At 38.3% G+C, this 136388-nt stretch overlaps 2 protein-coding genes and 1 pseudogene across 3 annotated transcripts; 2 read left to right on the forward strand and 1 right to left on the reverse strand.

Annotated features, from left to right (window-relative positions):
• Positions 1-3075: 3075 nt before the first annotated feature.
• Dnajc3 (DnaJ heat shock protein family (Hsp40) member C3) lies at positions 3076-61998 on the reverse strand. 2 transcript variants are annotated; one of them, XM_047553040.1, is made up of 12 exons: positions 61777-61998; positions 34675-34785; positions 28189-28313; positions 25738-25812; positions 14781-14933; positions 12823-13004; positions 12336-12455; positions 8969-9074; positions 8764-8884; positions 5738-5870; positions 4948-5096; positions 3076-3434 (listed from the first exon to the last, which is right to left on the reverse strand). In XM_047553040.1, exons 1-12 carry the CDS (start codon positions 61856-61858, stop codon positions 3277-3279), a joined length of 1515 nt encoding a protein of 504 aa, XP_047408996.1. In that variant the 5' UTR covers positions 61859-61998; the 3' UTR covers positions 3076-3276. The 2 variants fall into 2 exon arrangements, with proteins under 2 accessions (XP_047408996.1, XP_047408998.1); XM_047553042.1 differs by lacking the exon at positions 61777-61998 and having other exon boundaries at positions 34679-34710.
• LOC124984773 (adenosine deaminase-like) lies at positions 23839-24953 on the forward strand (annotated as a pseudogene).
• A 15705-nt stretch (positions 61999-77703) lies between the features above and the next one.
• Positions 77704-134932, forward strand: Dzip1 (DAZ interacting zinc finger protein 1). Its single transcript, XM_047552403.1, is given in 24 exon segments — positions 77704-77929; positions 78594-78690; positions 79044-79254; positions 79973-80240; positions 80369-80674; positions 80676-80927; positions 89066-89150; positions 91880-92004; positions 96748-96909; positions 98490-98627; positions 100363-100425; positions 105536-105676; positions 106118-106166; positions 107330-107386; positions 111232-111288; positions 117710-117769; positions 122777-122916; positions 126235-126397; positions 126703-126835; positions 127195-127248; positions 129184-129374; positions 130676-130809; positions 132321-132486; positions 133895-134932. Coding segments are annotated over 21 exon segments (2592 nt in total). The 5' UTR covers positions 77704-77929; positions 78594-78690; positions 79044-79254; positions 79973-80237; the 3' UTR covers positions 134008-134932.
• The last annotated feature ends 1456 nt before the right edge of the window (positions 134933-136388 follow it).

The following is a 136388-nucleotide window of genomic DNA, read 5'->3' on the forward strand; positions in this document are numbered from 1 at the left end:
CACAGATGATACAACAAAACCTGTAACTATACACGAAGCCACGTAGTGGCTAATTTTACTCTTAAGTCATTCAGCAAATGAGATCATCTGTTAAAAAAAATCATCCCAGCTCAACATTATTTGAAATTATAGAAAAAACTCAGCCACTAACAAAAGGAATGATCTGATCTAGAATAAGGATACTGGTTGTTACTAACAAATTAGCATTTGCCTTCTTCCCCCCTTTATAAATATGGAAAAGTCAACTACATTCAACGAAGTTGCATAAATCTCTCTAGGTCATCCTGTTGATGTGTACTTAGTGAGAACATTTTGCAAGGACTGTCACCAGTGGCCTGTACATGCAAGATAGGCGGCTCCAACACAGACCTGAAGAACCATTTTGAACTTGCACTTTCTTCTTGGTAAGTGTGAAATACAACTTCTGGTCAATTTCATGCCTTTAAATTAAGGTGAAATTTGTCATTATCTCCTATGAGTAGAAAATTATGTCAGTTTCAAATTGTGATTCTACAGTTCTTTTTTCTACTTGGTTATCATTAACATTTTTCTCTTTAAAAAATCATGGGTAGTTTTTAGATTTCATTATCAGAGCTCCCACAACTTATTTTCATACTGATATTTAAAAATAGATTTTTAACACTGACTAACGAAAACACATGTTAAAATTAGTCATCACATCCAATTCATATTAGTAAACTACTGGAATTGTTTTCAACTTATCTGTATTCATGGTAAGGAAACACAAACTTTCAGAACTAAGAAATGAATTAAATGCTGTCTCCCTTTTAGAACCTTTTTAAAACATAACTAGACTGACATGTTTTAATTCCTGCTGTGGAAGGTGTTTCCAGTGTCAATAGAACAGACCAGTGACCCCCCCAGTAGCCCACCAAAAGAAAGGGAGGGGTTGAGAACAGAAGCTAGCAAAAGCTAAGGTGCCCCTTTTTGATACGGTCTTCCCAAAACAGTCACAAAGGTTACCTGCAACATCTGCAGTCCCTAAAAAGAGACGGGAATGTAGAAGTCATCCCACAGAAAAAGAAAAATGCTTTTGCAGTGATGTGTTTTTACACTGTGTAGGAGCAGTGGAAGGAGCAGCTTCTCTGTCCCTTTACACATCCAGGGTTTTTCTCAGCCACTGTTTGAGAACACACAGTGACCGTATTTCTATTTGAGTGGACACCACAAGACGACTGACAACCATCCAGGCTGACACCTCAAGATCCTTGCTTCCTTCATCAGCACAAGCAATCCCAGAGAACTCATTTCCTTATGTGGCACTGGTACTTGGCACCAAAGCTGTGCTGTTCTCTTCATTGAAAACCAGCAAGTAACTATAGATTTTGGTTAAGATGACTAAACTAAATCCACAATAATTTCAGTTGTTAAATGTGGACAAAAAATGAAATGCAAAAACCCTCTGGGCAGCAAGTTAGGAGGCAGCTAGGCCCAGCTCTGACCCCTCCTGAGTCCCTACTGGCTCCTTGCTGGCAACTTTTTATGCTCCCAAATGCAAGGTGAGTCACTATTTCTCTTGTTCTGTGTGAAAATTCTTTCTTTTGAAAGTAGAGGCCGTCATTATTTCAAAGAGGTCACAGTGATATTATTCATAAAAAGCAACCAGGTTAAAAAAATGTATTGCTGACATAACTAGTAATGAGATTACTAGGATTAAGGAACAAAAAAGAATTTACTTTGAAATTATTTTCATATTGGCTTGAATTTTGAGACATTAAAATGAAAGCTGCAAGCTGTTCACTAGTTTTCAAAAAGCACTATTAAGTTTATTAGTAAGAAATAGATTTCTAAATAGATGCACAAAGCACTTAAGTGTTGTATGATTTATGTCCTTCAGTTTAAAAAAAAAAAAAAAACTTTTTCCATGTGTTTCAGGACATGACTAAAAGAAAACGACCTGTGCTTGGCTGTTGCAGTCTTCTGTGTTTGGGATGCCCCTACAGGAACCAAAATGCTTGATGTCACAAAAGCCATGTATTAGAACCTTTAATGCTTAAAATGTTTCAAAATGCTTAAAATGTTTCAAAATGCTTCAAGGCGGAACCAAAAACCTTTCTAGAATGAAGGTAATTCTTATCTAAAGTAATCTTAGATTTTAAATGCAGCATTAACAATTCCACAAATATTCACAGTTCTTCATTTAGTAACATTTTTAGGGCAAAAATTATCCAGTATACAATGACTGATTAGTATATATCTTAAATAGTTACCTTCTTCAAAAGGAAGAGGAAGGCATCTGTGAAGGAGATGCTGCCTTGTGAAGTGAAATAATGGGTGCAGAGCCAGCAAAAAACAACCAATTTGCAAGCCTGTACATTCTTTTAGGCAGAACAAAGAGTGGCATCCAGGCCTGGTTGGTAAGGGCAGAGCTGCTGCCCAACACACGCCAGCAAACTCCTAGGGGGAGTCACTCAGAGGGTCAGTCCAGATGTGTAAGAGACACTGTCTTACTGTGTTGCTTGAAGGTAGGAGTCAAATAATACCACTGCTTTATTATGTACTCAAACATAAAATGTAAAACAGATTCCAATTGTTCTGTTTAATGTTAAGCAAAAGGGCCCATAGGTTCTTAGAATTAAATTCAAGTTGTTTTTCAGTATCCTGTAGGTACTAAAGAAAAAAACGTTTAACATCAATCCACAGTCTATGCCAGGATTTATCAACTACAATTTGGTGGCAAATTTCCTAAAAGACTCTGCCCCTTCTTCAGTGACAGCCATGTTGACGCTTGCACAGAAATAAACAGTCAGTATACATTAACGGAGGCACAGTGATCTAACATTAGCAAGTGACTGAAGTGACCAAAATCTCTAAGCATAGTTGTCCCTAAGAACAATAAAGCTCACCTGTTCATATTCTCTTTAAGAACACTGAAACACAACCCCTTCTCGTGAAGATCATAGCTCCTTCATATAAGTACTATGCAAGGCTGTGAAGAAAAGAATCTGCACGCTCCAGTGCTGAACACAGACATGTGAGCACTTCCACGGCGAGCTGCTGCAGACCACGTCTTCCAGACATTCATAAGATGAATACAGGCTCTTCTGTCAGAGATAGAACCATTCCTTGCCCGCCCCCTGCAGATCCATCAACCTTAAGTCTAGAATGGATAAGAATAGATTTTTTTTTTTTCTATTAAAACAACTCTTTGGTCATGGACAAAGACTTGAAATTTGTTTTTCATTAGGATCCCAGAACAAGATTTTTGTTTTTTATCTTTAAAAAAAATTAAGGAAGAGCAGAAAAACAGTTGGTTTAATTGAAGTGGAATTTAAATCTAAATGGTCCGCCTGAGCTGAAGGGATTGAACCCTTGCCATGAGTTCCAGCTTCTATGAAAAGGGTTTCCGCCACCTCCTTGTTGACTCTCTGCATCTAGGGGATCTTCTCCATCATCAAACTTCTTCCTCATTTCTAGAAAATAAATCAGCAACTTTAAGACCCAGGCATGTACCTTGTGGGGACAGGGGGTGGGGGGAGTCAGGGAACTACTTTTCAGTTATCAAAATGGTTGTGCCTAATACTCAAATCCACCTTCTCCCATTCCCACCCAAAATAAATGGTACTAGAGACTAAATGCCAGTAAACAAGCTACTAAAAAAGAAAAAGAAAAAAGAAGCTACTCAAGGAATTCTTTGGAGAACTTAACTACAGAGAAAGAGACTTCCAAAAGTCACACTCTTCTGATGAAATAGTCATATTAAACCCCCAAAATTAAGTGTGCCAGCAATAACCTCATCAACACACCCTTCCCCAAGGATAAAATGAACTTTCTAGAACCTCACTATCTAACCTGAATAGCACTAAGGTTCCTCGGATGCAAGGGGGAGCAAGGGCCCCTTAATGCACACTCCAGCAGGCTCACTTTCCCTCCTTTAACTAATACCCCACTACTGTGCCTCTCAGCCCTGAGCAGAGACACCAGTGTAGGCACAGTGAGGAATTACAGAGATGGGAAGAAAGTGATTAGAAAAATTGTTCATCTTGAGAATAAGAACAGGAACTAGGGAAAACACCCTGTAGTTCTTTTCTCTGTGCATGGCTCTTGACGGCAGACTGCACTCCAGAGTCCCCTCCCTAAAAAAAAGACTCCTCATTCCTGGTCTGATGGAGTTGCCCCACACTGCATGGGCTGACCATTGGAGGCATATTGTAGGCATCTGTCTGATAGCTGCCAAATAACAAAACAAACAGTATGTGTTCCTACTAAGTGAAGGGCAGTTCTTTCTCCCTTACTAGATTATAAATTACTTAGAACAAAGGATCATTTAACTTCAATTCCACAGCATACAGGTGGTGTTCAAAAAGATTTGCCAGAGTGGCAAAGCTTGAATTCCTCTTTGTTGAATCCATTTAGCTCAAATTAAGGCTTCTGCTGACAAGGAAGGCCACAAAACATTATAGCTTATCAAACTTCTGAAATGGCGATGCAGTATTCAGTATCATCTCAGTTCTTAGCCTATCTCCAGCCCATGTTAATGTATGATGAAAGAACATAGGAACCAGTAAATCCATATTTGATTTAGGATAAGACTGCTGGTGATCACACCCAAAGAGGCAAAGGATGCCTTGATCAGTTTTCTCACATTCTCCTAGGAGTTTAGTAGAATTCACACTGACCTGTGAAGATGGAGGAACCTAGGAGATAGTGTATTATGTTCAGTTTTATCACAGGTCAAAAAAAAAAAAAAAAAACAAAAACTGGGACCAAAAGTTGTAGAAAAGATTCAAGCTTAGGCCTTCTCACTCCACATTTGATCTGAGGGTCCCCAGATATAAAACAATTTCTAAAGATGTAGGACCAGTCACAGACCTCAGACCATGCTCCCCACCCTCCACTTTTGACACCGCTTTCTAAGGAATAAGAACTAATAAATCATCAAGTCTACTTTCAAGAGACTAGGATGATATTGAAGGCAAACAATACCTGGATCCGAGAGAACTTCTTTAGCAGCTGCTATATCAATGAACTTTTTCTCAGCCTTTTTCTTTTCCTCTTCATTTTGGAAGTTATCTGGGTGCCACTGCAGTGCTAATTTTCTATATGCCTTAATGATTTCTTGCTTTTTGGCATTTCTGAGGGGTGATAAAACAATCATTAGTTAAGTATCCAATCTACTGCCATAAAAATGAGATTAACTGCCAGTGTGTTTATATAGTTCCCAGCTTTGTGTGACCATTAGAACCAGCCAGGCTGCTTAGATACCTGTTCACTAAGAATCTCACTGGGAATAAAGTACTGATTTTTACAACTGTCACTTTCTAAATTTTTAAGATACCTTGATTTGATTCCTGTTTGGCATTAAAAAGGCTTTGAACCATTTGCTTTGGAATTAGTTTACTTATTAAAAACAAAGTTTTAGGCTTTGGTCTGAAGTTTGACAGTTCACTGGGTCAGAGAAGGTAGATCTTGACTCAACTTTATTTGAATTGAACAACTTTATTTTTAGGCCTAAAGGAGATATTTTTCTTTTCTTCCTCCCCTCTCTCTCTCCCACCAAAAGAAAGCTCACTCCTTTAAACCTTCCTAATAATAATAATCTAGATCTAGCACCTGGTGTGCACAGCCTTGTCACCAACTTTTAATTCTTTATTACTGGTCTCGATATCAGAGAAACCTGCCTGTAGCATATTCAAAATAGCTTTATGTTGTTCAGGGAGAGAAAAAAGAGTAATGATTAGCTTTAAAACAGCAATATAAATTTTAATAATTTCACCTTTTTACTCCCAAGATTTTATAATAATCTCGTTTCTGTGACTGTTTCAGTAGTCTCTGTGCTTTTTCTAGACCTTCCCGAATCTGCTGATCATTTTCATTGTGTTCCTGAGCAGCTTCATAATCTTGAATAGCTGTCAAAATATGTTCAAGACAGTACAGTTAGGGGGGATTGCAATTCATTGCTTTTACTTATCCTGCAGTATCCATACCCAGCCCCTTCACCATTATTGCTAAAAGCTTAAATAATAATTTTGTTCATAAGCCTTAATTCTCTTTTGTAAGTGTAAGTTAGGTAAGCCTGTTACCCCTGTTCAACAAAATCCACTGCTGTTGGTTTACTTGTCCACACTCCCACGTCATCTCCCAATGCCTCCTTCAATGTATTTTCAAATCAGTAGTCCACATTTCACATGGCAATCTTCACTAAGACTGAAAGACTGTTACATAGGAAAGTAAGACACTGGCAAAGAAAATCTGAATGGTCAGCTTCAAGGGGACAGTTCAGAAGAGAGGCACAAAAGGGAGCAGGAAGAACATCAGCAGTCAGGATGACCATGTCAGCTACAGATTTCAACACAGACTGTAACAACAGTGATTTATGGCCAAGGATTTTCAGTTTAACAAGCAAGAAAAGTTTAAAGGCAGCCATCAGGATAGTCTAAGATGAACACAAACCTGTGCAGGCTCTTGACCTGGCATATGCAGCAGCTGCCTGCAGCACTATGCCCAGCTGGGGCCCAAAATTAGACTCTAAGCAGAGTGAAAGGTGTGCATGTGGAGGAACCCTTGACATGGCAGGTATCACAGGGACATGTTTCTGTGAACAGTTCCCACCCGGGCTCCATAATACAGAAAAGAATTTGAAGAAAACACAGCTGGCAAGTGATTTTCTCTCACTCCAAAAATCCATTATTCAGTACCAAATTGGTTTTTCTTCAAACTAGAGTCAGAGCTTTCACTTCTTATCATTCCCAGCTGCCCCTGGGAAGCCTTCTCTTAAGTACAGAAAGAGATGTGCTACCAGCCCATTACCTGTTTTTGAATGAAAAGTTTTCCTGGAATACAGCCATGCCTGTTCTTTTGCATATTGCTTTTGCACAGCAACAACAGAGTTGAATAGTTGCAACAGAGATCATATGGCATGCAGATCCTGTAATATTTACTATCTAGCCCTTTATACAAAACATTTGCCAGCTTCTATTAAGCAATAAAAAGGAATGAACTGCCAAAGCATGTAACATGAATCTGAAAAACAGGCAGTGAAAGAAGTTTTATATAAAAGTGGACAGACTATATTTTTCTGTTTACATAAAGATCTAGAATTGGCATAATCTATGGAGAAAATCTGAACAACAGCTGCCTGTGGGTTGGGGAATGACTGGTAAGAGAACCAGAGGGTAATTCTGTGTTCTGCATACCGACAGAGACTATCTCCTCTAAACAAAACTTTACACAGACTCTTCTAACTAGATCCCAACCTTGGGATTCTCCATCCTGGTAGAATCCACTTTGAGCTAGAGTGCTAAATCTATTTAGAAAAATCCCCCACCTTTGGTATCTGACTACCCTCTTATCATATTCCTTGTCCCTTGGTTCTGTATCTTATCACCCTGGCTTGCTTTCAGTAACAAGTTGAGCTTGTCTAGCAAGAATCTCCCTTACCCTGATGTTCCCCATAATAATTTTCTACCCACTGACAAACCCCTACACTCTAAATCCCCATTTATCTTCATTGAAGTCAGAGACTAGCCAAGCCCCACCACCAGAATCCATTATAGTGGCCCCTATATGTACCACTATGGCCCCCCCCCTTTTTATTATAACAGATATAAAATCTTGTGCTAGAATTCAAGAGTTAAACATCAAGTATACTCAAAGCAGTAGAATAAGCTGACCTTGTTCCATGTATTTGAGATAAATTCTTGAAGCCTTTTCATCATTTGAGGTCATACTTGTTCAACAAAAGTCAAAAACATATCTATGACCTACTTCCTATATCCAAACGTATCCTCCTTATGTTCCGATTGCATACGTTTCAAACCTCACTCAAGCTTCAAGGTCTGAACGCCCCATAGACTGTCCCACAAACAGTCACCAGAGTTGTTATCACTTCCTCAAAACTGCAAGATTCTTTGCAAATTGGGGAAAGCAGGAAAAGAATGACCAGTTTGTTTTTAAAAGTGCACAAATAAACCAAATTTAACCATTCAAATCCTTCATTTAACTATAACAGAAAACATTTAAAATGCTTTACCCGATTTGAAACAAAAAATACGCAATAAGATTTATAAGGATCATCTTTAAAAAAAAAAAAAGAAATGTTCATGACATGCTGTCACACAAAGCTACAAAACCATACATATAATTGTTTCTCAAAAAAATGCATATTGCTATATGTACCTTACTTTCAGAAAATAGGATACTGCCTTTACTCAACATCCTTGTAACATCTAGCAGGAATCTCATTACTTCAAATTGAACCAAGTAGAGAAAAAGCAGTTATCCTAATTGTTACTACACTGTATGAAGGTCACAGAGGATCATTTCCTATTAGATATATGACTTATATGTATGCCTTATGTTTTATTTGTATTATACATACTGTGCATATGCACAGGATATGTATGTGTGTACATATATGAATAAAATATAGACTAACGTGCATAGACAAAAGTCTGGGAAGATGTAAATCCAAAATGAATCATCTCCAAGTTCATCTGCAAGTGTCAACTTAGGAAAAAACAAAACAAATAATTTAAATTATAGGCTATGAGATCTATAATTAGAACATAAAAGCTAAAGTTTTTATATTCTACTGAACTAGTTTTCAACAACAGAACTCTTTCCCCGATGTGCCTTTTAAATCCCTCTAAGAGAATAATTTCATATTCATTACCATTGTTCTAAAATTGTCAACATTTCCAGGTATGCTGGTAAACTTGTTCTAAAAAAAGCAACTGAACATGTATGAATTTCACATAATTAACCTTTAGATACTTCAAATTAAATTCCTCAAAGATTTACCTTCATCATACATTTCTTCTATTAAATAGGCCTCTGCACGATCTTTTAGTGCATTCACATTGTCAGGTTCCATCTGTAAAACTTCAGAACATACTCTAATAGCTTCAACGGGCTTCTCATCCTGAAAGCAAGTATGGGAAAAGAACTTATGGTTGTTATTCATCATGTTAAGTATTTACATTTCAGGGAACAAGTCAATTGTTACCTTAGAAAAGCAGTGACAAATCCTTTCTTTTGAACGAACTGTGTATTCAGCAATGCTGGGCTCTGTTTTCATGACAGATTCATATTTGCTGGTTGCATCTGTGTATCTATTAAATGAGCAAATCGTGATGATTAAAAATAAATTCTCTTTCCAAAGCTGTGAAAAGGACCTCTCCCTTCACTGTGGGTTGCTTTATCAATTAAAGTAAATGAACACCTGCTTTCAAACACTGCTTGGACCTTATTAACCTAGAGTTGCATGGAAGGTAGAGATGAGAGAAACACCTGGCCACAGGAGACATATACCCAGACAAATCAAGGCATGCCTATGAACACCAAATCCAGTGATGAAGTTCTTTATGGAACAATGCTCAGATTTTGAAACTGAGTAAAACACCTGAAGTTTGAAATGGAGCACTTTCAACAAAACAGAGATCCAGTTTTATAACATGAAAATAATAGCCCATTATGTGCCATTTTGTCAGCAAATGTCAATATTCACAAATAAATATAATGCAGTTCCTTATAGAAGGAACCTGCTTAAATTCCCAACTTTACAAGTTTTCTAAGAGCTATACGTTTAAAAGAAAAGCTAGTTTCTAGGAGAGCTGAGTAGATGTACTTAGCTGAAGGAAGTGGGGAAAGTACAACTAAAAATCCTAGATATTAAAAGCAGGGGAGAGAGGCAAACTATCTAGTGGCTTTAGGAACTGAGGAAAAACATGATGGTAAGTTCCCTGGATTTTATTTGGCTTCATATATCCCAGGTTTGGAGCTGAAGATGCCAGCAACCCCAAAATGCAAAGCAAAAATAAAAACCCAGCCAGAATCTATTCTCCCTGACCAGAAGACCTGAAGAGGGCAGCCTAGCAAAGCAGAAAGCTATTTAACAGTAACAACCTTAGTCTAGCCAAATACTTCAGATAAACCAGGCCCCGCCAGCAAAGGCCAGTGGGGAAACTAGACATCTCATTGCTGAGGCTGAATGAGGTTCCCTTCCAGCGCTACCAAGGCAGTGACAGAGAAAGCCAAAAGGGAGCCAGGACTTTCCTCCATCCTACTCCTCCAGTAGTGGTGTCAATGGAGAAGATCATGTGAGGAGCCAGAACTTTATCCTGCACCAACCTATTTTCAGTAGCAAGAATCCCTCACTACCCTCAGTTATCAACAAAGGCCAAGGGGGAAACTTCTATTTCCATCCAGCAGTACCAAGGTGTGATACCCACCCTCCACTTGGCCAAAAAAAAAAAAAAAAAAAAAAAAAAAAAAAGCCAAAAGCAAGGTTTAAATTAAAACCAGAGCCTTATAACAAAATGAAAATTAAAAGTTTCAATTATAAAAACCATTCATATCCAGAAATGGAAAGATCTCAGACCAAAAGAGAAAAGACAATACTAAATCCCAACTAGAGATGTTAGAATCATCTGATACATTTTAAAGCAGCCATGAAGAAAAAGCAACAATTACAAATAAAGCTTAAAACAAGTGAAAATCACAGGATGGCTCAGCAAAGAAAAGACCAAATGGAATTTTTAGAACTAAAAAATAAGGAAATGGAAATAAAACCCTCATTGAATGTACTCCATAGCAAACAAAGAGGACAAAGAAAAGCATTCCTTAACTGGATGGATATTATCAAATCTGAACGACAAAGAGGACACAGTCTTAAATGAATACTCTCAAGGACCTGTGCGATTATAACAAAAGATCTAACATTTATGTCATTATAGTCTAAGAAGAAGAGGACAAAGAGTTAAAGAAGTACTTAAATAATGGCTAAACCTACATATACTCACACGTTGCTTAAAAATGGAGCTGCATTCTGAAAAATGTGTACTTGGGTGATTTCATCATTGCAGAAGTTTCAAAGACTACATTTTTACAAAACTAGATGGTATAGCTCAATCGCCTGATGTGGCCTCTGACACGATGTTTTAGGCTACTGCTGCATAACATTGCATACTGTTTTATAGTCAACTTTTTTAAACAAAGGAATATGTATATAAAAATAGTAATATAGTTGTGCGTTACCATTACCAACTATTATGCATTGTATATAGTTGTATGTGTTACACCTGGATACAACTGTCAAGTCTGCTGTAGTCAGCATCACCAGCAACACCTGACTGATGTGTTACAATGGCTATGATATCACTAGGCCATCATCATCGTAGGGTACCATCATTATATATGTGGTCTGTCTTGAGTAAACATTGTGATATGGCCCATTATATATTGGAGAAGCTAAGTGACTTACAAATAGAGTAACCCAAGAAATCCAGGCCAAGCAAGATACATTATAAATAAACTAATGAATATTAAAGGTGAAAGTCTCAAAAACAGAAACCTGAGACTCTAGAGGGGAAAACTATCAGAATGACATAGAATCTTTTATCAAGCATTGTGGAGGCCAAATGATAGTAGGAGAGAAATGATTATGGCTATTAAAGGGCAACATGAGAGATTCTTATGGTGAAGAATTAATATCCTAACTGTGATACTGTACTATTATAGTTTGCCAGAAGTTGGGGGAAATTGGGTACAGCATTCTCGTGTGACAGCTTCCAATGGTATTAGGAATAGGGAGATGAGAGCCAACCTTCTACTAAGCATTGTTGTGTGGCATGTCCTCCATTCTCTTCAACATCCCTGCCCCAACATACAAACCACCTATAAATAATACTTACACAGATACAACCCATATTTTTGGCAACTTCTATGTATTCTTTTTTTTTTTTTTTCAGTTGTTCATGGACCTTTATTTTATTCATTTATTTATATGCAGTGCTGAGAATCTAACGCAGTGCCTCACATATGCTAGGCAAGTGCTCCACCATTGAGCCACAACCCCAGCCTGCACTTTTATTTATTCTTTTGGCTCAGGATTACCTTTCCAGCAAGCTTCTTGCTTTAACTTCTGGCCTTCAATATCTTGGATTTCATTAAATGCCCTTCTTTGGTATTCCCATCACACTCTCTACATTCTAGCAGTTTGGTATCATATTATCTTTTAATAAGCAAACAAAGCCATAAACTTTTCCACACAAAGCTATAAATTATTTAAGACCAAAAACTATAATTGAATCATTTCTGTACTCTTAGTACATAACTCAATGCCTGAAATAAGAGACACTCAAAATTTGGCCTAACATAAATCTGCTGGTAAGAATACTATACAATTAATATTTATATTCTGCCTTATTCCCAAAATATACAGTCCTGGTGGTTTTGCTAAAGCACTGTGCCATCTAGAATGACCCTCAATGACCAGGAAATAAATGAGCTTGGTAGAGTTCAGTAGTTCATTTATGCCCACACCCTAATCTAAGAAGGAAAGTACGGGTGGTGGTTGGGATAAACAATCTTACCTGCCATCTTTGATGAGCTCTTCAGCTGATTCAATCAGCTTATTAAGTTTTTTTACTTGTTTATAGTGTGCAAAACACCTTTTATGATCCTGATCAAGTTTCAGACATTCACGAACTTCACTGCTCATGTAATTGAAAAAAGGAAACACCAAGTCAAAATAATCGGTTTCCATATTACATACAAAAAAATCACACAAAAAATTATTTGTAACAAAACATACTTAATAATTTACTATGTACTTGTATGTGTGACACAATATCATGAACATTTACTAATAATTCAAATTAAAATTACCTATATAGAATTATACATTAAACACTATTTTATTTATAGCATAAAATTAGCCCTGCTTATTTACTTTAACGAAATAAAAATGTTTCATGAAAATAAACTGTGAAACTAGAGTAACATAAGGATAATATATAAACAGTATAAAAAGTCAACCACATAATTCTAATAATTTAATATTAAAATCTTAAGACTGACCTGAGGGACAGCTCATGGTCTCCTAGTTGGTAGTACAGTGTGCTGATTTTATAAAATGCTTCAGTATTATCATTCTTCAATTTTGATGTGGCTTTTAAGTCACTTATAGCTTTCCTAGGTTCTCCTTCTTTTATAAAACATTCAGCTCGAAGTTCTCGTAGTTCTGCATCCCAAACACAAACCTTGAGAAACAAAAGAACTAGACTTTAAGAATCAATTGTGAACATTCATTCTTGTATCCCACATATTTTTATCTGTATATTTATAAACATAAAACATCCTCAATGTGATGACTTCCATATTGTAAAGAGTGTTAAAAAGTCTGATACAATTTAAATGTGATTTAAAAAAAAAAGATGTAGCGCCAAGCACTATGATGCCCACTTGTACTCCCAGCAACTTAGGAAGCTGAGATAGGAGAATTGCAAGTTATAGGGCCACCTCAGCAGCTTACCAAGACCTTGTCTCAAAACAAAACAAAACAAAACAGGGCTGGGGAGATAGCTCAGTTGGTAGAGTGCTTGCCTTGCAAGCACAAGGCCCTGGGTTCAATCCCCAGCACTGCGAAAACAAAACAAAACAAAAATGCTGGGGATATAGCTCAGAGGTAGAATGCTTCTTCTGGACCCAATCCCCAGTACTGGGAGGAAAAAAAGGTGGCAATTGCTCCAAAAATATCTTAAAGTTCTAATGGTCCTTTTCTTTCTTCCTTCAATTATATAATTCTAAAACTGAATAATAAAAAAAGGGAACACTGCATTTAATATTAACCATTGTTCCCAGTGAAGCATATTTGAAAAGAATATTCAATAATCATTTCTTTTTACTTAATCAACAATTCTAACATCTAGTCCTGAAAATAAATCTAGCAAAATACACTGCAAAATATGTATATATTCTACTAACTAAATTCTCTTTTGTAAAGTGTCATTTCCTTGAAATTAAATCCTCTTATCAAAAAAATAAAGGAAAGGAAAAAAATGTAAGAAGGTTGGAGACGGAGGCTTCACCATTTGTTTTATCAAAAGTCCATAATGTTTAAAAAATATACTGGCATTCTCAAAACATAAACCCAAAAGCCCACCAGTGTAGCATATGGAAGTATCTTTACATAATTTCTTAGAACTGTTCTAAAGTCAGCCAACTTTTCACATTTATGAAGATCAAAATCAATATCATATAAATTAAAGATCAATGAGCAATAAGGTAGGTCAAAATGGACAGTCTACTATTACAAAGTAAAAATCATAACATTTCATAATATTACAAAATACTTCAGTAAAACATGAATTCCACCAGCCCATATCACAAGATTTCCCCTATATAATTATCAAAGAAATGCCCATTCTACATACAAGTTTGCTACCAAGATTTAATGAAACTGTACATCAAAGTACTGTGAAAATGGTAATTAAATATGAATTATGACTACTTCCATTTCAATACTTTAGACTTCCTTCTGAAATAATTTGTCATTAAATCCTTCTGAGGCAAGGAAACCACAGATTTAAGTTTCCTATCTAGAACCCTCTGGGTCCTGTCAACTCTTTATCTGCCTTCTTTCCTACAACATTCCTCTTTTTTTCCAAATATCATTTTTCCTTTTTATTCAACCACTGTCATCTCCTACCCCATTATATAATCTTCAGAGTTCTCTTCTCCAAAAAATTCAAACAAAATAGCAAAGCACGCAATGTATAAAAATATGTAACTCTCACTCCACAGCACATTCACAACACTCTGAAAACATCAGTTTTCAGCACATTCTGAAAACTTCAGTTGCAAATTATGTTCCATACAAACACAATTTTCCACTTAACAGCTGAAAGTTCAAGGATCAATCTCATTTTATTCTATCTAGGTATTTTGTAGTATATTGTATGTCTAATTGTATAAACATGTCTTAACAGTTAAAATCAGTAAGTGCCACTTGTCAGCGTAGTATCTAAGAAACTTACCTCTAAAATCTTATCAAGGAAGGTTATAGCAGCAGTATAATCTGCACTTTCAAAAGCGCTGAGTGCTTGTGAACGCAAACGTTGCATTTCATCAGACTTTAGAAGTTGAGCCTGGGCTTCCTTTTCTTCATTTTCACTTGGGTTAGATTTGAGCTATAAGAATAACAAATCAAACCTTAAATACAGTACCTATAATATAAACAAAGTCTGATCATTCCAAGTAAGCTTAAGCAGATCCTGATGCAGAGGACCCCAGTTAATGCCCAGATTCTAACCACATAAATTTTGAAATAATACAAATGTGTGTTTAAGCTGTTAATTTGGATAATTTGTTATACAACCACAGAAACTGTGAGGTAGCAGTAACACAGGGTAAAAGTTTTACTATTTCTCTGTGGTCAAATTATGAATATTTCCAAAAAGATTTTGTACTATTAATGTTTTAAAATGGGCTAAGTAATTAATAAACCCAAATCATGAATTAATTATGTATCTCCATATTATTTGCATTTTCTTTGACAATAAAAGGGAGATAATAGTACTTACACCCTGTGGAGCAGTTGTTGAGAGATTAAAAAGGTACTCTACACATAGCACATAGGAAAGTACTCCAAAAACACTAGTGAAATTTCAAACTCCTTTGTGATCTTAATTTTTCTTTCTGCTTTATTTTATTTTTTTGTTGGGTGGGGGGTACAGAATTGAAACCAGGTCCTTGAGCACGCTAAGCATATGCCCTACCACTGAACTACACCCTCAACCCCTTTTGTGATCTTTGTATAAGGATAGATAGCAAAAGATACATACTTTAAAAGGATGCTCAATTTATTCCCCATCATATACACTGGCCAACTTAAACTGGGTATTCTCTGTTTTAAAATAATTAAGGTCCTAGATTAAGAGAACCTAAATTTGACTCCTTTGAGGACAAAATAAAATTAGACTATGATGTATATAGTCCCACTTATTTTTGTGCATTTGTAACATGAGCTTTTAGGAAACAGTCACAAAGTCAAAAGGCAATCTACAGATAGGGAAAAATTTTGAAAAGCATCAACCAGAGAAGGGGTTACTATTCAAGATTTATCAATAATCCATACGACTCAATAGCAGGAAAATATATAACAGACTAAAAATTGGTAAGAGACTTGAAAAGAAATTCTAGAATGTCCCCCAAAGGTCCATGTTTTAAAGGTTTTATTCTGAGAATGGAGTCTAGTGGAATATTTTAGGTCATTGGGATTGTGCCCTTGATGGGGACTGTAAAACTCTAGTCTCTTTCTCTTCTTGCATCCTGAACATAAAATGAACACGCTTTCTCCACCAACTACTCCCGATGATATACTGCCTTGATGCATACCCCAAACAAGCAAACAGATCAGGAACAGATACCTCTAAAACTGTAAACCAAAGTAAACCCTTTCTCTTTTTAAATTGATTATCTCAAATATTTTATTATGGTAACAGAAAGCTAACTAACACATCTGTTACCAAAAAGAGATGATAAGTTTTAGCAAGGGTGTGGAGAAAGGGGAATTCTTGTTTATTGGTGTGACTGTAAATTAGTACAGCCATTGTGGAAAAAAGCATGGGGGAGTCCAAAAAAATTAAAAATGGAACTACCATATGACCCAGTAATCTCTCTCCTTCGTATATACTCAAAGAAAATGAAATCACTGCCTTGTAAGTATATTTATAATTTCACGTTCATTGCAGCACTGTTTACAAAGGTCAAGATATGGAAACACCTTAGGTATCTGCCATAGCTTGGATTGGAATGTACCCCCAAAGGTCTGTGTGGTAAAGGTTTGATCTCCAGCATGATGCTGTTGGAAAGTGGGACCTTTATGAAGTGGAGTGCAGCAGAAGGTCTGCAGATCACTGGGGGCATCCTTAAAGGGGATAGTGGGATCCCAGCTCTAGTTGTGTGTTATGTTGATGCAGGCCACAAAGCAACGGATTCTGGACTAAAACTTCTAAACCTGTGAGTGAAAATAAACCTTTCCTAAGTTGTTTTCTCAGGTATTTGTTATAGTTAACAGTAAGTTATCAAACAGCATCCATCAGTGGACAAATGGATAAAGAAACTGTCACACACACACACACACACACACACACGAATATTCACCCATAAAAAGGTGGATATCCTCAGAGGATATTATGCCAGATACATATGAAATAAGTCAGATACAGAAAGCTAAATATTGTATGATTTCACTTAATGTGTAATATTTGTAAACAAAAATGTCAAATCTACATAGAGAATAAAACAGTGGTTACCAGGGTCTGGGTAAAACAGAAGAAATGGGGAGTTGTGAATCAAAGGATACATAGTAGCAAATATGCAGGATTAACAAATCTAATGATTTAATGCACAATATTAGGAATATAGTTAATAATAGTATGTGTGTGTCATATTCAGGATTTATTGCTAAATGAGTAGATTACAGCTACTCTTGCCACAGGGGAGAAAATATGGATGACTATATGATATAATGGATATGTTAATTTCTTCCAGTTTAGTAATAGTCACTTCACTATATATGTATCTTTATGCTGTCATGTTGTATCCTTAAATATGTACAATAAAATTTATTTTAAAAATTAAGATGTTAGACTTTACTAACATACATTCATTGAACTACTTATTTTTCAAAAACAAATATTTCCAAGGCTAAAAATTTCAATTATAGTTTGGGGAGTAAGTAGCACAAATTTTAAAAATTTCATACACTTGATATATATAGAAAAATACAGAATATTTGATGGATATGCAATATTCTCTAGGGACTTCTGGAATTTGCCTTTATAGTCTTTCTGCATTCTTTCTGAATGGCAAAAAAAGAAACCAAGAATCAATTTTTTAAGTGAATATTATGCAAACCAGAGGGTGGGAATTACATTCAAGCATTCTAAGGTTCTTATGTTCTCCACAATATTAAAGCTTACTATTGTTAAATTAAATAAGCATAAGGCCATATCTCCATATAGTGAGTTCTCACTTAAAGAACAGTTCTATTTAGTATGTACACTGCAGTAAGCCTCAGCCAGTTGCAGGCTGTCAACTTACAGACCATGTCCAAATAAGGCAAAGGCAACACTTTAACCAATCAAGCTGTTTCTATACCTCATTTCCATTTCCTTTCTATAAAATAATTACCTCATTGCTGGAACCCAGCTCTCTAAATCTTTTCTGGCTCTAAGTACTGTCCAATTCATAAATCCTTCTTTGCTAAAATAAACTCTGCTAAATTTAACATGCTAAAAGTTTTAATACTATTTAGCTACACTAATCAAGAGCCCAAGAATAGCAAAGGATAGACACATAGATCAATGGAACAGAACAGAGAACCCCAAAATGGACCCACACAAGTATAGCCAACTGAAAGATGTACAAAAGCAATTAAATAAAGGAAATTGCTAGAGTAATGGAATGTCCAAAGGCAAAACAGATCAAATTTGACTTTAACCTAATACATTATATAAAACAATTCAAAATAGGTTATAGACATAAATGACAAAACAGGAGAAAAGTTTTATAATTTAGAGCTTGACGACTATTTAGAAATGATACCAAAAGCACAGTCCAAGTGAAAAAAATCAATTTTATCAAAATTAAAGATTTTGTTCTGTAAAAGACAATTTGAAGACACATTTTTGCAAATATATGCACATATCTGACAAAGTAAATAAAACACAAAGAACATTCATAACACCATAGTTTAAGAAAAAGTACTCCAATAAGAATATGGCAAAAGACATTAACAGACATTTCACTGAAAAGGATTTACAGATGAAAATATGTTCAGCATCATTAACCATTAGGGAAATGCAAATTGAAACCTGATAACACTATATCAGGATGACCAAAATTAAAACTAACAATGATACCAAACCCTAGATCAAGGGGAATGTAAAATGGTATAGTCACTCTAGAAAGCAATTTGGAGATTTCTTACAAAATTAAACACAATAACTTTACAACCCAGCAATTGAACTCTTAGGCATTTACCTCAGAGAAATTAAAATTTATGTTTACACAAAGACCTTTTCAAGAATGTTCATAGTAGCTTTATTTGCAGTAGCCCAAACAACAAAAACAATCCAAATGTCCTTGAACTGATGAATGGAAAATTATGTCATATACCATGACATACCGTACCATGGAATATTGAGCAATGAAAAGGAATAAACTAAGTGATGTATGCCAAAATCTGGATGATTCTCCCAAAAATTATGCTGAATAAAAAAGTCAATTGCAAAAGCTTATAACATTTGAGTCACTGTATATAACATTTTTGAAATGTTAAAATTTGAAAAATGAATAATTAGTGGTTGCCAAGAGTTATAGATAGGGGCCCAGAAGGGGTAGAAGGGAAAATGATACGGTTATAAAAGGGCAACAGAAAGGATTCTGGTGGTAACAGGACTATTTGGTACTGTTGACTGTGGTGGTGACTACACAAACCAACATACATGATAAAGTGTACAGAAGTGAACACACACAGATATGACTAGTAAAGTGGAGAGAATCTAAATAAATTGGTAGACTGTATCAATGTCAATATCCTGGTTTTCATATTGAACTACAGTGTTACAACATACTGCCATTAGGGGAAAATGGATAAAGAATACATGGGATCTCTGTATTATATCTTTGAATTGCAATATGAATCTACAAATACCTTAGTAAATTTTTCAATTAAAAATAAAAGATTGGGGCTGGAGTTGTGGCTCCATGATAGAGTGCTTGCCTGGGTGAGGCACTGGGTTTGAGTCTCAGCACCACATATAAAGAAATGAATAAAAAATAAAATAAAAGACTATTCAGTTCAGATGCACACTCTCATAGAAGAATTCTCATGGAAGTAATAGCAAGGGCAGTTTTAAGAACACATTAGCAGAATGACAGCACAGAACGATCCAAAAGTAGAAGGTAGAAAGTCTCATGAAAGTACTGCTTCTTATTTCTGAGAGGTTTTAATATCAATCCCAGAAAAGACATTAATACAGCTGAGGTTCTAAAGATCTCACTTTTCTAAATGGTTACAACAAATGCCTACAAGAATCATTTTGTGCTAAAACTTAATCCAAAATTATTGTGTTGCATCTAAAAGCTACTATAAAAGTTGTGAATGGAAAAAATTTTAAGTTATAGATTTAATCATTTGCAAGAAACACATACACTTTCTCATCATCTATCACTTATCCATGCATTTGGCACGTTTACACAACACTGGTTAGGGAAGAGTTAGTCCAGCACTATTGCCTCCCCCTGCAACCAATCTTCGACCTGCTCTCCTGAATATTAATTCAATAAAATCATCTTCCCAAGTAGGCAGAGAGAACAGATAAATACAAAATGACAGCCAATTTAACTGAGACTACAAGTCAGCTTCTCATTCAATACAAAGAAGTCTAACGTTTTGGGGGGGGTTTATCTGCAGATGACTGAGTATTCTGACAAGGCCATGAAAATGTTATAAACTTTAGATTTGTTATCAGAGTAAGCATTTCAATAAATTGCAAAAAAAAAAATGAAAATAACAATGTCAAATACCTTTCTAAAACCAGTCCAAAAACAAATCCATATTAAACAAAAATGTAGGTCTTATGTAAAATATGGGCAAGAAATTGGCTGTCTCTCTCCTTCTAAATCATTTTCACTGACATGCAATCTATAATATCCAACCCTCCCCAACAAATCCAAAGAACTTTATGCCTGTGAAGTAGACATAATGGATGACTGCAAATCTCTGTTAAGAATCTGTTTTCACCAGGTGAGGTGGTGCACGACTGTAATCCCAGTGGTTCAGAAGGCTGGGACAGGAGGATCACAAGTTCAAAGACAACCTCAGCAACTTAGTAGGTCCTGAGCAACATAATGAAACCCTGTATCAAAATGAAAAATAAAAAGGGCTGGGGATGTGGCTCAGTGGCTAAGTGCCCCTGAGTTCAATCCCTAGTACAAAAAAAAAAAAAAAAAAAAAGTTCTATTTCATGAAAATTCCTCTCAAACAAATGAAGTATCTCTTTAAATCACTCAAACTTTAAGAATACTTCAACATCTCATTTATTAATTCTTAATTTTACTTCTTATGCTTTATGAGTCTTGTTGAGGAAGTCTATTCCTAAGTCAATATGATGGAATGTTGGGCCTAAATTTTCTTCTGGTAGGTGCAGGGTCTCTGGTCTAATGCCTAGGACCTTTATCCACTTTGAGATGATTTTTGTGCAGAGTGAGAGATAGGGGTTAAATTTCATCCCACTCCATATGAATTTCCAGTTTTCCCAGCACCATTTGTTGAAGAGGCTATCTTTTCTCCAATATACATTTATGGCACCTTTGTCTAGTATGAGATAACTGTATTCATGTGGGTTTGTCTGTATCTTCTGTTCTTTACCAGTGGCTGTCTTGTCTGTTTTGGTGCCAATACCATGCCATTTTTGATACTACAGCCCTGTAGTATAATTTAGGGTCTGGTATTATGATGCCTCCTGCTTCAGTTTTCTCCCTAAGGATTGCTTTGGCTATTCTGGGTCTCTTATTTTTCCAAATGAATTTCACGACTGCTTTTTATATTTCTATGAAGAACATCATTAGAATTGTAATAGAATCTTCATTAAATCTGTATAGCACTTTTGGTAGTATGGCCATTTCAACAATATTAATTCCGCCTGTCTAAGAACATGGGCGATCATTCCATCTTGTAAAGTGTTCTTCAATTCCTTTCTTTAGTGTTCTGCAGTTTTCACTGAGGGGTCTGGTCTCTCACCTCTTTTGTTAGACTTATTCCTAAGTTCCCAAGTGTTTTATTTTTTTGAGGCTATGGGACAGTTTTCCTAATTTCTCTTTCAGCTGATTCATCATTGGTGTACAGGAATACAACAGATTTATGAGTATTAATTTTATATCCTGGTACTTTCCTGAATTCATTTATGAGTTCTAGGAGCTTTCTGGTGGAGTTTTTTGGGGCCTTCTAAATATAGATTTTTTTTTTTTTTTTTTTTTTTTTTTTTTTGCAGTGCTGGGGATTGAACCCAGGGCCTTATGCTTGCAAGGAAAGCACTCTACCCACTGTGCTATATCTCCAGCCCCCTAAATATAGAATTATGTCATTGGCAAACAGGTAGTTTTAGCTCTTCTTTTTCTATTTGTATCCCTTTAATTTCTGTCTTTTACCTAATGGCTCTGGCTAGAGTTTTAAGGACTATGTTGAACAGAAGTGGTGAAAAGGCACCCCTATCTTATTCCTGTTTTTAAAGGGAATGCTTTTAATTTTTCTCCATTTAGGCTTTGGGTTTAGCATATTTGACTTTTACAATATTGAGGTACATTCTTACTATCCCTAGTTTTTCTAGTGTTTTGAATATGAAGGAATGCTATATTTTGTCAAATGTTTTTTCTACATTTATTGAGATAATCATGTGATTCTTGTCTTTAAAGTCTATTGATGTGGGCTGGGGAGATAGCCCAGTCGGTACAGTAGTTGCCTTGCCAGCACAAGGCCATGGGTTCGATCCCCAGCACCAAAAAAAAAAAAGTCTATTGATGTGATTTTATTTATTGACTTCCATATGTTGAACCAACCTTGCATCCCTGGGATGAACCCCACCTGATCACAGTGCAGTATCTTTTTAATTTTCTTTTAATGTGATTGGCCAGTATTTAGGCTTCCCCACAACAAAGGAAAAAATCAAGAGTGGGAAGACAGAACCTACAAAATGGGAGAAAATCATTGCCACCTGCACCTCAGATAGAGCATTAATCTCCATGATTTACAAAGAACTCAAAAAACTTAACACACAAAAAAAGTCAAATTTCCCAATCAATAAATGGGCAAAGGAACTGAACAGATGCTTCACAGAAGAGGAAATATAATCAACAAATATATGAAAAAATGTTCAACATCTCTAGCAATTAGAGAAATGCAAATTAAAACTACACTGAGATTCAATCTCACTGATCAAAACAGCAATTATCAAGAATACAAGTAGCAATAAATGTTGGCAAGGATGTGGGGGAAAAGGTTGACTCACAAATTGCTGGTGGCAATGCAAATTGGTGCAACCACTATGGAAAGCAGTATGGAGATTCCTCAGAAAACGTGGAATGGAACCACCATTTGACCCAGTTATCCCACTCCTCAGCTACACTCAAAGTACTTAAAATCAGCATACTATAGTGACTCTGCCAAACTAATGTTTACAGTAGTTCAATTCACAATAGTTAAACTATGATATCAATCTAGGTGCCCTTCACCAGATGAATGGACTAAGAAAATGTGGTATATATACACAATGGAATGTCACCAAACCATAAAGAATGAAATTATGCTTTTGCTGGTAAATGGATGGAACTGAAGATTACCATGCTGTTACGGTTTGGATGTGAGGTGTTCCCCAAAAGCTCACGTGGGAGATAATGCAGGAAGGTTCAGAGAAGTGATTGGGCTATAAAAATCTTAGCCCGATCAGCAAATTAATCCCTGATGGGATTAACTGAAGTGACAGGGTATAACTGGAGGAGGTGGGAATTGGGGCGTGGCTATGGGGTATATATTTTATATCTGGAGAGTGGCATCTCTCTCTACTTCCTGAGTGCAACGTGAGCTGTTTCCCTTTACCATTCTCTTCCACCATGATGTTCAGCTTCACCTCAAACCACAGGGAATGAAGCCAGCCTTCTATGAACTAAGACTTCAGAAACAGCCCTCAAACTTTTCCTCCTCTATAATTATTCTGGTTGGATCATTTAGTCACAGCAGTAGAAAAGCTGATAATACACATGCTAAGTGAAATAAGCCAATTCAAAAGAAGCAAAGCCAAATGTTCTCTCTGATATGTGGATGCACACACAAAAAGCGGGGGGAGAGGGAAGAATATACTCATTCTTTCTTAATTTACTGTATTAGACAAAGGGGAATGAAAGGAGGGGAAGAGAAGCATGGCAGGCTGCTGGCAGAAAGGGCCACAGGGAAGCAGACCTGCCACCAAGCCAGCAGAGACTTACCAACCTTCGGTTAAAAGAGTAGGGCCAGGGCACACTCTTGGCACCATGTCCCAGACACTTCTTGCCTCTGACAAGCCCAAAGTGGAATTGCATGTCTACCTTGATGGAGACATCAAGCCTGAAACCATCTCATACTACAGCAAGAAGCAAGGGATCCCCTCCCAGCTGACACGGCAGAGGAGCTGCAGAACATCATTGGCACAGATAAGTCACAGTCTCTGTCTGACTTCTTGGCCAAGTTTGAGTACTACATGCCTGCTATCACAGGCTCCAGAAAGGCCATCAAAAGAATTGCCAATGAGTTTGTCGAGATGAATGCCAAAGAGGGCATGGTATAAGTGGAGATGCACTATAGACCACACCTGCTGGCCAACTCCAAAGTGGAACCGATCCCCTGGAACCAGGCTGAAAGGGACCTCACCCCAATGAGATGGTGGACATAGAGAACCAGGGGCTGAAGGAAGGGGAGCAGGCCCTCAGAGTCAAAGTGCAGTTAATCCTGTGCTACATGCGCCATCAGTGGTGCAGCTATATAAGAAGTACCAGCAGCATACTGTGATGGCCATCGACCTGGATGGTGATAAGACTATCAAAGGAAGCAGCCTCTTCCCACAGTGCATGGAGGTCTACAGGGAGGTGGTGAGGAGTGGCATCCACCACACTGCCCATGCTGGTGAGGTGGGCTCTGCAGAGATGGTACAAGAGGCCCTGGACACACTCAAGACCAAGAGGCTGGGACATGACTACCACACTCTGGCAGACAAGGCCCTTTATAATGTGGCACTCTGAGGTCTGCCCTTGGTCTATGTACCTCACAGGCACCTGGGAAGCCAGAAACAGAGTACACAGTCATTCGGTACAAGAAGGACTAGGTTGACTACTCTCTCAACATGGTCATCTTCAAGTCCACCCTGGACACTGACTACCAGATGACCAAACAGAACATGGGCTTTGCCAAGGAGGAGTTTAAGCGACTGAACATCAATGCAAAAAAGTCCAGCTTCCTCCCAGAAGATGAGAAGAAGGAGCTCCTTGACCAGCTCTACAGAGCCTACAATATGCTGCCAGATGCTTCTGGGCGGGACCCCTGGAGATGGCATGGCCCCATCTCTGAGCCCTCGCCCTGTGGATGGAGTCTTCACAACTCTGGGATCAAGTGACACTCTTACCTGTATTCCTCCCAAGAAGACTAAAATTTTAAGAGCTACTGATGCTCTCGAGTCTGTGTAAATACAGACGTTGGCATGGCCACATCTCTCTAATCATGTGCCCTGGCCAGGGACCAGGGCCCTTGCCAATGGCACAGATAATTCTGAAACCCTCCCACTAAGGCAGTACTTGCTGAAAAATGTGGTGCTCAATAAAGCAGCTGGTGGCTGGTTAAAAAAGAAAAAAGAAAAAAAAGAAAGGAAGGAAGGGAGGAGGAATAAGAATTAGGAAAGACAGTAATAAATCAGACATAACTGTCCTATGTACATACAGGAATATATAACCAGTGAAACACCAAATCATGTACAAGTGCAAAAATGAGATACTAATTAGAATAAGTTATACTCCATATGTGTATAGTATGTCAAAATATACTCTACCATTATCTATATCTAAAAAGAACAAATAAAAGTAAGTTTTTAAAAAAAAGAATAGCTCAGCAGATATCTTTAGAGTCTCAGGTAGGATAAAGCAGAGTTCGGTGAGCTGTACAAACTGAATTAGGATCATATATTGATTGTATGTAGTTTGCCCTCTAGCTGTTAATGTTTTTCTTTGATGTCAGTCACCAAATATTAATTCAGAAATCTGTGATTCTTATATATATAAATCAGACAATTTTCCTTTTTAGTTATAGAATTACTATTAAATGTCTTAATACAAAGAAAAAAAAAAAGCCCAATATGTTCTCTCAAAATAACATATTTCTTTGAGTCAGGTACAAATTGAACTTACCACTTTTTTAAAATCATCTTCTGCTTCATCAAGTTTTCCTTGTTTAAGTAATAAGTGACCTCTCTGTAATCTTGCCTGAGGGGGAAAAAAAAGGATGGCTGTCCTGAGTACTACTCATTTCTAAATTTTATTTAAACACAAAGAACAAAACTCAGTAGACAATGATGTAATAATACTTTTCCAATGCTTATTTGACTTGGCACTGAAAATAATTCCTGGAATCAATGAATATATAAAACTTTTTTGAAAGTATACTTCCTTAAAAATACATTTTTCTAGCTAGGTGCAGTGGTGCACGCCTGTAATCCCAGCAGCTCAAGAGGCTGAGGCAGGAGGATCAAAGGTTCAAAGCCAGCCTCAGCAAAAGCAAGGCACTAAGCAACTCAGTGAGATCCTGTCTCTAAATAAAATACAAAATAGTGCTGGGGATGTGGCTCAGTCTTCGAGTGCCCCCAAGTTCAATCCCCAGTACCCAAAAAAAAAAAAAAAAAAAAGTACATTTTTTTTCACATTGGGTGCAATAACACAAACCTGTAATCCCAGCTACTTGGGAGGTTGAGATAGAAAAGACCACAAGTTCAAGGCTAGTCTGCACAACTTAGTGAGACCCTGTCTCAAAATAAAGAGGGCAGGAGATATAACTCTGGTAGAGTGCCGCTGGGTTCAATTCCCAATACCACAAAAAATTATACATTTTGCTCTATGCAAGAAAATTGAAAACATGTCCACACAAAAACTTGTACAAGAATGTTCATAGATATAAACTCGTTTCCATCAGCTAATAAATCAATAAATAAACTTGATATATCCAAGCAATGAATTATTTATTACTCATAAAAAGGAATGCAGTGTTGATACATACAACAACATGAAAGAACTTTGAAAACATGCTCAGTGAAAGAAGTCAGACACAAAAGATCATTTTTATGAAATAGCCAAAATTAGCCAAATCCATAATTGGCTAGGGACTAAGGTTGAAATGGGGAGTGATTGCAAATCAGTAGAGTTTCTTTTGAGGGTGATAACAACATCCTGGAATTAGATAATGGTGATGATTACACAACTTTGTGAATATACTAAGAACCACTGAATACTTTAAACCATTGACTTTTGATGATATGTGAATTATATTTGTTTTTTTTTAAATACTTTTTGCCACTAATATAAAGTTTTATTATTTGAGACTTTATCAAAGATCCAGAAACAAGTTTGCTGTATTAACCCTCAATGCAAATAGTTACTCTGCTATAACAAGAATAATCTTTCTCTCCTCTTTCATCTGATATTCCTCTTCTAATGTGCATAATCTCATCTCTTCCAATATCAACTCTCTGATGACCAATGTCTACCAGAAAACAGAAATCACCTTGATAGTCCACTTATTATTTTTATAGTACATAAAATTTCCCTAATCCTCTGTTAAATACATTGATATACATAAAAAGCAAGATTATGGCAATATTTCAAACATTCACTTCATATCTAATAGTTATCTCAAATCCTTTTTGGAATATGGCAGGATATGAATACTAAATAGTCACCATATTAATTCTGAAACCATCTAATTGGTCATTGGTTCTATCTGTTCTGCCTCTGAAAGCCCAATTCTGTTCCACCCAATGAGTGTCCTGTGCACACGTCACAGTCCTTACAGTGACTTGACAATCTTCACAATATCACATTAGACTGTAAGTTCTACAACCTCTAAAGCTTGTGCCTTGGTTCCAGGGACAGTCCTGCTAATTCATCATGGTATCCTTACCAAAAACCACCACTTAACTGAGCTTCCTCTTTATTCTTCCTGCTACAGTCTTAACTGAAACTTGTCAGACAGCTGACAGCCTCTTAATTCAGCCCCTTATTTCATGTCTCACTCACATCTTCCCCTACATTCCATCTCTACACAAATTTTCTTTCTAAACCACAAAGCTAATATCATTGTCAGGCCTCTGTTCCAGGCCTTTACTGGGGATTGAACACAGAGGTGCTCTACCACTGAACTATATCCCCAGTCCTTTTTATTTTATATTTTATTTTAAGACAGAGTCTCACTAAGTAACCCAGGCTGATCTCAAACTTGCAATCCTTTTGCCTCAATCTCCTTAGTAGCTGGGATTACAGGTGTACACCACCATGCCCAGTGGGACTTTTTATTTTTGTTGTTATTACTATTTGTTTTGAGACAGGGTCTCCCTATGTTGCCCAGGCTGCCTTTCAACTCAGGGATCAAGAGATCCTCCTGCCTCAGCCTCCCAAATAGTCAGGACTAAAGGTACATCACACTGTACCCAGAAATTCTAGAGACTGAATTTCTCTTTGTCCCCAGTCCACTATGTCATGGTAGCTTTGCTATCCTCTAGTTGGGCCTAATTTGCCAATTCTCACAATAAGAAACAATGACCCCTTCAAGTTCCTTAAGCTCCCCTTTAAACAAAGTGTAGATACACTTACTGCAGTGAAATCCATCTTCAGTTCAATCACTTTAGTTAAATCAGGAAGTGCTGCTTTTGATTTTCCCATAGCTAAAAACACAGTAGCTCTCCGATAGTATGCAATATAGTTATCAGGGTCACCATCTGAAAATTAATATAATAAACATTAGCTCTCAGCAATCTATCTAAAAAAATCAAATCACCTGAACAGTATTAGAGTTTATAATCCTATTAAGAAAGGCATTACGAAAAGAATTTTTTCATCAAAAATGAGTCATGAAGGGGCTGGGGGTGTAGCTTAGTGGTACAGCACATGCAAGGCCCTAGATTCCATCCACAGCACCACCCCTCCACTCGAGAGAAAAAATTCCTACAGGTTCCACCCCTGAAAGACTTACCATCTAGGAAATAGTGCATTAGGGGAACATATGTGGCATTTAAAATTATGGTTCTGGGCTGGGGGTTGTGGCTTAATGGTAGAATGCTTGCCTGGCATGCATGAGGCACTGGGCTCAATCCTCAGCACCACATAAAAATGTGGTGAATAAAATAAAAATGTGGTGATGAGAGAATAAGCTATAAACACAACCAAACATGAAAGAAGATATATAAATAGCTAGTATGCACAGGAAAAGATACTCACTATCACTAATCATTAAACAGTACTACTTTACAACCATTAGGATGGTTGTTATTTAAAAAAAATATATATACAGAACAAGTTTTGCCAAGGATATGACACTGTGGGTGGAAATAAAAATGGTACACCTGTACACATGTGGGAAACAGGTGATTTCTCAAAAAATTAAACACTGGATTACCATATGATCCAGCAATTCTACTCCTGCATATATCCCAGAACAACTGAAAGCAGGATTCAAACATATATTTGTATACCCATGTTCACAGCAGTATTATTACAATAGCCCAAAGTTGGAAACAACCCAAATGTCCATCAATGAATGAATAAACAAAATGTGGTATATACATACAATGGAATATTATTTAGTTTTACAGAGAAATGAAATTCTGATGCATGCTACAACATGAATGAACTTTGAAAACATGCTAAATGAAGTAAGTCAAGGCAAAAAAGGTCAAATATTTTATGATTCCACCTATATGTGAGACCTACATTACTCAGATTCATAGAAAGTTGAATGACAGTTGACAAGGAATGGTGAAAGGGTCAGAAACGGGAAATTACTATTTAATGGGTACAGAGTTTCAGTGTGGGATGACAAAAAAATCCTGGCAATGGATGGTGATAGTTGTGCAACAATGTGAACACATAATGCCACTGACCTATACAATTAAAAATCACTAAATGTTAAATCTTGTTACATACATTTCACAGATTAAAAAAGTAAAAGGAATAAGATGTCTTTTTTGAAAAAAAGAGTTTAGGCATTTTTTTCTTAAATCTAAAAACAAATTCCATATATAACACTAGCTAAGTGTCCCTGAAATTTCTTTCCTGATCAGTTTCCCCTGAAAACAGAAGAGCAGAACCAGCAGCCTGTATATAGGGTATTTCTTACAACATAAGAAATTGGCTTGAGGAAAGCATAAGAAACAAAGTTACCATACTTAGAGCATGTTTGATAAAGAATATTTTCAGGGGCTTGGGATGTGGCTCAGTGGTAGAGTGCTTGCCTAGCATGCGTGAGGCACTGGGTTCGCTTTTTAGCACCACATAAAAATGAATAAATAAAATAAAGATACATAAAAAAATTGTTCAATTCAGTTTATATTTTATTTGTAATGTACAATAAGTCACAATGTTATGGCCCAGATCAGCATAACTGTCCGTAATTGCACCTGAGAACTACATGTCAATATCTAGGCAGCTATCTAGGCCATTGGGTTTTCTTCTACTGTCCATATATTCCAAAATGAACACAATGAACACAGGTTACTTTTATATTCATTAACTATAAAAAACTTAAGTTCTCCATGGCTTATATATACTCAAAGAAAAACAAATACTGGAAATAACATGATTCAAGACCAATAGTCTATACACACACACACACACACACACACACACACACTCTTCATATTTCTAAATTCTACTCAATCTTGGAAGCACAGCTTAAATGATTTACTTGATTACACATGTGAAAATAACCACTCCATTCTCTTGATTTCCTTAATAATCTGTTTCACATTTATTTATAGACATATATATGCACACATATATACGGGTATCTTACTGCATCTGGCACTTATAACTGTTATCAATTATATACATACACACTCCAGGCAGACAGTATCAAAAGTGAATTGAATGAGAGGACGCCTAATTGGTGTCTGTGGAGAATACTAGGATTATTTAGTGGGAAGAAATCACCATACATTTTGGAGATTCCACAGAAGTACTCTGTGTGTTGACAGTACAATGCAGAAACTGAATTTCTTTTTACCTATATCTTTGCAGAACCAAATGACAATCAACATATGAATTGAATATCAGTTTGTGTCAGCCCATAGTCATGGCACAGGCCTGTAATTCCAGTACTCAGGAGACAGAGGCAGGAGGATCACATGTTCAAGGCCAGCCTGGGCAATTTACTGAGACCCTATCTAAAAAATAAGAAGGGTTGGGGATGTAGCTCAGTGGTAGAATATCATTGGCTTCAATCCCTAGTACTGAATGAATGGATGAATATCAATTTGTTTTGAGGTATGGGGTCACTTGACTAATAAATCAAGATACCTTCCTTCCCTGTTTCTTCATCTTAAAATACCAACAATTCCTAGACCTGAGGTCCACTTCACCATCATTGTACACAAAGGACCAACTAAAACAAAAACTGGTTTAAGTATCTCACACTGAGTTTCTCAGAATATGAGATCTGACAACCTTGAAAATAATCACTTTATTTAGTACTCATCTAATACACAGTACATGTAGTTCATTATGTAAATTATTTGTAAGCCTACATATGGAAATACTATTTCATTTAAAAGTACATTTTTCAAATTGTTATAAAAGTTTACTGGAAATTTGAACATGACAAATGAACTTAAACTATCAAACAATTACTCCTTAAACTATCAAACAATTCACATGCCTGTGATCCCAACAATTTGGGAGGTTAAGGCAGGAGGATCACAAATTCAAGGCCAGACTGGGCAACTTAGCAAGATCTTGTCTCAAAATTTTAAAAAATTCTTTAAAGGATTGGAGATGTAGCTCAGTGGTAAAATGCCCTGACAAAGATACACTAGAAAGCCAATTATGAATGATGCTATAAATATTGGTGGTAGGAAATAGATGAAATAATTCCACTGCCTAGATACAGAAAACTTTTATTCTTGCTCCTAGCTTCCCAACTCTACTCCTTCATTCATTCAAACATTTATACCTATACTCAAGAAATTCATAATCTGGAACTAGAACATGATTTTTAGAAAGCAACTGCAGCACTCTTCTTTTTCCTTCTACCAAATGTGAATAGTAATGTCTGTCTCCCTAGCTCACAAGGGAGACTCCAATATTATAAGAAAGTACATGACATGTTTAATGACATATAAAACTATTAAGAGCAATACTGGTTTTCTTAACAAGAAAATGAAAAAATCTTTTTTGCTTCTCATTTCACACATCCTTACCTTTTAGTTTACCACTTTAGACATTTGTTCATGCCATATATATCTAAGGACACTCTTTAAGATCTATCGAAGAAATAATTTCAGACCCTAGGATTCATTATCCTCTTAAGACCATGCAACAGAAATAAGATGTAGGGCATCCTTCATAACTGCATTGTACTTTTTTCTAATGATAAATCTAAACAAAATTTGTGTCTACATCCTGACAATGAAATAGAACTGTATCAGGAGACTATCTGAAGTGTGATAACCCTCACTGCTGCAAGTCTGTTTCCAACAGAAAAAGAATATTTCTCAGTTCCAAACCTTAAATCTCCTGCCAAAAAGTCATTTATATGCCAGATACAAAAAATACAAAACAAATTTAAACTCAAATCAATAGATTTGTACAATATGGAAATAAATATTTATGTTGCATTTAGTTTTAATACATAAAACTGTGTAATAATGTAATCATAAAAAGTACCATGCCCACAATTTTTAAACCATACCAAGCAATTTTATGAAAATGGAGAAAAGTGTTACAATCTTAAATGAATGCCAAGGGTGGCATTATAATAAAAAATAACCCATACACTACTATTAGCCAAATTCTATTACAAACTAACAGCAATTTCCAAATCACAAAAGTTAAAAGAAATAAAGAATATCCCCATATTCAGAAGTTGAAAAGTATAAACATTTAGTGAATGAATAAACATCTAATGAACCTTTTTGTAGTGAAGCAATGCACTAAAACATGGATGATATCACAAATAATCGACTTATATTTTCAAAGTTCTGAAAAAGTGCTTTCCTGATAAACACACACACCTCAAAAGAGATCCAAAAGATTCAGTATATACTTAATATGCTGAATATTCCCATCATATAAAGTTTGAATTTTATTTCCTATATTTTACTATGAACAATCCACATTTTACATAAACAAAAATGATAAATGTTCTTGAACTACACCAGTCTTCCTCAGAAATACTGTGTACCCCATTTGAGAATCACTGCTATTTGACAAATCGTGATGACATAATACTCAAATTTGTAATGTACTAACAGTATTTCAATTCCTCCTTTTACTCAATTTCACCAATCAATTACCATGATTCACCTTTACTGTTTACATCTTTCAGTAAGTGATATTTTATTGGGTATTTTGGGGAAAAGTCATCTCAAGAAGTCTTACATTGCATTATTTGTAAATCAAAAATAGTCATTTTGAATTACTTTAACAATATGCCATAGCTCCTGATGTTTCTGCTAAATGTGAGACTTAAAAAGCATACTTTAAACAAAGGTGAATGAAGGGAAGGGAGAGTGAATGGGAATAAGAAAGACAGTAGAATGAATCAAACATTACTTTCTTATGTGCACATATGAATACACTACCAGTGTAATTCCTATCAAATACAACAGAAGAATGGTACGTTATACTCCTTATATGTATACTATGTCAACATACATCCTACTGTCATATATAACTAATAAGAATAAAAATTAAATTAAAAAAATCAAAGTACATAATAGGTAAAAAGCAAAAATTTCTGCAAATAAACTAACAGTAATACTTCAGGATTTTAAAAAATGCTTTTCTGAAGACAATAACTGAAAAAATTTTAAATTACCATACTGCAGCACTGATGACAGTGAATCACAATAAATAGTGCAGACTTAGTAATGATGTGGTCATATAGTAAATGGCCATTAGAGAAAAGTAACTTGTGCAAATTGTTGTGCCAAGTAACTACTACCGCTCCAAGTAAATTAATCACTGAAATTCAAAATTCCTAGTGGAAACTCAACATAGTTAAGAAAACTCTTCTGTACATATCAAGTCCATTTTTAGAAAAGTCAATCTCTAGAGACAAAAAAATTAGATTTATTGCTATATACTTTATTTGTATGATTATACCCTACTTCCAAAAAAAACTTTATATTCATTATTCTCACCTAATCTTCACAAAAATTCCTTTGGGTGGTGCAGTGAACACCATTAGTAATCTGCAGGTAATTTATTTAAGTCTACATTTTCTTACATACTGGACCAATGTCACAGTATTATCAAATGATAAAGAAAAAGATTAAATTGTATGTTTTCTATTATTCCAGAGAGCTAATATCTTCAATAAAAATATAAGTTGAAGAAAATTATTGCCAGACCAAAACCTACCTGCTTTTTGTTTTTATAGTAAAACAACAATGGATGATAATTCCTCTGGAAGCACAACTGTAACTTATTAAAAATAAACCACCATCTTATCTATCAAGTTGTTGACTGGTCTCTCTTAAACTATCACAAATCAAGATGAAATGTATGAGAAAATAAAAAAGGCTTTGAGGAAAGCCAATATCAAAAAATCCTAACATAAAAGTTTATGTAGTGACTTATAAGAAAACCCTTCAAACCCTCACTTTGAACCAATTATAATCATCTCATTCTCAGTCCTAACAGATTAAAAGCTGATGCTACAGACACACACAAGAAAGCAAAAAGAAGTAACAGCATCAAGAGTGGTTGGAATTTGACCAATACTGAAGAGTCAATGAACCTCAGAATCTTCCAAAGGCATCAAAGTAATTACCACACTGATAGCCCAAGTCATCAAGAAAATTAAACTGCATTAGGTAAAGTCTGCATAAGAAAGCAGAAAACTATTTAATACATTAAGTTTTCTGTCAAAATGTTGAGTTATTCTTGGTACTTATAGTAAGTCTCATTACCTCTTATGCATCCAAGAATTACACATTTAATCTATTTCATCCAGAATCCTGCAAATAGTTTTAATGTTTTCTTTAAAATGAAATAATCCTTACTTAAAATGTTATCCATAAAAAGACCTATTAATTAGGTTCACTATAACAACCACTCAGTGATTTGGTTTATAATACAAACCTACTGCAGCATGAAATTGAGATAAAGCATCAGCTAGCTGTCCAGCTGCAAGTAATTTCTTGCCCAATTCAAGATGTTTCTCAACATCTGCATTTACTCCACATTCAGCACCTAAAAATAAATAAATGATTGGTTAATTTTCCATGAATCAAATTTAATTCTCAAAAACAAAAACAGTTTTCTGGCTCAGTCATCTACTGATATGAGAAAAGTCACAGAAGCTAAAAATCCTAGAGAAAGTAAGCCTTAAACCCAACCATTCCTTCATTTTATAGAGTAAAAGAAGTCCCAAAATATATCAACCTAATCAGTCAAAAGAATATAACCAGTGCACAAACTGAAAGAATAATTGCCTATCACCCATAGTGAAAATATTTTGAACAATAAAAAAAGAACTACTTTGTTAAGCTAGAATCTCATCTTAATATTCAAGTTACTGAGCATCTACAATGCTCCCAGCATTGTTCTAGGTATTTGGGATAAGTATACCTGACATTATGGTGGGAGAAGAAGGACACAATTAATAAGTCAATTATGTCAGGTGAAAAGTACTATGGAAAAAGTCAAGTGACCTGAGAGGATTAGGAGTGTAGGGTGGTGAGACCAGAGTAAATAAGGGGGTCAAGAGAAGGCATCCTTGAGAAGCTGACATCAAAGCAACTTAAAGGAAGTGAGGAACTCATCATACAAAGACCTAGGAGAAAAGCTTTCAAGAGGACCAGCCAGTGTAAGGGCCCTAAGCCAGGAGTGTACAGTTATATACCAGAAACAGCAGAGGCCTGGACGACTGCAGAAAAGCCAACAGAGAGGGCTGCGAGGTCACAGAAATAGGAGGGATAGTGATGTAGAGTTTTGGATTTTTCTGTTGGTAGATGCTGAGGCATCTTAAGTAGAATAACATGATCTGACTGACCAGGCCAATTATCAACAACTTGCCTCTCAACTCTGAATTCCTCCTTCAGTGGCTGCACTACAATAATGGACTGGAGTTTTTAAGCATTTCTTCTTTTACACTGAGCACAATGTTATGTTCTGTCAGTAAAGGGCACTGAAGAGACTGGCAGGAAGGACACTTCCTGGTTCTGCTTGTTGTTGTTGTTGTTGTTGTTTTTTCCCTGGTTCCTGCTGCATGGTCTGTTACACCACTTATGCTACATGGTATGTATGGGGAGGACATCCACTGGAGCTCTGCCCTAGCAATATGTCCAGAGGCCCAGCCCCTCAGGAACCTGCCAGACTTGGACACCACACATTCCAGCTACATATACCCACAGCAGTGCCCAACCACCTCTACATATAAGCCAATCAGCTTTGACTTACCTATACCAGAGAGGGTTGTTTCCTATCTGCCCAGCTACTGTGGCAGCGACTCAGCAAATTTTACCATTAGGAAACTCGGGCTGCAACTATATCTTATCCAATGAGACCTCAACCCCAGTCTTGAGAAAGGGGCCCCTCTTCCAAGTTGGTTCTTCCTGAGGTCTCTTAATTCTGGAATATCTTTTAGCATTCTCTTTGCAGCCTGAGTCACTCTCCTATCATATCTTAATTTTTTACACTAAGCCTTCCATTTTATATTATTGTGTGCTTTGGCTTCTGAATGGACCCAAACTAATACATAATTGGTATTGGTGTTCCCAGGAGACAGACCCAAAAAAGGGGACTCGAGGACTGGGTTGGCAGTATCCTTGGAGTTTGAGTGTAGTTCTGAGCTCCTTGACAATGGAAAATGAGATGCTGGTAATCCATTGCAATATCAGAATCATAATTAAGCTACCACTTGTGGGTTGATCATAACAAAAGTGCTGAGACAGATGTCTTAGAAGGGCTAGTACATGCCATACCTAACCATAATGACAGAAATAGTGAAAAGAAGGACTGTGATATGAGGTTGATTCTTCTGAACACACTAAAACAGAGGAAAATAACAAATACCAAGTCCTTATCAGTCTCTCTTCCTTTTCTGAGGACACTAGCTTCTCACTATTACTAAAAAATTCTAAGACAATCTTACATAAGGAAAAAGGCTTGAAAAAGGAACACATATTCTCAAAACTCACCATAACCACTCCTATTATCCATTAGAGTCAAATCTCAGCACTCTCAGGAGACAGATACACACTATGCACCAAAGGACATAGCAAAAGAACTGTAAGCTTTGCTGATAAACAAGCAGAACCCTACAGAACATGTATGAGAATGGATCCTAAAGGTGCTAGATCAAGGAAAGTGAAATGAAACACTGTATCAGGTCTAACTCACTGATAAGTGCACACTTACTAGAACTGAGGTCAGAAACTATTTTTTGTAAATAAAATTTTACTGGAACACAATCATACCCATTAATGAATGGGCCATATTGTCTATGGCTGCTTTCATGCCACAACAGCAGAGTTAGTTGTGACAAAACCCACATGGCCTGTAAAACCTAAAATATTTATGTTCTCATCTTAAACTAAAGATCCTAAATGGAACATGTTAATTCATGCAGCTGGAGATGGCTCTAACAATTTACTTGGTCAGCTGACAGAAATTTGGATGAACAATGGTCTACATTTAATAAGGCTGAGATTACAGATTTGCCTAGCAGGGAGGGATCCAAATGCTGAGAAAGATAGGAATGTTGGACTAGATATATCATTTGTCACCTACACACCAACCTCCCACCTTTGTTCCATGAAACAGTTCCGAAGACACTCCCTTTATTAAAGCATTGAAAAATGTCTTGCTCAGGAACCATCTGCAACCTTTTCAAAGCTCTGTGGTCACTCCCCTTTGTAGGATAGCTATGACTATGGGGGGATGCCATCACTGAGATGGGCTCCTTGATTTCAATGGGATGATGGGATCCTGGAGTAGGAGAAGCTTAAGTACCAGTATTTAACTATCAGAGACTAAGTGGAATACATCAACCATATTTAGGTAGATAAAATGACATGGTCGGTGCATAGCACTCAATTTCCTTCCTCACTGTGCAAGTACTTGTGCAAAAGACCCATGCACAAAATGGCCATGATGGCAAAGATGGAGGCTTTGAATAGGTTCAAAATCATAAACTAGTTCTTACCAAAGCTGACCTGATTAAACTTACCACTAGTATCTAATCTGCCAACACCAGAGCACAACACTGGGTTCCCAATACAGCATCTCTGGTAGAAGGGGGACATCCAGACACCTGGTGACAGACTGATTTTATCTAGTTCCCTTCCATAATAGAGTCCCATCTCAGATTCTGGATATGAATTTGCCTATAATGCTTCTGCTAGCACACCATTCAAAGACACAATGCATTATCCACTATCACAGCATTTCACACAGCATTGTCTCATCAAGGAGCTCATTTCACACCAAAGGAGGTATGCAGTATGCACAGACCCGTGGGATTAACTGGTTTTACCACATACACACATTTCCAATGAACTGGAAGGTGAGACTGCTGCCTGGCCATTTTGTATTCCCCATGCCACTGAAACCAAAAGAAAAAAAAAAAAAAACTGGCCAATTCTACTGGTTTGAAAAATTGGTCCAAATACTAAGGAGAAATGATGTTGCTGGTAAAAAAAATGGAGGGAAAGGCGGCTAAGTGGAACTCAAGGGATTCTCTAGGGCACATCTTAGTACATCCATGCCCAACACTAAAGATCAATTTAAAAAATTACAGCAACCAAAAATCAGTCAGAACAATTAAGACTTCAGGAAGGGAAGTTTGTGAAAAAGCCAGAGAAGCAGAGATTCTAGCTAAAGGCAAAAGGACAAAACAGATAGTTCATGAAGGAAACCACATGTATTAACTATGACTTTGTGACAATTTAGTAAGTATAGTAGCTTTCCATATTTTCTCATTTGTTATATATGTGTGTTTATTTGCACAGTCATGCCTCAACATTCAAAAGGAATTGGTTTCTGGACAACTCTACCACTACTAGTACACCACCTCTGTGGATACCAAAATCCATACATAACTTAGTCCCTTATATAAAATGCCATGGTAGTTGCATATAACTTACAAATATTCTCTGGTATATTTTAAATCATCTTTACATCTGTAATTATAGATCTCTAGATCTATAATCCCTAATACAATGTAAATGCTGTTAATTGCTATACTTTTTCATTCAGGGAGTAATGACAAGGAAAAAGGTCTATAAATTTTCAGTACAAATGGTATCTTTTTCCTGAAGTTTTTTATTTATGGTTGGCAGAAACCACAGGTACAGAGCCCATGGTACACTGACTGTATATATACAGGCAGTCCTCATAATTCAGATTCTGTGTGAATTCGCCCACTTAATAAAAATTCATTTATACTCACAGCACCTTACAGCCATTTGGGAAGGGGTACACATGCAGGCAGCAAAAATCTTGAGCCAGCTACTCCCAGCTTAAGTCAAACAAGCAGCACTGCCTTGTTTCAGCTTTCCTATTATAAATAAGGGTCCTTTCCATGGTACATTTAGTGTCATATTTTGTGCTTCATCTCGGTAATTTCACCATTTTTAAAAGGCTCCCAAGCATAGTACTGAAGTGCAGTCTGGTATTTCAAAGCACATGAAAGCTGTAATGTGCCTTACAGAGAAAATGTGTGTAAGTGTTCTTTGGGTATGAATGATGAATGCTGATGGCTGGGGGGATCAATGTTAATGATTCAACATTATATCTGAAATAAGGTTTCTTAAACAGAAAACAAGGTTGTCTTGATCTGTTGACAAAAATGTTGTGACCTGAGGCTTGCAAGAACTTAACCATGTTATTTTCCCCAAAAGCCATGCATAGTTCAATATTTATTTATTATTTGCAATGACTTCATAGAATATAATTTCCTGAATCCACTGTATTAAATACATTATTCTAATTCATTTTTATTTTAAATGAGTTGTTGAAAGTAACTTTACAATTTAGTCTTTTTAACTGAATACTGAGTAAAACACTGATAGAATAAGAGTAGTAATTAATATAGCCAGTGATAGATGTATGACTATTTAAACTATATTGTCTTCTCAACTAGGATATAGATGAGAACTTCTTTACTTATAAGAAAGAGAGCTATATCTTGCCATGCAGAAAATTGTTTTGGTTGCTGTAACAAAAATACCATAAACTGGATGACTAATAAACAACATTTATTTCCCATAGTTCTAGAGTCTGGGAAGCCAACATCAAGATGCCAACAGATTCAGTGTCTGAAAAGCACCCATTCTTTCTGGATGTTCCTTCTCACTGGATCCTCACATGTCAGAGAGAGCAAAGCTTCCTTAGGCCCCTTTTATAGGTACTTTAATTCCATTCATGAGAGTTCAGCCATCCCCTTAAGGCCCTACTTATTTTTTTTTAAGATGTTGACAGACCTTTATATTATTCATTTATTTATGTGTGGTACTGAGATTCTAACCCAGTGCATCACACATGCTAGGCAAGCGCTCTATCACTGAGCCACAACCCCAGCCCCAAGGCCTTACTGCTTAAGACTATCACACTGACTTAGCAACATATTAATAACATTTAGACCACAGCAAACATAGGAGTTGTTTTGTTGTACTGGAATTGAAATATGTTACTAGTCCATTTTTCTGTGGCTGTAATAGAATACCTGAGAGTGGGAAATTAATTTTTTTTAAAAAGGGAATTATTTTGGCTCAAAGTTCTAAAATCTAGAAAGCCCAAAAACAAAGGCTACATCTGTGAGTGAGGGCCCTGTCCTATTTCCAAAAAAGGCAGAAATTGAAAGGGCAAGCAAGCACATGTAAAACAGGCAAAATACAAGGAGCAGCCTGATTTTATAAGAACCAGCTCTCAGTAAATAATCCAGTCTTGAAGAGTCAAAATTCACTTATTTCTGAGAGATAGCATTAATCCAATCATGGAGGCTCCACTCCCATGGCCCAAACACTTTACATGAAACTCTACCTCCTTTCCAACACTGCCACGTTGAGGAATTAAGGCTCCAAACACATAAACTTCTAGGGGACACACTCAAACCACAGCAGATACATATGGAAACTAAGTAGTCAAAGCACTTTTCCTTTACAATGAGCATGATGTTAAGGAAAAAATGACAGACCATGAAGAGACAACAGGGAACTTTGGAAGGTGCTGATAAAACTCTAATATTGACAAAGATATGAGTTACACAGATATATGCAGCTATAAAATTTCAGCAAATGTATATATTTAAAATGTGCACATTTCATTGTATGTTAGTTTTTATACAAAAAAGTTGGTGATGTACATGCTGAAGTCTGTAGGGATATGCATACTGATGTTTTGAAAACATTTATTAGAAAAGGATTAATGAGCAGTAATCCCAGCAGCTCAGGAGGCCGAGACAGGAGGACTGCAAATTCAAAGCTAGCCTCAGCAATGGCAAGGCACTAAGCAACTCAGTGAGACCCTGTCTCTAAATAAGATACAATATAGGGTTGGGGATGTGGCTCAGTGGTCAAGTGCCCCTGAGTTCAATCCCCAGTACAAAATAAAAAGAATTAATGGATGGATAGTGAAATGCCCAGATGAACATGTGTTTAAAAAACAAGTATAATGAAACATTAATGGTAGAATCTCGGTGATAGTTATTAGGGCTGAACACTGTAAAATTCTTCCTACTTTGCAATATGTTTAATAACATATTGGAGCTATGTGCAGTGGCACCTGCCTGTAATCCCATTACTTGGGAGGCAGAAAAGGCAGAAGGATCACAAGTTCTAGGCCAGCCTAAGCAACTTAGAAAGTCCCTGTCTCAAAAATTTAAAAAGGCTGGGGACATGTAGCTCAGTGGTAGATCACTCATGCCACAAATTAATAATAACAGTAACAACAACGACAACAATGGACATTCATTATGGGAGAATACTCAGCGGGAACAAGCTAAGGCACCTAAAACCTATGGTTAAAATTAAGTGAATTTAAAATTCAGTTAATCAAACTAACCATAGTTTAAGTGCCCAGTAGTGGCTAGTGTAGGGGTGAAAAAAAAATAATTCAAAAGACAAATTAACTAGAGAAAAATAAAAAGAAGTCTATTAGCATGTATACTTCAAATATTCATGGGAGGAAACTCAAAGAACTGAGTAAATCTCTACAGTAGATCTCAAAGAGTTTATAACTTCAGGCATTATATACCATCATTTCCTGGGCTGATCCCCAGGACCCTAAAAAAGAAAAAAATGCAAACACAATTGTTATTCTACCTATTTTTTACTCAAATAAGTTTGTTATTTTTAATTCCTGCCTAAATTAAGTGTTACACTTGGTTCCATCAAATTGGAGCCAAGGCACCAAATTCTTAACAAGAACGGTAAAGCTCAAATAATAAAACCAGAATCAATAAGTGGGGCATCGTCAAATTAAAAAGCTTCTGCACAGCAAAGGACACTATTAATAGTGTGAACAAAGAGCATACAAAATGGGAGAAAATCTCTACCCGCTACTCCTCTGACAAGGGATTAATATACAGAATATGTAAAGAACTCAAAAAACAAATAACCCAGTCAATAAATGGGCAGAAAGAACTAAACAGACATTTCTCAAAAGAATAAACACAGGGGCTGAGGTTGTGGCTCAATGGTAGAGTGCTTGCCTAGCATATGTGAGGCACTGGGTTTGACTCTCAGCATCACATAAAAATGAATAAATAAAGGTATTGTGCCCATCTACAACTAAATTTTTTTTCAGAAAGAATAAACACAGATGGCCAAAAATATAAGAAAAATGCTCAACATCTATAGCAATCATTTGCATTTTGCAAATCAAAACAAACACTAAGATTTCATCTGACTCCAATCAGAATAGCAACTATCAAGAATACAAATATAATAAATGCTGGCAAGGATGTGGAGGAAAAGTTAAGACTCCTACATTGTCGGTGGAACTGCAGATTAGTACAACCACTCTGGAAAGCAGTATGGAGATTCCTCAAAAAAGTCTAAGAATGGAATCACCATATGACCCAGTTTAGTATTTATCTCAAAGAACTAAAATCAGCATACTATAGTGTTACAGTCACATTAATGTTTACAGCAGCACAATTCACAATAGCAAAATTAAGGAATCAGTCCAGATGTTCATCAATAGATATGTAAATTAAGAGAATGTAGAGCTGGGGATATAGCTTAGTTGGCAGAGTGCTTGTCTCACATGCACAAGGCCTGGGTTCAATGCCCAGAACCACCAAAAAAACCCAAAAAAGATAATAAGATAATGTGGCATATATACACAATGGAGTTTTACTCAGCCATAAAGAAGAATGAAATTATGGCATTTGCTCATGAGTGAATGGAACCAGAGAACATCATGCTAAGTGAAATAAGCCAAACTCAGAAAATCAAGGATCAAATATTTTCTCTCATATGCTGAAGCTAGAGCAAAATAAGGGGAAAGAAAGGGATATCAGATATCATAAAGATATAGGGAAGACCAACAGGGAGGAGGAAGGACAAGAAGGGGAGGAAATGTGGAATAAATTTAACAAAATCACAATATGTGCATATGTAAATATACCACAAGAAATTATACATTTATGTATAAGTAGAAAGTAATAATCAAAAATAAATAACAAAGAAAAGGAAGAACAGTAGAATAGAGCAAGGAGAACAGGGAAAAGGAGGAGGGGAGGGAAAGTGGGGACCAGGACTGAAATGGAGTAAATCAAATCACATGCATATATGATTTTGTCAAAATGAACCCAACTACTATGTATAATTACAAAGCACTAAGAAAAAAAAGTTGTGCTTAGATGGATTACCAAGGAAAATTTCATGAGGTGTTAAAGCTACTGATTATCTAAGTTATTTCCATATTAACTGTTTTTACAGCATGTGCACGTTAGGCAGTCATGCTGTAAAAAGCAAGAATCTAACAAAAGCAAGAATCTAAAGTTAAATATGTGATTTTGTTTTGTTTTTCTACTGTGCTTGGTATATATGGAGTAATGGATACTGTACTTCTACTTGCACATTGTTCTTAGATTGAACTACAGTTTTATAATACATGCTCTAGATGACAAAGACCCCATTCAGCACATAGTCTTCCTGCCCACTGCACCTCTATAAAAATCCCTTAGTGTACCTGAGTTCCCTCAGATGGAGCTTTGAGGACCGGAGTCCCTCCATCTTCTTAGCCAGTCAGTTTTAACTGATTTCTTTCCCAACAACTTTCAACTTCCAAGTACTGGCTTTCAAGCAGTAAGCAGATGGACCTGGTGTCCAGTAACAAATTGAAATATATTTCAGACATTATGAAATGATGTATTCATAAAATATTGATAGGTGACAGACTTCATCATTCCTTTCCTACTTTTTCCATTGGAAATTAGAGTAAGAGTTAAAAATGTAATGTATGTAATTAAAACTATTATAAAAAATAAGGGAAACAACTTTGCAAAGTAAGTAAGTAATGGGCTGGGGTTGTGGCTCAGTGGTAGAGTGCTTGCCTAGCATATGAGAGGCACTGGGTTCTATCCTCAGCAACACCATATAAATAAATAAAAGGTACTATGTCCATCTACAACTAAAAATATTTTTAAAAATAAAGTATATAAGGAAAATAAGATATTTTCAGTAAGGAACATTTTAAGGATTGAGAATTTTTTTCATAAAGGAAAGGAATAATTTTTGTGTAGGTTAATAATTTTGGAGGTTATCTCAAGGTTTCATAATGAATGAAGGAAAGTCAAAACTATATAGAAAGTGAGAAAGAAAACCATATGTGGTCAAACTGACTAAAACTAAACAACAAAATGAATGATAGGGTTTTAAAAATAAACGAATATTAAAACTATACTGATGCAAAACAAGAACTTGGTCTTTTCTTAAATGACAATGTTTTCTTCAATTATTGGTCTCCTGACAATTTTTGGTTTTTAAATTAATTTGCTAGAAACCAAAAACTGTTTTAAATCAAACAATTTCCTGTGCTTCACATTCTCTTTATGAGGTTTGAAACTGAGTCATTTCAATATTAAAAGAACTAAGATATTTTTCAAACTATGTAACTTTTAGTATTTGCCTTCAAAATCTTTTGGTCCCTCCAATATTGTTTTATAGTGCCCTGTGATCCTATTTAACCAAATGTTTAAATCTTGGATATTTTAGACAAATCAAATCTAAGTATTTTTTTGATCTCAAACTAACTTAGAGATTTTCCACAGGGCCCTTTGAGCATATCTCAAAAGAATCTGTGCTCTCTTCTCATGAAGAGATTTGTAAACCAATTAAGTAAATTGATATGTTAATTATAGGAAAGTACTATGGAATAATGAAAGATGCTAAACCTTCTTTAAGTTACTTTATGGATATATGTCATTAAAATTGTTTCAGAAATTTTATGAAATATTTTAAATGTCCTATATAAGGTGTTGAGTCTATAAGGTTTTGTCAATTCTAGTTGTTATAAAAAAAGTTATATGTCATAGAAATAACCAAAATTGTCAAAGGCATTTATAATGAACTTTCAACATATCTGTAAGACCATGGGCCTTTCCTCATCCACAGAAAATTAACTATTTCATTTGCATGCCACCCTGAAAGTTTTTGAAGCAATATATTCCTAAAATGTTTGATGTTCAAGGAATTCATAGAATGGACTCTGGAAAGTTCAAGTTTTGGATAACCATAAGGTAACCTTAGTTGGGTAAGAACCTCCAGAACTCTAATAAAGAACTCATTAGTTCATAAAACTGCTAATTAAAGATCAAGCAGAACAAGAAGTACATGAAACTGAATGAATTGGTAAAAAGAAATTATGGGGGTTTTCATGACTTTGCTGTTTGATGCCCTGCTTGTTGTTTAATGTTTTGTTTTTCATATCTAAAGCTTACAGAAATCCAATAAAATTAGTGGGTATTCTAGTTTTTTATGGCATAAGGTTGATAAGAATCTGTTCTTTTAACAGGATTCAATTTGAAGCACTGTTTTATACTACCAATTTGACTGGAATGTCATATTTGAGTATGTGTATATGAGAGTTTAAGGAACTAAGGTTAACTTTATGAAAACAATAAAGCCCCTTGGGGTTTGGGGGAGAACTGGCATGGCACCTGGAACATATGTGGTTCCCTTACCTGGTTACATGTGAGCAAGAAATTTCGTATCCTGGCAGGCTAGATAATTTGGAGACTTGAGAAAAAAGAATTCATCCAAATCTATAGGTATTGCAGGCCAAGTCTGATGGTAAGTCTTTGGCTTCCTAGCCATGAGAGGTTTTGTTTTTCTTTTTAATTTTTAGTTGTAGATGGACACAATACCTTTATTTATTTATTTTTATGTAGTGCTGAGGATTGAACCCAGTGCCTCATGCATGCTAGGCAAGTGGTCTACCACTGAGCTATAGCTCCAGCCCCATGAGAGGCTTTTAAAAGCCCAATCTGAGTTTCCCTATTAAAAAGTCCAACAAAGCACACTTTAAAAGTATACTCATTATTAGATTCTGGTCCTGTTCAAACTAGCATTTCAAATTTCTTACACTCTCTTGATATGGATTCACTAAGAAGAAAATCTGCCCTTTTCCCAAAGCCCTGCTAGCTGAAGCTGAGTGATCTAACATAAACTTCAAAAAAAAAAAAAAAAAAGGATCACCACAAAAGCACAAAAGCTCATATCTGGATAACCTCTGTGCCTACTGCCCTGTGAGTCATTCAGACATACTCAAATGGCAAAAGATGATTCAAGCCCAACATCTGGAAATCTTCTCCACTGGTTGCTCTCTAAATTCAAGAATCTGGTTTCTAGTCTGTTCTAATCATTAACTTCTGTTTTTGTTTCCATAGAAGTACTTCTTCAGTGGGCCACAGTACAATCTATATCAATCATTTCTAATCATCTGGCCCTTTTCTGACTCTCATGCACAGGAGATGTATATAATATACTGTATATGTGGCCATGTAATTTTTCCCTATAATTCTGTCTTATAATTCATAAGAATTATTAGATAATAATTTGTAATTATTAGTCATTCATAATGTATAATTCATGTTAGACATTACTGTCAATGTAATTCATAACACAGTCAAAGAACATAGAAGGATAGAGGAAAATCACTTTTCCCTTGCCAAAAAAGGGAAAGAAATCTTTAACTTAGCAGCACCACAAACTTAGGGTTAATCAAGACCTGTATGAGGCAACAATTTGAAAACATCTGATGTATTTATGAATTTGTTGGTTAACATTTGGAGAAGTTAGTTGGGGGTTTTCAGTAGTCTGGGAATGCACTATTATTTGTCTAATTTAAATTAATGAGGGGAGTTAAATTCAATCTTTGCTCCTACAAAACCCTACTGCAGTGATCCTGAGACCTCTCTGTGGCTACCTTTGAATAAAGTTTGCCTTACAATCTTTGAAAATAAAACCAAAATAAAGAGGATATACGTTGCAACTATGAAAATTCACTACGTAATACAGACTTAGAAATTGATTATATTTAGCCAGATATAGTAGCCCACATCTGTAATCCACATTACTCAGAAAACTGAAACAGGAAGACTGCAAGTTCAAGGCCCGATTGGTTTAGTTGAGACTCTATCTCAAAATAAAATTTAAAAGGGGCTGGGGATGTAGCTCAGTGGTAGAGCCCTTGCCTAGCATGTGTGAGGTCCTTGGTTCAATTTCCAGTACCATAAAAAAAGAAAGAAAGAGTACTTAATTATATTCAGATAGGTAGGTGTGCCTCCTATAGATCCAGCCAATTCCTTGCTATATCCAAAAATACAACCTGTTTTGTTTTTGTTTTTGTTTTTGTTTTTTTGTACTGGGAATTGAACCTAGTAGTGCTCTACCATTGAGCCCTTTATATTTTTTATTCTGAGACACAGTCTCACAAAATTGCTGAGGCTGGCCTCAAACTTAAAAATCTCCTGCCTCAGCCTCCAGAGTCACTGCAATTATAGGAATATGGCACTGCTCCTGGTCATGTAACCTACTTTATACAATGAAGAATATAAAAACTAAAATGTTTCATTAACAAATATTACTGAACATATATTCTGCATAAAACTGTTGAGTTTAAAAAAAAGATGAGTAAGGAAGTCACCTTCCAAAGAAATGGGATAATCTTCAGTGTCTTTTGAGAGAGATAGCCTGTTTTCTACAGCATTATATTTGAGTTCCTACCAACATGATAATATATTTATAGAACAGTAGGATGAATGAGACTGACTTCAAAATCATCTTAGACAAGGGAATGAGAGAATAAATAAGTTTGGTTGTGGGTTAGTAACTTTTGAAGCTATGCTAGTAAAAAGTGGTTCTCTCTACTATTCCATTATGGTATATTTTAATATTTTCTAAAATCTGCAAGTTTTTGTTTTTTTTTTAATGAATCCCTTCAACTAAGGGAAAACTGGCCAATAAAATTGGCTATTTATGCTAAGCCCATGGCCAACATCATTCTTAATGGAGAAAAACTGAAACCATTCCCTTTAAAAACGGGAACAAGACAGGGATGTCCTCTTTCACCACTTCTATTCAACGTCCTCGAAACTCTAGCCAGAGCAATTAGACAGACTAAAGAAATTAAAGGGATATGAATAGGAAAACAGGAACTTAAGCTGTCACTATTTGCTGATGACATGATTCTATATTTACAGGATCCAAAAAACTCCTCCAGAAAACTTCTAGACCTCATCAATGAATTCAGCAAAATAGCAAGCTATACTATAAACACACGGGCTGGGGATATAGCTCAGTTGGTAGAGTACTTGCCTTGCAAGCACTAAGGCCCTGGGTTCAAATCCCCAGCACTGCAAAAGAAAAAAAAATCAACACGCATAAATCTAAAGCATTTTTATACTCGAACAATGAAACCCCTGAAAGGGAAATGAGGAAAACAACTCCATTTGCAATAGCCTCAAAAAAAAAAAAATACTTGGGAATCAATCTCACAAAAGAGGGAAAAGATCTCTACAATGAAAACTACAAAACATTGAAGAAAGAAATTGAGGAAGACCTTAGAAGATGGAAAGATCTCCCATGTTCTTGGATAGGCAGAATTAATATTGTCAAAATGGCCATACTACCAAAAGTGCTATACAGATTCAATGCAATTCCAATTAAAATCCCAATGATATACATTACAGAAATAGAGCAAGCAATCATGAAATTCATCTGGAAAATAAGAAACCCAGAATAGCTAAAGCAATCCTTAGCAGGAAGAATGAAACAGGGGGTATCGCAATACCAGAACTTCAACTATACTACAAAGCAATAGTAACAAAAATGGCATAGTATTGGCACCAAAATAGACAGGTAGATCAATGGTACAGAATAGAGGACACGGATACAAACCCAAATAAATATAATTTTCTCATACTAGACAAAGGGGCCAAAAATATGCAATGGAGAAAAGATAGCCTCTTCAACAAATGGTGCTGGGAAAACTGGAAATCCATATGCAACAGAATGAAACTAAACCCCTATCTCTCACCCTGTACAAAAATCAACTCACAATGGATCAAGGACCTTGGAATCAGACCAGAGACCCTGCATCTTATAGAAGAAAAAGTAGGTTCAAATCTTCAACTTGGCTTAGGATCAGACTTTCTTAACAGGACTCCCATAGCACAAGAAATAAAAGAAGAATCAACAACTGGGATAGATTCAAACTAAAAAGCTTTCTCTCAGCAAAGGAAACTATCAGCAATGCGAAGAGAGAGCCTACAGAGTGGGAGAATATCTTTGCCACTCATACTTCAGATAGAGCACTAATTTCCAGAATATATAAAGAACTCAAAAAACTCTACACTAAGAATACAAATAATCCAATCAACAAATGGGCTAAGGATATGAACAGACACTTCACAGAAGAAGATCTACAAGCAATCAACAAACATGAAAAAATGTTCAACATCTTTAGTAATAAGGGAAATGCAAATCAAAACTACCCTAAGATTCCATCTCACCCCAATTAGAATGGCGATTATCAAGAATACAAGCAACAATAGGTGTTGGAGAGGGTGTGGGGAAAAAGGTACACTCATACATTGCTGGTGGGGTTGCAAATTAGTGCAGCCACTTTGGAAAGCAGTGTGGAGATTCCTTAGAAAACTTGGAATGGAACTACCATTTGACCCAGCTATCCCACTCCTCGGCCTATACCCAAAGGACTTAAAATCAGCATACTACAGAGATACAGCCACATCAATGTTCATAGCTGCTCAATTCACAATAGCCAAACTGTGGAACCAACCTAGATGTCCTTCAATTGATGAATGGATAAAGAAACTGTGATATATATATATACACACACACATATACATATATACATATATATATATATATATACACACACACACAATGGAATATTACTCAGCTATAAAGAATAATAAAATTAGGGCATTTTCAGGAAAATGGATGAAATTGGAGAATATCATGCTAAGTGAGATAAGACAATCTCAAAAATCCAAAAGACAAATGATCTCACTGATAAGTGAATGACAACACATAGTGGAAGGTAGGAGGGGGGCAAGAATGGAGGAAGGAGGAACTGTATAAAGGGAAAAGAGGGGTGGGAAGGAAAAAATAACAGAATGAATCAAACATCATTACCCTATGTAAATGTATGATTACGCAAATGGTATGCTGTTACTCCATGTACAAACAGAAACAACATGTATCCCACTTGTTTACAATAAAAATAAATTAAAATAAAAAAAATTCTCTTACATAAAAAAAAGTTCTAAAGAATGTGGACCACAGGAACTAGATTAAGACAGCTAACTAAGTCCCAATATCTTATGACAGAAGTTATTTACACAGATAATACATAAACTTGCTGGGAGAAAAATTTTAAAGAAAAGGTCCATTTAAAAAAATTTTAGAAAAAGCCTCAAAATATATAAAAGACAGGATTGCAGTGGTAGGCAAAATGACATTCAGTCACGCTCCCAGAACTGTGCCAGGGAGTGGCTCCAAGTTCTCTAAATGCCCCAAACTCAGAGGCGAAGAGGAAAGGACCCTATAGATTCCTCAGCCTCCAGTCAATAAATCACCCTTCTCCCATAATCAGCAAAGATTTCTGAAACACAAAGATGTTCATAAAACCAGTTCTTAAAGACACCAACACTAAATAAGAGAATTAGGGAACAAAAATAACAGTGCAAATAAATATCTAAAAAGGAATATAACTGATATTCTTATAAATTCAAAAGGACACGACATCCACTAAAAAACAGTTACCTATGCACTCACATCTCTAACTGTAGGGATACACTGGAGAACAACACATAAACAAGAAAATTTCTTAAGTGTCATGATGCTAAGGTGACAGAATGCCTAAGGAAAGGACAAGATGTACTTAATATGGATAGAGAGAGGAGGCAAATAAAGCCTCCCTGAGAAGATAATGTTTGAGTTAAAACATAAACAACAAGGGGGTAAATCCTGAATGACAATAAAAAATTCTCATGCCCAGACAAGGAGAAGAAAACCAAAGCAAAAGGCCTGGGGAGGACCAAGCTCAACTTCAAGGAAACTAAAGGAAGCTCCAGCATGGTAAGAAAGGGGGAGATGCACATAGGATATAGACAAGATGGATCACAAAGGGCCTTGCAGGCCACAGTAACAAATTTAGATTTTATTCCAAATAAAAAAGGAAATAATTAGAATGGATTTTAGCAAGAAACTGAAGATCTGATTCATATTTTAATTTAATTTAATTTATTTATTTTTGGTACTGGGGAATGAATCCAGGAGCTTTACCACTGAGCTTTAAGCCCTTTTTTATTTAGTGACAGGGTTTTGATACCTCAGCCTCCTGAACTACTGAGATTTCAGACACACACCACCACTCCTGTCTTTTACTTATATTTTTAAAAGATGGCTTTGCCTGAAGTACATTCTGATTTCACTTGTGCCCAAAAGAAGATAGGATATGTATTGCTGTGGTGATCAACTTTTTCCAGCAAGAATGTATTCGTGTACTATTTACTTTTAAAAAATCAACAGACTGAGAAATGTGTTTTTTAAGATATTACTGATCCAGTCATCATTTATAATTGAAAACTCTTATTTTAGAGAATATTTTGAAACACTACTGACCTATCACATTTTATAAGTACATAATTAACTCAGGAAAGAAAAGCAAAATAACGCTGCTTCAAATTATTTTGTTAAACTGTGGTTCAAATGTTTAGCATTATAATCAGATACTACAGGACATGTGGGTAATATAGAGTCTAAAATTTAAAAGTCTTTATCTTTTATACAAAGACAAATGTTTATAAATGAAATGATGGAATGTCTGATATGTTTCAAAATAATCTATAGGTACAGATGAAGTAAGATCAGTCATGGAATGGGAACTGTTGAAGCTGGGAGATGGATACAGAGGGGTCCATTAGACCATTCCCCACTTTTATGATTGAAATTTTCAATATGGTTTTATTCTAAATCCTGTAAGAGATTAGGATTGGTGAAATGAGAATAGGAACAGTCAGTGTATTTTGATTTTTTTTTTACAGATCATCTCTAATGTAAGTTATATACCCATAAACATTTATAGTTCCTAGTATAAAATCTAAAAGATTGCACATTAATTATGTAGAAAGATGTTACAGAAATTATGATAAAATTATACTAGAGAATGAACTAGGGAGCAAATAATGGTGAAAGTACTGTGTGTAGGCTGTGGAATGACCCAGCTTTTAGGTTCCAAATTAGACCACTGATATGACAACAAAGATAATAACAGGCATACTGATGGGTGCTTGTGTTTTCTAGAGAGAGAGGAAGAGTTTTTGAAACAGCACGAAAATTTCAAAATCTTCCTATTACATTTTCTCAAAGGAACAACTATATCAATGTACTGAATAGAGGATTACTTGAAGAGGAAAGAAATTTGAGTATGAGATAAACCCTTAGTCAAAAAAAGGAAAATGCTTTCTTACCCATTCATGAAAGTATTTAACAAGAAAGATGAAACTGGAAAGAATAACCTTCTGTGTGCTGGATACTTCTATATCTACGTTAAATTAAGTTCACCTAATTTTCCCAGTCCTAGAAATCTTTCATATTTTTATAACTAAGGAAACAGGCTCAAAGAAGTTACCTATTCTGCCCAAGGACTCACAATGACTATTCAAGATCCACTTTCAAAGCCTATTTTCTTTTCAGCACCATTCATGATCCTCTTCCCCAAGTAAACCAAGCTTTACTCACCCACTCAGCCCATCATTGAGCCATAACCATTTCCAGTCCCACAGACTGAACATCAAGTCTAACAGGAGATGAGTGTATTTGCAAAGCTCACTGAACTGCTATGTCAAGACATGTCACTCTCTCACCTAGATGCCAAGTAACTCTTCAAAGGAAATTTCCTGCCTTCTAGGATTAAAAAATATATTAAGAATTTCTGTCTCTTCAGATCTTTATTATGACACAATTTTATCCAATATAATTTCCACCTAATTAGAAAAGTAAATGCCACTTCCCTATTAAAATTTCCATGGCCTACCCTAACCATCCAGAGAAAAGCATTACTCTTTTGGTGCACTTTGATCACATTTCCATAACAGAAACTGCCACAGTCTAAGAGTTGGTTGTGAAAACCCTTTTGTTCCCCTCAAGAAATGTTGTGCTTCTTAACTGAGATGTTCCCAACTCTCATCCTAACTTCTGCCAAATCCAGTGCCTATACTGCTGCCAGAGTAACCCTTCCAAAATTCATTCTGCTAAAATTCTGCAGTACTTTCATATTTCTGACTAGACTCAATCTAAATCCCTCAGGACTAAAGGAAAATAGCACCCTGATGTGAATCTAAGCTCATCATCATTCACTTCTCCACTACTTACTTATATTCCTGTAACAACAAATGAACTGGTTGTTCTTCCTGGAGCCTCCAGTATTCTCATTCATGTCTCATGATTTTTACATTCACTGCTCCATGAAATGGCCTTCCTCACTTGCCCACCTAGAAAATTCCTACTCATCTATCAAGATTCTGCACTCCAATGCTGACTCCTTTATGAACCACTCCCCCCCACCCCCCGCCATCTAATTTGGGGCAAGGGTTAGGGACAAGGATATGGGTCCTTCCCTATGCCTACCGTACTTTGTGTCCCACACTCACAAATGTATGACTTCACTTTGGAATACCACTCTATCAATATACTGCTTTTCACAGTTTGCCTGTCTCTTACAACCTTGACACACAGCCCACCAAAACTGACCAAAACTGATCAAAATTAAGTTTGAAAGCAGAAACTGTTATTTTTTCCTTTATATCACCTAGTTCAGTACTTTACATGGTGGGCACTCAATACTTGTTATATAAATTACTTAAATATATTATAGTTTTTCAGAATATTAGAACCTGAGATACATAACAGTCATCAAATCAAATTTAACAATGTCATAAAGACACCAATACTGGGAGAAAAATTTATAGACTGTTGACTGATTTTGCAATATATCAACTCTCTTTTGAACCAAAAATAACTTGTATTCCTGTGCTATACAAACTGTGAGGCAATCAAATATCATGCCACTTCCTAAACACCATTAGAAATACATTTCTCCTGGGCTGGAGATACAGCTCAGTGGTAGAACACTTGCCTACCACAGGTGAGGCTTCAACTGCCAGTGCTACAAAAAGTAGCTTCTCCTTCGACAAGCATTAATCACATGTCAACAAAGGAAACAGGAAGAATAGGAAAAAAGGGCTAACCATGTTAGCTCAATGAAGTTAGTATTAGAATCTGTTATATTTTAGCAGGCAGGAGTTAAAAGTATGATGGGGTAAAAATCACAATCAATATTGGAAGAACCAGTTCAAGCCTGGAACATGGACAAGGTAGCAATTCCAGAGATAGGTAGTCAGACTGGAGCACTTAGAAATGTGAGGAATAACAAAAATTCTACAAGAGTACATAGGACTGAATCCAAGACTTTAGTAAGGTAAGAAAGTAAAGATGAAGTCTCACGGCAGAAACACAGAAGACAAGTGGAATCTAGCTACCAAAAAACAGACAGGAAATTCGGTACCTTGGTAATTCCATAGTCAAACATGATAAAGTTTCACTTAAAATATACTTAGCTGGAGAAGAGACCTTAGACCTTGCAAGCCTCTCTCTCCAATCAAACTGACCTAAAAAATGGTTTAGTCTACAAAGTCAAACCAAAAGAAAGAAAAGGTTAAGTAGTTACATAATAGATTTTAACAATATCTGCACCAAAATCTTAAGTGAATAAGAAAATAAAATCTATTGTAAATAGGTATCTTAGTCCACTCAGGGCACTATAACAAAATACCTTAGAGTGGGTAATTTATAAACCACATAAATTTGTTATTCACAACTCTGGAAGCAGGGAAGTCCAAGAACAACGCATCAACAGAATCCATGTCTGATGAAGGATAGTTCTCTGCTTCATAGATGGCACCTTGTTGCTGCATCCTCACAAGGTAGGAGGGCACAAAAGTAAAGTCCTCATAACTTCATCACTTCCCGATGGCTCCAAGTCCCCATTACCATCACATTGTTAGATTCCAATTACTTGAAGTAGGGGGGGGACACACCAACATTCAAAACATAGCACTAGGTTTGCACAGTTTCAATGAACATTACTTGCCTGCTTCAATTAACTGAAAGTCTAACATTGTAATAGGATTCTTCCTTTCTCAAGGAATTAAAATTTGGAAAATAAGTTTCATGTCAAAAAAAAAAAAACTCAAAGAATCAAATTCACTCAGACATTTAAAAAATACTTATTGCATGTAAACACGTTTTAGATACAGAGCCCTTTCCGTAAAATGTATTCTAAAGGGAACAGACCAACAAGAAAAATAATGAGATAATTCAGATAGATTTTTATGAAAAAAAAAAAAAAAATACAAGTCAGTTAAGGGACAATATTAACTGAAGAGATTGCTCTTTACATAGCATGTCAGGAAGGACTCTATGAAACATGAATGTTCATTTGAAGAATTTAGAGAAAACAGCTTTCCAAACTCTGGGAACAGCAATAATAAAGACACTTCCTAAGAAATGGACCTGACGTTTAGAAAAGAAGTTGATGCAATAGGAATGTGGTGATAGAGGAGAAGACTATTATGAAAAGAGTGAAGAAATAAATAAATATGTAGGGCTTGCCAGGTTCGTGCCTATAATCCCAGTGGCTCAGGAGGCTGAGACGGGAGGATCTTGAGTTCAAAGCCATCCTCAGCAACAATGAAACACTAAGCAACACAACGAGACCATCTCTAAATAATATACAAAACAGGGCTGGGGATGTGGCTCAGTGGTTGAGTGCCCCCGAGTTCAAACCCAGTACCAAAAAAAAAAAAAAAAAAAAAAGATAAGTAGGGCTTTCCAATCACTAATGAATAATATATGAGGAAAAGAACAGAAGAAAAAGACTAGAGACTACAAGCAACTCTTTAAAATTCTGCTCTTGCAGCACAGTAACACATGTCTGTTAATTCTAGCAGCTCCAGAGGTTGAAACAAGAGGATCACCAAGCTCAAAGGCAGTCTCAGCAACTTAGCGAGGCCCTAAGCAACTTAGCAAGAATTCGTTTCAAAATTTAAAATTTTTAAAAAGGGTTGAGGATATAGCTCAGTTGTTAAGCACCCCTGGATTCAGTCTCTGGTACCTAAAAAAATTAAGTAAATAAAATAAAATAAAATCCAGTTCTCAAGAGAAGCAAAAAATGTAGTTCAGTAGCTTCAAGGACAATCAACATCAGCAAAAAGACTAAGATGGAAAGGCTACAGCATGTTGGGTTGCTAATGGCAATGTCCAGTAAAAGGGAAGGAAATGATGACACAGTACAGAAACAATCTGCTACAGTCTAAATATCCTCTAAAATTCATGTGTTGAAACTTAATCCATTATGGCAGTTTTAAGAGGTTTGGGAAGTGATTAAGACATAAGAACTATGCCCTCATGAATGGATTAGTGTCTTATAAAAAGGCTGCAGAGGACAACCTGATCCTTTTTGTTCTTCCATCTTCTACCACATGAGATCATAAAATTTGCTCCTTCTGCAATGTGAGGACACAAGAAGGCCTTCATCCAACATTAACAGATCTTGGACTTCCCAGACAAGAAGGCAACAACTGTTAGTCAAAGTTAAGGCTCAAAGCAACAACAGGTGTTGACCAGGATGTGGGGAAAAAGGTATACTCATACATTGCTGGTAGGATTGCAAATTGGTGCAGCCACTCTGGAAAGCAGTATGGAGATTCCTTAGAAAACCTGGTCTATACCCAAATCAGCATCCTATAGTGACACAGCCACATCAATGTTTACAGCACCTCAATTCATAATAGCTAGATTGTGGAACCAACCTAGATGCCCTTCAATTGATGAATGGATAAAGAAACCGTGGTATATACACACAATGGAATGTTATTCAGCCACAAAGAAGAATGAAATTATGGCATTTGTAGGTAAATGGATGGAATTGGAGAATATCATGCTAAGTGAGATAAGCCAATCCCAAAAACCCAAAGGCTGAATGTTTTCTCTGATAAGTGGACTGATACCTAAAGGGGAGGTGTGGCGGGGTGTTAAGAGAAGAATGGAGGAACTTTGGATTGTGTAGAGGGAAATGAGGGGAGGGGAAAGGAAAGATGATGGAATGAGACAAACATCATTACCCTATGTACATGTATGATTACACGAAGTGGTCTACATCGTGTATAACCAGAGAACTGAAAAGTTGTACTGCATTTGTGTACAATGAATCAAAATGCATTCTGCTGTCATATATAACTAAATAGAACAATTAAAAAAATAAAAGAAATCTTTAAAAAAAAAAAAAAAAAGATAAGGTTCAAGCCAAGCAGACTCAGACCAGGTAACAAGTTGAGAGGTGGTTAATCTAAATTTATATATAAATTGTTATAGCTTATAAATTACTCAGTCTAAAGCATTTTGTTACAGCAGCACAAAATGGATTAAGGCAACCATAGTAGTAACATTTTCAGGAGTTAAGAACATAAGTATAGAAATAGAATTTAGTCAGGAACAGAAATATTTTATGCATTTTAATATGAGAAATGGTAGTGAAGTGGGTACAGATGTAACTAAGTGAATTTCATGATAGAAAGCAGAGGAAGTTGTCCTGTGATGGCTTTCATTTTCTCAATAAAGAGAAGGTCTAGCTGGGGCAGTGGCTCAGTGGTAGGTCAATTGCCTAGCATGTGTGAGACACTGGGTTCAATCCTCAGTACCACATAAATAAAGGTACTGTGTCCATCTGCAACTAAAAGAACACATAAAATAAAAAGAAACAAACTTATTCTAAAAGGAAAGGGAAGAGAGGAAAAGGAGTTTTAAATTGGAGGTTTAAAAAAAGATTAAAAGGTTTAAAATACTGATTTTCAAGAAGAGACCTACCAGGGAATTGTAGGAACATTAGCAGTATTCAGAGTACATTTGAGACAGATTGTGTGCTGAAAATGAGACTAATGAAAAAGTTATTTTGCTCCATCTATATTCGGATCTGACTACAACAAATTGGACAACTTGGATTTAATCAGTTTTGGGATTTTCTAGGTGAGCAAAGTCAAACAATAAATTAAGGGCAGGAATAAAGTGCAATAAAGTGACTACAATGATGGACTACTAAGTTCAAACTAAGAAAGGAGACGAAGAGAATATGAATGCTTCAAAATGCATGCCTTATATTCCCAAATAGTCTATAAACTCCAGGTCAAAACCATTACCTTTATAATATTTATACCTCACAAAAGTGCAAACCTTGGCTGACGGATGAATATTCTCTATATTCCAGAACTCCATGTGACTGAATAAGACTATTAAAAAATTGATTTCTAAAGATATGAAAAGTAAATTTATGGTTGAAATGTTTGAATTCTAAAGAGTAAGTGAGGGCTGGGGTTGTGGCTCAGTGGTAGAGTGCTAGCCTAGCATGTGTGAGTTAGGTCCTGGGTTCAATCCTCAGCACTGCATAAAAATAAAGGTAGATATAAAATTTAAATAATTTTTTTTAAAAAGTAGATGACTGGGCTCCCATGATATTTCCTTATACACAAAAGTGAACTGTTGATTAATTAACCAAAGGAAGACCATGACAATAGACTAAGCAATTAAACTTCACATGTGAAGTTAAAACCTAATTTCTATAGAGCATCTCATCTCAAAACTCCTCCTAACCCACAGAATGAAAATTACTGCATTCTCAGCAAATGTCAACTAGTCTGATGAAGTGGAACTTTGATACTACTTCTAATTATAGTCTAACTTACTATGAAATTTAAAATAATTCTAGAAGTTATCTGACCATCTGCTATAATACTTAATTCATATAAATTGCTTAAAGTCTTTCATTTTCACTACTTGATTTACTCTCTCCATATTTAACTATGTCAAAAAGTCCCAAGAAAGACAATATATACTTTTAGCAGGTTAAGTTCAAATAAAAATTATCACCATCTTGTATACATACAGACTTTCAACTATTCTTTTTATTATGACCAAAATATATGGCTTAATCAGCTCAAATCAGTAAAATAAAGAATCCACATAACATGCTAAGAAAGAAAAATAACTTTGAAAATGGAAAAAATGATTTGGTTTTTAGTCTGTGTTCCTACTCAAGTCACTAAACAGAATAAGCAAATAATTAGCAAAGAAATGAAATACCTTCCTTAGCTGTAATATGAGAATACTAAAGTAAATAATGCTAAAGTTTCTTTTTACTCCAAAAATTCCATTTCTATTCTAGTGCTCTGGATTTCTTTCAAAGACCTTTGTAAAAGGGATGCTAAGAGTCAATTTTTCAATTCATGATATATCCCTTCCTTCTATTACAATTAACAGAAAAGTCTAGTAAAAGCAAAGGCAAATGGGCCATCTAAATTTATTACTGTTAACATACTCCATGGTATGAAACTATTTCACATCCACTTTTCCCATACCTTTCTCCTTTTTTTCTTTTTTTCCTCTCCAAGCCTCAGGCCTAGCAGTAGCACTATCTGACTTTCATGCCTCCCTGAAAATTGTGAGGCTGGTGAACCCAGACACAGAACTTACTTGCAAAAACAGAAACTAAGTGCGCTAATTCAAGTCAGAGGTTTTTTTCTTATCTTTATATCAATATCACCAAGTCTAGGGACTAATGCATAGCAGATCCCTAATGTAATTCCTCTAAAAAAATGTATTAACCAGTGGCTGCTAAAATGTGGTCACCTGGGATCTTAGAAATGCAGAATTTCAGGCCCCATCAAGACCTACTAAATCAAAAACTCTGGAAGTGGTACCCAGAACTCTGTGCTTTTTAAAGAGTTGTGAGATTCTGATATATGCTTTTTGAGAATCGCTGTATTAAACTTGCCAGGAAACCACCTTCCTGTTAATTACTGCTGGTGGCTAACAACAACAACAACAAAAAAGATAAAGCTGATTTGCTTAACTGCCACCACTTAGAAATACTTGAAGCCACATGAGGTTGTCAACAATTTAATTTTTGTAAGGTAGGAATAATACCATGCACCTCACTGAATAAGAGAGCTTAGAGAAAGGTTCCTTTCCTTTCTTCTCTATCTTGCCTGTACCAAGTCTCTGCTAGTTTACAAAGGCAATGTTTCTAAAAAAGAGCGCTCTGGCACTCTTCTGAGAAATGTCACCAATACTTCCTACACAGAAAAGCTCTCTAATGAGGTTTTCTTTTGGAAAATACCACAGAAGGGAAAAGAAGTGCTAAGAGTCTTACAGGATCATACAAGGTACAGAAATACTAAAAAAGGTGGTCCACAACTAGGGAAAAAAGCAAATCGTACAAAAGTGTGCACCTCTGTAACTGAAAATTTTAAAAACTGACATTAAATAGAGGATAGGTATCTTTCTCTTAGGTGTTCAAAACAATCATTAATAACTGGACATAAAAAAATATGGAAGGGAAAAATAAATGCAAGAGAAACTGAAATATACAACCCAAATTAAAGAGGTCCAGGCCTTCAAATTCCAATTCCCTAGATTTTCTGGAGCAGCCTCTGTCAAACTCTTTGTCACCTTACATATTCTGATTTGAGGCTCAAAAAAATATATATATATATATATATACACACATACATATATATATATAAAATATATATATATGGTCACCAGCAAAACAAAAAAGACTACCATGAATGAGACCTAAAAACTGAATGGGATTACTTTTTTAAAAAGTTGAGAACTTTGATAGACTTTCTCCATGAATAATTCCCATCTTCAGTTCTTTACGCCCTCTGCATGTAATGTTCAAATGTTTAACTTGACCTCCTTGACAACTATATCCTTTTATTGGGATGAAAACAGACGGGTGCAAGAGACGAATATCATTATATTCGAATATTTAGCACAGTAGTCAAGCTAGGGGCATCCGTTATGGTACTTTCAGCTTTAATTCTTACTCCTCGATGTTGACACCCAAGATGGGACAGCCCTCTATTTTTGCTACTCTGTTGGAACAGACAACATTCCAACTGAAGGGAAATTTAAGCGCTCCTATCTTTCCCAAGGGACCTTTTTCAGAGAACTCGGAAAAGTAATGCCAGCCACCAGCTGAAGGACACCGTGCTGGTGGATACGAAACCACAAACGTGGTGCCCTGCCCTCCGGGAGCTCGAATCCCAGCACCGACTCCTGATGCACTAACCTAGCAACTTCGAAGCCCGACACACTGTGTCCTAACGTGACGGTCACTCACTTTTTAAACAGTCCACGCCGTCCGCTTCGCGTCGAACCTAACACCCCGCCCCCGCCACCTGGGAACTCCAAAGCCAGAGAAGCCTCCCATTTTGGCCACTGACCAACAGGGTCCCCAGGCGCCAAGCGAGGCCAGGACCCGCCGGCAGCGCGGGTCCCCGCGCCCCAGGACGCTCCTGAGGTCGCTGCCCGGTGCCCCGCTCCGTGCCGCGCTGCCCGCGCTGCCCCGGCGGCCCAACTCCTCACTCCGCACCCGCTGTCCCGGCCTCGCGGCCCCCAGCGCCCTCACCTCTTCCCCCAGACAAACCCGGAACAGGGTGCCGGCCCCCACCCAAGCCCGGCTCAGGCCCAGGCCGGGCCGCGGAGCCCCGGCTCCCGCCCGTCGCCCCGAAACTCGCGGCGGGCCAGCCACGGGAGCCCTGGCCCCGGAGCCCCTGCCCCGGCGGGGCAGAGCGGGACTCACCTTCGTACTGCAGGTCCACCAAGACCAGCAGGAAGGGGAACACCGCGCCCAGCCGGCTGGTCACAGAGCCGGGGGCCACCATGTCCGAGGGCGCGGCGGGCGAGGAGCAGGAAGGGTGCGGGGCCCACCAGCCCGCGCCGGCGCCCAGGCAGCAGCTACGCCCGCCGCCCGCGGTCGGATCTCAGTCAGGCCTCAGAGGCGACTGGCGCCCACCAGAGGAAGGCAGCGGTGGGCGGGGCTCCGGCGACGCTACGCCCCGAGCGCCGCCGCGTCCAATCGCCTTCCGGCAGGTCGCTGTCCTACTGGGCTCGCCTGGGTCGTGGGTGGCGCTGATAGGCTGCAGAGGCGGCCGCCCCGCCCCGGCTCTGATAGGGTAACGTGGAAGCACGAGACGAAGCTGCGTCCTCCGGTAGTGGAACTGTCAGCCGGCCCCAAACCGCTGCGGCCGGCAGGAGAGAGGCGGCCGGGGAGTCTGGGCTGCGGCCGCCGACTCCGCATGCGCGGGCCGCGAGAGCGCTTTCGGGCCGCTCCCGGCCTGCCCGGCTAGGTTGGCAGGCGGAGGACTTGAGCAGTCGGAGGGGGAAGGTGCAACTGCGCGCCCGTGGTCCCAGGAAGTCTGATGGGAGATGTGCGGCACCTGGAACTGAGGTCTTGGCAGCAACACTTAACTGCCACCTCCCTGGGCGTCGCGGAACCAGCAGAGGCTCAAGAGTAAGAAAGAAGCAAACAGAAGCTGGGGGCTGTTGAGCAGGGTGGTCTAATGGGGAGAAATACACAAGTGACCTAAGGCAGGTAAGTGATGATGGCCTGGGACCCTCTCCTCGACTGTCCAGAAGAAGGGAGCAGTGCGGAAGCTTCTGTGATGAAGAGAACAGGGACAGTGAGTGGCCTTAAGGGGACAAGGGGCTCTTGAGAGCGCTGCCGACGTCGACTGTAAGAAATAAAGAACCTGTCAGAACGGATGTTGCATATTTCTTGCTCACTGGAGGAAACTCATAAGAGGTAGGAACTTGAACAAAATAAAGCTCAAGTTATTCCGTTTGTCATTAAGCTTGTTCATGGCTATTTCCTCTGGCATGAATACACACAGTATTACACCTGCGATGATTTACACAGAACAAAGTTTTTAGTGTCACCCACCAAGTGCCGACTTAACCAATAGTGTATATTTGCTACTATAGTGTTACTTCATGCCATCGATGAACTCATGAATTATACATAGGACAGTGAATTTATGATTCCCTGGAGATACACTAGGACAAAAAGGAGAATGACTTCTGTTTCAAAGGAAGCTAATATGAAGAAAGTGGTTTCAAGAAAAAAAAAAAAAACTGAGTCCTTGATTATTTGTAGGGAAGGCAGCATAAAGCAGAGGATTCCAACCCAGGAAGTGCGTGACTATTGTGTAAGTATCTTCATCCGTGAAGTGGATATGATCCTAAATGCCTCAAAAGTTCATACTGAGGTTTCATGAAGAAGGTAAAAAGGATCCAGTAAGTTGTATAGTGTTATACAACTGTTACTCATTATTCTTGCCAAAGCAAAATAATAAAGGACTATTCAAGAACTTCTTGGGTATTTTTTTTCTTGCTTCACCCTTTTTCTTGATATCACAAGACAATGTGAGTAAACAATGGAGATTTCAATGAACACAAGTATGCTAATGAAGGTAATGCAGATGAGGGACCTTGGCCAAGGAAGCCAAAAGAATGCTATAAATAGGAAAGAATTTTATAAACAAAATACAATACTCCTAGGCCAGGCTATGAATTATCACCAGCATACTGTCTGAGATTCTGGTCTTGAGGAAAAAGCAGTAAAACTAAAGAAGTCCTAAGGAGAGGAATTAAAAATCATTAAGGAGATGATGATAGACTTTGTAAAATAGGAAATTAAAATATCAAGGGTCTTCAGTGTTCAGTGATTTAAACATTTACAGATCAATTACATGACTATTAATCCCATGATATTAGAACTACACTTTACAAAGTATCCCTTGAAAGAGGTGATTTTAAAACAATAAAGTAACATTAAACAGAATAAGTGTACAGAGCTAAAATTATGTGTAAAATGCTTGGGAATATTTCCACCAATGTTCCACCAGCATTGTTTTCACTTGGTTACTCTTGCCAATAAAACCAAGAACCAAAGTAATCCAGTGATTGTAGGAAAAATTACAGCCTTTTTAAAAAATATATTTCTATGCCAACACATACTACCTATTCATTGTAATAGCAAAAGACTTAAAAGAGTGGTAGCATATTTAGAAAAATTATGGTATGTCCAAAATTAAGAATATTATACAATTTTTAAAGGTTAAACTATGTTTATTGACCATATTGATGTCTATTTAAAGACAGTGCTATGTTTTCTGATTTTGCATGAAATTAATGATAATATAATATTGTATTTTATATACAGTGAGTAAATTTAAAATTTTAATTAAGTGACATAATGACAGGTGTCCTTAGAAAGGTTTGATCTTACAAAATTTCTATAATTACACAAATCATAAGTACTTATTATTTTCCAGATCCTTATATCTAAAGCCAAACATTAAATATAAATGTTACAAACACAATAATTAAAAGAAAGAGACTGTTAAAATAGATTTTTAAAAATTACATGATTATAAACTTTGGTAAGAAAGGGATGAAGCTTTACATTCTGGTCAATTGATTTCAACAAGGGTACAAGGCAGTACAATGGAGAGAAACAGTAGTCTTTTAAACAGATGATGCTGGGACAAATGGATATTGGTTACTGTTGGTTTGTTCCAGACACACAGAAGAAACAGTACAGATTTATTGAAGGTAAGATAGTACTCCATTAGGTAGAAGGGAGTGGGCCAAGCAAGAGAGAGAGAGGGAGAGAGGTTCAGGATCCCAGTGTCTGGAAATTAGGGCCTTATATCCTGAACTGTGGGGCATTCTCTTCCCTATATGCACCTGATTAAAGACCTTTCCTCATTTTCTCCCATTGGTTACCTTATGACACCTGATTAGAATATGTTCCAATTTCCTCCCCATTGTTACTTTAGAAAACCTAATTAGGATACTGCCCACTTTACTTCCATTGGTCCTTTTAAAATTTGAACCTGTGGCAGGAGTTGTCGTGATAAATCCTTAGTGAAGGGAGTTGTAATGTTATGAGATTTGTTGTAAACAGGGACAGGACTCTTTTTCTCATCTTGTCCTCCAGTGGCTTCTTTCTAACACCCTATCTCTGTCATTTTAGTGTCCTTGAACTCCTACCTAACATATCCACATTCAAAAGAATGCATTTGAACCCTTTCCTTACATTCTACACAAAAACTAACTCAATAGGATCATAGAACTAGGTGTAAAACCTAAAATTATAAAACTCTTAAAATAGGAGTAAATATTTGTAATCTTCAGTTGAGTAAAGCCTTAGATACCACAACAAAATAACAAGCATATGGGAAAAAAAATAGACAAATTCTTTAATAAAAATCTAAACTTTTGGACTTCAAAGGTCAACATCAAGAAAATGAATAAAATCACAAATAGAAAAAATGCAAATCATATATTTGGTCTACAATATATAGAACTCTCATAACTCAAGAATAAAAAGACAACACAATTTAAAAATGAGCAGAGTATCTGACTAGACATTTCTTAAAGAAGATATACAAATTCTAGTAAGTACATAAAAAGATGCTCCACCAGTTCATTAGCCGTTAGAGAAATGTAAATCAAAACTACAGTAAGATACCATTTCATACCCATAGAACAGTTATTGTCAAGATGAACAAGAGCAAGAGTTGGTGAGGATTTGGAGAAATGGAAACTCATTTTGCTGTGGGGATTATAATTTGGAGCAGCCACTTTAGAAAACAGTTAAATATCAAAATATTAAACAAAGTTGCAATTCCACTCCTAGGAATACAGTCAAGAAAATTGAAAATATGTTCATATACAAAATAACAAAATCTTGTACATGAAGTTCATAGCTATATGTTCAACAAAACTGGAAACAGCTGAGTTGTGGTGAATCCATGCAGTAAAATACTATTTTCTTATGAAAAGGAATGAAATATGATAAATGCTACAACATGGCTAAATCTTGAAAAAGATTATGCTGGGTGAAATATTCTAGTTACAAAAAGTTAGAAATCATATGCTTCTACTTATATAAATTGGCCAAGATAGGCAAATCCATAGAGACAGAACAAAAATTAATGGTGTCCAGAGTTTGGGAGTAAGGAGGAACAGGGAGTGACTACTACAAAAAGAAGAGTTTTTTTTGAGGTGTTGAAAACTTCTGTAAGTGGTGGGTAATGGTTGCACATGTCTGTGAATATACTAAAGAGCCTTGAATTCTATACTTTTAAAGAGTGACTTGTATCATGAATTATAAATCAAAAATCTTCAGATGAAAAGGTAGAAAAATAAATAACATGCAAGCACTATCAGAAAGCTGGAGTAAATGTCAAAAGTAGTCAAACTCAGAGAAAGTAGAATGGAGGTGACTGGGGAATGACTTGTTCAATGGATATGAGTTTTAGTTTTTCAAGATGGAAGAAAGTTCTAGAGATCTTGTTTTAGTCAACTTTTTCATTGCAGTGACCAAAAGAACTGACAAGAACAACATAGAAGAGGGAAAGTTTATTTGGGGCTCACAGAGATTTCAGTCCATAGATGGCCAACTCCATACCTGTGGGTTCAAGCTGGGGAGAACATCATGACAGAAGGGCAAGGCAGAGGAAAGCTACTCTGGACATGGCAACAAGGAAGCAGAGAGCTCACTCACAGTGACCTACCTCCTCCAGCCACACCCTACCTGCCTACAGTTACCATCCAGTTAATCCTTATCAGTGGATTAACTTCTCATAACCTAATCATCTTACCTCTGAACATGCTCGCATTATCTCACATATGAGCTTTTAGGAAATACCTTGAACCTAAACCATAACATCTATTGCACAATAATTTGAATATACTTAATGTTACTGAGCTATACACTTTAAAATGACCTAAAAAACAAATATTATATATTTTTTCCACAGTTCAAAAAAGTCTCAGCACAACCATGGAAAAAGGCATAAAAATAAATATTTTTAAAATAAAACTTAAGTGACTGATTATATTAATACCAGAGTATGATTCTGAGCAAAGAAAATTAACAGTGATAAAGAAGGACTTTACGAAGTAATTAAAAAAAATTAATTTGCTGAGAAGACAGCAATCCTAGTGAGATGTACAATTATAGTTGGAGACATCAACACTACTCTCAATAAGATGAATAGACAAAAAATCAGCAAGAAAAATCAGAACTGATCATTAACCCGCTAAATCTAATTGACACTTACAGAACACTACACCCAACAAGAAAAGAATATATTTTTGTTTTAAGTGCACATGGAACATTCACCAAGAGAGATCTTATCCTAGATCATAAAGCAAATCTCAACCAAGTTAAAGAATTGAAATCATAAAACAATATGCTCTGATCATAATGCATTTAACCTAGAAATCAATACAATAAGATAATAGGAAAATCTCCAAACACTTGTTAACAATACACTTCTAAATAATACATTGGTCAAGAAGTTGCAGGAGAATTGGAAAATATTTTGAACAGAACAAAAATTAAAATATGAAGAGCAGAAAAAATATAGAAGCGCTCAAAGTCCAGGGCAGCTCCCAAGACATTCCAGAATAGCTCCCTACAAATGGTGAACAATGTCTCCAAGCTGTCATGGCTCTGTCATCTCCATACCAGGTTTTACAGTTACCCAGGCCTGGAAAGTAAAGATCCTGGATTCAGAAGGGATATGTATCCTTTACATTTACATGGGCTATAACTAGAGACATGGCTCCACATAACTTCAGAGAAACTGGTAAGTGTGTTGGGGCATACAGTCAGTGAGCCCTGATATACCCACTGCAGTTAAAAGATTATCCTGGATCACAGCAGCAATAGTAAAGACAATTTGTAGGATTTGGGATCTATTCTGGGGGCAGATTCAACAGGACTGCTAATAAATGGGGTTGAGGATGAATGGTGGTGAATGAGACCTGACTTATTAAAAGGATTCAGTCACTTTAGGAACCTGACAGAAAATAGCAAGTACAAAGGCTTTGAAATGGAAACAACTTTAGTGTGTTTTAGGAATGGTGTGTTGCAGTGTACTGGAACTGAAGGTCAGTGGTATGACATAGTATCTGAGTTAGGAAAGATGCTCCTTGATTAATGATGGAATGACGTCCAATGTGTAAACAGTGGCCAGAACACAGCACTGGGACACCATACATTTAAAATACACTAAAGGAGGAGGAGTCTGCAAAGCTGACAGAGATGTTGGAGGGAAACAGAAGAGTATAGCACCATAGAACATAAGAAGGAAAGCATTTCAAGGAGAAGTAAGTGAATGCTACTGAAAGGCTAAGTAAGATGATAATAAACAGGTAGTGACTTGGACAAAGGGGTCTGAGTAAATAATTGAGAACAAAAGTCAATAGTAGGTTGGAGACTAAACAGGAAGTGATGAAGTGAATCTGACAAATACGACTCTTTCAAGAAACATTTGAACTTTGGCAAAATAATTGTGTATTTGAAAATGTCCATAATGATTCTTTTTGCTTTTATTGCTGTTTTAAAAGAGTATTACTTGAAAGACAACAAAGCTGTGAGGCTTTACTTGAGGGAGGGTGAGGTTCAAAGAAAACAATGTAATTACTTATGGTACAAGATTTTGTAGTATGTATACCAATGGCCAGGATCTATCTAACAGCAGTCCCCTGTGATGCAGGATGATGATCAAAGAATCAATTCTTGAGAAATCGAGGAAAGATATTATAATCCAGAGCAAAATTATTGGGGCTCACCTTTCATAATTATCCACTTAATCCCAAAGGAATGATTCCTGGCCTCTTCTTCAGGTTATTTCTACAGCTATATAGCACAAAAGGAAAAAAAAAAAAAAAAAGGTACTTGGAAAGCACAAAATGCATTCCTATAACCACCAGAGGTCACTAAAGGCCAATTCTATCTTTTGATTAGAAAAAAAAAAAATCAGTCTTTAGATTCGAAATGTGATGATTATTTTCACAAAATTAGTGAACCTATGTTATATATTTCATTGCCTTGTTTCCAAATGATCTCACAATTAAATGTATAAGGAAATATGAGGAAAATATACTTTAAGAGGGAAAAAAATTCTTTTGTTGTCAATTGGCAAACAACTAAGAACCTAAGCTGGAAATCAGCAAACATGATACACCTTTTGCTACCACTACCTTGTACTGTAACCTTGGCATGTAAGTTTTCTCTAATCTGTGATTCTGTGTCCTCATATTTCAAATACAGCAAGTGAGACTGAAGACACTAAAGCTAGAAAATAATAAAAAAAAATTAAAGTTTTGTATTCTCTGATGGAAAAAAAATAAAGCTATTGAAAAATTGGATTTCTCCAGGGATTACGTTGCTTTTCCTAGTAGAATGAGTGATGCTTCATTTGATCTGATTAACTTCATTCTGCTGAATTACTGCTTAATTGCAACATAAAAATATATATATTAAAGTATATTTATAGCTATTTAGGCTCTGAAAGGACCACTTGCTCACAAGCAAATATTTATGACCTTGAGTACATACACTGAATCAGGGTGTTTTTAACCTTGGCTACATACTAAAAACATAGCCAATTGGAAACTCTGGCAAGGGAACCTAACTACAGCCATCTTGGGTTTTCCCTACACCCCCTTTTGCCAATACCAACACTATGGGGGTTCATTATATCATCTCTCACGGCAATTCAAATCTTGTGCTAAAGTTGAAAGATCCAAGGGTGAATGGGGCTGGATTATCCGAGAGTTATAGAGAATTCTAAAGTTTACCTGGCTACTGTCTTTCATGAGGACAGTCTGGTTGTTCAGTTTTTTCCTTTGATAATGTATGCTGTCCACCATCCTGTCAGCAACCCTACCCTCCTTAATTAGCAGTTAGTTTCTGTTACTGATAAGCAAAGAACAATAATAACAAAACCAGCTGATACAGAAATCGGTATAGGCACCATGAGGGATAGTGGCATCTGAGGAATTAGTTATTGGGCTGATATCTAAAACTTCCAATGAGCATAAAATCAAATCTCAAAAATTTACTTCAGTGATATTCTCGTGCTTTCAAGTGACTTTGATGGGGAAAAAAATCAACTCCTATCTAAAATTCTTAGAAAGAGGACACATAAAACCAAACAGAAACTTTAGTGAATTGAGTTCTAAATCTTTCCTATAAAAGTTGGAGAGTCAATCAGAAGACAATGGATCCCAACTAATGGAAATAGCAACATCTAAGAGATTTCTGAAGACTTAGCACCGTGCTTTATACGTGATCTCTAGATCAATAATATCGACATTGCCTGGGAACTTGTAAAAATGCAGATGTTCTGGTCCTCACCCAGACCTACTGAATCAGAAATTTTAGGGGGCGGGCCCTCTGTAATTTACAATTCTTCCAAGTACAAAAGTGAAAGCACCCAGAAAACCACTGGACACGGGAACTCACACAAGAGATTTTAATAACCAGACGAACAGAGTGTCTGCCCTGAAGGGCGAAAGAGAGAGAAGGAGCGCTAATAGCAGGGGAACTACCCTTAAGTCGTGGCACCAGTGACTAAGGAGGAAGTTAACGATCTAGATTGTTAAAATGGTGTGTGGAGGGGGCAGAATCGGGAGAAATTGCTTCAGCCTGGTTCCTTTCACTAAGGAAGGCTTATAACTAATTGATTTGAAGGATCTGAAGACCTCAAACTCTCCTGACTTTCTATCCTTATTCTAACTTCATCTGTGAAGAAACTTTCCCACCTTCGCATGTGAGAACTAATAATTCCCCTCTCAGGAGACAAGCCTCAATCTTCCTAGGGCAACCAGAATACAAATACTCCTGATCAGATGGAGTGGGTTGGTGTGTTGGTTGAATATTGCTACAGAAGAGTTAGGAATCGGGGGTGGGAGGGTTAGTGTTAGGGTTAGAGTTAGGGTTAGGGAGGGGGCAGAATGTGAGGAAGGAAGGACTGTATAGAGGGAAAAGAGGGGTGGGAGGGTGGGGGGAGAGGGGGAAAAATAACAGAATGAATCAAACAACATTACCCCTATGTAAATTTATGATTACACAAATGGTATGCCTTTACGCCATGTACAAACAGAGAAACACATTTGTTTACAATTTAAAAAAAGAGGAATCTAGAAGAGGGTTAGGTATTTGCTAATTTATATCTTTAACTTTTTGAAAGAATGTTAGAACAGATTTTGAGGCTGTTAGATCAAGAAGCACGGTCACATATTTTGATTCAGGTAAATGTATAGATATGGTACTTCCCAGAGACTCTGCGCTAACAATTTGGAGGAAATACTATTCAATGCAAATATTCACTAAAATTAGTTTCAAAACAAATTATGTCAAAGTTAAAAATCCCTTAAGTATACAGAAGGAATTTAAAACTTTATGAAAACAGAATAAAGATTGGCTATATTATGCATTCCAGGCACCTCCTCACAGCTTTAATAGAAACTTTTATATCTATTGAAGGAGTGTCAGTATAGTTTTCACCATACTGAGGCAATAGCAGGAAGCAGCTGACTGCACACACTTGGATACTTAATGAACACAATTATGGACAAAATTTAACTTGGCAAACTTTCTATGACCTGTCCCATGTGTTTCTTATTTAAAATTTCCCCCCATGGAAACACTCGCTGTTGACTATATCTAGAGCGCTTAGCTGTTTAAGGGCAGAATGTGGTGTTTCAGGCCAGAATGGCATTAGGACTAGTTTTATTACCAGGTTACCTAGAATCCTGTTGGAAGGTCCAATTCCTGCTGTGGCTTGCAGCCTGGACCCATGAACCCTGTTGTAAAGAGTAAATGGTATCTTAGGAAACCAATGTCACCTTTTCCCCCACCTTTTAATTTTGTATTGTGTCATACATTTCCTGTAATGGAAGTGTAATTTACTATACTTTTGGGAAATCTAATGTAAGGTATATTACACATGTCCTAATTTTGCCATGACCTAGATATTGAAGCTATCCAACCTTTTGAATAAAAATTTTAAATTCCTCACAAATTAAAAAATCATATTATTTTCAGTAGTGGGGAAGAGATCCCAGGGCCTGGCACATAATAGGTAAGACATCTACCACCGAGTCATAGCACCTGCCCCTGTTTAACTTTTATTTTGAAACAGGGTCCATAAGTGTTCAGGTTGGCCTTAAATTTGCATTCTCTGCCTCAGTATCACAAGCAGGTGGGATTACAGGCATGAGTCTGATTATTTTGTATTCTTTTTTTATTTCTTAAAGTATGTTTGATGACCCACAGTATGTTCTCTCATGGTGAATATTCCACATGTGTTTGAGAACAGGTATTCTGCTGTTATGGATGGACAGTATTCTATAAATGTCAACTAGATCAAGTTGGTCAATAGTGCCATTCAGATCAATGATGTGCTAACTGGTTTTCTTGCTACTTGACTTAGGTGTTAAAAGAAGGATCTTGAAGTATCCAACTATCATAGTGGATTTCTTTGTATCATATATTTTGATACCTATTTGATCATTTTATTTAAATAAATTTTTTTTATTTGTTTATTTTGGGTTTTGTGGTACTAGGGATTAAACCCAAGAGTCATCTCCTACTAAGCTACACACCTGGCCCTTTTTATTTATTTTGAGACAGGATCTCACTAAGTTGTCCAGGGTGGTCTCAAACTTTCTATTCTGTCTCAGCCTTCTGAGTTGCTGGAATTTACAGGCATGCGCCATGGCACTCAGCTAATGTGGGTTTCTTTTTTTTTTAATTTTTTCAGATTTTGATAGACCTTCATTTTATTCATTTATTTACATGTGGTGCTGAGAATCGAACCCAGTGCTTCACGCATGCTAAGCACGCGCTCTACCACTGAGCCACAACCCCAGCCCACAGAGTGGTTTTCTTATTGATGTCACATGATGGGTTTAGGTTTTTTTATCCACTCTGAAAATCTCTGCTTTTAATTTATTTAGATAATTCATATGTGAATGATTATTGATATAATTGTGCTGATATTTTCTAAGGTTGTAACTGTTTCTTTTTCTTCAAATTGGATTAATAAAATAGTTTGCCATCTCACTTAGCTGGAAGTCCAGATGTAGGACAGACCTAAGATACAATATGATTTTCTGTTCAATTATGTCTTTAAAGACCTAAGTGTTTTTCATCTTTCTGCTCTATAATTCTTGCTGTTAGTTTACTAATTCAGCACATGTCAACAATGAATAACATCCCCTTAGATGTGGGCTTCTATATGATGCACTATCTGAACATTTGTGGGTCCATGTTCTCTGGCCATCTGAATTGCTACAGCTACATTGATTTCTTAATGGGTCATGAAATAATAAAAATAATTTCCCCATCTTTTCCTTCTCCCTTTCTGTTCTTTTTAAGGGTTAGTAATGAAGTTAAATTTATCTCTGAAAAAAAAATTTATCTCTGAGACCACAAATTAAAGAAACAAGACAGAATTTAAAGGAGTGGGGTTAAAAATCGACATAATTCAGAATTGCCCAACTCATGGGTCATCTGACATGACAGTGGAGGTGCTGTTCAGTGGCCTCCCAGTTTGGAGTAGGATAAGTTTGTATGAGGTACTTACTTTCTATTAGCAAGAGATTTTTTAAAAATTAGCCATATGCTTTGTTTGGATGTGTCCCCTCCATTTTAAGAGGTGACTGGGACATGAAGTCTCTTGCTCTGGGAATGGGATTAAGGCACTTCAAAAAGCCTACACAAAGCATCTGGTTCTCCTGCCCTATCCCTTCACCATGTGAGAACAGAACATTCTCCTTTCTGGAGGATGCAGCATCAAGGTACCATCTTGGAAGCAGAGACAGGCCTTTCACTAGATAACCAAACCTGTTGGAGCCTTGATCTTATATTCCCAGCCTCCAGTAACTGTGAGAAAATAAATTTTTGTTCTTTTAAATTACCAGTCTCAAGTGTTTTGGTTGTAGCAGCACAAAATGGACTAAAACGTAAGTATAGAGGGGAATATGGTGTGTACATGTGTCAAGGAGTAGAATGTAATGGACATTACATTCTCTTTTTAATTTTATTTATTTTCTTTTTACTTTTTTTCTCTAAGCAGGTCTCTTCATTTGAAGACTGCTGTCCTGTTCTTCATATAATTCTGGTGGAACATGTCATTTGTATGCTGCTTTTAACCAAACTATTTGGTTAGGCACGTTACTCATTCAATTAGAATCTCTCTTCCAAGAATTTAATTCTTGAGTGGCAATGAAAACAACTGGAGTTGATTACCCCAAGAGGACCCTGTGATCACCCAGAATAATCATGGGATGTGAGAGGTCTAATTCACAGTTCAAATTAGATTTATTATTTATTTATTTAGTTATTTATTTTTGGTACTGGGATTAAACCCAGGGGTGCTTAACCACTAAGCCAGATCCCCAAAAAAATTTTTAATTTTTTTAAATTTTAAGACAGGAACTGCTAAGTTGCTTAGGGCCTTGCCGAGTTGCTGAGGCTAGCTTGAACTTGCAGACCTCCTGCCCCTGCCTCTTGAGCAGCTGGGAGTGCATGTTGGGCCATTGCTCCAGCTAAATTTGATTTTATACATAAAAGAGAACACCATTAAGTATCTTGCGAAACAGTAAGTTTTATCACCTGGCAAAGATGTGTAGAGGCAGGAAGTTCAAAGACTGATATGGCACCCTTTACAACATGGTTCTGCCCTACCAGTCTTAGCCTGTGGCTCTCACATTCAGGTTCCAAGTTATGATGTATATTGCACACAGTCATCTAATGTGCCCCCTGTGGAAACACCTCTAAACTATAGGAAAACGATTTCTTTTTTATAGAAAAAAGACAGATTAAACAGGTGTGGGAAACAATCACAACAAAATTTTGGAAATATCTGTCATCAAAAACCAATATAACTTTTAGGATTTACTACATCTTCAATATTACAGAACATGTGAGGTTCTCATAGAGAAAAATACCTCAGTTTTTTTTTTAAGTTTAACAATTAGCAAAAGGAAAAAAAATAAGAATGTATGGCACTGAAGTTAATTTGTTCCTCTTATTATCCTAATTCTACACCTGTGGGATAATATATGGACAGTGGGGAATGGGGAATTCATGTAACTCAATTGTTATTTTATCAAATAATATTAATAAAGCACCAGTCAACACACACACACACACACACACACACACACACACACCACTATAGATTTTAGATTTTGCAAAGCAGCTGCCCTATCTGCCTCATATTGCCTGAAATTTCTACCTGAAATCTTTACCCATAGTACTTAGGAATTTTGATAGGAATCTTGAAAGTTCTTTCAAATTCAAAGCATTTTAAAATTAAACAGATTTAAAATTCCATCACCGCTGTCCTAAGCCTTGTGATGATTTCAATTCAATTAAATCAATGAATTCAATATACATATTTATTACAATGTTTGAGGACTTGTGCATGGTACAACTGATCCAGTCAGGAAGAAAGAAACACAGGGGCAGTCACCTTTACATACTGTCCAGTAAAAAAAATCTGCAGCTACTCCATTCTAAAGAACTTTTCCCTCACTACTCTAGACACTAAGATTTTGCAAAAAGAGTAACTCAATTTCTCAATCTGGGTCAACCTCATGATTGTTTAAAATGCCAATATGTATGCTTCCTGGATATTATTATTTTAAAATACTGAATTTTGCTCCATTGCCAGATCATGTGTTCCAATGTTAGGTTAAAGAAATAGTCTCTTCCTTAATAAGACCCTTAAAGGCAAGAAGTTAAATCAATAATCAATGAATGGAATAGATTCAAACTAAAAGCTTCTTCTCTGAAAAGAAACAATGAAATGTGAATAGAGAGCCTACAGGTTGGAAGAAAAACTTTACCACATGCACCTCAGATAAAGTATTAATTTCTAAGATATATAAAGAACTCAAAAAACAGCACCAAAAACAAAAAACCCAATCGATAAATGGGTTAAGGAACTGAACACACACTTCACAGAAGATATACAATTGATCAACAAATCTATGATAAAGTGTTTCAACATCTCTAGCAATTAGAGAAATACAAACCAAAACTAAGATTTCATCTCACTTCAATTCAGAATGACAATTATCAAGAATACAAGCAACCAATGTTGGTGAGTGTGGGGAAAAGGGCACACTTATACAGTGCTGGTGGAATGCAAAATGGTGCAACCCATTATGGAAAGCCGTGTGGAGATTCCTCAGAAAACTTGGAATGAACCCACCTTTTGACCCAGTTATCCCACTCCTCAGTTTATATCCAAAGAACTTAAAATCAACACACTACAGTGACCCAGACAGATCAATGTTTATAGCAGCTCAACTCACAATAGCTAAACTATGGAACCAACCTAGGTGCCCCTTCAACAGACGAATGGATAAAGAAAATGTGATATATATATATATATATATATATATATATATATATATATAGAGAGAGAGAGAGAGAGAGATCTATAGATATATAGATATATGATGGAATATTTTTCAGCTTTACAGAAGAATGAAATTATGGCATTTGCTGGTAAATGGATGGAGTTGGAGAATATCATGCTTAAGCAAAATAAGTCAAACCCAAAAAACCAAAGGCTGAATGTTTTCTCTGATATGTGGATGCTAATTCACAATAAGGGTGGGGGGCACAGGGAAGAATAGAGTTACTTTATATTAGGTAGAGGGGAGTGAAGGGAGGGAAAAGGGTATTGGGGTAGGAAGGAAAATAGAGTGAAACAGACACTATTACCTCATGTACATATATGATTGCATGACTGATGTGATCCTACAATATACACAACCAGAAAAATGAGAAATTACACTCTATATATGATCAAATGTATAAATGCATTCTACTGTCATGTACAACAAATTAGAAAAAATTAAAAATTATCTTACAACTAAAACCTTTGATAGTCTCTGATACTTATTCAAATAGCTCCAGTATTTGCAATCCTGGCTGCACATCAGGAGCACCTGGGTAAATGGATGGAGTTGGAGAATATCATGCTAAGTGAAATAAGCCAAAGCCAGAAAACAAAGGCTGAATGTGTTCTCAGATATGTGGATGCTAATTCACATAAGGGCGGGGGTTATAAGGAAGAATAGAATTACTTTATATTAGGTAGAGGGGAGTGAGGAAGGGGAAAGGTTATGGGGGTAGGAAGGAGAGTAACGTGAAACAGACATTATCTCATGAACATATATGACTGCATGACAATATGTACAATCAGAAAAATGAGAAATCACACTCCATTTTTGTATGATCTATCAAAATGTATAAATGTATTCTACTGTCAAGTACAACTAATTAGAACAAATTTAAAAAAATAGTCTCACTACTCCTGACCCAGGGCAGCTTCCCCATTTACTCCGCCTAAACTTTCTACCAAGAGAGATACAGGAGTCTCATCCAAAAAGTGGGCAGAGCCGCAAGACACGCGGAAACCGACCTGGGTTTAAATCCTGGAGTGCTCTGGCACCCGCCTCGTTTTCTACATCATTCAGTACGTACAGTCTCTTCAAGGCTCTTATCATCTGCAGATTTATGTGGTTAAATGCATCTCCTCTCGGATGAAAATTCACATTTCCCTTCGGAAATTAGCTAGCTGGGCACCACTAACTATAGGGTAGGAGTGAATCTGGTTTCTGTTTGAAAAGCCTTCCCGGGGATAGAATCCCACGCCAGCAACACAGCGCGCCCAGCACCACGTGTCTGCCCCCAGCTGCCGGATTGGAGGAGCGAATTTTAGCGCTGCGGTCTAGACGCGCGCAGTCCCGCCCAGCAGCCAGAGGAGCCGGGCAGCGGAGGAAGAGGCCAGAAGCAGAACGCAGAGGGGTTGGGGGCGGGAGGGGGGTGGGGGATTCTGAGTCGCCGGTGGCCTGGAGTCTGGGAGGGCCCCGAGCGGCGCCAGGCGACCCGCCTCGCAGGACTTGCCCAGACGAGACACGCTTCATCTTGCAACCTGGAAGAAGGAGCCCGCCCGCTTGCTCCTCGGCCTCCACGGTCCCGCCTGAGCCGGGATCTGGGTCCTGTTTAACTCTCCGCCAGTCTGCAGCGCCCGGTACCCTCCCAGGAGCGCGCAGCGGGGGTGAGCCGATGCCCGGGATGCGCCAAGGCGCCCGCGGGGGTCCCGCCTTGGACAAGGGCATCTTGGAGCTTTTGACGGCAGGGCCTCTCCCAGCAGCGTTCCGCGCCTCTGCGGATCCCGCTGACTGGGCCGCCGCATCCCCAATCCCCACTTGCTTTCCAAGGAGGGGCACCGAGGCCCCACTCGACCCAGCATCCTCAGCCTTTGTCTTTGCGGGTTCAGCAGGCCCGCGGTGCGGTGCGCCGGGGAAGCAAGACGAGGTGCAGGGCTGGGGGGCCTGCCTGGGGCGGCGGGGGAGATAGGCGGAGGAAACAGGAAAGCATGCCCCCTTCTTTCCTGTTTCCGGCCATCTTGTGACCAGGCTTTCACCAAGGGGGCAAGGGTGGCGAACCGCAGATGCCCTAGACTAGAGTGGTTGGCAGCGAACTGAGATGGATGCGTCGGGCCTGCGCCGCTCCTCGCCGCAGAGGCGGCGCGTGGGCCGCTCCACTTAGGGCCCTTGGTCCAGAACAGGGGGTTGATCCCTCTAATAGACCTGAGGCAAAAACAAAATAGGGACAGGAGCCCGGGGAGCTGACATCTCCCCTAACTAAGCACCTGATTCATGGTTCTTTATTCACATGCCCAATTCTGAACGTCCCTCTCCGTGCCAACCCTGCGCTAGGTGTTGGAGATACATCGGTGAGCAAGTGAGACCACAGCCCTTGTTCCTGCTGATCCTGCAGCCAGTGGATGGAGCCCACAGTCTACAGACCTGCCAGGTCGGTATCGGATGTCCTTCAACAGATGGGGAAACTGGGCCTAGGGCTAACAGATTTATTCTAAGTTAGGCAGCAAGGAAAAGGAAGAATCAAATTTTGAAACCTAGCTATGTCTTTTAGGAATTTTAAGCTAGGCTGCAGTGAGTCGTCAATAGTTCTTTTTCTCCAAAACCTAATTTCTAATTAGGTTGTGTGGTTTATACAAATGCATGTTTGTTTCCTGGTTGCTTTTCTGTAGATTTATTTCTAGTTGACAACATCTGGAAAGTGCTAAAAATATTTGATATATGACTTTACTTTCAGTTACTCTGAATTGTATTTTCCTTTCTTCTGTTCACATATTTGGCTGTTAGGAAAGAAAAAATTTTCCTGGTGGTTGGTCCAAGCAGGACTCCCCGGTGGATTGAGGAATGTCTGGCTTTTCCTCAGCTCATTGATCTCTGTGGTAACCACTGGCAGCCCTCAGAGGGACCCCCAAAATGAGAGGCCTGAAGTCTGCAAGTCGCTGCTAGAAATATTTAGCCTCTCCAGAAAATAATGCAACCCCCCACACAAGTTTGTAAGGTAAATACCATGCCTTGTAAAAATTGGATGGAAACTTGATGGCTGAAGTACACCTCCATCTGTTTTTACCTTTCAGCATTTTGTCAGTGCTATCTTTTTCGAAAGACAAGTAAACTTGGGGAGTTTTTTGGTTTGTACCTTTCTCAAAGTGTTATGTTTAGGCTTCCAACCCATAGAGGAAGAAAAATTCCTTTAAAAATATATCTTGGATATAAGAAATTTTAAAAGCCTGCCAACAGATATGATTAATTACAAGTTTTAATTTTTAAAACAAATTTATTGTAGTGTAACACATAAAATGCAACCTTAATTTTAAGTGTAATTCCATAAATTCCGACGAATGTGTATTCCGTTGCAATCAACCATAGTCAAGGTAAATATTTCGACTCCAGATTTTCCTCTTGCCCTTTTCCCGCCATTTAATTTCACATAATTTGTTGCTGCACGTCCTCGAGGTTGTGCGTAAAAGATGAGGATGAATAGATATTTCTAATCTCAAAACAAGCTAAGACAGGAGTGGATGGATGACCAGAGAATGGCAGTTAGGGCCAAAAGTTTCGGGATGTGACTCCCTACACCTGTCTTAGGGACAAGGAGTGTCCAGCCCCAAAGACCAGGGCGGATGGTGCCCTGGGGAGCCCGCGACTAGGAAGGCCCTCTCAGGGTGGACCAGTGTTCTCCACTCGACTTTTCCATGAGGTTTTTTCTGATCCCGCAGGGCGCTAGGCGCACGCTGACCGCGCGCTGCTGGAAGGCGCGCCCCTTGCTCCGGGTCCGGCAGGGCGCTGCCATAGCAACGTCCTGGACGCCCAGACCTTGGCCGCCGCCGCCGCCGCCCCCGCCGCCGCCGCCGCCGCGGGGGACCTGGTCTTCTCCGGCTCCCGAGGGTGTGGCGGCGGCGGCCCCGGAGGCGGCTCTGGCCAGGTAGGCGAGGCCGATTCGCTCCTCTGATACGAGCCTAAGCGGCGGACTGGCTCGCAAGCATGGTAAGAGGCGGGAAGCCTGAGGTACTGGGATTCCGGGTTGGGGGCAACGGGGACTTTCCTGGACTCCCACCTCCCCTGTACGCCCGCCTCCCACTCCTGCCTTCGCTGCACTGTCTCTTCCTTCGCAGCCCTTCCAGAAGCACGTCTACTACCCTCTGGCCAGCGGCCCCGAGGGGCCCGACGCCTCTGCCTCTGCAGCTGCGGGCGCGGCCTCCATGGCCTGTATGCCCCCTAGCGCGGCATCCGGCCCCATGCCCTTCTTCCAGTTCCGGCCGCGACTGGAGAGCGTGGACTGGCGGCGGCTGAGCGCCATCGACGTGGACAAGGTGGCAGGGGCCGTGGACGTGCTAACGCTGCAGGAGAACATCATGAACATAACTTTCTGCAAACTGGAGGACGAGAAATGCCCACACTGCCAGTCGGGGGTGGACCCGGGTGCTGCTGAAGCTCATCCGCCTGGCGCAGCTCACCATTGAGTACCTGATGCACTCGCAGGAGTTCCTCACCTCGCAGTTGCACAGCCTGGAGGAGCGGCTGCACCAGAGCCTGGGTGACTGTGAGCAGAGCAAGCAGCTGCTCACCAAGCAGGCAGGCGAGATCAAGCTTCTGAAGGAGGAGTGTAAACGCAGGAAGAAGATGATCTCCACTCAGCAGCTGATGATCGAGGCCAAAGCCAGCTATTACCAGGTGGGAAGCTGTGCTGTGGTCACAGTCATAACCTAAAACAACCCGGTCCCCATTTAAGAGCTCTGTCCTATGGAACCCTTCTTTCTTTTTAAAGATTTGTACCATAACTCAGAAGACAGCATATTTAAGCCAAAAGCAGGCATTTAAACCAATAGAGAACATGGTTTGTTACCTTCTGCAGCCGGCCAGGGAATTAATTAAATAACTAGCGTCTGCAGTGCTTTATTGAAATCATCTAATTGCTGGTTGTTGAACCTGTTTCTTCCTATCATGTCAAGAAAAATCAACCATGCACAAATTGCTGTTGAGGTCAGTCCCCAAATTGGCCTGGAATTGGACCATTTATGATATTTTTTCTTATTAAAATTTTTTTGAAATATTCTCAAATTGACAGAATAATACAAAGAACTTTGATATACACTTCACCCAGTCACCAGTTATTAACATTTTTCCATATTTGCTATATTTTCTCATCTCTTTCTATATTATTACTTTTGAACTGTTCACAATAAGTTGTAGACTCCTAAATTTTTCAGAACAAGAACATTCACTGACATAATTCACAGTATTTAAGAATTAAACATTTATATACTTCTAATCTCAATCTCCAACAGTTAAGGGTTAGATATTGAGCCCAAAGTAAATATTGCCATTTTGAGTGTAACAGAAATCTTTGTACAGGTTGAACATCACTTCTCTGAAATGCTTAAGACCAGAAATTTGTTTTTGTTTTCTGAATTCTGGAATATGTACATATACATACTGACCTATCTCGAGGATGAGACTCAGGTCTAAATACAAAATTAATTTATGTTTCCTGGATAGTTTATATGTGTAGGCTGAAAGTAATTTTATACAGTATTTTTAGTGTGCCTGCATTTTGACTGCAACCTGTCACATGGAGTTCAGGTGTGGAATTTTCTACTTGTAGAGTCATGTCCACACACAAAATTTTCAGATTTGGAGCATTTCAGGTTTTTGGATTAGGGATGCTCAGCCTGAACCCTGGTTGAAGGTTGTTGTTTGATAAAGGTATCAAAATAAGCAACATAAACAAGATTGATTTCATACCTACTGTCTAGTGATTTTGGCTAAATATGCTTTAAAAGGCTTCAGTGGATTTAGAAATGGAGCTGAAACAGGTGAATGTTGGATCACTGGATGCAGGGCAGAGAACATGGTGTATTTAGTATTGCTTAGGTATATATCAAGTCGTTTAACTTCTAAACCTCATTCTCATCTGGAAACTGAGGCCATCAGTAGTAGCTACCTTTTAGGGCTGTTCTGCATGAGATGAAGCATGTGGAGCATGAGGGGCATCTGAAGTGTGGATGGCACTCTCTGCCTAGCTTCCGCAGCACTGAACTGTGATTATGTGTGGTCTCTGAATCCTCAGATCTCTTTTAGGAGCTTAGTGATTAGTGGGGGCCAAGAAGACAGAAGCTACAGAGCAGGTACTACAGGAGTCAGTGATTCAGGATGGGGTGGTAGAGGACTTGGAATAGTGGGCATATAAGCTGGCTGGGGTCTCCCAGTGGTATAATCATTGTAACTCCAGGTTCTTAAGGTAGGAATATTTGACTGGTAATAAAATTAGAGAAAGACATTGATTTTGCTTAGTTATTTGTCTACTATGCACTTATGAATTTGTATTTATTTATTTTTATTTTTAATTTTGCAGTGCTGAGGGCTGAGGCTAGGATTTCATGCAAGCTAGGCAAGCACTCTACCACTGAGCTATTTCCCCATGCATGAATTGTATTTAATAGAGACCTTCCAACAACTGGGAAAGTTAACTATGGTAAAGGCTAGTGTGTACACTGATCTATCAAATTATTTCTTCAAATTTAAAAATGACAGATTTAAAGACTTTTTGCTGATTGCTCTCCATGTCAACAGCAACTGAAGCGGGTATCTGTCAGCGAGTTTGTGTCCCTGCTTCCAATTATACAACCCCTTGGAATGGAGATGAGTGTTGGGAAGTAGAAAAAGCATATAATTTATAGTGAAAGGGACATGAATTAAAATGGAAATTGATAGTACTGCAACTTAATGTGTCTGAGCTTTGATTTCTTCATGGGTAAAGTGGTAGCCTTGGAAATTAAATAAGAGAAGGATGTAATAGGGTCTATCTCTGGATAGGCACAGGTGGAAATATTGGTTCTTTTATCCACTATGCCCAGCCATTAATTTAGAGAAGCACCCCCAAAAAATTAAGAATAGAGAGTGTCCATCCTACTTTTAGTAAAATGAGTTCTCATGTTAATTCCTTTACACAAAATGTTTTTCATTTTTTAAATCATTTTGGAGAGAATTTTTTTTACAGTACTGGGGATTGAACCCAGTGGCATTCTGCCACTGAGCTATATCCTCAGCCATTTTTAAAATTTTGAAATATACTCTTATTTTTAGCCTAAATTCCTAAGTTGCCTAAGCTGGCCTTGAATTTGTGATCCTCCTGCTGCAGCCACCTAAGTAGCTGGGATTACAGGTGTGGGCCACCACACCCACCTATTGGATGGAATTTTTTAAAAGACACTTAGGTGTTTTACATAATAAACTACATTCTTAAACTAAGTGTACTGAACATAATTCAATATATTCTAATCTTGGTGTTGTTAAGGAAAGAGTATTAGATTTCTGTCTAGGAATAGTACATAGCCCTTTGGTTTTCTTAATTCATCGTGTTACTTTTTTTTTTTTTTCCTGAAGGAGACTCCTTCCAAATAGAAGCTTATATAATTTATCTACATATCAAATTCACATATGCATATACATATATAAATACACATATCACATAGACACATAACTGTCTTTTTAGGAAAATTCAAATGGTTTTAGAGGATAAAAACTTAAATCATTTACAAAAAAATCTTATAATTGTTTGTTTAATGGGGAAATTTGACTCTAGGTTATGTAGCATTCTTTTATGCCTTCTTAGCTTTAAAGGGACCCTAATTACTTCTAAGCAAAGTCTTTGTGCAATAAATAGGACTCCTTGACCTCCTACTTCTTCATTCTAAGAAATAATCTATTAAGTTTCTAATTTTAAAATCCTAGTCCTGTAGATTAAATAGCCTTGGTTTTGGGGGCTGACAGATCTGTTGTTTGAATCCTGACTCACTCCCCAACCACTCTCAGCAGTGTATTATAATGGTATAAAGAAGCAGGCATGTATTGGGCACCATAATCAGGAACCATTTATGCTGCTGTTATCTGAAATGTGAGCATCAGCCATGCCTCCAAGCACTAACCTGGAGTTATCTGGCGATAGCAAACATATTTTAATTAGGACCAAATAAGTGTGTGTGTGTGTGTATCACACTATATGTATTACTAAGTATATATATATATATATACATATATATATGTATATATATACACACTAAGTATATATATATTACTAAGTATTACTAATATATATTACACACACACACACACACACACATATATATATATATATATGTCTTTTATTTTTAACCATTTTGAGCATGAAAATGATAATCTTTTAAAGCTGCAGTTGCAGACTGTCACCTCATAGGTTGAATTTGGCCTGCATACCCTTTTGGTTTGGTGTCTGTAGCATTTAGCTTTCCTTGGAAGATGTGGTTTGGTGACCTTGTACTTTCCAATTCACCCTACTCTCTTCCCATGGTCTTAGACTTACCTGTCAGGCCCTACCTTAGATATTCTGATTCCAGAGGTGTGGAGTGAGGAATCCTCCTTGTTAGGGAGACAGATCGCACCTTTCTGATGCCTGTTGTCAGGGAAGTTGCACAGAGAAACAATGTTCTACAGGAAAATGAGAGGTGAATGGGTCTGTCCATGCACAGACTGTGCATCCCCAGGCCTCAAGAAGAAATGTAGGTCCAGATAGATTTGGCAGCTTTTATTTTCTTTCAGGTGCTGGGGATCAAACTCAGAACCATGGGCCTGTTAGGCGAACACTGAGCTACATCCCAAACCCCAGTGAGAGTTGTCGAAGGCCCCAGTACGTAGTTTCAGACTGTAAAGCATTCCTTAAGTTAGGCGTCCACCAGGCATTAGAGAGATGAAAGAGCGGGTGTGGATAGTGTTTTACTGGTGGACAGATTCCATCCTGCGGCCTGGTTCACGTGACCTGGCACGTGAACGACTCGAACGTGAACCCGGAAGTGTGCAGCTGCTCTTCCGGGTCAGGCTGCCCAATGGCTGCAGCGCTCCTGCCTGTGCAGACGGTGACTGGGAGGAAGCCGTCTGGGGTTTAAGTGGATTCACATCCCATCTCTACTCCTCGTTCAGTTGCTAGGCCCTGACTAGTTGCTTAACTTCCGTGTGCCTTGGTCTCTAGTCCATTGAGTGGGAACAGCTACGGAACCTCACAAGGCTTATTAATGGGGCTCGGATGACGGTGCCTGGCCTATAGTCACGTGTTACTATTTTAGTTAAAACCTGGGGTCGTTGGGAAAAGTGTTCTGGTGCAAAACAGTTACCAGAATTGATTTTTACAAAATGTGAAAAATCAGGGCTGCCAGTTGTCTTCATCCCCTTAGGCAGACAATCCAGTGTCTGAACTCAGTCCTGACAAAGGCATGGAGCGAACTCTGTTGTCAGTTTCACGTCTCGGAAAGTGTGATCTCATTCTCATATCACTTGTCCTTGTCTCCATTTCTCTTTGCTTCAAGAAATCACACGAATCAGTAGTAAAGGCTGGAAAAATTTAAGGATGTCTGTTTTTGTTGTTGTTTTAAGTTGTAGATGGACACAATATTTTATGTGGGCTGAGACTCAAACCCAGTGCCTCACATGTGCTGGGCAAGGGCTCTATCACTGAGTTACAACCCCAGCCCCAGGACCTCTGCTTTTTGAAGGTTTAACTTTTCCGATTGTGTTGTATGTGGCTTAAAGGTAATAAGGGGGTCAATAATAGCAATGTGTAGGATCTTTTTCCCTCAACATTTTATTATAAAAAATAATGCTTGCTTAGCATGTGTGAGGCACTGTTTGAGCCTCAGCACCACATTAAATAATTAAAAAAAAAAAAAAAGTATTGTGTCCGTCTACAACTAAAAAAGAATATTTAAAAAAAAAAATACCACAGATTAGGTGGCTTAAACAACAAAAATATACAAAGTTTGGGAAGTCGAAAGCCCAAGATCAAGATCAAGGTCTCAGTGGGGTTGGTTCTGGTAATACCTCTCTTCCTGGCTCGCACATGGCCACCTTCTCACTGTGTCCTCACACAGCCTTTTGTGTATGTATGGAGATCTCTGCCGTCCCTTCCTCTTAGAAAGACACCAGTCCTGTCTTACCAGGGCCCCACCCACCCTATGTCCTTATTTAACCTTAATCATTTCCTTAAAGGGCTGATCTCCAAATAGTCACACTGTTGGTTAGTTCTTCTCTCCTGATTTTGAGTTACACTTTCCAAGTTGTAACATTCCCATTTCTCACTCAACTGTACTTTCGTACTATTTTTTTTAGTAAACACTTCCATTCTTGAATTCTTTAGTTTGATCCCTTTCTTCATGGATAGGACCGTCCAAATGGTTTTTCTTACCCAAGGATCTATGAGTGCTGAATTCCCTCAATTCTTCCAAAATTGAAAGATATATTCTTGACTGGGTGGAATATTCTTAGGTTACACTTTCCGTCTGAACTTTGTAGATGTGGTTCCTTTGTCTCCTGGCAGTAGACAGAGCTGTGAGAAAATGGACTGGCCTCCATTTTCCCTTCTTGCGACTGATTTGCTTTTTCTGCCTGAGAACTGACAAATTCCTTCTTTCTATCAAAGCCTAGTAATAAGGTATATCTTGGTACTGAGCATTCTGTCTGCAAATTTTGGCCTTTATTTTATTTCAGGGACATTCTCTTGCATTCGTCTTTGAATTTTGTTTCATTTTTGGGTCCTCTATTTCTGGAAAATCAGTTATTGAGGTCGTATTGGCTTTGTCAGTTCTTTTGTCTGAAGTTAACTTCTGTCTGATTGGTTTAGTCTCTGTCCTTTGATCTGCATTTGCCATGATTACTGATCCCAGCCTTTCCTTCAGTGAGCAATTCTATTTCAACAATGTCATTATTCCCTTTTTTTTTTTTTTTTTCTATAATGATGTTTTGGTTCTGATTTTGCTTTTTGTATGTTTTTATCTTTCTTTTTTCAACTTATTCTATTTTATCAAATGTCATCTTGTTTTTATAGTATGTATGCTCCCCCCTTGTGTTCTGTGTCCTGTGGTGGGAATGAAGAAATTTCAAAGAATGTCTTTTGGTTCCTCCTGGGGTTTATAACCCTCCCCCACCAGAAATCTTTTTCTTTGCATTCCATGTTTTTTCTTGGTTCTCTTTCTTGTCCTCCTTCCCTCCCATACCTCCTTCCTTCTCCTTCATCCCTACTCCTTTTGTTGGGGTGGTGTGTTAGTCTCCTCCCCAACATTACTATACCATTTCTTTTGTCTTACCCATGCTTGGCAACCCTGCTGAAACGTTCTGTGAGTGCACATGGAGTGGCATTGATGGAATATTCCATGTCCTGGTTTTCTGTTGCCTAAGGGAATAGGGTGGGGGAGTTGGAAAGACTGTGGTACGGTTAGGACACCTTCTGGCAGGCATGTCAAGAGAGTGAGGGAGGCATGGCTTCCTTCTCTTTTCCTTTGTCTAGTGTAGTGTGCAGGCCTAGAGCCAGTATTTACATTGTAGTCTATGTGAACAGTCCCTCAAGTCCTGTGGGTGAACTACAGCACTTATCATGAGTAGAGAAGTCTGAAAAAGATGCTTTAAAGGTTCTCAGCAATGCTGAGATATATACCAGAATGATAGTGTTTTGGAAAACCAAACTCTGAAGTCCAGATGCAGCTGGACTAATTAAGAGTAAGGTGACCTAGTGAACAGAACAACATGTTACGTGGCACAACAGGGAGGAAAACAGCAAAGTCCAGATGGAGAGGAACTCTGCAGGACCACTGTTTGGTTGCTTTAGCAAAAGAATAGCAGCGAAAAAGGGAGAGAGGGAGGGGAGCCTGTAGACTAAAAGACAGTCAAGAAGCATGATAACCAATTGCAGGAATGGACCTTATTTGGATCCTACTTCAAAATAAACTAAGATTTTTTTTCTCAGACAATATGTGAAGTGGGGGGGGTGTTGGGTATTTATTGATATTAAGTCCTTTGTTTTCACATTTTGAAAGGTGGAGTAATGGTATTATAATTGCCATTATGATATTAGAATGATGGTATTATGATTAAAAGAAAGTCCACATCTTTTAAAGACATATTCTGAAATATTCACAAATGATATTTGTGAATTTCATAATTCACTTCAGTGTAATCCAGGGATGAGGATATAAATGAAACAAGCTAAATTTTTGCCTAAAATGTGAATCAGTGTAAAAATAGAAAATTGGAGATTATTGGTGGAATTGACTTTTTTCCCCTTAGGAAATTCATTTTAATAGATCAAACATTTCCAAACATTGTTCGATTGTGTTAATGCTGCACTCAGAGGATAAAGCCATGAATAAGAAAGACTTGATCTGGGAAGCTACATTCTAGAACCTGGAGGGAATGAACAGGAAACAAGCCACAGCGAAATAAATAAAGGTGAAAATATTAACTGGTGAGATGTATGGTGATGAAAACAAGACAATTCAGGGTGACAGAGACTGGCAAGAGGATCTTCAGGGAAGGCCTTGTTGAGGATGAGATGTTCCCAGGGTAGAAAATGCTCAAGGAGTGACATCTTAAGTGTCAAGAAGGCACCAGCCATAGGAAGTCCAGGAGAAGGCAGGACAGGGGGAACAGTGAATGCAAAGGCTCTGAGTTGGCATGCTTGAGGGACAGAAAGGAGGCCACCATGACTGGCATGTCATGAACAAGTTGGTGACAACTGGGTGGAAACCATTATGCTAATGGGAACTTCATCAGGAGTTCCATAAAGCTCCAAAAGAACAATTTTAACTGTCAAGAGATAGTCTTCACTAACTAGTGTTCAGTTTGGGAAGGATGCACTGGTATTTACATTTGTCTTTTTACATGCTTTTAGTGTACTTGCCAGGATGGTGTTTCTGGGAGAAAGCCCCCAAGAGCTTTGGATCTGAATTTTAACTGCAATTAGGTGAAAAGACTGGTTACAGACATATGGACTTGTGCTTTCTCCTTTTCAGTGCCATTTCTGTGACAAGGCCTTCATGAACCAAGCTTATCTACAAAGTCACATTCAACGCCGCCACCCTGAGGAATCTCACCTTGGTAAGGAGTGAGCGCTATTTCACAGCTATTTTCTTTCTGCTCCTCCCCGTTTTCTTTCCTCAGTGAGACATGGTCCAGCACATTTCTTGATCCTTTAAAAAGAAAAACTCATCATCTTTGTTGATTCAGTAAGTAAATATTGAGCCCCTGCTGTATGCGTGCAGTACCCTAGGTGCTGAGAATACAACCAGAAGCCCAACAGAGGAGTCCTGCTCTCTTGAATCTGTGTTCTAAAGGAGGGGCTGAGGAATCAAATAAAAGAGGAAATTCTTTTCAAGTGATGACAAGTGAAATGAGGGTAATAAACCAGGAGCATGGGGGAGAGAGTGGCCGGGTGGTCAGCAAAGGCCTTGCTGAGGAGGCCATATCTAATCAGGGACCAGAATGATGAAGAGGTTCCAGACACCTGGTGAGAATCAGAGGAGAGTATCCCAGGCATAGGGAACACTGAACGTAAGGGGCAGGAGTGTGTTTGAGGAACAGAAAGGAGGCTGGAGGAGTGAGAAAGGTAGCAGCATGTGGTGAACCTGGAGGGGCAGAGGCCAGACCTCAGGAGGCTGTGAAGGCCCTGTTTGGAATGTGGATGTCTTTATAAGTGTAGTGGGAAGCCACTGGAGGATTTTAAGGAGGGAAGGGTCATAATCTCATTTGTACCTTAAAGTGACGCCTCTATCTGTGGATAGAGGATAGTTTGTAGGAGCAACAGTGGAAGCAGAAAGCAGGAGTGCACAACTGCCCAGGTGGGATGTCCCAGGGCAGAAGAAGAGATAAAAACATAAAGGAAATGTTTGGACACAGAAGCTACAGAGCTGTGACTCAGCATGAGAGCAAGAGAAGAAGGAAAGATGATCCTGTTTTTTTGTCCTCATGTTTGGGTAAACAGTGATGATATGTACTGTGATGGAGTTCTGGAGGTAGGAAGTGTTCTGAGACCAGGGGAAGAGACTGGAAAGTTTGTGTTGTCTGTGAGTATGTTTATATCACACAGGCAGTGGACATGCAGATGGTATTCTGAAGATCTGCATGTCCAGGTAGAGAAAGACCCAGACTGGACATAGGACTCTGGGAGTCACTGGAGACTTGGCTGGCTAACATCATCTAGATAGAGATCAGAAGACCCAGGCCAGCCCCCAAGTAGGAAGAACAGGTGGAGAATGAGAAATAGCACCTACGGGCAGGAGGGAAACCTGGGTGGTATTATGGAAACCAAAGGAAAAAGTATTTCAAGAAGGAGGCAATGGTCAGGTATATCGAAAGTTCTCAAGGCACAGAGTAAGATACAGATGGAAAATGGACCATTGTTGTCAAGACAGTTGTTGGTGACCTTGAATTGGTGGACACAAAAGCCAGAGATCAGTGAACTGAACTGAGAGTCGTGAAGTGGTCCTATTGAATACAGGGGTTGATTTCAATATCATTTGCTGAGAGGAACACATGAAGCATCATCTGGACCAACATTTGGGACCAAGGTGAAGATTTTGTTTCATTAGGTGTGGGAGGTACTGTGTTTGGGTGCTGATGGGAACTAACTAGAATGTAGAGGGGGAGATGAGGATGCAGGAGAGAGGAAGGATTCTATGACTTACCAAGAACCCAGGTTTCCTACAATTTAAATGTTCTCGAAAGCAAAGAATGTAGGGTCTCTTTCTCCATGAGCAGACCAAAGCGTTCTGCTGCAGTAACCCACAGAAATGCTTACTACAATCTTAAGTGTTTTCAGTATCTAGATATGTTACTTAACCTTGTTACTCCTTCATTTTGGGCCAATCTGTTTCCATTTCTGCCCACAGCAGGTAAATAGATTTGTTTAGGAAATAGCTAAGCTTTACAGAAACAAAATAAAATTCCATTTATAAGATAAAGAGACCACTGATAGGATATAACAGTATATTGGAAAAATGGGAAAGATGAAATATTTTAATTAACCTACCATTCTTCAGTGTGAAACTGACCTTCTTTCTCTTCTGTTTCAGTATCTTACTCTATCTTATACTCGTTTCAGAGTGTATTTCAGCCTCTGCAATGAGTATTATTTCTTCAGGTCATCTTTGAGATTCTGACTTTCTACTTTGGTTTCCATACCTTTCATGTCTACACTCACAGACACATGTATATCCATTCAGTCATGTGTACATCTTCATGTAAGTACATGTACATAAGTATTCTTCCCTTCACTTGTTACTTCTTTTTACAACTTTTCAGTTTCTCGCTTCTGCCCTAGTGACAGGGTGCTGCCTGAGTTTGCATTCTGAATGCCAGCCCTCTGCTTATATTAGCACTGATGGGTCTTCAGGAGAGTTCAGTGGGAGCTGGAAGGACAGTGGCCATAGTGACTTCAGCATGGTGGCACTTGCAGGGAAAGCCCTTGTTTTCCTTTGATTGAGACAGGCATCTTTAAGAGGAGCCCAGAGTGCCATTGGGTCAAAGTGGCTGGGATTATTCCTTGTCAGCTTTACTGCTCCATGAACAGGGCTCTCGCACTGTCTCTGTAGGATAATCCAACCTCAGTGTGGTGGCTGAAAGAATCTGCTAAAAATAACTCTTTGTCCAATCATATGAAGGGCTCCAAATAAACACTAAGGAGCAAAACTGAGCTCACAGCATGCAACAAGTAATAAAATCCCAAGTAAGAGCAGTTTCCTTTGTTATATCTGTAGGACTGTGCCCTATAAGTTTTCAGATGAGTTTTATAAGAGATGGTGTTTTAACAAGATTTTCCATTGCAACAGAGTATAAAACAAAGGTGCAGACCGACAAGCTCCAGAAGGAGGTGGACATGTTGAAGGAGCAGCTGCAGCTTACCAAGTCTCAGTTGGAGACTGCCCAGCATGCCCATGCTATCAGATTCTCTAAGGTAGGCTCCAGAATTCTTTTAATTATAATTAACTTTATGTAATTCAGTTGTGCCATGGACTCTAATATAAACACAAGACACTTGGGAGTTTATAGGACACAATAAAATGTGATTTTTTTTTGGTATTGTTAAGCTACTCTTTAGTATCTTACTACAAAGCACATTGCTAGCAATATAGTTCCCTATTTTTTGAAAAAAATTCAATCATTACCTTTTGTGCATGTATGATCACATGAATGCTATGAATCTACATTGTGTACAGCCATAGAAACATTTGTGTTCAATGAATCAAAATGCAGTCTGTAAAAAATTTCAGGTGAAATTCACACAGCATACAATTAATAGTTTGGTGTTTAAAAACCCATGTTATATTTCTGTGAGTTGGAAATCTGATAAGAGTCTCACTGGCTAAAAAATCAAGGGTTCAGCAGGGCCATGTTTCTTACTGGAGACCATAGGAGGATACTACTTTTTGCTTATTTGGATTTTTGGCAGAATTTGGTTTCTTGTGGTTGTGAAATGGAGATTACTACTTTCTTGCTGGCTGTGCACTGAGGGAAGCACCTAATTTCCCTGTGAAGCTACCTGTATTTCTTGGCCCCATGACCCTCTACCTGCATATTCAGAGCCACCACCATTGGGTCAAGTTCCTCTTGTACATCAGATCCCTTTTCTGCCTTCTCGTCCATGTGTCAACCCTGGTGGTTGCTTGGAATGTCCTGTTCATAGTTGCTCAGGGTTTCCTGTGGGGGAAAGAGGGCTGTAATGTGTTAGTTCTGACTGCTGTGTGTTCGAGTAGATATACTGTGGGTACCAAGTATATAATCTCTGATCCAACAGAGGATTGGCCTTAGTCCATGTGGTGGAAAGAGGGACATCACAAAAGAGCATTTCTTTTCTTGTCACTGTTCAAATAAATAGTATACACTGTTTTTGTTTTCTGCATGACGATAGGGAGTATGACTTTTCTAGGGGAAACAGCAAGTGATTTCACAGAATAAACACTGTTTTCCACATATGCTATCTTATTTTTAAAAAATGATGAATTCACACAACATGAAATTTACCAACCTAATATTTAAAAAAAAATTATTGGTGCATTATAATCATACATTATAGTGGGATTCATTGTGATATATTTGAACATACACATAGCATAAATTGGTCTGTTTCATTCTCTTGAACTTCTCCTTTCCCTCACCACCTCCACCAGTTCTCTTTCTCTACTCTACTGGTCTCTTTTTTTATTTCCAGAGGTCCCATTTCTTTCCTTTTTTTCTCTCAAGTTTCTGCATGGGAGAGAAAGTTATGACCCTTGGCTTTCTGAGTCTGGCTTATCTCACTTAGCATGATGTTCTATCCATCACAACATCATTTCCTTTTTCTTTATGGTTGCAGAAAACCCCATCATGTATATATGTACCTTATTTATTCATCTGTTGACAGACACCTACATTGGTTTCATAACTTGGCTATTGTGAATTATAGTAATATAAACATGGGTATGCATGTTATCACTATAGGATGCTGACTTCAGTTCTTGGGGTAAGTACCAAAGAGTGATAGCTGAGTCATAATCGTGGCTCCATTCCAAGTCTTTTGAGGAACTTCCATACTTATCTCCATAGTGGTTATACTAATTTACAATCCAACCAACAGTGTAAAAGTGTTCCTTCCCCACCCCATATCCTTATGAGCATTTATTTATTTTTTATGTATTTATTGTATTCTTGATTGCCATCTAACTGGAGTGAGATAAAATCTCAGTGTAGTTTTGATTTGCATTTCCTGAATGGCTAAAGATGTTGAACATTTTTGCATGTATTTGTTGGCCATTGGTATTTTTTTCTTTTAAGAAGTGTCTGTTTAACTCATTTGCCCACTCATTGATTGGGTTATCTGACTTTTTAATGTTTTTGTGTTCTTTATATATTCTGGATATTAATCCTTTGCCAAAAGAGTAGCTGGAAAGGATTTTCTCCCATTCTGTAGGGTCTCTCTTCATGCTACGTTTCCTTTGATGTGCAACTTTTTAATTTGATGCCATTCCATTGTTAACTCTTGGTCTTGTTTCCTGAGTTTTAGAAGTCTGACTGAGGAAGATGATTCCTGTACCTGCTGGAATGTTGACTCTGCTTCCTTCTAGCAGTTGCAGAGTTTCTGGTCAGATTGCTAAGTCTTTGAGTTTGGCCTTTGTAGAGGGTGAAAGATAAAAACCAAGATGTATGCAATTGTAATAGAATTGTTTACTTAATTTCCATTGCTGATATATAGAAAGAAATGATGTTTACTTCTTGATTTGTGCTCTGCAACTTTGCTGAATTTGTTACAGTAGCTTTTTGTGTATATTCTGTGTGATTGCCTTTGTAAGAGAATCATGTCATCTTCAAACAGAGGTGGGTTTGTTTCTGCCTTTCCAAGTTGGACACAATTTATTACTTTTTCATGCCTAATTGCTCTGACTAGGATCTCCAGTACAGTGTTGAGTAGTGGTAAAAGCAGTGAAAGCAGCGCAACAATACCTTGTTTTGTTGCTGGTCATGCGGGGGAAAGGTTTCAGTTTTCTACCAGTGATTGTAATGTTGGCTGTGGGTTTTTTGTAAGTGCCTTTTATTGTGTTAAAAGAACTTGCCTTCTGTTCCTGTTTTACTGAATACTTTTCATGTAACGGTGTTGAATTTTATCAAATGCTTTTTGTGTCTGTTGAGATGATTGTGTGTGTTATTGTTTCCTTCTTTTTGTTAGTGTAGTGTGTTACATGGATTGACTTTGTTCCGTCAAACTAATATTGCTCTCCTGGCATACAGCCCCCTTGGTCATGGTGTGTGATCCTTCCCATGTGCTCTTGGATTTGGATTGCTAGTATTTTTCTGAGAACTTTTGCATCTGTTCTCATAAGTTATTGTCATGTGATTTTCTTGTCTTGTGGTACCTTTGTCTACCTCTAGTATTAGGAAAATATAGTCCAGATTGAATGTTTTAGGAAATAATCCCTTCTCTTCTACTCTTTTGAAAACTTTGAGTAGCATGGTTTGGTTTATTTATTTATTTATTTTCATGTTTGGTAGACTTTACCACTGAAACCTTCTGGTTCTAGACTTTCCTTTGGGAGGCTTTTGATTACTGATTCATTCTTTTTACTTGTGCAAAGTCTGTTGGAATTTTCCTTTTCTTCTTGTGTCACTTTTGTTAATTTGTGATTCATCCCTCTTCTCCTTACTGGGAATTGAATCCAGGGCCTCATGTATGCTAGGCAAATATTTTATCCCTGAGCTACATCCCCAGCCCTAATTTGTGTTTTTCTCCATTTTATCTAGTTTATCTAGTGTGTTGTTGTACAAGTGTTCATCATATTCTCTTATAGTCTTTTTAATTTCTCTAAGTCATTTCTTAGACTAAGTATAGATGTGCCAATTGTGTTGATCTTTTTGAGGAAAGAAAATTTGGTTTCATTCATTCTCGCTATTGCTTTTCTGTTCTCTTATTTTGTTTATCATTTGTTGTGATCTTCAGTATTTACTCCCTTCAGCCGGTTTTGGATTTAGTTTGCTCATCTTTTTCTAATTTATTAAGGTTTAAAATTAAGTTGTTCACTTGAGATATTCTTTTTAAGCATAGGCTTTTGTAGCTAAGTCTTACCCTGTGAGCATGGGTTTGGCCTGCATCCTATGTTTTGGTATTTTTAAATTTTTAGCTACCTTAAAGTATTTTCTAATTTCTCTAGTGAGATTTTTTCTCCCTTATTGGTTATTTAGGAATATGTTATTTAATTTCCACACATTTACTAATTTTCCTTCTGTTATTGATTTTTGGCTTTATTCTTTTGTGATTGGAGAATGTTATTTGCAGAAATTAATTCTTTTTAAATTTGAGGAACATTTTATGACCTGATATACAGTCTCTCCTGGTGAATATTGCTTGTGTATTTGAGAAGACTGTATACTCTGCTGTTGTTGAATGCAGTGTTCCGTATGTGTCTATTGGGTCTTATTGGTTTATAGTGTTGTCCGAGTCCCGAATTTAGTTTAAAAATCCTGAAGTGTTTTGAGAAATCCAGTGCTGATGGGCTAGTCCTTGAATATAGCTCCTATAAACCTGTGAATATTATATATATATTATATATATATATATGTTTTGGGGGAATGCTCTACTGATACTGATATTTATAAGTGTCAAGGTGTCAATTTTTTTCTATTCTTTAATAGAATTATTCTTTTAAGCTGGGCAAGGTGGCACACGCCTATAATCCCAGCAGCTCGGGAGACTGAGGCACAAGGATTGCAAGTTCAAAACCAGCCTCAGCAAAAGTGAGGCACTAAGCAACTCAGTGAAACCCTGTTTCTAAAAATATTACAAATTAGGGCTGGAGATGTGGCTCAGTGGTTGAGTGCCCCTGAGTTCAATTCTTGGTATCCAAACCGCCCACCAGCAAAAAAAAAAATTATTCTTTCAAAATACGTTGACATTTTATGTATTCCTACATGTCTATAGTGGAGATTCACAGAATGCAGAGAGGAGGCCTCTGGCCTCTGTGTAGGTATTTGAAGGGATGTGATGACAGGGTTGCTGTGTGCTGCTGTAATCTGGAAGAATCATTGCACACAGACCTGCCATTATGGAAAGCATCGTTATAAGCATAACTGAAACTAGCTAACACATTTGAGGTGACGCTGTGACCATTTAAAATTTAGCGTGTTTACTTCATAGCGGAACTTTTAAAGCCTTGTATTAAAATACTTTCAGGAATATGAAATACAGAAAACAAAAGAGGAAGACTTTCTGAAGTTATTTGATAGATGGAAAGCAGAAGAAAAAGAGAGACTAGTTGATGAAATGGAAAAAGTCAAGGAGATGTTTATGAAGGAGTTTAAAGAACTAACTTCTAAGAATTCAGCATTAGAATATGTAAGTACTAAACCTGTAAGTTCTTATATTATTAGTTGTCTTGAAAGGTACATTAGAGTGGCATTATGGGTAGAGGATCTGGACGACCTTTTTCATGTCCTGCTGCAGACCGCCTCCTCCCCGGAGAGTCCTAAGGAGCTTGAGGCCTGTCATGGCTGGAAGGGTTAACATGGATCACTGGTGTGGAAGAAGGAAGCTGTCCAGAAAGACTGAGCAGGAACCTTGCCTAGCCTCCTCCTCACCACAGGCCTATCCAGCGAAGGGTCTCTAAAGCAAGCAGGATCCCCTGTCCTGTGAGAACAACTCTGGTCTAAACTTCCCTGCTCACAACCATGGACAATAGACAGGGCTTAGCTGGGTTGGACCTTTATCTTCTGTGCCAGTCAGGGTCCTCCTGCTAAGAATTCTGAGTTTTCTGGGCCTTCTGTATCTTAGACATCACTGAGGAAAGGAAGGAGGAAGCTGAGGGACGATCCTTGAGCTCCCTCTAGGGGCCAGCAAGTTTTAGATACAAGGATGGAGGCCGTTTTTTGGAACACAGTGCTAAAGGCCCTTCTCCAAACTCTCATTTTCCCCTAATGTCCTTTTTCTGCTCCAGGTTCCTGTCCAGGATACATGTTACATTTACTTGTCATATCTCCTTAGACTCCTCTTGTTTGTAACAGTTTGTCAGTCCTGTCTTTGATGACCTTAACATTTTTAAGGAGTACTGGTGGGATATGTAGGATGCCCTGCTGTTGGGATTTGTCTGATGTTTTTTTGTGGTTAGACTGGGTTTTAAAATTTATTTCATTTATGTATGTGGTGCTGAGGATCGAACCCAGTGCCCCATGCATGCAAGGCAAGCACTCTATCCCTGAGCCACAACCCCAGCCCTAGACTGGGTGTGTAGGTTTATTTTGGAGGGAGGACCTTGGTAATAAAGTGCCATTTCATATCACATCAAGGATACATACTATCTCTGTGATTTAGGACTGGTGATTTTGTCTTGGTTACCTGACTGAGGGGGTGTTGTCAGAGTAGGTTTCTCTACTGAAAAGTCACTCTCTTCCCTTTCTTTGAAATGAAGTCACTGTGAGCAGTCCACATGTAAGGAGTAGGACGTCTGCTTCATCATCCTTCATTTTTGAAGTTAACATATCACCTCCTGTGGTTTTCTGAGGGTTTTTTGCCCCCAGATAACTTTGGGAACAATATAAGCAAAGGGTACAAAGAAGATATTGCATCCCTAATGGATTTACTGATACGGCCTCTAGACAGAATCAACCTTTTGTCAAATTATCTGAAGAACCACCTGCACCCCTTTCTCTGTTTCTGGTAACTGATTTGTGTCAGTTACTTTTTAAAAAAACCCATTGTCTAAGGTGAAAAAGTTAGGTTTTCTGTGTTCTGGGAAGTCCAGAAAACAGTAGAAACAAGACAGTAATGCTGCAGGGAGGGGGGAAATGAGAGAAACACAAGGAGCCTCCCAGAGGTTAGTCACATTTAAGAGGTGACTTTGGTTCCCTGGTTTTAGTTATATTTCAGTCTCATTAAAATGTGTGACACTCGTGTGCTAATTTTTGAATTTTATTTTATAGCAATTGTCAGAAATCCAGAAGTCCAATATGCAAATTAAGTCCAACATAGGCACATTAAAAGATGCGCATGAGTTTAAAGAAGACCGTCCTCCACATCCCCAGGATTTCCAAAATGTGATGCAGCTTCTTGATAACCAGGTATGTGCAGAGGGTGGCAACTGCAATACCACCTTGGCTTTTCTTAGTGAATTTATTTCCAATTAGTGTCATCTGCAGAGAGTATGTTTGTCTCTTTCAGTGACCATGAATATGACCAGTTCTTTTTTTTCTTGCCTCCTAACACATGCCTGAATCACAGTATGTGTTCAGTAATTCTTGTTTTTGACTAATGGATGTAGATTAAAAAAAAGTAGGCAAAATTATTTTAGTTCTTCCCTCGCATAATATCAGTTTGAACTACATTTTCATGGCCAAAAGCATATGGAAGAACTGAATTTATTTTGAGAGCTTAAATATACCACCACATTGGTGAAATGATGATCTTTTACATTTTTTGACATAATTAAAATCATTTGAAAATGAACCTCCATAATTAGTGTAATCTTCCTTGTGACTATTTTGGTCACAATGGTTTAAGGGAGCAATTTTCTTTAAATCAGGAAACAAACAGCAGCTAGAGTTGATGAATTTGAGATTATTTTAAAAATAAGACTGTTATGTTTTAAAAGTTAAGTGTAATTTTGAAATAATGGACTTCTGCTTCTTGTTTAGTGCTCATGTCTTGCCAGCTTCCCCCAAGTCTACCTTCTCCATTGCAACCAAGTTGGCCATGTCACTGACCTGTCTAAAATCCGTCAGTGATTTTAGTTTTCACAAAAATGAGGTCCAGAATCTATAACTGGCCTAGTGGGTCTTCTGGACCCGCACCTTGTCCTGTCTCCCACCAGGCCTCACTTTACCTGATGCTCCAGTGGCTGGGCCCAGCAGCTTCTGTTCTAGAATGCAGCATCCTGTCCCTGCCTCGCTCCTGCTGCTTCTCTGCCTATCAGTCACCTTCCTGTTTTCAGGACCTCTTACTCAGTTTTCCAGTAACAGCTGACAGCATTGCTCTGTTCACTCCCCCAACTAAGCAGGACCTGATCACCTACATGTTATACAGAAATTTCCATCCTTTTCCCACTTTTTTCCTTGTACAGAGCAGAGTATTCTCCTAATCCTCTCAGCCTACAGCTGCCTGTTGAGGCACCTAGTGTGAGATAGGAGACCAGGAGTTGGGGACTGAACTGAACTGTTGACACTGCTTCTAGCAGGCTGGAGACCACAGTATGTCTCCTATGAATTGAAGGACACAGTTATGAAATCCTGAGGTCCTACCTGAATTTTTTCTGTTTCTTTCCTGTGAGCTGTGTTAGTTCAGAACCCATAGATCCAGAAATGTTGGTTTTTTCCTTTTGGCCCCATAGATTGGCAAACTAACACTTATTTTTGCAAATAAAATTGTACTGGAACACAACCACACCCATTCATTCACATCTTATGGTGACTGTTGTCCAACTACCCACAGTGGTGACCGACTCCTTCAACCCCCCTCAACTCAAAATAGTTACCATTAACTCTGTAATAGAAATCTTTGCTGACTCTGCCTCCAGTATATGATTAAAATCAGGGGCAGTGGGTTTAACCATTTTCAACTATATATATTCTAAAACATGCCAGTAAAAATTTTATGAGGGCTGGGGAGACAGCTCAGTCGGTAGAGTGCTTGCCTCGCAAGTACAAGGCCTTGGGTTCGATTCCAGCACCGCAAAAAAAAAAAAAAAAAAAAAAATTTATCAGATTGTTGAGTTTTGTGGGTACTCACTGAAAAGCAAGCTCCCATTTCCAGCAGGTTTCAGTATTACCAATACAAACAAATCTCATTTTACTCCTGTAGGAAAGCAAGTGGACAGCTCGGGTTCAAGCTCTCCATCAGGAACACAAGAAAGAGAAGAGCCGGGTAAGAGCAAGAAACCAGGACCTCTAAGTGGGTCTCCTTTGTTTGTTTGTGTATTTGATCCAGTGCTGGAGATAGAACTCAGGGCCTTGCACATGCTAGGCAAGTGCTCTATCACTGAACCATACCCCCAACCCCAAATGGACCATTTTTGGAAAGAATAGGTACTTCTTTATAAGAAGGTAATATTCATCCACTTGTGCAGAAATGAGTAACAAAATTAAAATGACTTATAATCCTAATACCAGGGATAACCATAGCTACTAATTTATTACAATTTCTTTACATTCTTCTTAAGTATAGACCCCCATATATACTAAAGTCAAACTAAAGCAAAGCAAACAAGAATTTTTTAAAAAGACATTTTATAAAATAGAACTTTTATAAAGTAGAACTTCAGTGGGAGGAACTTCAGTGGGAAAGTTAGTTGTGTCTAACTTAAAAATTGTATCATTGCTCAAATAGGAAATAGGAACCATGATTTTTCCTGTTCTATTTGTGATACCAGTTAGTCATGTGTATAACCCATAGTGTTCACATTCATATGAACATGTTCACATGCACTCATACAATGGTCTTTATAGTCTGAAAATTGTAAGAGCAATTACCGTGATTCAATTCAGGAGATGTTCAGGAGATATTTCCTGAGTATCTTCTACAGACTGCACTTCATAGGGCTGAAAGAGGTAGGAAATCATCTCTGCCCTCAGGAATTACTACTTGGCTGTACAAAGAGCTGAGGGGTCCTGAGGAGATGGATGTGGAGAGCCCTAGGGATTGATCGGTTTGCTAATGTGGGGATGGTTCTGCCTTGTGGGCAGTGCCCTGGTATTCTCCCTTCTGGGCTTCAGGTAAGCAGCTGGTTAGTACTGATGTGTCCACAGATTTCTTAGATGCAACAGGTCTCAATGAACTTCTTGGGCTTGTACCCTAGTCCCCCCAGACTAACAACTATTCCTTCTCTCTGTCTCAGTCCCCAGTTGCAGACCATCAGCAGGCCCTGACGTGTGCCTTGCCTCCCTGTTCATAGCTTCTGCCTTTAACCCAGTCTCCATCATTCCTAGAGCCCCAAAACTGGTCTCCCCAGTTCCAACTTTCCCCTCTCTTCATATGCTCCTCATAGAGCAGGCAAAATAATCTGGCTGCTGGCCACCACTGTAGCTTTATCCTGGTTGCTTCTTTCTTTAAACCTGTTCTTTCTATCTCTGATGACCTGATAATTTCTAGAACATTCTAGTCTTTTTCTAACACATGGAAAGCCCTTCCACCTGCTCTTCACCTGGCTGGTTCCTTTCCCTTCAGATTTGTTTTTTGTTCTTTTTGGCAAATTACTACAAATTCAGCAGTCTGAAATGACCCATTTATCATCTCTCAGTTTCCATGGTAGAAGAGACGAGGCATGATTGGTTGGGTCCACTGCTCAGGGACATTGAATGGCAACTGGGCTGTATTCTCCTCTATGGCCCATTGTGGCAACTGCTCCTAGAGGCCGCCACTGTCTACAGCAGTTTTCAATATGGCTGACAACCTCTTGAAGCCTGGCTGGACAGTCTCATGCTTTCATTCACCTCTCAGGAGAGACCTGGACTTTCTATTAAAGGATTCCCTAAGTAAAACACACAGGAAAGTCTTCCTTTCCTTTAGCTTGAAGTCAGCAAGATTGAGATTTTTAACTGTATCTGCAAATAACCCTCATCTCTACTGTTTTGTTAGGAGCACAAGGTCAGTTCCATCCAACCCAAGGGACAGGGATCAGTCAAAGCATGTATAGCCTTGAGGGCCCTGTTTGAATCCTGCCTGCCACACCCTCCTTGGCCTCCATGTTCAGGTCACCTGATGTCACTTCACTCCATCATAGATCCTTTCCTTGGTTATTGTCTTGACTTCACAAATGTAATTCTGATCACTATTTTAAATGTTTTTTTTTTTTTTAATTAACTTGTTTATTGTCTGTCTCTTCTTACTCTGAGCCAACAATTCTATCTACTAAGCTCTCCCTTGTCTTCCCAACATCCACTAATGTGCTCAAAATGTGGATGGCACTCACTCAGTACTTGCTGAAGGAAGGTCGTAGCTGGGCGCCTACAAAGGGGATCATGCAGCCCTGTTTCTGTAGATGGAGAGATGCTAATTGTAGGGTTCCGAAGAGCTGGGTCAAAGATGTCGCCTGTAAGTGTGGTTGCTGCTGAGGGGAGGACACAAGGCTGGCTTTCAGACCTGGGCCCAGGGAGGCATTGCTCCTGGTAGAGACCATGTGGTCAGGATGACAGGGCCGACCTGCCGCTTTCATCTGTGAACCTCAACTGGCCGTTGTCATAGGAACCTCAAGTGGCCGTTGTCATAGGTCCTGTGGTGGTGGAGCTGGCCTATACCAGCTTGCTCACAAGTGTGCACATCTTCTTGATCAGGGTTTTGTTTGTGTTTTGAGAGTTGGTTGACCAGCACTGCACTGGAAAATAGATTGGTGTTTATGGTTACCACATATTTAATTCAGCATCCTCTGAAGTTGGTGCTGTTGTTACCCATTTTACAGATGAGTAAAATGGTTACAAAAGTAAAATGGATGGTTACAAAGGCACTGCCTTGCCCAACTTTGCTGGTTTCTGAATCCAGGACTTGTGTACTCCAGGGCCTGCGCTGTGACTCCACACGTTCTGGCTCACCTGCCATGTTTCAGGGACTTAACCAATGGGTACAGAACAGGCAGAGGTGTGGGGAGTGGTTGTAAGGAAAAGGATGTGTCCTCCACAGTGCTGAGGTCACAGTTCCTAACCAAGGGTGCCCTTCAGAGCAACCTAAGAATCTTCTAAAACACCCATGTCTGGCTCCACTCATTAGACTCTGGTTAAGTAGGTAAGTCTGGGAGTGTGTACTTCAGAAAACAATAAAACCCAAACAACCCAGGCTATTCTGTTTTGGATAATTAAAGTTCCTATTCTTTAAGATACCACTGGTATTTAGGGACCAGTCAATTCAGGTTTCCTTGTGAGTAGAGGGGCATTTTTAAATCCTTGCTCATTTTGAGCCTGCTGTGTTCCAGGCAGTTGTGAGTCTCGGTGGCCTTCAGCCTGGGCTGCATGTGAGCTGCAGGTTCAACCTCTTTCTCACTGCAAGCCGTGATGGCTGTTGGTGCGGGAAGGGAGGCCAGGCCTTCCTTGGCTCCGAGAGAGTTGTGTGACCTCAGGGCCGCCAGGCTGCGCTGTCTCCTATCTTCTGGTCCGGCTGTTCAGAAGTTGTTTCTCTTCCTTCTCTTTTAAACCTTGACAAAGAGGCAAATTCAATCAGGTTCAGCAATCTCCGCCTGAGACCTGACTATTAATTATTCCACATGATTGGTGCCTCCTGTTCTCACAATGCACATATTGTGTTTCTCTGTTTAGGGGAAGTTGCCTTTGCCAGCTTTTTATTGCTTTACCTAGATTCTTGGCAGTCTTTTTTTCTAAATAACAGTGGTGAGAGTTCAAAGGCAGTCACAGATAAGCGATGGCATACACTTTTGACCCAGTAGGAGACACCTGAAAGCTTGAGAGGTTGCAGAATGATCCTGCCATGAAAGGGAAGGAGGATGGGGTGATGCACAGAGCGAGGGAGAAAAGTACAGTGCTCAGAATAGTAGCTCACGGAAAAAGGGCTCCCAGGGGCCACATGCTTCTTGAAATAGCATCTGACTCAGCCTCTCCACATTCCTCCATCAGTCCATTCTAGTCCATTCTCAATTCCAGAATCAAAATGATGTCATCCTTTGGTTTCTTCTGTGTGCCCTTGCTTCTTGGGGCTTAGAATGACTCCCCAAATTGTTGTTCTAGGTCCAAGATCCTAAACCTTCACCCAGAGCTCTGACCATTTTCATTGGCTTTTCTTCTTGATTTCTAGCTCAGCCTTTCCCAGACTGCTTTTGGGGGTGCACTACCAGAGGTCTATAAAAGCACAGTGAAAGTGAAAGTCCCTGATGGTGTTCTCCTTGGAGGAATTCTTCGGAGCCATTAGGATATGAAAGGTTCTTTTCCAGCTTCCCTCAGAAAATCTTCCCGGCATGCTTTGTGTGTTTGTCCAGGCTCAGAGGAGCACAGAGCATGTCAGGGGTGAGACCATACCCTGTAGGGAGGGAGAGCATTGACCCTGGAGCCAGACCTGGAAGTTCAAGGTCTGGGCTCCGCCCCCTCCTGCTGTCTGAATCTGGACCAGTTCTTCTACTTTTTGGCTTCAAATTTCCCCATTTGTACAAGGAGGCCAGAACACATATCTATAACATTGTGGTGTGAGAGAAGCAAGATGAAGTGCTTAACACAGTGTTTAGCACAAACTGAGTGTTGATTTTTTTAAAAAATAAGTTAGGAAATGCTGATCTGGAAGCTCTTGTATCCACAAATCAGACCCAGAAACTGCCAGTCCTATTGGTTGGCACACCCCAGCTCCATGTCTGCACCTCAGACTAGGAATATCCTCAGCCCCAGTCACCAGACTTCTGTTTTCACTCCTCTGCTTAAACAACTATTGAAATTGCTTTAAGACCCCTCCCCTAAATTATCAAAAAGAAATTCTTGAATTCTTTGTGCTCAGTATGATCTTCCTTGGCATCGAGTGTCTAAAGATAAACCTACTGGTACATCTTCCATCTCCTTTTCTTTCCCTCCCCTCATCCATATCTTCCTCCTTCCTTCTTTTACTCAACTCCTAACACCCACTCCCATTTCTCAGGAAGTATTATTGAGAGCATGGATTGTGTTGGTTACTAGTAGGGAATATAAGAATAATTCAGATGCACTCTGGCCCAGGAAATACCTGTTTTTAAGCTGGGATGGCACATGGGGACTTGGGGAGATCGGCGGTGCTCTGGGAGAGAAGCCTTCTCCTTGTCCCTGTGCCTGTATCTGCTCTTTTATGTTCTAGACTCAAGTTGGCTTAGCTGCTCCCATTATCAGTTCTGTCTGTCTAGGATCTTTTCTCTGGGAAAAGATAAAGCACTTGGTATGCAGTGCTGGAAGATTTATTCAGTGACTTGATGTGCACAGATAGGCAGGCCAGTTACAAGTCAAGGGTGCACATCACATCTATGGGAAGAAGACTATATATAAGCAGCTTGCAGACGGATGACCTTAATTTTTTTTTTCAGCTACTGTCACATATAGAGAAACTCCGAACCTCCATGATAGATGATCTAAATACAAGTAATGTTTTCTACAAGAAAAGAATAGAAGAGCTAGGCCAGAGACTCCAGGAGCAGAATGAGCTGATTATCACTCAGAGGCAGCAGGTATGCGGCAATAATCTGGCATCAGGCTTCTTCGAGCAACATGATTTACCCTAAGAACATGAGTTTTTAGTTTAGAGCATTTTTAAGTTGTATATGGTAATTAAGATGGAATATTTTCTCCTTATGATTGCTTGTAACACAATATAAAACATTTTAAAGATATTTAAAATCACTAAGAGCAGATTTATTCAGTTAGAATTCAGAATCAGTTTGAAGGTAGATAAGCATTTCTTTTGGTAATTACTTCAAAAAGCAACCAAATCCAAATACGCTGTTTTGATAACACTTTTGCCTTGGTGCTTTTAATAAAGGTTCATGTGCCCTGTGTCTTTGGATGATTTAGCAAAAAGTTAATGTACTAACAACCACATCTATGCATTATCCCATCTGTCCCTATCAAGTTTCAAACATGCATCACCGAAAGACTATTTTTCTTTGCAGATTAAAGAGTTTACCAGTAAACCATTAAGCAGTGTCAGTGAACCCAAAGGTAAGTGAACGGGATCCCAGTGCTACAGGCGAGGTGGCCTTCCTGTGCTTTGGGCACCAGAGCATGTGGGCCCTGCTGGGTCATGGGTGCTGAGGTGGCATTCTTCTTGCTGTTTGGGATATCTGTCTTCTTGTGTTCATATCTGGGAGATCTGTTAGCACAACCCCGAAAGTTGAAGAATTATAGAAATCATTGAATGGTTTCACTTCTTTTAAATCAGAATACAATTATGCACATAATAACCTGCTCAGTAACCATTGTATACCATAGAACAAAGTTGTGATTGAAAGCATAGAGTCTGGAGGTGGTTTGGGTTCCACTCCATGTCTGACACTTTGTAGCTGTGTGCTTCTCTGCTTGGTTTCTTCAGTGCTAATGTAGGAATATTAATAATGACCATACCATATGCTTATTATGATTAAATGGGATAGCACATGTGAACATGTGTAAGTGCACTTGTTGCACTCCTCAGTGCTAACTGCTAGGATTGATATTAAACACCCAATTATTCTCAAGTACTCTAAAGCCTTGCTGCATTATTCCCAATTGTGGCAGTTTGGGGTTAAAGGTTGGTTCTAAACCTGGTTGGGTTTTATATCACAATGTAACAGTAATAGCCCGTACATCTCATGTCAGCCTAGAGCTAGACCAGAAGGGAGACTGGAGCCCTGAGTGTAGGGTCTGACCATGAAGCCTAAAAACTTGCTTTCTGCCTGGTTTCCTTCCCCAAGATTCCAGTTCTGCTCCCTTCATGTCTAGGGTTGTTAAGGTATCTTTGCCTCCCTAAGGGACATCAGTTGGGGTTTGGTACTGTGGTGTATTAGTGGGGCTTCCTTCCCTCTTGTTTTAAGATAAAGGGTTGAAGGGGAAAAGGTTATGGTTTCCTATAACTTCTCTTAAAAGAGTGAGAGCTCAGGTAGTGAGGGATACCCATGTAATTGCTTAGATATCATAACTGTTTGAAAGTAATTCGAGATAAAATATCACTTTTAAAACATTCATATTAAATATATTAATTCTGTTCGGTGAGGTGTTTGATAAATTTCATTTATTGTTCACCTGGGGAGGAAAAACTAGTTAAGGGCTGCCAGAATTTATTCCCTCGCGTGTGATTTTTGTTACTAACCTTTTTTTTTTTTTTTTTTTTTTTTTGGTCATTTCAGGGAATTCTTTAACTTGGCAAACTTTTGAATCTAAGCCAGTTGCCCCAGCTGTACCTAGTAAGTGTCTATAATGGCCCAGATCTCTAAAATGCTATCAAAATATAATTTTTACTTGTTATTTGTAGAGAATTTTCTTTGAAAACAGTGCATTTGGAGATTACCTAATGATTTCTTTTAATTCTTGGCTTTGACCTCGTTCTGAAACCTAAGATGTAAATGTCATGTCATTTTGGTAAGGATTTTGGTTAGTTATACCATTATTTTGTAATTTGTCTTATAAAGGAATGATTAAAACTCCTTGGCATCACTGTGGATTTCCCACAGTGATCTGTTCTGTGACTGTGACTATGTGACCGTGTGTGGTGCCCGCCACCTTTTGGTGTGGCCAAGACTCTCACGGCTGCCCCCTTTGAACAGGTGTCCTCTGGTCCTTACTTGTGGTCAGCATGGCCATCTTGTCTGTCTCCTGGAACTCTCAAAATTCGGCAGTACACCAAAAAGATACAATCTTGAAATTTAGAACAAACTTTTTAAAAAATAATGTTAAATAGTTGAAATATTTTTATTTCTGTTTAGGAAATTAAGGGGGGAAAAAAGAGCTACTGGTGGAGGAAGTAAGGGAGCAGATGATATGGGCAAGAAGACAGGGGTCTGGTACACTGGAGGGGCCAGGAATGAGGCTGGCACTGCACCCTCCTGGGCCCAGGACTCTCGAGGGCTGCGTCATGACCAGAGAATATTAATGAGTAGGTTTTGAAAGTTGGTACGATTGAGTGGAAAATACAAATGGTTTCAACCACTCAGTTTTCTCAGGCTCATCTTGAAGTTGAAGAGGTTGGGAGGTGGTGGGAGGAGGAAGGCCTAGTGCCAAGAGTAGGGCTGGGGAGAGGAAAACTAGACTTGTCTCTTGGTAAATAGCACACACTCGCACACACACGCACACACACACACTGATCAGGAAGAATGGAAAGGTTAAAAGAGAATTATTAAAAATTTTACACTAGCTGACTACACTCAAGCATACAAGCAGGAAGAAAACAAAACAAAACAATGCTGTATTTAGTTTGAGTGACTTTCTCTAAATGGTGTGTTCAGACCTTCTGGGTTATACAACATGATCTACTGGGATGTGGGGAACAAGTTATTAGAACTTCATTTTATATATTCACAAACTCATCCTTTTAATTTTTTTCAAATATGTTTGTTTTAAAATATATATACTTATAGTACATGTGTAAAATATATTTAAATAAATATGTATATCAGAGAGTAATTTTTATTGATGGGGCATTTGATCAAAAGTGTGGATGCTACTGAGCTCTAGAATTCCAGAAAAAAGAAAAAATTGGCCTGTAGAACATATGTAAGGATCTCTTCCTGAGTGAAGCCTTTGTGCTTCATGATAAGGAGGCAAGAGGGGTTGCTAGTCCCCAGTCCCCCTCCCAGCATGGAGGAAGACCTGAAAGCTGAGGCTCTGTTGATGGTGGGGAAGTTCTCTTTACCTAGAGAACTCTTCACTAAGAGAACACATACTCCAAAGCTTGAGAGCAGAAAATCCAGATCATAAAGTGAAAGACAGCTTAAGAGGTATACAACAAGTAAATCAGATCTATACCCCCAAAAAGGAAGGATTTCTAACGTCTAATGTAAGTTGGGCCTCACCAGGGTGCACTTCACCAGTCAAACCTGTGGGCCTTGTCAGTGCACACTTGCAGTGATTTAGACCCTAGAGAAGCATTTCAGACCTGATTTACCTTCCTCCCATCATAAGGGACTGAATTCCAATACTAGGAAGAAGACCCAGATGTGATCAATTATAATAAGATCAGCCCTTTTGATTCTGTAAGCTGAGATAATATCTAGATCAGAAAGAGACAATGCTCTGTTTTTTTCTTTTCCCGTACAGGGCTAGATATCGATCATTTTGGGCTTCATGGGATAGATGATCTCTTTCTGCATCTTCTCAGCTCTGGTGTTACAGTACAAAACCAGCCACAGGCAATACTTACATGAATGAATCTGACTGTGTTTTAATAAAACTTTATTTACAAAAACAGGCAGTAGGCTACATATGCACCATAGGCTGTAGTTTACCAAACCATGATGTAGATGATGCACATTGAAAGTGGGTTTGAAGGCCATATTTCCAGAGTATCTAGCAATTCACAGATAGTTAGGAGAGGAACACTTTCCCCAGTAACCATTGTTAAGACAAAAATATATATAAGCCTTTGGAGGTAACCAAAGTCATTGCCAATATTTTTCAGGATAAGATTAGAATTAAACATCTATCTTAATAATAGAGAAAGAGCTAATACACTAATAGGAAAGTTTTTTAGTGAAAGCACACTGCAGAATTAAAATAGTTCGGAGAGGACCCTTAGGTAAGAATTGTCAAATATTGGAAGGGAGACTGAGAAATTTAATTTTCCAGAGACATTTAAAATAGAGAGCTTTTGGTCTTCCTTGAATGGGGTGTACCCCTTCTAAAGACTGTGACTGCGTTGATGCCTCCAGGTGGTGTCTTCTAGCCCAGTGCTTGGAGAATTTTTTTTTCTTTTTCTTTTTTATTTGTTTTTTTTAGTTACATGTGACAGTAGAATGTATTTGGACATATCATACGTACATGGAATACAACTTTCCATTCTTGTGGTTGTACAAGATGTGGAGTTACACTCGTCATGTATTCATATATGAACATGGGAAAATTATGTCTGATTCATTTTACTGTCTTTCCCCAGAGGGGGCCTTTCCCCCCACTCTCCGCATCCAATCTGGTGAACCTCCATTCCCTCCACCCATTGTGAGTCAGCATCTGCATATCAGAGAACATTCAGCCTTTTGGGATTGACTTACTTCACTTATCATGATAGCCTCCAGTTCCATCCATTTACTGGCAAATGCCATAATTTCATTTAAAAAAAAATTTTTTTAGTTGTAGATCGACCTTTATTTTATTTATTTATATATGGTGCTGAGAATCAAACCCAGTGCCTCACACATGCTAGGCAAGCACTCTGCTGCTTAGCTACAACCCCATTCCAATTTCATTCTTCTTTATGACTAATATTCCATTGCGTATATGTGCATTTTCTTTATCCATTCATCTGTTAAAGGGCACCTAGCTTGGTTCCATAATTTAGCTATTATGAATAGAGCTGCTGTGAACATTGATGTGGCCGCATCACCACCGTATGCCGATTTTAAGTCCTTTGGGTATAAACCGAGGAGTGGGATAGCTGGGTCAAATGATAGTTCCATTCCAGGTTTTCTGAGGAATTGGAGGATTTTTTTAATTGGCTTATTGTACCTGAATATTCATTACAGATTGTTCTGATAGTTGCAAACTGAAAGCAACCTAAATCTCCATCAGCTAATGAATAAATAAAATTTTGGTATATCCATATAATGGAATGTCATTTGGCCATAAAAGTTCATGCTAATATTGACACATGCTACACAGATGAACCTGAAAACATGATGCTAAGTTAAAGAAGCTAGACACAAAAGACTATTGTATGATTCTATGTACAGGAATTGTCCAGAAAGGTCAATTTTTGCCAGAGGCTGGGGATGAGGGTAGAAATGATTTATGAGGGTCAATGGGTACAGGTATTTGGTGGTGAGGTGATGAAAACGTTCTAAAATGAGATGGTGATTATGATTGCACAGCCCTGTGAATATACTAAAAGCCACTGAACTGTGTATTACAAAAAAGAGGGGTTAAATCTTAATAAATCTGTATTAAAAATTAGTTTGTGCAATGTCTGTCACTTGAAACACTTGTCCCTTGTGGTCTTGTGTGTGTCTTAACTGGTTTGAGAAGAATTTGGTCATCGTCATGTTCAAGTGGTTATGCTGTATTTATGAAGCCAGTGAGCTTTCTTCTTATCCCGTTTCAGTGAATACCTCAGCCTGTCAGACTTCGGAAGCTAAGTCAAGTCTAACAACAGCACATGGTAAGTCTCAGCATTTTATGTGTGGGTTCCACCATGAGTTAGGTAACTTATTAACCCAAAGTGCCAGGGAGGTGGAAATTATGCAGAACATTTTTGGGATTACAGAATAGTTCTGCAGTCTTCATATGTCATGTTATTGCAAACTGATCATACCTAGCATAAAGTATTGTGTGTGTTGCCGGACTTGCAAAAGCAATTTTAACTTTGGTACTTAGACTATTTATGATTTTTGCAGAAAGTAGCAGGTATTGAGTAAGAGTGAGGGTGACTTGGTCCTAGAGCAGCCAACCAGCACATGCCACAGGGTATATGTGATTGTTTTTATAACTTTCAGTGTGGCAGCAACTCACCTTTTTTAAACCAACAGTTTCAGCAATTGGTTAGGAAAATCTAGAAAAGACATGTGATAGAAATCAAAGGAAATGAGTGAGATGAAATTTCATTGAATGGAATTACTGCCAGGATTCATTTCTTGGATCAGGCCCAAAGAGTGCTAATTGTTATTAATAGGATCAGTAGATGGGGCAAATATTTGTAGCTAAATTTCACTTTTTATACCATTAAGATGCTTACAGTTTTCAGAGTATGTTCTCTGTCTAGTATGTTTCTTTCCTATGACTGACTCTGTATCACAAATGAATCAAAATGGAAGGACTGTCTTTTTCCTGTCTTACCTACATATTGCTCTAAATCTAATGATTACTCCACTGTACTTTGGGTTTTGGCCTTTTAAAAGATGAGATTTAAATCTATGCTCTAACTGGGATTTTTGTCTTAATAAATATTCCAGTTCAAATGTATTGGTCCTTACTAATGATCCTTTTTACCCATGACTCACACATGGAGTATGTATTGATTTCACCTGATTTTTTTCTAAGATCATTTCAGGTGGATCAGTTATCTCAATCATGGTATGTAATGTATAAATTCTCCACATAATAGATCACATTATGTAAAAGTGTTTAGAACATGTAGGTATTTTCATTTGGATTAGTAGTGGATAAAATGCATGTTGGATATAAAATAAATTTGCTTTAATATTGAATGTACAAGAGAGTTATCTCTGGCATTCATTTTCTGTTCATATTATTTTATGTTAGGCCTACAGTTTCTCTGGTGCCACCTTTTTCAGGGTGGATTTTGGAAAGGCATGACTGCCATTTCTCTTTGGAACTTAGTGTGCTTTAGACCCTTATTCTTTTTTTCTTGTTATTGTTGGCCTTCTGAGTGGCATTATACAAGGTCCATATGTTCTTTGTTGCTCAGTAAAGGGCACATGGAAAAAGTATGTTAAACTGTCTGGGGTTTATTGAAGGGTCCTGAGGAGGCTATCAGTTCTAAAGCACATACATACTCTGTGTGGACCATACCTTGATTGACCCAAGGCTGCACGAATCAGTCACTGCTTCTTCTGGCATCTGCTGGAATTGAATCACTGGTTTTAAGTGCTACCAGTCCTGGCAAGGGGCCACAGTCCTTGGCTTGGGATCAAAGTGGATTTGTGAGCATCTCAATGGGTGGGAAATAGGAGGTGACTTGGCCAGGGCCCAGTGACATCCCCCACTGGGCCACCGCGGCTTTCCCAATGCGGGCAAGGGGAGGTTACTCATGTATTGCATAACATTAATTAGCCCATTTACCCTCCATCTTTTGTTCCACCTCGAACATTGAGGAGTTTCTTCACCATGAAAAATGTCATGATTACTAACCATCTTAGAATGGATCCTGGGAACAGGCTCCATGGTGGAGGTTTACACGATGGAGACAGGATTGGGTGAGGGGATATGGAGCCCACATGCCGCAGCAGTGGAGACCTCAGTGATCCCGCTGTAGAGCTGGGACGGGCGCTCCAGAATGGGCCTGCACTGAGGTAAGGGGATGGCAAGTGACTTGTGCCCCTGCACTGATCTGTCACCAGACACCAGCTGCCTTGAGGAGAGGGTAGGCTGCTTTCTCCAGCTGAGGGTGATTCATGTAAGAGACCCACTGCAGTCTGCCATGAGCCAATGGTGCCAGGGTTAGGTGTCCTGAATGGGGAGTCTAAATGAAAATGCGAGCTTTGCAAATTCCCCTGCTTTCTAATTTGCTACACAAGCTGAACAATATGGGCAGTAAGTTCTGATTCTAAGACAGTCAATAGGGTGAAACGTGAATTCTGGAGAAAATAAATATCATGTACGATTGCCATTCATTACTGTTTTTACTGGGGAAAAAGTCTCAAATTTTTATTAGTATTTTTTTTTTAACCACTGGAGACACATTGCTTATGGAGTTGTAATTAAATTGTGGTATTACAATGCCCAGAAAATAAAGTATACTTTGTTTTTAAATTGACCCATATACCAGTTGCTTAGATTGGCTTGATAATGTGGGCCCTTTTTAGAGTGACCAGGCAAAATGTACCTCTTCTTTTAGCAGTGAGGATAATCACTTTTTCCAAAGCCTATTGGCATCTGCTAGTTGTTACCTACATGTAAAGGTCTCCTTTAATTTGGTGTATAGATTATAAGGGGTTTATATGTGCCCAACTTTTGTGGTATAGCTAGAACAAGGGCCACAAAAACAAGTTAAAGATGGGGAAGCTGACCTAAGCCTTTAAGTATCTCATAAATGATTTTCAAAAGGCATGAAGCATTTTTATTAGACTTTACAATTACTGTCATAGTTTTCTCTTGGTAAATTGTTTACATCTTGAGATACTGAAACCTAACACAACACTGGTTCAAGCAATAGTTTGTTGTCCAATATGTGACAGGTAGAATATTCTAGAGCTCTGGTGGCCTGTGACTCTTATTGGGAAGAAAGATGGCTTCCTGAGAGCACCATTGGCCCAAACAGTGTTGCAGAAACAGCACCACTGAAGGGAATTCTCATTTCAGCAGGATTGGATCCTCTAAATCATGATGGGTCTGATCCCTGCTGGGTGAGGTGATCATGGTTGTGTGTAATTATAAGGGGAAGTATTTGCATGTGGCTGACCTCCTAGATGGACAAAAGGATCATTAATGAGCTCCCCCCTTATAGAAGAGTTTAACATGTCACTTTATAAGGATGCCTTTACTCCAGCAATGTCCCATGCCATTCCTGCCTTCCTTCCCATCACAGACCAGTGAGCAATGACAGATAGTTATGGGCTGTCCCTCTGTGCAAGCCTAAGGCTAGGCACAACAGAGATACAGATATGCATGCATCAGAAACAGGCCACCCCCAGGAACTTACAGTGTATTAAAGAGACCAAATGCTCATAATTATGGTACCAGGTGAGAACCATTGGTAAAACTAAATGGGTGCCCAGGCAAGGAGGAGATTTTCTTCATTTGGGGAACCCTGGAAAGTCTTCCTGACGTTTGGTCATTTGAATTGTGAATTTGAACATGAACATATTGGGATGGCACCCTAGACAGGGAAAACAGTAGGCGGGGAAGGTAGCAGGAAAGCACTAGATGTAACAGAGGTGCAGAGTAGTTATTTGGCCAAGCAGAGAATGCAGAAGAGACTTGAGGGAAATCAGGTTGTTTGAGACTCTCATGGTGGCCTGCAGGTGGTTCTTTGGGGAATGTGTGTCTGCTGAATGTGCCTGAGGTTGGGCATACAGAACTGGGGAGCTGGGCTATGGGAAGCTGGGCCTGACCAGAGCATGATCAGAGAATCAGACCAGCTTGGGATGTTGATGATCTTGGATGTGACCTTCCTCCTCTAGGAATCAGGGCCAGTGATGAGACTAGAGAGAGTGAACATAGCAGTCATTTTTTGTTTTGCTTTGTTTTGTTTTTAGATGTTGATAGACCTTTATTTTATTCATTTATTTATATATGGTACTGAGAATTGAACCTAGTGCCTCACACATGCTAGGCAAGTGCTCCATCACTGAGCCACAACCCCAGCCCCAACATAGCATCAGTTTAGTGGAACTGGCAAAAAAGCAAAGCCAAATATTGGGGGCCAGGGCAAGGGAATGGTCAGAGTGTGGTGAGCTTTGAAAATGGCTGGAGAGCAGTGCCATTTGGAGAAGTCAGGGAGATGCATGGAGTGAGCACCAGCTAGGAGGCATTGTAGCTGCATGGCTGAGACTGAACTAGGTAAACAGAGTCTAGATTCACAGCCATTTTGTTAAACTGTGGGCTTAGGTTTACTTGCCTACCAGATGGAGAAAATAGTAATGGCTCTCAGAGGATCGAATGAGGCATGAGCTACCAAGTCAGCACTGGATAAATGGTAGTTTCTAATGTAAGGATGAGGAAGTCCAGCCAGAAGTAAGCCAGTGGAACAAAGGGCAGGACAAGAAGTCTGGGAACCATTCTTCTGGGGGTAATAGTAGGAAACTGATAGAGGAAAAATCCTTCTAAGTATTTCAGCTCTCAACCTAGAGGTCTCAGCTTAGGACAGGAACTGAGGCAATCAGAGACAGACCAGTGGCTTGCACAGCATCAGAATGACAGCCCTTCCTCCCTGACAGCAACCTGGGCCCATTTGACTTGGGAGCTGGGTTTTGGTCACCGTCACATCCCCAGCCCTGTTGTAGCAATCTAGCATTCTTCCAGAGCTACCCCTGGCTCCACAGAAAGGACCAGGTTTTGACTTTGGCAGTTTATCCTGTCCCTAGAGAAACAAGTCATAGGAGTGTCCTACTAATGTGATGACAGTAAATACATGTATACTGATTTTGTGAAGATTTTACCCAGATTTTCGTCAACTAATTTTTGTCATTTTCATGAAGTACAGTAAAATATAAACTATGTGATTTTTTAAAAACTGAAGTTAGTTGTCCTCTGTAAAACTCTGTTCTCAGCTGTTCAAACTCATAAAGTAGCCTGTTTGCACAATTTTAATATCTAGATGCTGAATAACAAATTTGAAAGACACATTACTGGTGGTCAGCAAGTATGGCTCCTAGATGAAATTAAATGTATGCTTCTTCAAGGGGCTGTGTCTGTGTTTCAGAATCACATTATCTCCTGTTTAGTAGGAGACCGTGTTCCAAACGTTCATTTGAATGTGGTTTAAAGGGGCTGGGGTTGTGGCTCAGTGGTAGAGTACTTACCTAGCACATGTGAGGCACTGGGTTTGATCCTCAGCAACACATAAAAAAATAAACAACAAAACAGAGCTTAAAAAAAATATATATATATATATTTATATTTTATATTTTATATATATATTTTATATATATATAATATATATATATATATATTTTTTTTTTTAAAGAGGTTTAAAATGCATTTCTTCCATACTGCCAATTTAGGTATGTTGACTGGGTTGCTGGCAAAATCATAGGAGCCCATTTATATATACCTAAATCTACCCATCTGTCTGTCCATCCATTCATACATCCATCCACCCATCTGAAATAAGAGTACCAGGAAAACATTTAAATAAACTAAAAATCAAACCCTCCAAGTAGGAGGATTAGATCTGTGATATCTTAGGTCCATCATGCCTAACCACCTGGGCAGCACTCAGTAACTGTTGGTCATTGTCCTCTGACCCATGCCCTCTCTGGTGCTTGGGGTCGAATGAAATGACCTTCCCTTGGGGATGAAGGTGGAACGCTAGATGGGGAGGAGCTCTGTGTCAAGCTGAAGGCAAGGGAGCCATGCACCACATAAGCCAGACTGTCCCGCACCGTGCGCCTTTGGCCAAAACCTGACCTTGCCCATGAAGGAAAGGTCTCTCCATTTCTAGGGTGGGGCACCCGCTGCTGGCAGGTTTCTTTGTGTATGCTTGCAGCATTCCCCTAGGAAAAGTAACCCAGAGAGCTAAACCTCCCCAACTGCAATTGAAATACTGGTGAGATTGGGAGCAGCCTTTCTTAACCTGCCCAGCCAGTGAAATATTTTCATTCATTTTCTTTTATTTCTAAACTTTCTTTTATGTGTATGTGTATATATATTTGTTGTTGTTGTTATAGATGGACATGATATCTTTTATTTATTTATTTATTTATTTTTATGTGGTGCTGAGGATTATTTATTTTTATGAACCCGGTACTCTATACATGTAAGGCAAGCGCTCTACCTCTGAGCTACAGCCCCAGCTATTTCTAAGTTTTCTATTCAGATATCCAAAACATTTTATAAATAATCAAACATTATTTATAAATCAAACATTTTATAAATAATGAAGAGGTTTTTGCATTTTTACCCTTTTGTCTTCAAAAGGCACCAGCTTGATGAGTGAGAAACTTTAACTTATTTCAAAATAAAATTTCCTTAGGGTGGAGTTAATGGAAGATACACAGAAATAGAAGATGCCATGAAAAAGTGACCAGTTTTAACTGACTTGATATTTTTTCCCAGTAAATTCTTGGCATTTAGGCATGACTAAAGCATCATGGAATTCTATCTTTTGAAATGGTTTGAAAGGAAACTAATGTGACTGCTGTTGTCCTATTTGTACTATTCTTGTTTTTCCTTATTAATAGAACAGGCATATTCGTCGCACATACTGGAACCCATAGAAGAACTTTCAGAAGAAGAAAAAGGTAACCAAGGACTTGATCAGGGTTTATCTGCATAGATTGTATGTATGTACTAAAACCCAAGCCTTGAGGATATGTGCCAGTGGTTTATATTTGCATGAACATCCTAATTTCTAACTGTATCAAAATCAGGAAGGACATTTAGGTTCGAATTATATTTTCAACTTACATATAGTATGCTGTTACCTTATTCTCCCAATGTTCTATTATATTTTCCCCTGCTCTGGAAGGGGAAAATCTTATGCAAGCAGATGAATAAGAAGTTTCCTGTGTTGGGACTTCGAAATAAAAATTTAGGTCTTTATTTCAATACAGGTATTTTCTGAACAGATGACAAGCTGACACACATGCTGTACACCAGATGATAGTAAAATATTTGTGCCAGAGTGATAATTTCTGATACCATGAATCTGAAGTGACTGGATAAAGTACCCATTTCCAAATTATTTTAAATATCAAAACAAATTATTTTAAATATCAAAATATTTTAAATATCTGGATGTAGAATATTTATGTGTAAAATAATATCTTCTTGGTAGAATTTGGGAGCTATCACAGGTTTGGGAAGATAATTAAAATTACTACTGCTTACTCAAATTTATTTGGCAGTTGTCAAAATTATTTTCTATGAATTAATTTTTGAAGCTCATGAAAAATTGTGTAAATTACACTGAGTATTTTCTTAATGTTAGACTTGTAGATCCTGAAAACTCTATGTTGAATCAGTTTATCGTAATTTTTTTCCTTATTAACAATACTTTACCAAATATCACTTCTTTAGGAGAAAGCAAGTTGATAACACATATACAGGTTCTGGTTTATCATTTTTTGTTCAGGAAGAAAAGTTAAATTGTATATTCTAATATAATTAAATTCAGTATTGCTTATTAACTTTTATGTTCTCTAGGATTTTATAAAAATAACTTTTAACAAGGCTACACACAATCTAAACACTAAATTGGGTGTATTCATAAAATCCACATAATGTATATTTTCAGGTCTTGGTCGTGCCATGTTAACCATCAGTTCTTTTTAAAAGTATTTTAATGGCATTTGTTTACATTGCTTCTGTGTGTCTTTGCAATTTGTCTTGACTTTCTATATGTTAGAATGGTTTAGGATTTCATATCTTCCTAAGTAATGGCTCACAGTTGGCACTTATTTTGAAAAGCATTATTTTAGTTGCTTTGTTTCTTTAAAATTTCTTTGTCATTGCTGTTGCAGTGTTTAGAAACCTGATTAGATACAGTAGATATCTACTAGAGTATAGATACAGTAAAGTGTAATAAAGCCATACAAAGTTGTTGAGGGGATTTGTGGATATTCTAATGAGCATAAATTTGAAATATATATTGTTGCCTTCTTAGGGGATGTTTGCCTTGTTGCATTGTCAGAAAAAGAAGGGGGTTGTCAATAGCAATTATTTTGAGCAGCCTGAGGATGTCCACAGCCCAGATGTTGAAGGGGAAGCCTGCAAGGCTAAGTTCATTACAGAGACTGAGATTTGAGCTACACTATTGGAAACAATTTTGTAATATGTTGCAATATTTTGCATGAATATCCTAATTTCTGACATCTCTTGAAAAAAATGGAAACCTTGGGGTACATGATCCACTTGGCAACATTTAGCAAGACTGAGTAGCAGTCACTGGCTCTACAGGTGAAGAAAACAGTGCTTTAAAACATTGTCTTTAAGCAATTTTCAACCATCCTTGCTGGCTTCCTGGAAACAGGATGAACAAACCGTATCCTATTTGAGTTCTGAATAATGATGCATCATTTACTTGTAAGTAACATATTTCTTCTGTTCTACTTGTATATTGTTACATGTCCAAGACATAAAATCCCTTCTTCTCTGAAGATTTTGGGAAATGTATCAGGAGGTTCACAGAAAGGGTCACATGATTTCAAAACCAGAACTTGGTCATACGATTAACACATTTAAAAACCAAGTGAGTGAGGTCTTGGAGAGGAATTGGGGTTTCTCACAATCACCTGGATGGCTCTCGACTTGCAGCTCCAGGTTCCACCCATGGCACCATCTTGCCTAGGTCTTAGAGTTCTTCTGCCCCATACAAGTTTCAGATCATTGCTCATCGATATCATCACTGGTCATTATCATGTGATTGGCAATCATGGCAGGTTGCCATGTGGGCATCAGTGCTACCATCACTGGTTGTTGGGGAACTGGACTGGGAAAGAGTCCAGTTTGCCACTCCCTATGTGTTCAGACACCGCTCTGGTGGGAGACAGGAGAGCGCTTAGGACCTCAGAAAACACCCAAGTCCAAGTGCTGCAGAAACCAGTGACTGCATCCTTCTGGCGCCTCTGTGGTGTCTGCATGCCGGCAGCAGATTAATTGCCAACAATCAATTCCTCAACCTGTGCTAACATTTGCAGGTAAACGCTGGTGGAGCTAGATTTTGACAGTAGTTTGCAAAAAATGCAATGACTGTTAATAAAAAGTAATTTAACACATGCACATTTCTTTGTACTTGCTTTTTGACAGCTGTTTACAGGCATATTCAGCCTTGCTGTTTTGTAGGATATTGGAGTGTGAAGGCTAGAAGGGATCTTTAAAGGTCATTTTATTTTTCAAAAACTTGAAAAACAGGAGAGTTAGAAGGCTGCCCCAAGTTTTTGAGTTTAGTGACTGGGCTAGAACTAAAATCCAGATTTTCTGCTTTCTATAGTTTAAAGCAAAGAACAAATAAAGGCAAGGTGGTATGGCTCAGCAGGATTAGCTAGGTGGCCTTTGGGGAAGTCTGGTCTCCTTGTGAAAAATAGGGGAGTTTGTTGCTGGATGGTAGATAAAGCCCCTTGCAACTAGAAAATTCTACATTGCACTATAATTACTTCCTTATCATGAATGGTCTGTTGCATGTATGGTGTAACTAATGACATGTATGGGCTATTGTGCATGAGCCTGGCCATCTGCTTGCGTGTTTTAAAATTTTATATTGGAGGAAATGCCAATCTCTAGAGTTTTGTCTTTTTGAGCAGTATATGCTCTAACTAAAATCTCCACCTGTGTTGATTTTTTAAAGTGATTAATTCTACATCTATCTAACTGCTTTATTTTTTCCCCTGTCCGCTCTATATTCTTTCTCTTGCTTCTGTCACCTGTCTCATCCTTGAAAAATTCCCTACAAAGGGCTTCCCAGTAATTCAGGAATGGCTTCCCAAAGCAATCACCAATATATAAATTGGGTTTGAGGACAAAGGGAAAAGTTTGTTTAATGTGCCTTACATCATTAAAATGAACTTGTCATCAGGTTTGAGGGTGACCCCAGACACATTAGCAAATGAATACAACTGGTAACAAAGGCTATGAGACTACAACTGAATGTCTTCCGTTGTAGAGCCATGTTTTTCCTTTTACATCTGAGACACTGGCCAAAAAATTATTCTTGCAAATTGGGTCAGGTGTATATCTATTTCAGTGACCCCAGTCTCTTTCTAGGTACCTCTTTTTATTTTTAGCTCTAGATGGTTGCAGACTCAATAACCAACTAAAAGTCAGAGTCAGTAACATGGTAGCTGCAGCTCAGCTATTTAGATTTTGATGATTGTTTGTTTTTAGGACAGAAGTGCTTGCTTTTTTTTGGGGGGGGGGTTCAGAATATTTTTTGAAACCTTGGTGGTTAGTTGGCAGCATGAATGCTAACAATATAAGAATTAAGATGACTTCTGATTTTTAAATCCTGTAATTATTTAATTGCAGTTTAGCAGGCTGGAATAGCAAAGTATAGAAAAGTATCTTCATGCAGAAATTTTTTTCCCTCCTATTGAATGTACAAATAGTAATTTGATGAATTTTGCTTTCAATAAAACTATACTAATTTATCAGAAATTCTTCAGTACTGGAATTGAGTGGATATCTAGAAAACATCTTAAACAAAAGGCATTTTGTTTAAGATCTTCTGCAAATCAGAGTGCTGTAGTTACCAGAAATCCCATCTACTGAGGTGACTGAGGCAGTGGAAGAGTTTCTCAGGGCTGGGCTATGGCCCCATACCTAGGGATGGCTTTCGTGACCCTTGTTGGATAAATGCCCTTGCTTGGAGATTAGACTCCAGAATGATAGTATAGTCAACACATTTCTCCCATATCTGGCTTTGGACATTCATGTGGGGTCTGAACTGCCAAACATCAGATCTCCTTAGTTAAGTCTTCAGTCAAGATCTCCTTAATCAAGCCTCGGATGGGGGCACTCAGACCTGCAAAGGTCTCCTTCTCTAAACTCTCTTGAACTGTGTGGGAGTAAAGGTGGAGTAGGATGGACCGGGTCTGTAGCTTAGGGGTAGGGCGTCTGCTTAGCATGTGCAGGGCCCTGGGTTCAACCCCAGCACCATGAAAAGAAGAAGAAAAAAGGGAAAGAAAGGAAAAACTGAAGAGAATGTGGCCTATTGTTGGTTTCTTGGGTTTTACTTATGGGTTGTTTGAAACAAAAAAATATTTGCCTGAGATTTTGTTAATCTCTTTTTCATTTTGGCAGCTATCTTAGGGGTATAATAATTGCCACATTTTGAAATTTTGTATGAACATAACTTCTACTAAATTTATTACTTTAACATTTTTACTTATTTAAAGAAATTGGACTTTTTCTTTATATGATGATATATCAATTCTAACTAAACTTAGAGATTAACTTTTCAGGAAATAGTGAAATAGTTCTGATAAAACATTAAACTTCTAAACAAAAATTTTCCACTGTGCTTCTGTAGGTGCACATATATTCCTTATATTATTTAGCTTTAATTTGGTTAAGCAGTTAAGAGTCTTTAAAAACAATGATGTTTTGAAGTAGACTTAAATTATTTTAGGAGCTGCAACACTTAAGCATTATTGATATGTTTTGCTGCAAGACTAAAATGTCCAAAAACCTGGAAACATCACAAATGCTTACTTGCTGTTTTAAGTGATTCTTTGCCATTTTCTGCTTGGAGATTGAATGTATTTGTTTAATTCCTTTTTAACCCATTTAACAAACAAAAAACTTTATTTCAGGAAGGGAAAATGAACAGAAATTAAATAACAAGGCACATTTAAAGAAAGCTTTGAAGACTCACCCCTCCCTCACGAAGGAGATAAGAACTGTCTTGGAGCAGAGCTTGGTGGAGAAACTGGAAACCCTGGGAATTAATGCCTGTATGTTTGTTCATTTTTGGAGTACTTACGGGTTTGTTATATTTTGGTTTCTTAGTTAGGAAGAATCAAAGAACAGAAGGCATGTCAGTTCTGTCCACATTTGGAGACCAGAGGCTAATACAACCGCTCCGTGGACACCTGGGTGGCATTCCTAGGCCTGACACTTTCTTAAAACCTTAACAGATCTTACTCATTTAATCAGAGAAACAAATCTCTGAAATAAGTGACATTATTTTCTTCATTTTACAGAAATGTTATTAAGTAACCAGTAATGTGGTATAACTAGTAAGAAAGATGCAAGGGTTTGTATGTGAACAAGTCACTTACGGCCTATGTTCTGATATTAACCCCCCAAATCATTGCCTATTACAAAATCAGCACTTAGTAAATACGCGCTGGGTGGGTGGATGAATTGTATTTCATGGTGTTGCCACATTGAATAATTTCGTTACATCATATTACCTATAAACTCCTTTTGCTTTTTACATTTGTATTGACATATATAAAATGCACAAATCTTAAGTGAATAACAGTGAATCTTAAGTGAATAACATACACATATACACCTATATGTGTATGTTCCTACGTATACATGAATATACAGCATGTTTATGCATATGCAAAAGTGTAAGGCCACATAAGCATGCACACAGCACATATGTGTTCACATGTGCATTGTGCATGTGCACTTGTTTTATACATGGATTGTGTAGTGTACATGCAGTGTTCCATGTAGATATTTGTATGCAGATATATGTGTGTATATACGTGGCTGTATGTGTACGGGTATGAATGCATACATATGGGTATGTGCATTTGTGTATACATGTATGTGTATATAGATATATATGAAGAAACAAATGTATGTATGTGAATGTATTTGTGTTTACAGGCTTTTGTATCTGTGTTATATATGGGTTTGTATGCATGTGGGTATGTGTATATACATGTATATATACATGGGTAAGGTCTGTAACCAGCATCCAGATGAGGAGACGAAACATTTAAACACTGGAGAAGACTCCCTTACCTTTTCCTAATCAGTATCATCTACTCTGTAAACCAAGGTGATAGGTATTCTTAATTTTGCTTGTTCCTACATCTCATATAGGTGGAATCCTATAGTGTTTAGTATTTTTTATCTTTTCCTTATGATTCGTCTGATTCCTATCTTTTGTTTCAGTAGCAGTAGTTTGTTCTTTATTGTATTGTAGTGTTCTATTATATGAATATACTGTCATTTATCTCTTGCTTTGCTGATGGACTTGTAGGCTTCCAGTTTGGGGCTCTTCTTGGCTATTAATTTTTGTACATGTCTTATGGTGAACATAAACCATTAAAATATTTCTATTTCTTGGATATATGTCTAGGAATGAAACTGCTGGGTCAAAGGGCGAGCGTAAGTATAGTATAATAGATACTGTCAAATAGTTTTCTAATCCATACTGTCCCTAACTGTGCACAGGAGCTCAGTTGCTCCACATCTCTCACCTACTCTTAGATCTACCACCCCATTTCATTTCCACAAAGTCTTTTAGGTGAGTTTTGACCACACTTAGGGTGTTGGAATCAAGGACATGCGTGGAAAGTCTCTAGCTCCTATGCAAATTGTTTCTGGAAATAATTTTTCATGTTGGTTGTCTGCAATATGGTTTGGGGGTTTTAATTTTAGTTGATACATTTCCTTTTATCATAAGATGAATTTTTTAAAAAAATCTGTTTCTTCCCTAATGCTTAGAGAGGGTTTTGTTTTGTTTTGTTTTGTTTTTTTGGTGCTGGGAATCGAACCCAGGGTACCTCTACCAACTGAGCTATCTCCCCAGTCTGAGAGGGCTTTTAATTTGTTTTGTTTTGCTTTTCTTTTATCTGGTCTTTAAGAATTAGATTGGGAAAAAGTGATTTGGAAATCTAATTTTATTTCCAGTTGGATCAGTTGTCCCAGTATCATCTGTTGAATAATCCCTCCATTCTCCACTTATTTGAAATGACACTTTTACCAAATAGGAAATTTCTTTACATGTTTGTATTTGATTTTGAACTTTAAGTTGTCCCTGCGGCACCCCCCCCCCACTTTTTTCTTTTGTCAAAACCATACTGATTTAATTGAGCAACTTTGTCATGTATTAATATCTTATAGAGGCCATGGCTGCTTCATTAGTTATCTTATAGAGGCCATGGCTGCTTCATTAGTCCTCTTATTACAAAAAATTTCATAGCAGTTGTTTCGTTTTTCATTTTCCAGTGAAATATCTCCTTTTCCAGACTAAGCCCTGTTGGGATTCTGATTGAAATTGCTTTAAATTTTGTATATTAGGAAGTAGTGACACTTACAGCATTAGGTCCTTCCATTCAGTCACAGGGTGTAGAAGACAGACAGACATGTGGTAGGGCTCTGATGACAGACAGTACAGAGAGAAGTGAGGAAAAGTTGGTAGGGTTGATTGAATAACTGAGATCAGAGAAAATTTCTTCTTGGAAAAATTTTGGCACTTAATCTGATGACAGATTTTTTCTGCCTTGGGCAAGGGTGAGTGGAGGGGCCCCTCAGGATGGGGAAGGCTGCAGGGCTTTAGAGGAGGTATTGGGGCGGGGTGAAGATGGGAGATGGGTGTGTGTGTGAGACACTGTTATTAAATAATTAGTTTTCTTCTAAATTCCCATCAAATCCAGATTAATTTTCTCAGCTTACCTCTTTAATTATGCTAGTTCCATAACTGAAAGCTACCTTTGAGTCTTTCTCTTTCCTGTGGAATAACCTTTAAGCTTTCACGTTGGTATTCAGCCTCCTTTTCTGTCCTCCTCACCCAGGCCTTTGTAACATTAGTCTGTGGAATATGCTTTGGATGTTTTTGTCCCAGCAACCTGTCTACCTCATGAGGTGTCCCTACCCCCATGTTTACCCATCTGGAAATTCCTTCTAGTTTCTACTTATTTGACTCCACCTCTCCATAAGGGCGCAGCTCGGCCTCCTCTTCAGCCTTCTCTGGCTGCTGGGGCCTCTGATGGCTTCCCTGGGATTCTTCCCGCCTTGGCGGGCTCTTTCATCCTTCTCACATGGCCTTGCCTCACAGTCAACCAGTCAACAATAGTCTTACACAGATCTGACATTCCCAAATGCAGTGGGAGTTCCTTTTGGGGCCAGGACAGTGTTACATTTTGGGGCACCCATGCACACACCCCTCCCCGCACACACACATACCGTATATGCAGCTGGAGCCCAGGAAGAATGGACTGAAACGGTGGTGGTGTGGTTAGTGCTGACATACGCCCGTGCAAGGAGAACGTCACAGCATAACAGGTAAACCTTATTCCTTCAGGATATACGTGGTATTCCAAGTGAGCACTTGAATAGAGTGCTGAAAACTGTGCATTCAGCAAGGCATGAGAGAGAAAGAAAAATACCCAACATTCAGGAAATTCGAGAACTTCTTGAACATCAGGTCAGCTGTAAAATCGAGGAGAGAGGATTACTCTCTGCAGGTGAGTCTTACCGACTACCATTTCATGGCCACATTTGGGAGCTTAATTTAACCACCTTCTACAGTTCTAAATGGTTTACAAATGTTGGTGCTTTATGGACAACTCTCTTACTGTTTGTGCTGTTGAGTGCCCTGTCTTGAGTTTTGTTTTCACATTTAAAAAACAAAGCCCTTGAGTCTGGACGGCAGACTCTGGAGACAGGCTTGTTTCTTCCCTCAGTACCACAGTGTTGCACTATGACGTTTTGCTTTTCACTTACTGACTATAAAGGAAACAGAGACTCATGAATGACACTGCTCTTCCAGATAAGCCCAGTGTTTCTCAAATGGAAACCCTTTCAACTGGAGAAGTACCCAAAGCAATCCAGCTTCCTCCCAAAAGCAGAATATTGGTTAGACAAAGGCCTGTTTATACTGATAAGACTGCTGCTGTTCCAAAGTGAGTATTTTCAACCATCACAGATGTTTATTTATTTATCATTATTATTTTTAATTGTTCGCCCTAGGCAGCTGGGGCAAGCTCTCTCCCTCTTTGAGCAGTAAGCCCATCATGGGGGCCCGGCTCTACCACCTCATTTAAGCCTAATTACCCCAAAGTCCCTACCTCCAGATACCATCACACTGGGGATCAGGTGTTCAGCACGTGAATTTGAGTCCCTAACAGTGAATCACATTTGCAATAGTTGCTCTCCTTTGTTCATATAAGTAAAACACAACAAATCCCCAATTCCATAGAAACTTGTTTATACTATAGTGTTCACTCATGCACTTTAGAAACATTTTTCTACTATTTCTTAGAATTAAGAAAAATGTCATAGAAGATCCTTTTCCCAGAAAGTCATCATCTGTTACGTGAGTACTGGGACAGGTGGGGGGCATTTTAACAATTTTACTGGGCTTCCTTTCATTATAAATGACTATCTTTCAGTTAATTGAGCATTGTTGTTGATTTGTGCTTCCTTTGTGATGTGTTGTGTGACGTGTCTTTATCGGTTATTGCCTAGGTCCACAGCACCTGCCACATTGTGGTCTCCATGATTAGGGGCCACACCTGTCATTCCCATGTTCTCCCCCTCCTCCCAGCTGGAGTGGAGTAATTTCTGCACAAGCAGATTTAAATCTAATGATGGTGTTGAGTTTTAATGGCCAGATCTTTGACGGCATAAGTTTCAGAAGTTATTTTCATGTCCTATCTCTTATTTGATGACCCTAGACCTTATTTAGGTTCTCTAAGGATACTAGGAATTCTTGGTTCATCATCTATCAGTTGTGTGCCATGGATTCAGTTGACCTCTGTTTTAAGCCTCAGTTTTCTTAAAAATTTTCTGTGATATGGGATAATGCTGCCTTTTTCACAGGATAATTTTACAAAATAAAACTGGGGCGGGAACTGTGGTATATATATATATATATATATATATAATGGAATATTACTCTGCCATGAAGAAGGATAAAATTATGGCATTTGCAGGCAAATGGATGAAATTGGAGAATATCATGCTAAGTGAGATAAGTCAATCTCAAAAAACTAAAGGACGAATGATCTCATTGATAAGCGGATGAGGACATATAATGGGGGGTGGGAGGTGTTAGCGTTAGTGTTAGGGTTAGGTTTAGGGTTAGGGATAAGGAGGGTGGTAAGAATGGAGGAAGGAAGGACTGTATAGAAGGAAAAGAGGGATGGGAGGGGTGGGGGGAAGGGAAAAAATAACAGAATGAATCAAACAACATTGCCCTATGAAAATTTATGATTACACAAATGGTATGCCTTGACTCCATGTACAAATAGAGAAACAACATGTATCCCATTTGTTTACAATAAAAAAAAAAAAAAAAAAAAACTGGGGCTGGGTGCAGCGGTGCACACCTGCATCAGAAGGCTGAGGCAGGAGAATAGTAAGTTTGAGGCCAGCCTGGGCAACTTAGTGTGAGAACCTGTCTCAAAATAAAAGTAAAAAGGGCTAAAGATGCAGCTGCATGGTAGAGCACTTGCCCAGCATCCATGAAGCCCTGCGTTCAAGCTCCAGTACCACAGAAATAAATAGTTAAATAAATAAAAAGGACTTGGCTCAGTGCTTGGCATTGGTGGGTACTCAGTAAATGGTAGGTATGTTACTGTTAGTAATTGTGAATTAGACTAATTTATTGTGATTGAATCTCATCATTATTGCTTTATTCTGGAGATACTGTTGTCATAAAGGCGCTGAGGCACTGAACAATAGAGACAATAAATAATGGTTCATCTTTCCAAAGCACTTTTCATGAACATAATTCCATGGGATGAGTTTTTTTCATGACTAAATCAACATTACAAGACCAATGTGTTGTCTGGAATTTAGGAACTTACAGATATTCTTTAAATGAATAAACACTGCTCAGAACTTCTATTTCACTTTAGAATTGGGATATTTCATAAATGAGATTGTGTATGTAAATGACATTTTTAAAGATGGTTTTCTGGTGGGAAATGGTTTTCCTTTGCTGAGAAATGTTTTTCTTAAGCATATAAAAACTAAGAATGTTAAGAATGCACATATTTGGGTTTAGAGGAGAAAGACTGTACCTTCAGTGCACTCTGATGACCGAGCCACGTGGTTGGCGAGTGTGGGTCTGGAGTGACCTGCACGTGGCTCCTGGTCCTCCCGGCAGTCTTGTCTGTGGCCATGTGGGGTTAGTTTGTTGCCCCTGGGAGTGACCTGCGGAGGTTCCCACCACTTTAAGAGGCGTATGATTTGTAAATCCTGACATTTAGAAAACAGCGCCGTGCTTTGGTTTCGCTTTGTGTAGGACACCTCCCTTCAGTTCAGAGGAAGAGCTGGATGAGGACGACTTCATCCAGGCATATGTGTCCCCAGACTTACTTGTGCAGTCCTCCAAAAGCAACAAGACTAGCTACGGCAAGAGCAGCATCAAAAGCGACACTGACTGGACTGAGGGAAGTGAGATGGAGGACTCTGATATTTCTCCCAAGCCCACAGGTGAGCTTGTATCACTGGAAAAACCTTCTGGAAGTTATCTAGGACAGCGGTTCCCAGCTGGGTCACCATGTGCTGGGAGTCTGAGCTGGGAGGGTACGCCAGGCAAGGCTGGGGCTCATTCAGAATGTGCTGCCTAAGGAGGGTGGATGCACTTACTGGCTAAGCCATCTTCTAGTTGAAGGACAGGAAGGAACTGGGGATCCCTGGCTGCATGGGTTTCCCAGCACTCCTATAACACAGTACCACAAACTGGGCGGCTTAAACTATAGAAATGTCTTGTGTCACCATTCTGCAGGTTGCAAACCAAAATCTAAGTATTGGCAAGTTCAGTCTTTGTGAGGGCTGTGAGGGAAGGATCTGTTCTGCACCTCTGTCCTTGGCTTATAGATGGCCACCTTCTCCCTGTGTGTCTTCACATCTCTTCCCCCATGCATGCCCTCTGTCTCAATTTCCCACTTTTATAAGGATGGTGGTCACAAAGAGCAGGGCCCAGAGCTGGGGTGGTGGCTCAGTGGTAGACTGCTTGTCTAGCATATGTGAGACACTTATATATTATTTATATGTGGCACTCAGCACCACATATAAATAATAAATTAAAGGTCCATCAACATCTAAAAGAAATATATTAAAAAAAAAAAAAGACTAGGACCCACTCTTAGCGACCTCCCTCATTTAATGACCTTGCCTCTAAATAAAGTCACACATTCTAAGGTACTGGGGGTGAGGGCTTCAACCTATGAGCTGGTGGAGACAGAATTCAACCCATTAATACTGTTCTAATGCATTGTACTGACTTTTGGAGATGGGATGATTTTAAAGACAGACAAGGTCCCAGTCTGTGACTGCTGATAACATGCTAGAGAAATAGAGTTCTGTTTAATATAACTTAAGAACTATATATTTTAAATCTATTGCTATTATTATTATTTGTATGTACCCTTTAGTTATATAATTATGTAAACTCTAACCAGTGCACTTGAAAGTAACTCATATTGTTTTGGAAAATACCATTTAAATACTCAATTCACACAGATTACATCACTGAAATAAGTTTCTGACCACATAATTACATGAGATCGTTCTTGGTTAAAATGAAAACTTTTGTAGCTTCTTTGGAGGATCATGATTATTTTTTAAAGGACTTATAAGAGTTTTAACTTTTTAAAAAAATCTCAATGTATCAGTTAATTTTATTTTAATAATATATAAGCTCTTTGAAAGTTGCTTGTAAGGTTATTTTGGAACTGGAGAGAGATGCAATTTTTAACAACTTTTCTGACTAATTTCTGTTGCTCACATAGTAACCTCCATTAAAACACTGACTGAAAAAGTTGAAAAGATGGTTTCACAGCAAAAAAATGTGAATAAGCCTGTTGGTGGGATTAACGTGACTGAGGCATTTATCGGGAAAGAAGGATTACAAGAAGAACTAAAGGTGAAGTCACTTTTACTTATTAAACATACATTAATTTATCTCATTAAAATATAATTATTTAATAGAGTTTGAGATTTTCACCTCAGTATTACATTTTTCCTCTCCATAGAGAATCAGATATTAGAGTCATAATCTGAAAAGTTCAAAATCTGCAATGTTTCCAAGTATTATTATTATTATTATTATTATTGGTATTGGGGATTGAACTCAGGTGCCCTTTACCACTACATCCCCAACCCTTTTTATTTCTTTTGAGACAGTGTCTCGCTAAGTTGCTGAGGCTGGCCTCAAACTTGGAATCCTCCTGCCTCATTTTACCAAGTCACCAGGATTACAGGGAGCCACCACACTTGGCTCAAAATATTAAACTTTTTGAACATGAACTTGACACTCGAAAAGTTTCAGACTTGGTCTGAGGAAGTAGCTCAGTGGTGGAGCCTCTGCTTAGTATACTCAAGACCCTGGGTTCAGTCCCACAAAGAAGTTTCAGATTTTAGATTGTTTTGAATTTCTGATTTTAGGGTTAGGGATGCTCACACTTGGTAAAATCTATGCAAATGTTCCAAAATCTGAAAAACTGTATAATCCGAAACACTTTTGTAAGCAGTGTAGGGGATATCCAACCTGTGATAATGCATCATATGTTTATCACAATATCAAAATTCTGTCATGGTATTATTTGATGCTTGCAGATATTACATGACTTGAACAAAGAAACTTGTGAATGGTTAGATTTTGGGGCCTCCATATCCAAGTCCAGGAAATTTCCTCCTGCCTTTGTGTGACAGGTATAAAATTAGGGACTTTTCAGGAATTAGTTCTTTCTGGGAGCTGGAGTCAGTGGAGAGATGCTTTAAAGATGTATGTGAATCCAGAGTCAAGGGCAGGCCCTTGCTTCCAGTTCTAACAGCCTGGACGCCAGAGAGTCTGTGGCTGGAGCTCTCCTGTTATATTTTTGGAAAGCCTGTGTTGCTTGGGTCTTCCAGTAGTAGTCATTCTTTTTTAAATTTTTCACTAAAATTAGATTTAATTCCTATCCTGTTCTTCTGTGGAATCCAGAGCATTCTGTCAAACTACTTTTATTAGTTTGTGTTTCACAAGCTGAAAGTGACAAAAAGCCATGTGTCATCAAAAGAGAGCTAAGTGCCTTCCTTTGGGAAGGGCAAGCTGCAAACATACTCCTTTCAGGGAGGAGCCATTCCTGCAGGCTCTCTGTGATGTGTGCCACCCTGACCTTTAGAATTTCTTGCCCCTTCAAAGTAGTTTCTGAAATTTTCTAAATTCTTAATTCATAAAGAAGAAAAATATACTTCTGTGGCATGAAACAAGAAAGACAATTCCTTCGGCTTTTAAAACATAAACTTCCAAATCCAGTTCCTTGCCCTGCAGAAATCCTAGATTTGGAACCTGTGATTCCCAGCTTTTCTTACTCAGTGTCAGCCGCTCAGTGATTGAGAAGCACTGACTGTTTCTTGAAGAAACATGAATTCTTCTCCATGCATTTCTTTCAGTGTGCAGATGTGGATGACGACGACTGGGACATATCATCCTTAGAGGAAGAAAACCCCTTCGGGAGAAAAACAGGGAAAGAACAGAAGGAACCAGTGAAGAGTGAATTTAGTTCTCCTGTGCCAAGTGCCTGGGTCACTTCTAAACCTCGGGGATCCAAAGGAGAAGGTTTGCTGCTTTCTTCTTCAGTCCATTTTTCTGATAGTTTCATCTCTATAAGTATCTACTTTAGATGTCATCAGACAACCAAGACCAAGACCTTGATGCTTTATGTCATTTGAATAAGGACCATGTATAACTTACTGATTTGTATATACTTAGCAATCAATTTTATTTCATAATTTTACTGATAAAAAATTGAGTATATTATAAAATATCTATAGAGATATTCTCTTCATGAAGATAGAAGGGAAGGAGAGAAGTAGGATGTGGTACCCATTGCCCAGGACTTGTAGGAAACAGGGCAGAAGCTCACATGCCCAGATCCTATAGGAGACCCAGTCTGTGGCTAGATTTTATCTTTTTTTAAATCTGAATTTTGAATGACAATTGTTTTTATTTGTTCCTGTTTATTTGTTATACATGACAGCAAAATGTATTTTGATATATCATGCACACCTGGAGTATAACTTCCCATTCTAGTGGTTGTACATGATATGCAGTTACACTGGTCACGTATTCATATATGAACATAGGAAGGTTAGGTCTGATTCATTCTACTGTCTTTCCTATTTCAATCCCCCCACTTCCTTTATTCCCCTTTGTCTACTCCAATGAATTTCTACTCTTCCCTACCCTGCTTACTGTGTATTAGCATCCACATATCAGAGAGAACATGTGGCCTTTGGTTTTTTAGGATTGGCTTATTTCACTTAGCATGTCTCCATTTCCACCCATTTACAGGCAAATGCCAGAATTTCATTTTTCTTTATGGCTGAGTAATATTTCATTGTGCATATATACCACATTTTCTTTATCCATTTGTCTGTTGGACAGCACCTAGTTGGTTCCATAGCTTAGCTATTGTGAGTTGAACTGTTTTAAACATTTATGTGGCCAGATCACTACGTATGCTGATTTCAAGTCTTTTGGGTATGTGTCAATGAGTGGGTAACTGGGTAAAATGATGGTTCCATCCCAAGTTTTCTGAGGAATCTCCATACTGCTTTCCAGAGTGTTTGCATGAATTTGTAGTCCCACCAGCAATGTACGCATGTACCTTTTTCCCTACATCCTTGCCAACATTTATCGTTACTTATATTCTTGATAATTGCCATTCTGACTGGAGTAAGATCTCAAAGTAGTTTTAATTCGCATTTCTCTAATTGCTAGAGATGTTGAACATTTTTTCATTATATTTGTTGACTGATCATATTTCTTCTTCTGTGAAGTGTCTGTTCTGTTCCTTTCTGTGGCTGGATTTTATAGGAGCTTCTACATAGCTCCTGGGAACCAGGGGCAGAGGTTCCTGATCAGATTCAGACACTGAGTGATAAATGACAGAGTGAAATTATGGACTTTCTCAGGCTTACCAGTGTGCCTGTTTAACCAGTGGGACCTCTTTCTCCTCCCACAGGACGTCAGGAAAATGAATCGAGCACACTAAAAAGCGGCTTTGTAACTCTGGCTGACTGGGGTGACCCTTCTCGAATGGAGCACATTAAAAAGCAGCTTAGTAACTGTGACTGACTGGAGTGACCCTGCAGAGACATAACTGCAGAAGCCAACAGGAGTCCAGTAGTGGCTACATGATTCCCAAGCTCCTGCCTTACAGTGCTTCCCACAATTACTGGGAAGCTGGTTCAGAGGACAAGGGTCTCTTTAATGGTACTTGGTACAGTAATGACAAACAAATTGTCCACAGTATTTGGAAGCATATAAAGGTGTTTGGCTTCTTAAGAATAACATGTCACTGAAGTCATAAAGCATTTTCTTTAGAATGGTACTGTAGTGTTAAGTGTATTTTTTTCAACTAATTTTTAAGTGAAAAAATTTTCAACTTATCACAGGTTTTAGTTTGAATTATTACCACTTTTTAAATATATCTTAGGTATATTGTCACATTGAAAGTGTTTATATTATAAATTCTCTTACTATCTTTAAAATTGAATTAGTAGAATCTGCAAAATATTGAGTTAGATGGATTATTTTTCATATATAAGTTTAGAATAATATAGCCAGGCCCATGTTAAATACATTTTTCTAAATTACTTGGATCGTATTCTGATTTGAGTCATTGTAAGCATGTTGCTACGTTATTTTCTGCAGTGTAGTCTTTATCTTGGATATTTCATGAATAAAATGTAGCTATTTTAAATACCAGTTAATTTATCATAATATGGAAAGACTGAGTCATCACTGAATCATAGGTGTATGTAGATTTTTTGTTTGCTTTTTTAAAAAATACCCAATCCATATTATAAAATACCTCAGAACTGATTGTTATATTCTTGAACAATGACATTGTCAAAGACCAGATTTTTTTGCATTTTTTTTATGCTTGTGGTACTGTCTGTACTTTGTCCCCTCACCCCAAAAGTAGCATTTTAACTAAATGATTTGTTGGGTTTTGGATCTTTTTGTCAACCTTTCCAGTAAAGCCCTTTGCACATCATTGTGACTGCAGCTGATTCTTAAAAATGATTCCAGACTTAATCTGAGGGTGCTTACAAGGGAGAAGCTTGCCCTGGTAGCTATGCCACATAATATCCTAACCTCTAAAAACTGTTTGCACCTTCCCCAGGTAAAATAAAAACTTATACCCATTTCAAACCTTTAAAAAATTCCTGCAACTTCTCATAGGAAGCATTTTATGCAAATATACTCACTTTACATGGATGTTTATAAAAGCTCTTCTGAAATATGAATCAAATTTTCATGTGGTAGGACACAAATAAGCAGCTTGCAAAAATACTGTGCCTGTGCCTGAGCCAGTCCCTGGGTCACTTGGTTTCTCCAGTCATTTTTCAGCAGATACTTATTTAGGTACTTGGTTCTGGTTTTAACATGCATCAGGATGTTCATTAGAAGAACTCTGAGACCACTGTAATTTTCCTCATCCTAAAGATGTGAGAAACAGGTACCTGCCAAAGGCCATACAACTAGGAAGTGACAAGAACCCCTTTAAACCAGGCCTCTGTTCCAAATTGTCTGCCAGAGGAGTGTGACAAACTTCTCCCAAGTAAACCCAACATTTAAGTCCATATGTTGGTGTCATAAAAGCCTATTCTTTAACTCACCTGTTAAATCATTTTCTTCTACCAGATTTGGTCTGTTCCTTTTTCCTTGAACTGTTACCTTGTGGTGTCATTCCCTGGTGCCCTGCTAACGTGCTTCTAGTTACTAAGAGAACTTCTCTGTCCCTCTGTCCCCTGCCCTCCCTAAATTCTTCAGTACAAACTAAACATCTTCACCAGCTCCAATTTCAATTAAAAAAATGTGTTTTAAATGTACACCCACACAACCCTGTCCCCACACTGGCCTGAAGCACCTACTTTATTGCCTTTATATTTTTCCATTAATTAGTATCTCTGGAAAAAGATATTTCAAGTACTCACATGGTATGGAATTTTTTATTTTTATTAACAAACTGTTGGCTTGCTTTTCTTTCCATTGAGCACCTCCAAACACTGACTTTTAAATCTTTCATACATCTTTCCCTCATGTTGTGATTCCTTATGGATAGTTTCTCAAGAGATATAAGGTACCAGTTCTTATCCACAGCTTGAAACTGTATATTTTACCCCAGAATGTCCCAGTTCAAAGCCCTGATTCTGTTACTATCATGGCCAGTTAAACTCTGCTTTAATTCCCTTTTCTGTAAATGCAGAATAATGGAAATACATGCCTCGGGGTGGCTGTGAGGGTGAGTGATTTAGCAAGTGTGAGTCGTGATAACCATCGCATCATGGGCATGTTATACAAGGACTAGACTAGGAATAAATCTGTGTTCAGAAATCACTGGAGCACCTTACATGTCACAAAAAATGGCAAGTCCCTCTAACCCTGCTCGTTCCATAAACAGCACCTGGAGACACAGGGAATCTCAGCCCACCAGTTCTAAGCGAGGC

Source organism: Sciurus carolinensis, chromosome 5 (assembly GCF_902686445.1).
Source record: "Sciurus carolinensis chromosome 5, mSciCar1.2, whole genome shotgun sequence".
In the NCBI taxonomy this organism is placed as follows: Eukaryota; Metazoa; Chordata; class Mammalia; order Rodentia; family Sciuridae; genus Sciurus; species Sciurus carolinensis.

Bases quoted from the DNA above. Each gene is read 5' to 3' on its own strand.
- Dnajc3 (XM_047553040.1), bottom strand. From the start codon at position 61,858: ATGGTGGCCCCCGGCTCTGTGACCAGCCGGCTGGGCGCGGTGTTCCCC. The intron at 14,934-25,737 runs GTAAGTTCAATT...TTATTCTTATAG, and splicing joins AAGATGATTTTAAAAAAGTG to CTCAAATCTAACCCAAGTGA. The intron at 5,097-5,737 runs GTGAAATTATTA...ATCACCCCTCAG, and splicing joins AAAATCTTGGGAGTAAAAAG to AAATGCCAAAAAGCAAGAAA.